The 144,179-nt window shown below is 37.7% G+C and overlaps 3 protein-coding genes across 4 annotated transcripts; 1 reads left to right on the plus strand and 2 right to left on the minus strand.

Annotated features, from left to right (window-relative positions):
* The first annotated feature begins 38,469 nt into the window (after positions 1–38,469).
* rxfp3 (relaxin family peptide receptor 3) lies at positions 38,470–40,009 on the plus strand. The gene has a single exon (XM_036528832.1). It carries the CDS (start codon positions 38,470–38,472, stop codon positions 39,730–39,732), a length of 1,263 nt encoding a protein of 420 aa, XP_036384725.1. The 3' UTR covers positions 39,733–40,009.
* Positions 40,010–43,012: 3,003 nt separating this feature from the next.
* Positions 43,013–61,733, minus strand: slc45a2 (solute carrier family 45 member 2). Its single transcript, XM_036530026.1, has 7 exons — positions 61,283–61,733; positions 55,647–55,823; positions 52,628–52,974; positions 48,546–48,689; positions 46,929–47,052; positions 46,171–46,376; positions 43,013–43,265 (listed from the first exon to the last, which is right to left on the minus strand). The coding sequence occupies exons 1-7, from the start codon at positions 61,731–61,733 to the stop codon at positions 43,038–43,040; spliced, it is 1,677 nt and encodes a 558-aa protein (XP_036385919.1). The 3' UTR covers positions 43,013–43,037.
* Positions 61,734–68,280: 6,547 nt separating this feature from the next.
* On the minus strand, positions 68,281–92,505 carry amacr (alpha-methylacyl-CoA racemase). 2 transcript variants are annotated; one of them, XM_036529740.1, is made up of 6 exons: positions 92,440–92,505; positions 90,079–90,327; positions 86,529–86,672; positions 83,550–83,710; positions 71,444–71,630; positions 68,281–68,818 (listed from the first exon to the last, which is right to left on the minus strand). In XM_036529740.1, the coding sequence occupies exons 2-6, from the start codon at positions 90,323–90,325 to the stop codon at positions 68,409–68,411; spliced, it is 1,149 nt and encodes a 382-aa protein (XP_036385633.1). In that variant the 5' UTR covers positions 90,326–90,327; positions 92,440–92,505; the 3' UTR covers positions 68,281–68,408. The 2 variants fall into 2 exon arrangements, with proteins under 2 accessions (XP_036385633.1, XP_036385632.1); XM_036529739.1 differs by having other exon boundaries at positions 92,403–92,485.
* Between the last annotated feature and the right edge of the window lie 51,674 nt (positions 92,506–144,179).

Raw genomic sequence — 144,179 nt, forward strand, 5'->3', positions numbered from 1 at the left:
TGTATGAAGTTTTATCCAAATTCAGTGCATTTGTACAAGCTTTGATGGAACAAGAGTCCATTTTGGAAGTGCCAAGTTCTCTGGGTCACTCTGGGTTATCTCTGTTGGAAACCCTCAAAAGGGCTTAACTGTCAGGACTGTATTGATGGATTTCGTTCCAAGTCATGCTTACAAAATAAGCTGACTCCCACCGAATTTGGACCCAAAAACATTTCCTTCAAACTTGTGCTGCTGCTGTCTAGCTTACATTAACAGGAAAATGTAGACAGCTTCAGCTGTGACTGAATATATATAATTTATATATATCTATATCAATTATGTCTTGCTGTGCTGCTTTATATCAAAACAGAGCTGAAGCAGCTTCAACCTAAACCTTTTATGACATTGCAGCTGGATAAATTAGTGAATTGCTAGACTGAAAGGAATACATTATAAAACTGTCTGCATTTGCAGAGTGCATTTAATAGCAAGTGTGAAATTTACATATTTTTTTACATTAGGCAAATGTTGTAAGCTAGCTGTCCATAACCGCTAATAGGTCCCTTTTTAGCTATAAATCATCTAGCTAACAACACTGTTTCTTTTTCATTTAACCTAATTTTTTGTTGGGAACCCAGGGTTTTCATTTTTTGTGAGATAAACACCCCTTCATTGTGCAAGTCTCTACGGGGTCATGGGGTGCTGATTTTGTTCTAAAATATGTGGCAGCAGTTAAGGACAACCAGAGGTAATTAAAATAAATGAAATCTTTTAAAAGCAGTGGGTATGATCAGAGGTGGTCAAGCTGAAGATCACACACACCAGGATGGAGCATATATTTAGGAAACAACAAAGGTGTAACACATCAAATAGTCTCCCACTGTGGTAAAGTTCTAGATAAATAAGGGAGTTATTGATCAGAAGACAAATATAAGTTCTCTGTGTGTAAGACCTGAGGAAAACCCAGGGCTAAAGGGCCTCTAGCTACATAGCAATATCAAGAACAGCACAACGGTCTATAACATGAGGCAATAAACAAAAATTTGCAATAGGGGCAAACACATCTGAGCTGGTCTGAAATCTTGTCTGTTGTTTTTGTGCTTTGTCATCTAGTTTTTGCATTCTGCAACTGCTCATATTGCTCCTAGGCAGCATGGAATTTCACTTTTCTGTCTCTTACAAATGAAGGCAAGATATGTCTGCCACAATTTAATTAGGGGGCAGATGCTCCTCTTTAAAGTATAAAATGAGGAAAATAGTAGTTAGTCCCACTGTGGGACACACACACACAAGCTGGTTAGCCCTGTATTGTGGATATATTCCAGCTGTGAGGAATAATACACTCTAACCTATGAAATGTTTGCCTAATAAGATCATTTACAAGACAGTTGACAGGCATGTAAATGGCCCGACAACACTAATAAATCAATCTGGGGAGCTGGAAGCAATCAGGAACATTAAAGAGCAAATGAGGAGGCGTATATCATAGTGTAAATGAAGTGTAATTACTTAGACAGCAGCAGTTCATTTTCATGGTTCACACGAAAAAACTATAAACAGCATACGATTTATACTTTTTTCATCCTAAACTTTGATCTTTAATTTATGGAAATATGCAGAACCTATGGACTGGTTTGCATCTAACCTATTACTCCACATTACACTGTGCTGATGTTTGGTTTTTACATTACATTACATTACAGTAATTTAGCAGATGCTCTTACCCAGAGCAGCTTACAACTATACCCATTAATACAGTTGGATATTTACTGAGGCAATTGTAGGTTAAGTAGATTGCCCAAGGGTACAACAGCCATACCCCAGTGGTGATGTGAACTGGCAACCTTTCAGTTATGAGCCCTGCTTCTTACCACTATGCCACAATGTTAAAAAAAACATTGTGCAGTAAAACTGAAACACAGATGCATTTGTCATGCCCTCAGCCCTCTGTGTTTGTGTGTATGTGTGAGTGTATGCTTTTTCTCTAAATCTTCTTCCTATACCATTGAAGGCAATCCCTGGAGGTCCCACAATATATAATCCTATATGATTGATATATGCTCCTCAACACATACACATTTGTTATGTAAGCTGCTGGACAGTACACTGATGTCAAAAGTAAACTTTCAACAACATTGAGGATGTCTTGCTGCAGGAAGTTGAGGGCTTTGAATGATTTGAGGTTGTTGATCAGAATGTCAAAAAAGCAGAGGGGAGAACAAGGGGAAGATTAAAATCAGCAGGGGAACAGAGGTATTTCCAGGCTGGTGAGAATATCCAGAGACAGAACATCAGGAGTCAGCAGAGGAAACCAGACAGTGACTTCCTAAGCCTTTATGTAATAACAGCACTTCAAGACAAAAATATTGACCTTTCCTACAGGAGAGGTGTTGTGTTCCCCCAAAATAATCACAGACCACCTGCAAATTCCAGAGAATGGAAGAAGGCACAAATATTTTCCTGCTATGCTTTTACCCCTCTGTTGACACCAGGGTAAAATGCTTTTCTGCAGATTCATTTGAAAAGAGTGTGGATTTGGTGGGTCTGACACCACTTTGTCTTTCCAAACAATTTCCTACAGAAATATATCACAGCGCAGGTATAATATGTATTTCAAAAGATGATACCTAGCCATATGAAAGGCTATGTAAAAGTCTAGGTAAGTCACACTGGACAAGCATTTCCTGAAGCTGAAATGCTTGCACTAGTAAAGATTTCTTTGTTTTAAGGTTTACAGTAGTACTTTCCTTGATCCATTTCATCACACTTCATTTTGCACAAAGATAAAGAATTTTTCATGGTGTTTATAGTGCCATTCAAAGTTGATCTTGAGGCAGGCAATGATCATCCAATGTTTGACACAAGAATCATGCTTTAGCTATGACTTTTATAAATTGTTTATAATATTACATTTTTTTTTTTGCATGATATTGCATGACATAGCATCTATTTTTATCAGATTATTTAAGTTCAACTTTACTTGGAAGCTCAAAAATTGGCATACTGACATTTGTAAATGTAAAACATTTAAAAAATAATTTCCAAATAAAGTATGTTTAACCTCTAAAACAAGTAGCCTATTCTGAGATATTAAATCATTTTGTGGACCTCATGAACAAAATCAAACTATTTGTCAGCTTGTTTCTTTCACTCATTCCCTTAGTTGAAGAGCAGAGTATCACGCTTTGGTAAGAAACCAAAACATGTGAAACAAGTACAACGCAAGTACACAGATTTGCCCCCTACTGTCACCCAAACTACCAGGAACAGACCTGGAATAACAGTAGTTTAGTGTACCTTAAAATGATGTATTCATTATTAATATGAATAAATAAAATTTCACATTAATGAAGAATTATTACGTATTGTACATACCAGCAATAGGATGGTAATATCATTGGAAAAATATTTCGTCATTTTAAAATCCCAGGAAATCTAAAAAATAATGCATATTTAATAATAATAATAATAATAATGCATATTTTCAAATGTGTTTGAAACTGGCATTCGGGGATGTATATTTGGTACATTACACAAATAAAGATAAATCCTGAATGAAAACAAGCAGCCTTATAATATTTCTCATCATTACTCTGCAGAAAAATTTCTGTCACCAAATTGTAGCAAAACAGAAGTTTAATCCTGGAGACACACTAATATTTGTGATGACACAATGCTCACTGCAGTTCTCAGGGAGCCAAAACCACATCCTAGGATTATAAAGAAGGCATTTTTGTTGTTGTTGTTGTTGCTTTCACAAGGGCTTAAACATCTTTGTATATTTTCTTATTTACTTAATTTCCAGTCATATTTTTAGCTGGCTCACATCTGAGCTGAAATAATGACTCAAGGAAAAATATATTTGCATTCAGGGCTAACCTGAAATTAGACAAAACTACCTCAGAGCTTAACACCCTGCAAACATTTGATAAATGCTCCAGCTCCTTGACTGTACTTCAGTCAGGGAGTGCTACTGACTTCTAACACACAAAAGCCCACCATTCCAGGGTTATCGGATTTGTGGGCTCTTCAAATAAAAGATGACTAATAGGCCTTAAAATGATTAAATGTGTGTATGCCACATATAGGTGTTTACTGGAAAAATGTTTTTGCATGACTAAGGTGATTTACTTGGAAATGAAAATGTTTCACAATTTTTCTATTGCTTTCACATTTTCACACTATATGTTTCACAGACAAAGACTTTATGACATCATCCCCGATAACTGATGTCACTGATATCAACACCATTCTGACATAGTGACTTATGATGAGTATGTATATAAACTAAACTAATGGAATGCATAATGGGGGGTATGAAATAGAAGTATAGCAACACACAATAACATTCAAGTGGATATAGTAGTAACTAATCTTTTGAAGTATAGTAACATTTGGACTTTTAAATGGAATCAAATGCCTGATTTTGCCTCAATGACATTTTGTACAAATAGCAGGAGAAGACTTTGGCTTTGTAAATGAAAGGTTTTATCTATAGTGCTGAACAGGATTAATACTGTTCTGTGCTATGAGACTTCAGAAGTAATTTGATTTTACAGTCTTCACTGCTCATTATATTTCAACATCAGATTCTTCATTTTAAGGTAGCATATATTTTATTTCAAAAGAGTTTCCATTTCTGCTCATATTTTCTGCACTCTTTCAACTTCTTGGATATTATTAATCCCAGGGGTTCTTTTCTTCTCCAAAAATGAATTCACTTTGACTGGAGCTACACAGTCAAGGGTATTTTTATAGTTAAAATTGTTCATTAACTGATTCATTGGTTGTTAAATTTTGTGAAGGGGCTTTCTGGGATGTAAGAAGTAAATCTTCAAATGCTTGAAATGTATATGTTTATATGTTATCAGACCAACTGGGACTATGGTGGCATGGCTGGCAGCAGATCAAAAAGAATGCTAAGATATAAAAATTAGATAATAATAGCAATATCGTGTTTTACACGGTTACTCACAGAGAGAACATAAATGAATACAAGATTATAAAAAAATAGCAGAAATATCAATTAAAAGCCTAATGCTATGTACATTTACCAACATGAACATTGAAGTCATCAAGCTGACGATTGCTACTGCTTGGAGACATCATCCATAAACTTGGAATAATCTTGACGCAGATGACACACAGTTACACTTTACATGAGATGACTTGTGAAGTTTTCTAAATCTCCAGACTTGAAGCATGTCTTAAGGACATAAAGCCATGGAGGATATCAAATTTCCTGCACCTAAATTCAGGCAAAAAAAAAGCATCACTTAAATAGTAAAATATAAATAACTAACTTTAAATAACTAACTTGTAATACTTTAAATGGACTTGTACCTATGTACCTGCAGGATCTATTAAACCTCTACCCCACCTAGATTGCCTTCTGGTTGTTCTGTTTCTTCTGGTGACTGCTTTTTCACAGGGTCTGTCAGGGTTTCAGTTACTGCTGCTTCCTTGGATGACCAACAGGCAGTCTCATAACTTCCTGTCAGGGTTCCCGGCTGCTGCGTCTTGGGATAACCACCAGATGGACTCAATTCCTGTTTGTTCCCTTTCTCATTCAGTTAATGCTTTACACTTGTATTAATAACTTACTATTGTCACTTGTGTTTCCCATTATTTAAGACCTGTTCTTTGCCTTGCTTGTTGCTCAGTCTTGAGTTGCCATGCTTTATGTATGCACTCCTGTGCCAAGCCTGATTTTGCTTCTTGAGCCTTTAGTAAAGAAAACATTGTGCCCTGAGTCATTTCTATGTTTGGATTCACCCTACTTCTTGTAACAGGGTCAAGGAATAACCTTCCATTTTTTCCAAATTGGCCCAGGGTTTTCTAGTTTCTTATAACAAATACAGTGTGATAGGTTGATTGATCAAAATTGTGAATACCTTAAAAGAAATAGCACACATGGTTTGGGGGTTGATAGCAATAACAACAAGACTAGGGAGGCTTTTGTTGACCATGGATGTTAACAGCTCAAAAGGACAGCAGTCACCCAATTTGTTCTGTTTACAATGAAAACCATCTCTGTAAATTGCAGCCAATCCACCACCCCATATGCTTTTCCTGGGCTTCTGAAAATAATTGACTTTTGGAATACTGGTTGCTGTTATAGGAATATGAACATCTTGCTCTAGCCTTACTTCAACTGAAAGCAAAAAAATCAATTTCTTTTTATCTAATTCTGAGAGGGTTTGACATAAAAAGTAATACACTTGGAATGACCAAAGAGAGTGCTGGAATAGTTAGGTCAGCCTCAATTGTCAATAAAAATATAAATTTGTACTCTCCACCATTCCTTTAACCAGCTATATAGAGCCCAGCATTCACTGAATAGTTCGAAGGAGGTATTTGCCTTGCTATATTGCCCACCGTTGTACTTGAGCAGCAATAAATGTACTGAAACTGATTTCAGGTTTATGTTCCTAATGGTGGCTGTTTCCAAGGGAGTAGAACGAGGGCTGGCTGACGTAGGTATGATTTGGTATTTGTTGGAAACCTCAGTATTGAGAGATTTTGGTTTGGTGTGCAGTGCACCAATGCCAAATGATTTCAAATGACACAGCTGGCTTTGAATGTGGGCTCTAGAGCTGAACTGATGTTTAAAGTGAATGCCTCCCTGACTGAGCCACTTGGGACCTCAAAACATTTGTTGTAAACTTTAATTGCTAAGTTAGTCTCTGTCTCAACAGTAGGGTACATGTGAGGCTATGACATCTCTTACAGTATGAGTCCTGTGATTTTTCACTCTGACTGGGTGGATTTTGAAGCTCGGAGAAGGCTGGGAAAAGGCATATGCTTTACCCTTTATGCAGCTCCCTAGAGAGCACTGTCTGGTTTACACAATCCTGATGTCACTGCTCTGTTGCTGGATTGAGATGCCCTAAATTGTATTTTGATTTGCCTGCTTTTTGTGAGCAGACCTTTTCCGGCTAGCAGTATTCCAGCATATTTCATCATCTTTGATGCGTGTACAGAAAAAGTACACAGAGTGCTGTTTACATCTCTGCAGTACAGTTCTCATTATGGATGCACTGCTATAGCAGTAATGCAAACCATTATCTTGACAGTGCACAGCAATTAAATTATTATTGTTTACTTTATTCACAATCATTTTAATGTATTGTTATTATAATTGACTAATTATCTTGAAAATATATAATCATAAGCATACAAGTCATAATTATATGTGCCAGCTCATCAATTTTTATTTACTTACTGTTGGTTTATTCCTAGAGATGGGCAGGTCTTACATTTTGATAGCAATGTTAATAATAATGTTTTGTCAATGTCCTTTTATGCATCAATTTGATGACATGCAAATCAGGGAACATTTTTTGTAAGCATTTTTGGCAGTACTTGCCAAAGTGGTCAGAAAACCTCCCACTATAATAAAAATAAAATCAATAAAAACAAAAGAGGGTGTCTGTTTCAGTCAGGTTTTTCATCATGTTAAATTTTTATCATAACATATTTTTTAGCATATCCACATTAGGCTCAGCAAAAGGAGACTGGGCAGATTTGATTGAGGTTTTTAGAATTTTAAGAAGTTAACAATGGGGACTGCAGAAGCTATTTCAAGTTCTGTCAGCAGAGTAAAACAGTATAGGTGGAAATCACTTTCAGACATATTTTTTCACATAGTTATTTGTACATGGGGTCGTGTGCTTGGGCATGTAGTGGATGCAGAGACCATAAGATTGTTCAGAACCAGGCTGGACACAGTCCAGTTCAATCAAGGATCTAGGCTATAAGGAAAATAGTATGCCTAGATGGGCTGAATCAATGTAATTATTCTTTATGTTCTAATGTCATAGAAGAGATTTAGTGCTCTGTGGCCCAACAGCCAACCAGTTAACACTGTAGAGATGGTCATAGGTCCATACTGGATCTGGTTTTGAATCCATAATTAAATATTTAACATATATACCAGTTATAAACGTCTTGCCAAAATCACTGGCATCGTATTCACTATTGAAGAAAAATCACCAAAAGAAGTTTGTCAATAACTGATGAAAGGAATATAGAAATTTATTTAATTTGTTGTTGACAAAATTTTTATTATCTTCAATGTGCAATGATAGAGAGAGTCAAGGGAAATAAACAAAAACAGCAAGAGTCGAAGTAAGAAGTTGGTGACAAATGTGTTTTTTTTTTTCTAAACTCCATGTGGAATTATACATGGGGATGTAAAATAATCAAACTTGGGAAATTACTTTTTCATGGGGATAGGATAAGATATTTTCCATCATCCCACCCGGGGGTTAAGAAAGCCTCCAGTCACATGGGTGTTCCATCTTCTTCTTTTTTAGCTCATAGGATGTTTGTTCGTTCCGCTCATATCCAATACAATTCATTGTATCTCTTGCTTTCAAGCAAGATATGTACTAGCCTGAGCAAAATTGAATGGTTTTGTGAGAGCTGTGTAGAAGAAATTAACCCCTTGGAACATAAAGCTACACTACACTATCATCCTCATATCCAAAGCAAGCCGCCATTATGATTTCTCGTTCCTACAAAAAAATCTCCAAATACAACCTTCTCAGAGACATGTTATGACCAAAGAAATTACATTCCTCCACCTTAAATAACCTTAGCTTTTTTGTGAACCTTTCTAGGAAGTGATGCCATCTTTCAGAATCAATTCTCAACAGTTCCCCCATTGTTCTTCAGATGACCATAAAAGTCACAAACCACTGACAGGCAAGACTAACTGATATGCTAAAACACACAGAAACACATAAACAAACAGCAGACACATACACATATGTTTACATTATAATTTGCCTACTGTAATCCTCCAATTTATTTAAAATTCAAAGGGAATTCAGAAAATGTAGTTACAAAAATGGTGTTGGTATAGTTACTATTGTATATGTATGGGTCTGCAGTAGACAAACTGAACAGGAGAAAAAAAGAAAAGCTAGAATAGGAAACTAGCCTTTAGCAATACTTGATACTGCTTAATACTGAAAATAATTATTTCTGACTGCCAACTGTTGGGCAATAGGTCTTTTTTTAATCCACAAGACCTCATTAAGGCACTTAAACTAGCTAATTGGGTTGTTCAGTTTTATATTTATTTTTATGAACCTTCTGAACTGCTCTTTGCACAAGTTAAGGTGCAATTAGTGTTGTTGACCTTTATTTCCAATGACACTTTATGAATTAACTTCAGAATCCTGAAGTAGAAAAGAACAATAACAGACTTCATTTTTAATGACCTAAGGCATATACAGAGACCTTGAGAAATCATCCCATATGTACAATGCCTGTCACCCATGTAAACTGGATAGAGAAATTATTAGTATTAGTATTATTATTAATAATGCAAGCTTTTTCCATCCCCATTTGGTGTAGTTTTACTGTATGCTGAGGTTTTGCTGTTCAGTTCTTTTCTGTTCAGTATGCTGTGATCTTACAACAGTATAATAGTATAATAATATAAAAAAAATGGTTCAGTTTTAACCAACTGGGGAGAGAGTTGAAGCCAGGTAGAAGACCCCTGGATCCTTCCAGAGACCTGCAGATAGGAAAAAAGCAAAAGGCAGAGAGAGGGGTGAAAGTAAGTTTAATTATTAGTAATAGTAATTGTAAACATTCATTCAGTCACACACCAGAACAATAACTTCCTCACAAAATCTGATAGAAATGAATTTGTGTGTCTTTGATGCATAGTGCTCTTTGTTGTACAGCTCAGATTGCAGTGGACTGGTTTGGAGATGGAAGTCAACCAAGGTTGTTAACTCCTTGTGAAGATAATTGGGAAGGAGACCTGACATAAACTTTCAATTCATATGTGGCATTTTAGCAAATACTACAGAAACTAATAAACTGTCCGAGCTGTTCCAGGTTTAAACAAGTTCTTCTCATTTCCTTTAGAGAACAACAAAAGGCTGAACACATTACATAAAATCTTTCAAGAATGGAAAAAACTTGCATTTGGTAATGCTTCTGCAGATCGCATTGTGAAACAGTTGGGATCATTTTGTTGCTGCGCCCTTTGATGTGTTATTTTGGGAAGGTGTATGCTGTGAGATTTCTGAGTTCAGTCCGCGTCTGCAAAGTAATCGCACTGTGTTTCCATAATCCTTACTTTGTGATGGGGCCTAACTCTCATTGCTGTATCAATATGGGGTGTGTCCCATCAAACTATAATTTGGCAGATGGCATACATGCCATCCCAATCGGGTTTGTAATCCCTGCTTCTTTAAACTTTTAATTTTAGATAACATTGATAACATTTAATCTCATTTCCCCTGTGGAGTGTCTCTCAGGTATCATCCGAACTGACACGGGCACTGTGTTTTGCCAATCTGTAAAATAATACTAATAATAAATATTGATCCCTTGCTTCTGTGATATGACTCAGAGTACATCTGTAAATGTGGTATGCCATGCAAAGGGTTATTTCCTAACTCTCAGCAATCATATAAGTCACGCAATAACTAAATACAGTTACAAATCCCCCTTTCTTTCTTTCCCACCCTCTTCGTGCAGTCAAATTCACACGCATTACAAATAGAAGAACCAAATGTAGTTGTTAGTCACTAGAATTAGGTAGAGACAACATTTGTAATCTTGTACTACACTTATGAACACTGACTTAGGTGATTGGGGAACATAGTTGACATCTTATAGGAATTAAGCAGCAAATAGCTATGCAAGTGATGTAATGAAGCTAGCTTCCTAAGTAGCTAATAAACAAAAGTGTCAATATCTTTCATTCCATTGTGATATCACAAAGTGTTTGACTCATGTATACTATCAATTAGAGCAAAAAAAAAAAGCTTGCCAGCACTTTGTGTGATGCACACTCTCCTGTTTTCTGGCATTGTTACTATGGCATATTATAATTTGGCAATTGTCTGCAATGCATCTAAATTCAGTTCTTTGGACACATGAGGAGTGTGCTTGTATGTGTACATATGAACAAACCCAGAACTGTACCAAGTGCTGTTTGTTCCACCCATTGCGAAGCCAAAATGATGTGTAAAAAATGATTTGTCAATCCCAGTGCATTATATTTATCATAGCTATTGCATTGATGTTTACTGTTCAAATTACAAAAAAAATTCACTAATAGCAGCTCAGTAAATATGCAAGGACAGCAAGTACAGATATACAGGTCAACAATAGTAGAAAGTTCATTAAAATTGAAAACACAATTAGGGAGGCTGATGCTCTCCTCTGCCCCACCTGACCTTTCATCCCCTCACACACACACACACACCAAACACGTGGGATGGTGTCCAGACCTCCATCATACTTTTTTTTTTTTGCAATGGCCCACATTCTTCTGGGTGTCTTGTAATTAGGAAGTGTGGGATTGTACAATTTTTTCAGGAACAGTATCTCTGTCCATTTTGAATAGTTTTTGACATGACAGTGAAATGTGTAGATGAGAACCCATATCACTAATTGGCTTGCAGCTTGGTTTCAGATGAAAAAGAAAAAAAAATAAAGCACATTTTTTCCATTGGGCATATCATAACTGCTGGAGGACACCAAGTGACAGATGAAACCATCCAGTTACCAACTGTCATTATTTAAATTTACGAATGCCACATAATGGAGACCTCCAAACTGTAAGGCAGAACAAAGAAAATTTGTTTTTTTTTTCAATGTACTATACAGTATGCCGATGATGTGAGTACATATTGAGGCCTCTAGTGATACAAAAGTAACAAAAATATACAATTTTAGTATGAATTAACAAAATATAAAGCTTGTGTTAGAAAACAGGTGCTCGTTTTGGATTCTTGTGTGAGACATTAGCATGAGCAAAATTAGTGCTAAAAGAGAAAACAAGTCTTACAAATTACTGAGCCATGTGCTGTGAATATGATGAGACTGCCAACAGACAAGAAAGGAAAGACAATCTGGTATGGTCACTCATCTTTCTCTAGTGATGAAAAGGCAAAATAGATAGACTTAATGGGATGTCTGCTGTTAGATACTGCCTGAAGCCTCGAAACATGTTATTTTTACTCAAAGAATAGGCAACACGTGACACCAGGAAGATAGATGAATGGCCTGTCTGCGCACACAGACAGGGGTCTTGCTGGCAAATGATAACACTATTCTAGAACAGACAGCCCTATGGCTTCCATTTCCCAATGAAAAAAAGAAAAAACAAGCTCACTGTAGCCTATTATTTGGCCATGTCCTAATTTGCCCCCTCTTCCTTATCTCATTCACATGGAAGCATCCGTCAATGATTGTCTTCTGGCAGATAGCACAGTACCCTACACTGATCTGTTTCTGAGCAGAAAAATGTTTTATTTTAGATATGAGTTGCACAAACTCTTGGTCAGATAGGTATACTCAAACGTCAACATACACTATCTAGCATGTCCTTCAGACAACAACAACATCAACTTGACATCACTGACTGTCAAAGCATAGCTCAGTAAATTTACAAGCGTAGTTGCTGGTCCTTGCAAGCATTTCAAGAGAAAAGATTCAGTTAAGCTGGCCATCATCAGCCTGTAAGCAAGCACTTTGTTAGCAGTTGTTGCTAGCTGTGTAATCCACAATAATAGTGAAAAAGGTTTTCATTTATGACTTTTTTTAGATAATTTGTCCTTTATTTATTTAATTTCCTTCAGGAGAACTGCTGGATACAGTCTGGCTGTTGTTAAATACACAAATAATTCTCCCTCTATCTGAGGACTAAGGATAACTCAAAACTAAAAATATCACACAGACTGGATTAAGGTCTAATTTTTGATCCAGACTTTTTCTCAGGGGCCCTGTGCTTTTCTGTTAACAGGTTATTACCATGTGAGTTCTCAACTCTTTCCTTCATTAGCATCAGAATTATGGAGACAAATTTTTAATGCGTCTACCTAAAATATATTTAATTATTCCTGTTATTAGGTAACAGGATGAGCCCAGCCTCAGCTGAAACATTCACTGATCTGTATAATCCAATAATCAGCGGATGCACCTCTCCAAAATATGAAGCCCTCCCCCATGTTTCAGTCACCCTGAGGTGGGATGAGCTGCAACAGGGTATATGGTAAGCTGACGGTGCTCTTCGTCTACTGTGAAACTTTAAAAATCTAAAAACTTCAAGCTCTCTCGGTGAACATGAAACAAGTTTGATTCTGTCAAAAGGAAGTAGCTCTCAAGAGTGAAGGCTTCATAACTAATGTGCTTTCTGCCTTTCATACCTACCTTAACATGCCCTGAAAAGATCTGCCCTTAAAAGGTCCTTAAAAGAAGTAGAGAAAGGAATAAACATAAAATGATGCATTGAGAAAAACAGGTCATAACAATATATTTGTTAAAATGATGACTTCATCTTTATATGTTTAACACATTCCATACACACCATGCATTCAGCTAACAATGAATTGTATCATATTGAAAATAAATTGAACTGAATGGAGAGATGTATCTGATCCACAGGAAATGTGGTCATAGAATAAATCAGTCATTCAAGTGAACCCAGCTGGGAGCAAGAGTTCTGGGGTTAGGCACCCAGATGTCCGTATTAGTTTGTCAGCAAAGTTAGTCAATATTTTTACAAAAAAAAAAAAAACCCTCAAACAGCTGAGTCAATTAGAATGGAAATTTTTATAACTTGGGATTTACAGTAATCACCCTTGCAATGGAAGGGGTTTCTTCTTCATAAAAGAAAATGGTATTTACATACAAATACATTATTTAAACTTCTACATCCAAACCACTTAAAAAATAAAACTGTGTGTAAGTGTAAATTATATTGTACAAAATCAAGTGACCTGCCTTCTTAACTAGCTAATGTATGTAGCTAGCAAGTTAGCTACCCAGTCACTGATTTTGTCTCTGAGTTTGTTGAGACAAACTCTGTTGTTGAGACAAGTTTGTTGTTAAGAATACACATTCCAGTACAAGTTCAAAAACACATGGGGAAGGAACGCTGGTGTTTTACATATTATCTCACAGGACTTTACAAAGACTAGGAAACTACTGTGTTTCCATGCAAGTTTAATGATAATCAGCAATCATACATTCATACATGCTGTTATGTTCAGTAAATAAAAGGACACATATTTATAGTTATGTTCAGCTTTTAGTCCTGCATCCTCCTCAGACAGAGATTCTTCCACCCAGAGGCCCCCATAGGCATCATTAGCCATGTGCACCTTCAGAACCAAATAAAGAGGCAGATAGATAATGAGAACATAGTTGCTAATGAGGAAGGGTGAGTGGGGCAGAGTCCTCATTTACATTTGGATTTAACATTTGAAGTCATGTTGACTGCAAGAAACAGACTTTGTGTGGATACTTACTATAGATTTACAGTAAAACACACCCCTCAACTGATGCAGGTAAGTAAACTGTTGAAAAATAAACTGAGAAAAGGGAAAATTTCAAACTTCCAGTTGATAATTGTGAGAAATTGAACCTTTCATATGCTGAGAGGCATGATGCTTTCTAATGAACAAGCAAAATAAAAAGTGATTTATTTTCATGCAGGACTAATGAATTATATCTAATTCTGGGACATTTAAGACACATGAAGTTCAAACAAATGAAGGGCGGCCAAGGGCAGCCATTTACTGCTCGGAATGCTGACATCCAACTTGGCGTCAACCTTACCAGTGTGTGTGTGTCTGTTTTATTTTATTTTTCTTTTCCAGAAACTGTATTTCACTCAGCGGGGAAGCAAAATTGTTTGTTGCACATTTATACCTGTTACTATATTTTTGAATTCCATAATGTGTCCAAAAACTCAAAACGAAAACAATACCTGACGCCAGACAGTCCTTCTAAATTCAAGTGGCAGGCCATGTTATGGTTGAGCTACAGAACAGTAACTGCTTCTGTTCCTTTTTTGTCCCCAAGTGTTCCCTTCTATGTTCCATGTGCAGTTTGTGTATTGTATTCCTTCGAGTTGTTTCTAGAACTGCAACAATGTGTGGGCCAGGTTGTGTGTTATAATTCCAGTAATGCTGCGCACAGTGATGGCAGGACCTCACACAGAAATACCAGAGACAGAGACCAATGCACTGTGAAGCCTGTAGGTGATTTTCAGCTCTTGCTGCAGGCAGGGAGGTTAAATAGTAAGATCAAAAGAGCAAGGGCAAAAATGACAGCTAAGTGAGTAAAGTGTCATAAAATGACAAGACAGGAACTGACAGCTATGTCATGGGTGCCGGAAAACAGGCAGATTGATGAAATGGCCACATGGTGTGCTTGATGGACATGAGACAGATCTGGCAGACAGCCATCTTCTCTTAAAATCAAATGCTGTAGTAGGTCCTAGTGGTAGGGTTTGGGGTGGGGCATCTAAGGCTTCTGTAAGGCTTCTTTGCTACTAGTTTTGCCACTTCCTTTTAAACACCCTTAATTGCCTTTGACAATACCTGTAGCTGTATGATTGTGAATTGTGATTGTGAACTTGAAAATTACTTCAAGTTGTGTTCTTTTTGTTTGAAAGCATTTTATGTATTTATTTCTATTTCTATTTGTTTTAATGTATTTGTCAACTGTACCTTGATAGACAGGAAACTAGGTATGAACATATATAAAATTAATATTAAACCATTTATGAAACCATTTAATCATTATGGAACATTTGTAGGTGCCTGATACACAAGGTCCCTTATGCACAAGGTACAGGAACAACTGCATTGATGATGTTGTTTGGAATAACACATTCATTTCCCAGCATATAAATAACCCTCACAGGAATTAAAAGAGAGAACTTATTATTTAAGTGAATATTAGTGCACAGTGAAAGGAATCCTTTGGATGTGGGGTTTGGGTATGTGGTGACTAGAATTTATAATAATGTGTAATAAAAAATGGTAGATAGAAAAAAAAAATGGTAAAAAAATGGTAAATAGAACCTATACATGAGTAAATCTATACATATACACCTATACATTGTCATTACTAAGGGTTATTGCAAGTCTAACATGTGCTTTCATTGTGTAAGCTGAACCACACACTGAATGAATGCAACAGTCAAGAATCTGTTAAAGGTTAAAAAGGTTACAAATTGTTTTAGTCTCTTTTTGGAAAAGGTTTAAAGGTTAAGGGATTGCATTTCCATGGGTTATCCTTGGAAATACATTGATTTTCAGAGTGTATGTTCTGCCCCGTAGTGAAGTAAGGCGAACCTTTTATCTTTTGAAGCCACTCTTTATTTAATTTAAAAGTGTTGCCATATTGAAAGGAGCCAGTTACTTAAAATTCCTCCCACTCTGAATGCCATTTAAATATACTTTCTTTTGAGGTAGTGCATATTTTTAGGCAGTGCTTCTGATTTATCTAAATTAATGGTGTATCCTGAAACACCATCAAATGTCTCACTTTCAGGGGCATTTTTAAAGAAAACTTGGGGCTGGATGTTATGTGTTAAAATCATTGCCTGAAAAAAAAATTACTATTGTATGGAATATGATGATAATATACTGTATGGAATATAATGAAATTCTCTTTAAGGGACATGAAAAAAAGACCAAAAATCAAACAGTTGTCTGAAATATGAAAAAAGAAATTGCACACACAAATATTGGATGAACTTGAATTACTGGTCATGGTATTTGGTCTTCCAGCTGTATAAATGGATAATGAGTAAAACTGTAAGCTACGCAAGTGTCTGTAGATAAGAGCACCTGCTAAGCAATTGTAATGTAATGTCCTTGAAGGTATGTTAATTCCCTACTGAATGCAACACAACCTTTGAGGAAAATGCATTGCATTTTTCCCCCAGGGCATTACTAATTTTCTTAGAAGATGTTTTTATTCAGGGTGAATTTTCTTAGAAGATGTTTTTATCCAGCGTGTATTAAACTGCCTATATTTCACACAGGTATATATTTTGATTACCTAAAGAATGTATTTTACAGATTTAATTTAAGTAAAAAATGATACACTGATACACTGAGCTGACACATAACAAAGTAAACACCACAGTGTGAGTATTTCTTAATTTGTATTAGACACAGAAGGTTGTTGAAGAGATTTTCAAGAAACCTGAGACAAATACTGCACTAATTTCATTCTCCACGTGAGGAAAGACCACCCCTTGAGGTGAACATGCAGGCAGTGCTTGTGTTGCATACAAATGAGCCAATGTGGCAGCTTGCTGCTGTTGGTAAACAATATTATCATTCTTGAACAACTGAAAATGTATGTTTCTTGTCAATTTGAATTGAGTTATGTTACTGTTTTTCATGCAATTTTCCTATTCAAGTTTTCTATGGCAAGCTGTGTTAGTTTAGTGAATAATTTCAAGCAGATGTATCCCCCTATTCTGATATGATTGTTACCTACTGTTTGTAAGACTGACCACTCTATGGTTTAGACTTAAGAACAGAGGATGAGCTGAAAAGTTTGATTTTCTGTGTACATCACGTACATCCATTTTGATTCATTAAATCTGTTTTTTTTTTCTATATCAGCATCAGCTTTTAGGTCTTCTGCTTTGTGCTTTTTAAGTATGAGTATGCCATGTTTGTTAAATATTAAAAGTAGAAATTGTTAAATGGCTGATGAACTTTTTATTAGGGGTGGGCAATATGGTAAAAATATTATGTCTTGATATTTTCAGGCATTTTGATAAATTATTCTATAAATCTATTTATGGATTTATAGATCTATAGATTAATTTATAGAATTTATTTATTTATAATTTATAGATTATATAAATCTATTATTTATATATCTATTTATACAATATTTCCAAATTTTGTTTACAGTGTATGGAAGAAAAAGACAGCTTCTTTCATGTGAGCTTTATGACTCTGGGTTAATAAAAATAGATAAGATACTGAACTTAAGAAACAAGCAGCTGAGCGAACATGCATTAATCAAATTTTTTATTTTCCATTTGTGTTACACGTGATTTAAAAACAGATGTCAAAGAAGTGAAGAAAAAAACCATGCACTATGCACCAATGAAACTAAGTTTAATATATGATATGTAATCACAGGCTATGTGGCAGGAATACATGTCTATCAATTGACTCAGGTTTCTGTGACAGGTTACGATGTCCCCCCCTAATGCTAAATGCCCTTTCAGAGGAAGTACTTGAGGCCGGAATGCAAAGGTACTTCTTTGCAAGCTGGCCCACTTGTAGGAAGTTAACCTCATGCACTTTCCACCATTCAATAGAATTTGTGTCACTGCCTCTGCAGTCAAGTAGCTGCTCAGCTCCTTTTTGATTGCTATTTTACGTAAAAGGCCTGCTCCTTGCAGTACTTTTTCTGCTCTTCTTTGACGGCACTGATTCTGTTTTTTTTTTTTTGTTTGTTTCCATCTCTACTGCGCTTACCTCAGATGTAGATCCAGCCATGCCTATTATAGATGTGCTCTTCTCTATCAGAGGATACTCCATCTTTGTTACAGCGATAGAGGTGATAGCAGCAACTTTCTCACTCTTGATGTAGTATGTGTTGAAATATGGATCAAACAGAGATGCCATATCGAGTAGGTCATCGACTTCCTTGACTGAGTATTTGCTGTTAAGATACTCTTGAATGGCCTCTTTGAGTCTTTGTAAGGTCACTGCCCTCGTGTTGAATCAACTGAACACTGGTGCTGAAGGGGTTAAGGGTAGGCTTTCGATAGGAGACAGTGACATGCTGCTTGCTAGACAGAGCATCAGTAAACTCAAGAAGTCACCCCAGTGCTTTACTAACAGACGCTAACACGTTAATAATGCCTGGCCAAGCTGGGACTAGGTGTCTGGTTTTCTTGTCATTTCCCAGGACTTGTGCAATGGCTTTCTCCTTTTCAAGAATTCTTTCAATCAAATGCTGCCCGGAGCCCCACCTGGTTGGTGACTCAGCGATGAGCTTATGGGTAGGAAGCTTGAACTCAGCCTGAGCATCTGCCGATGCCTTCTTCTTATTCCAGCTGTGTGAGAAATCTCTCACCACTTTCTTGCATAGACTGTGGCTCTGCCAATCCTGACATCTCTCATGCTTCACTTTGGATAAAAATTACGAACACCAAAAACATACTAATTTAATAGATAATAAAATATGTACATTTTCGTTTAGACCTCAACTGAAACTATGGGATTGTAACTAAAATAATCATAATCGCAATGAATGTAGTAGTAATAATTACAATTCACTGATGCTTAGTGAGTTTCAGGCCTCTAGCAATTGTTTCCTCCCTGTGGTCTGTGGACAGATATGCTGGTTGAAGACCTGTGTTGCTGCGCTGCCATTGCCTTCACTGTAATGCACCATCAAGATGATGTATGGCTCTGTGGTTCTGCTGGACCGTAAATTAGTAGTCATTGAAAAAAATGAAACATTCGCAAGCCTCTTTCCCAGCATTCTGTATACAGTTCAAGGAGAGCCATCTGGTTGAAATATTTCCAGCCTAGGTAGACTCGGCAGTCGTTTAAACGCATCCCTCTTCACATTGTCAGTGGGCAATGTTCTTAGTGATATACTGAGTAACTGCTTCAGTTGCTTTTCTTGTTACCCTGTACAAATTTACTGAATGATACTGTCTGTATACCCTGTAAATTCGGTCACATTGACCTTTGGGGGCAGAAGATTGGCACAGTTTCTTGCAATCCTGGTGCTCAGCTAGGTGGTTGGTGCAAAGGTACTGGAATTTAAAAAGTCTGAAATGAAATTTTGTAGTGCTCCTACTCTTTGTTGCAATGGGCTTTTTGCATAATTTGCATGAAACGGTTTTTTGAGTGGTCTCTGGTTTGAATTCTAACCACCATCCAATCAACAAAGTCTCACAATTAGTTTGCCTGAGGGACTGGGGAATTTACCATGCTAGCAGCTTCTTGCTCTGAGTCACTGCTACTGCTCTTTACTTTTGGCTCAGCCACGTTTGTCTTTATAAGTTTTACATTGAAAACAATACTTGTGACAGAAAATGTACACATGGCTGATTTGCAAGGCTAGAGTGGTAGCTGGCATGATGAACTAAAATTAAAGTAGGTTAAGTTACTGAATTTGAAATTAGACAACCCCCATGCTTGTCGTTATGAAGCTACCCTAAACAATGACACAATCACTTTAATAATGGGGAAAAGAACTATTCTAAATTGTATTTTTCATTAGTGTATGTTGTCAGTGTCATTTGTTTAGAAAAGATTTGAATTAGCGCAACTGAGCTGTCAGTGCTTAGCCTAAGCTGCTCTTTTTGTTTTCGCTCAGTGGAACAAAGAGCGAATTTGTAAAATTTGTAATTTTCATACAATTACAGTTTTTTTTTTTTGTTTCATAGATAAAGGCTCCAAAGACCGGTTGTGATTGAAACTTACATTGTTTGTTGTCACTTTCTTTAACCTGGAAATGTCTCATCTGCACTGCATGCAGCATATGGCATATACATGATTATGTCATTTGAGGCATCACATACAGAGAAATATCAATATAATGGCAAATAACGATATATAGCCCAGTCCTATTTTTCACTTTATGCAAATGTTATCAGGCAACTTTTAAAAAATAATTTTAAATGTGATAGTGTTCAGAGAATTTGAGGTCAGAAATGGGCATGTGAAAATGAAGAAAAATACTTCTCTGTATTAATTCCACTGTTCTAAGGTTTTCTCCTTATTGGCTAGTGTTTTCAAGCATACTGTTTTGATAGACTGTAATTGTTATATGTTTAAATTAGATAATGTCTGATATATTCTTTATCTTTTATATTCACATCTGAATATAAAAAAAGATGTTAAACTTTTTTGTTAAACTGTTTTGTTTAACTTTTTTTTAAACTTCAACTTTACATCAAGGGGAGCTTGAATTGTCTAAATACTGGCAATCCTCATAATCCTCAACATCATAACTGAGTTCTCTCGTAAGACTGTTTTGTTGTAAGACTTTGACAAAGCGGACCACAAGCTCCTCCTATCTACCTTGGCTTCATTGGGGAACTCAGGCACAGGCCTTCAATGGGTTAAATCATATCTATGAGTTATCTCTGGATCCTATCTCTTTAAGGTCTCCTGGAATGATGGTTTGTTTAGACCCCACGGCTCTCTACTTGACCCCTTTCTCTCCTCTCTTTACATGCAATCTCTTGGCTCTGTGACCTCCACCAATAGCTATTTATATTACTTCTGTGCGTATGATAGGAACAGTGACGGAAAGGAAGTTGGAGAATGAAGATTTTCTCAAATTAAATGTATTTTTATGTATTTTTAAACTAAATATCTGTGCAATGAAAAATATTGTTATAAAACAATATTGTAATGTAATGTCAAGGGTACTTCACTTATTAGTTTTTACCCTGTAATGCAATGTAGGCAAAATCTGAGATGGTGGGAACTACATGTACACCACCATTGTGGAAGCTGTGCACACTGAAAGACATTATATAACTCCTTCCTCTCACAGAGGTGACCATTTCAAACCTATTTGCACTGCAACCTCATTCATAGCAAGACATGATATTGACATGATCAAAACACAATCAGATCAGGGTACTGAACTGCACTAATACTAAGAGGTTATCATGTGTGCAGTTTTTGATCGCTGTTTGCAATAAAGTTTCTCATAAAACTCCTCTCTAAATATTTCTCAGTAGTGATGTCTCACACTGTTAGTTGTGTGATTAGCGATGGAGGTCAATAGAGCAGAAGGAGTGGGTGGAAGGAAAGATGGTGTGGGAGGCAGGGTCAGTCAGAATAGGAAGGAGAGTGTGGAGAACAAAGCTCTGATGGTACAGGTGCTGTGAAAGAATACAAATCGGAAGAAATCACAGAATTAAAAGCTGGAATAAAGTTCATGTCCACTGACCTTGGCCTGGGTAAATGAAATCCCCTGAAACTCAAACCGAACTTGTATAGTTCGGTAGGAGACATTTCAGATTCCCAGGTTCTACTAAATGAGAATCTGCTCATCCTATGGCTGTCTGCAGCACAATGGGATAAAACCGTTTGTCTGAAATTGCTGGGTATATGTCTGTTGAATGTCATACCAGGTAGGTCGTGTGTGTGTGGAGTTGTTGGGGTTGGGGGCAGGGGGCAGCAAAGTGATAGTGCTCTTAACCTGGAATGTACCCATTCATTATACAGGACAGGAGAACAGGACCCACATATCATGGAAGAGCTCTGACAATTTCATTTAAAACTGCTTCTTCTTTACAAGTCATTCATTCAAAGTATATTGACCTTGTGTTATGGATGCTATGGTTCTCTGTCTATGATTGAATAGACACAAGGTTAATAAAATCAAGAAAGGTCAGCATAAATGCATACATCTTGTACAATATGATAAGGACAGAATACAAAAGAATGGAAAGAATACATTTGCACAAACCTTAGGTAACGAGCACTGTGTTTATCTCCTACCACAATGAGGCAAGGTTATCTTACCTTTACTCTAAAAGTCACACACATCATTTTTATTATATGGGAAAATAATTTTTGCCATTTATTTAAATGTATCTCCTTAATATCAATACAGGTATTCGCAGGTTAGCTACTCATACCAAGAGCATGATGACACTGAAGAATATGTCATCATCCTCTCCACTAGCTCGCTTGGTGAATACCAAGAAATAGCTTTTTCATGAGCAGTTGCTGTCTTCCTGACTGTTCCCAAAACTCCTCCACCTCTGTGGTGTTCACACAATGCCAAAAAGGCACACTAAGCAGATTGTGAAATGATGGTATGTCTCATTTATTACCAAGATACACACATTCTGATCCCACACTTAAAGACCAACTAAAGCCTATCCTACCAGAGGAGCTCTGGACTGCAAGTTACGTATATGTCTACCACATGAGTTTGGTTGGCTATCATCTCAGCTGATGCTGCTGATGTACGCTCATCGTGAAGATGGAGATTGTGACTTGTTTAAGTTTAGAAAATGTTTTCAATTGCTTTATAGCTACCTAGCTACCTACCTTTCTAGCTAGGTAAGTAATTTTAGCTAGCAGTTAGACAGCTACAGTGACATAGCCAACATTTTAAAATGACTGAAAGTATTTAACATAGTTACAAATTTCATGATGTGATAGTAATTTGCAGTTTTGTGGGATTTTGCCGTGGATTTGTTATAATAATCATGGACAACTGTGTGACTAATGTTGGCTAAGTTTGATTAGGTTTCCAGGATGTGTATAGCGACAACTGGTTAGTCCCTGCTTTGGGACAGGTATTTCACTTTGGCAACAGATTTGTTTCTGGTCTTTTCATATGGTCATTATAGGGTTTCTTAAATCCAGCTGTTTATCAAGAAAATTTGCGAAGCTTTCCTGCCTCCTCTGTCCTTACTAGTTACTAGTTCCATGTGTTTTCGCACACTCTCTTCTCACTCATTGCTGTAATTAAGATTGCGTTGGCCTGTCAGTAACTCCGACATTGACTCTATAAGATGAAGAATCAAATAAAGAGGGTACTGCTCCTGTCTTCAGTTTGTCTTAACTTTGATGAGCCTCTCAGATCCAGATATAAATTCATATTTGCTGACATAATCAGGAAATGCTCACTACAGAGCACTACAGAGAACTCCACTAATTCTGTAGAGCTAATTGATACAGCCTGGAGCAATCCCCTTTTAATATTTTTAATTTTTATCTAAAGATGCCATTTGTGGCCTAGTAGGCTGAAGTGGTTAAATAAGTTAGTGATCACTGTGACAGTGAACGAACAAAATTCATTATGTCATACAAAAAACATGGCCATGCCCTTCTGGTAAAATGATGGTGTTTAATATACCTTTTCTTAAAAAACATTTTTTGGCTAATTGACCCATTAATTTAATATGTTTCTTTGATACATTTAATATATAATGTAAGCCAAACTTCCTAAAGCGCTGCACTCTAACTTTAAGTCAGTTACTGACCCCACACATTAGGCAGAAAGAGGTAAAACGAAAAATGCTGCAAAACAACAGACAGAGTGTGTCCAGTGCTTTCAGCTGGCAAAAGTGGCAATTTATGATTTATGCCAGCCTTTTTCTGAAGACCTAAAAAGCCCACTGTAATCTCTTTTCTGCTGAAAATAACCTTGGCCACAAGCTCGTTCCAACGGATGTCAGGAGATGTTGTCTGCAACACACAACAGACATCAGTGTCAAGGTGCCTTAACCAGTTGTGTTTCAGCCATGGTCTTGTTAGAAGTTAGTATACACTCACAGACTCTGTTATTGAATAGTTGTTAGTCAAATATTGATCAGCAGGTTTAACATCTGAAGGAAATGATGAACATTGATGTTGTAATTGTGACATACAGTAACTCTGGATGAACAGTAATTCACATTCTGTCTCAGTTGCATTGCTGTGTCCCTGAGGCATGCAAGATCACTATGTGCTGTTATGACACTGTGTTCTCTGTTAGTGCTGGACTGGACTTTTTAATCAGGTCCCCATGGTATTGTTACGAAGTCTTCAGCTAAAGTGATTGAAACACATCTTACTGTGCCAATACTCTGTAATTCAAGGACAGACAGAAGTCATCAGCAGTCTCACATAAATAATGACACTGAAATTATTTTCAGCTTCTTTTGAAGTGTTGCCTTCAGTTTTTTTGTACTTGCTAAATGAATTGTTGAAAATACCCATGAAATAATATCCATGAAAAGGGGGTGAAATAGGAGTCACATCTACTGATTTCTCTCTTGTGATATCAAGAGCACAGAAACATATTTTGGTTTATATTGCTTTACTAATTTATATGCTGCTGCTATCATTATCATAGGTGATAAGTTGAGGCTGTACTACTGAATTTGTACAATAACTACATTACAGAGTCAGTAATCATAAAGAGCCTGCTCTCTAGAGTCGAAGGACATATTACTCAATGCCCATGCACTCTATTAATAGAAACTGGGCAAGTGGCAATAACAAAGGAGCTGGCATGTAATGCAGGACAACTTCTGGCATCAAAGTACAAAAAGCATCTGGAGCAGGTGTAACCACTGTGATACAGTACTTACCATGACAGGAAAATAATCAGCAGCTTTTAGCGCCACATGGCATGCACTCTCCAGTAACTGTATTCATGCCTCTGGTAAGGAGCTCTAAACATCTAGGCAAATGCAGTAAGCTATACGTCTCTATATACAGATGACAAGAATGAAATTAATTAGAGTTAAATATACATGTTTCCACTATCCACTGCAGAAATATCTGCAATAATTTGTGGATCAGGATGTATTATTAGAAATATTTCACATATTCATGCTTTCACATTCATATTTTGCCCCTAAGAACTCCACACACCATTTCCACAGTGAGGATCAATACTTATTCCTAATGTTTATGTGACTGTAAAATGTAGTGTGTGTTTTACTGAACATGTATAGATGTAATTTCCAAGGAAATGGCTCTGTTAAAAATATTGTGGATATATAATAAGAGGATATAGATTATAAATGCTCCATTTCTTTCAACTTTTTAAAAATATTTCTTCATTTGACAGTCGATTTGTGATTAGTAACAATATTTTTAAGTCAACCACCACCTGTTTTCCCTCCTTTTGGATGTCTAATACAATTCACCACTCCTAGCCCTATACACCTCTTATGGCCTGAACAATGGGTTATTTCCGTTTTGCATTACATTACATTCATTTAGCAGATGCTCTTATCCAAAGCAACTTCCAGCACAAGACAACAGAGGTGTATCCATTGAAGTTCAATGAGCAACCATGAGTCAAACCATGCTAACAACACTCCCACACCATTAAGTATGAGCATAACACTGTTTAAGCCCTGCCACAAGTTAACTTGTCGTAACCTGACTAGATAGCCTAGAAACTAAGGGAAACGGAAAGCCAAGTACACACACTACCATACATCATGGTCAGTAGATCACAGAATCCATAACAGAATGAGTTACATGACTACATGCAAAATACATAGCAAGTAACACAAGTAGCAGGTGTTAAGGGGTGAGGACTGAGGTGGAACCAAGGTGCAGTCTGAAGAGGTGGGTCTTCAGTCTGCATTGGAAAATGGCCAGTAATGCCACTGTCTTGACCCCCATGGGAAGTTCATTCCTCCCCTAGGGGACCACTACAGACAGGGAATGTATTTGAGAAGAGCAACCCCGTAGGGATGGGACAGTCAGTTTCCTCATGGGTCCAGAGTGTAGTGATCTTGGCGGTATTTATGATCTGAAGACCAATTTTAGGTATGAGGGGGCTGTCCTATTCACTGTCCTCTATGCCAGTACAATGCACATAATTAGTTACAAAAAATGTATGCATTTTCTGTAAATTGATCAAACATTTTTGAATTCTGGAGGCAACTCAGGAGATTCAGTGGTTTCCTAATGCAAATCACAGTACAGGGAAACAAAATCATTTCTGAAGTGGGTGAAAATTGATAATTGTGCTTATATAAAGCACATGATTGTTTAAGGTTCAAAGACAAGGGGTTTTTTTACATGACGGTTAATGGGTTATGAGTTGATTTTAAGTAAAATCAAACTGCAATGTTGTTTTATGGATGATACAGAATAAGGTGAATATTGCAGTGAGTTTTTGACATTATATATAGAACTGATGAAAATGTCAGTATTTGTAAGCAGTGGTTTCAACTATATAAACTGGACTGTATTGGCCTGTAGGATGGAGAAAAGAAAAGGTGCCATTGTTGGAACATGCGGGACCACAGCCACCATATCCTGTAAACAGCAACGAAGGAGAAACACTATTGCACTGTTTTCCTCTCAAGGATCAACGTATAAGATTTATTATGAAATCTCATTCTTAAAAATTAGTTTAACTCTGAAAATGACTTAAAACATTGATCTTTTCACGACCAAAACGTTTAGGCTCGTGGCAACATTTTTAACAATTTTATTTCGCATTCACACCTTTCAGTTGAAAATGTGAATTTTTTCCATGTGTTGCTTTGCGTTTCACTGGAATGCTTCCACAAATGTTTGTATGTACTTCAAAATAGGATCCATATTTACTGATCTGTTGACTGTCAATTTGAAACTCTGAGGTGTGTACCGCTTTCAGAAAGGGCAGTTTAGCTCTTTACTCCACCTAGTGGAAGAAAGAAAATATTGGGATGACAGTTTAACGATATGATGCTGCAGCCTTTCAACAACGCTGTGCCGGTATTTGCAAACAAATTAAATGGGCACATCTGTACTCTCTAGGGGAAGGTTTAGTTCTATGGCAGGTGTTGTCATGCAAAGTTGGTCTTGCATCTGCTCTCACCGATTATGTTTGAATATCTATGTTTGTGTTAGTTGATATGTTGGTAGACACACTGAGAAAACCCTTAAGGACACAGCTACTGAAAACATAGTGGAGGCATAGCAGTGCAGTGAAGTGTTTTTTGTGACATTTTTTCGGAACAGTTTAACACAATTTATCTGGCTCTGCTTATTTTTTTTACCATTCTTGGAAAGCTACCGCACCAGAGAGTCTAAATCTGGAAGAATGAGGGGGTTGTTGAAATATTGTTAATTATTATTGTTAATTGTTATTTAAGGTGACATTTTACCGGCAAGTCAAATACAAGAGCCCTGAATTAGAAATGTATCACGTTCAAATAGATCTGTAGAGAGTGAAGTCATTAATTAAATAAGTTGTTGAAAGGAATGTTTACTGGGGCTTAATGGATTAATGTGGGAATACTTCAGATGGATAAAATCATGTGAAGCTGTTAATAAAGCGCAAAGCTCAAATTGAGACGATTGGGTGATTTGGAGATTGCTGTGGGACTTTTTCATTCTGGAGATAGCTACAGCGCTGTCATTTGTACTTCTGGGGCTACCCAACATCGGCAAGAGAACACTAGATCAGACACACAAAGACATCATTATGACTAGTGGCTTTTGTCATTGTTATATGTTTGGTCATGCGAGAATTGTTTGTCATGCAAAAATATATAATGTGGCAAAGGTAACATGTTGGTCAGGTATTAAGTATGATTTTCAATACAATGATGAAAAAGCCTTGATTTTTGCTGCTTCCTCATGCATGTACTATATAGACATGCCTGTGGTTGCATTACTGCAATATACAAGATGATTCAATTCAATATATAGCTTGCATATATGATTATTATGTAGTTTTTGCATTACACAGTGGTTCTGATTTATTTAGTGGATATAACAATGCAAAATCTCCATACCTATTCTCACTGATAGCCTCTGTAAAAAAAAAAAAAGTTTAGTGTGGCAAGTCCACTATCAACAGAAGTAATAATTCCACCTCACTCATGCTATAAAAATGTTTGATCTGCAAAGGGCATCACAGGTAGAGAGCCACATCGCTGTCTCCATGGGAACTGTGGACAAAAAAGTGGAGACTGTGGTGCCTACAAGAGATACTGTCTGGTTTGTCTGGTAGTGCAAATATTGATCTGTGTAGCTGCTTGTGCTAAATACTATCAGTTTTAAGCAGAACAGTAGGACGCTGGAATGTAAGGGTGTCAGGACTGCGGCTTTTCGCCGGGTTTGTTTTTGTTTTTGTTTTTCCTGTCCACGTGCTTTTGTTTTTCCCTGTGTTCCTGCTCTGCCCTGCTCCCCGCCCTGTCTCCGCCCACCTGGTCACCTGACTGGCTCCACCTGCCTACCTGCCTACCTGAATCCCGTCCCGTCATCTGGCTTCCCCTATATATTCCCTGTTTGTTTCATGTCTCTTCGCTAGTTCGTCTCAATTCGTCTGTTGCGCTACAAGCTGTTTGTCCTGTTTTACCTGCCTGCTTGTTCTTGTCGATTTTTGCCTGTTTCTCTGACCTCGTTTTTTGGATCTGTTTTTGGTATTGTGTTGTATTGGTACTGTGTTTCCCTGGTTTAGACTTTGCCTGTTTTTGACCTTGTTCTTGGATACCGATTTGGATTCATTAATCTACCTTGTGCATCCTGCCTCCCTGTCTGCACCTGAGTCCCTGCCTGAGCCCTGACAAATGGACTGCAACCAATTGAGGCATGTCTGCTTTATTTTTTAGATCTTTTGAAAAGACATCTATCTAAAAACTGTATCCCTCAGTTTATTGTTTATTAATCTCACTGTCATTGCAGATCTCTGCAATTAAATATAACCATTGACAATTTAGGAGGTTGTACAATTAATTAGGTTTAACCATATCTTGAAGTTCTGGAATATCAATAGTTTTAATGTCTGACTGGCATAATGAAATGACAGATTATATATATTTAAAGATTTTTTATTTCATTATGTCACTCAGAAATTTAAATCTATATACATATATGCTTTCGTTGTCTCAGGGTGTCCTTTCCTGAACTCCCCTCTCATCTTGTTCCTTGATTCACTGGCCCTCCATCAAACACATGATGGCAGCAATTTAAGAAAATCATCACTCTCTATATAGTTTCATCCTTCCCTGGGCAGACTCAAAACCTCTTGACAGATCAATTCGAAAAGCCTTGACAGATGCTATATGTGGATGCTGTAGCATGAAACATGCTGATTTACTTTTGGAATCATCTCTTTTAACTTAAAACTTTATATCATGGACAAATTTTTAAAATCCACTGATATCATGGGTGCTGACAGCCATGCGTGTTGTCTGTGAAGGGAATTTTTTTTAATCCATTTCAGTGTCATTGAAATGTAATCCATCTTGCCATTCCTGGGTCAGTCTCAGAGTCTCTGTGGAGTATGGCCCAGGAGATAACTTTACTAGATGCTTCAGCTGACTCCCCTTGATTGAGAGAGCAACTGTACTCCAAGGTTCTTCTGAAACATCAAGCTTTTCAGTATGTCCTGGAGAGTAACCTCTGAAAAGCTGTAGAGGAAACTTGTTTCCCTTGCTAGTATCTGCTATCTCATACCTTTCATCAATACACTTCATTCAAAAGCATAGGTGAGGACAGAAACATAAATTTCCCTTTAAACTCAAAAGTAGAGCACTCCCACTCAATTGACAAAAACAGTGCCTGCAACACTGTCTGAACACAATCTCACCTGGCAGTATTCCAGAACCAAATATAGAGGTACTCTGTGAAAGGCAGATACTGTCCCCTCACCTGTATGGAGCAGTCCACTTTTTTCAGGAGATGGCCATGTCCTAGAAATTGCAGTACTGTTTCTCATGCCGGTCACACTTGGCCACAAAATATTCACGTGTTCAGCAGAGATCATAATCAGATGAGGCAAGAAAGGCATCATCTGCAAACATCAAAAAAGCCATTGTCAACCCCCAAAGCTAGATACTTTCCATGTATATGTTGTCCATAAATCATGGTCTGTACTACAACAAATATGATTAGTGAACACATTACAGGAAGGTCCAACCAACAGCGGGAGCCATAGAATATGTCTGCTGGCCAATGAAATGTGACCTGAGGAGATTTAGAGTTCTAGAGGAAAAAAAAGGTCTAAAACACAGGATCTGTAGCTTAGACAGGTGGTGTCCATTAACCCCACAGGAGGAGGAGGAGAGAGAGCAGTTCTTTTGTTAGGAGCAGGTGATGGATATAGAGTGGGGCCACTGACACCACTGATTTCCTGCCAGGACAAAAAACATATCACTAAATATAAAACAATAGCTTTGATGTCCAACTGCAGTGGTTGCATTAATGCAATCTTTTTGTGCACACTATATTCCAATCAAATAAGTCAAATAAGCTATTGATATATTACTTTGAAAGAATTATCTGGCAAACCAAAATAAATTGGGTTATTAAACTTTATTACTTAATGCTTTTATTTATTTGCTTGTGTGTGTTCATGTGTGTGTGTGTAGGCTGGTATTGTTGTCCATTAATGTGTTTTTTTATCCTTGGATAGCCCTCACACATGTTAAGACCTAGTTTTGAACAATACAAAAAAAAAAAAAAAGAAGCGTGCAAAATTGCCACTGTGGTAAATATGTTCTGTAAAAAATGACTTTGAACTCACTTCTCCCAATTTATTCTTTTAAATTATTTTTCACAAACATGCAGTGAGTATCTTGTGGTTGCATCTGCATATACCTACTGTGCAGGCCAGTAATCCATATTTTCAGAACAACTTTAACTATGTACTTCCACAGAAGATCAATTTACAGATGAAAACTGAAGAGACCAATATGCACAGTATGTTCCTTTGAAGAAGCCTTTGCAGGCCTTATTAAAAATCCCTACTGTTTTACCACAGTACACCCAGTCCTCAGATGACATTGCATCACCTGATTTTTTTTTTTGACCATAAATGTGAAGGATCAGAATTGAAATCTATTGCATTGTTAATGAAGCCAGGATTTACTCTAAAGCTTGTTTTATGCCAATACATCTTTGAAGAAGTTAATCTTTCATGGCACGTAAGAAGTACAAAATAATATTAGATGTATAACATGCCAGCTTTGACCTCCTCTACTACTTATATATTGAGAATATTGCAGGTGGTGCCTGAGGACGTTTTACATTTTAAAGCATTTTAAATTTCCCTAGCTCCACTAAGCATTTAAACCCGTGGTCACGATTTATTACTGACCATGCTTAATGGCATTTTTGTTCTCTCAATATGTCAGCTACCCCGGCCAATTAAGGGATTTGGAGCTTGCCCAGACTAAATATGCAAGACAAGATATGTCTTTTAAGACTTTTAACTATTAACATAGGGAACAACATTTATGATTCTGATGACAGGGCATGGCAGCAAATAATGTAACATGTTTTGTGGCCCAAAAATATCTCTGCCTCTCTTTTTGCCCTTTCCGTGGTCTTACTCTACATCTCTTGTAGCCAGCAAGGAAACATTTAGTTATCAGAAATGAAAGCAAAAGCACTTCTGCGTTGTTCATTATGTGACTCTGACGTTTGGCCCAGTATGCAGGTGTGATCTACCCATCAGGTTTTATAACATTTAGAATTATATCCAGATGTCTTATTGGATCTGCAGCTGAGCTGACTACAAACTCCTCCATAATGTTGGAATACACACACCAGTCAGACCAGAATTCTCATACTACATAGGATTATTATTATTATTATTATTATTATTGTGATTATTTTTCAGAAACCAGCGATCCGTCTCACAATTGAAATTTGTGTAACCATGGTATGTTGTGGGTATGTTGTTGAGAAACATGCTGAAACCTATACAAACCCTGTGTTTAAATTGGTTATTAAGGGATAATAATCACTTCAGGAAGTATTCTCTACAACCTGAAACTCAGGATTTTTTTTCAATGTTATTCCTAATGAACAACTATTGATTGACAAGAGGGTCTCAGTTGCCAATAAGGGGTTCATGGACATTGATCAACCTGCTCAGGCAAGCAGGGCCTGTGCCATTTAAGACCTGATGAGCCAGTAGAAAAATGTTAAAATTCAGTCTTTCACTGCAGGTTGCAGGTTAGTCAGGGCAAAGGTGATATGGGATGCTTTTTGTTTTAGTCAACATTCTGAGAGCTCTATTTTGGATAAGATGCCATTTGTTGAACTGACTGGAAGGCATCCAAAGAATGCATTGCCATAATTGATCCCGGAGAAGATAGAGGAATGTAACAGCTTCTTATCGTTTTGAGTGCGTAATGATGGTTTAAGTCGTCACTAGATATTTTGTGGGTGGGAGAAGTTTTTTTTAAAGAGATGTTTTTGTGAGTGTCAAAGGATGGAGAAGGGTCAAACTTCACATTCAGTTACAACAGAGGAGAGGGGTAATGTCTTCCCACCCACAGTGGACTTGATATTGTCATCAACTGAAAATGATAGGGAACCCACAACGACAGAACAAATTGGCTTTGTTCTGTTGGAGTAGGCATGGGTCTGTCTATGGGGTGTTCTCATCTTCTTGCTCTCTAGCACCCTGCAACTCTTCAGGCACCTATGAGCTGCTAAGATAACATCAGTGGAGTTGTGCCTATCCAATTGATGCTTACATTCCCTGTAGTTCACTGTAGGACTTGTACTGTTAAAATAGCTGTTGGCTGCTTGCAAGCGTATAGATAGATGCATTGTCTGCATTTGTCTGGTGAGTTCAGCCCAATATGGAATTGATATTCCAAAAAACACTGCATAAAGGGGAAAAACAATATTTTTATTTGTTTATTTAATGTTTTTAAATTGCTAGTTGAACTATGTCCTTGAGTGGTCAGTATTAGATGTGCAGGTTTCAGAATGATGCCAAATTAGTACTTTTGGGGTACTACCTGCCTAAATCACAAAGTTACTTTGCTATATTCGCATTGCTATAGTTTAGTGTACCACCAATTGTGCCAAGTAAGGCATCCAGGTACCATTATTGAAATGAGACTCATTACAAAATCTTGTCATCAAAAGAGGAGATTTTCTTCTGGTGCAGGAATGGAAAAAGAACACAGATGCTAGTATTCTAATTTCCAAATGGATAAAAGAGTAAAGCATGATGCTTTTGAAGGAGTTACGTGGACTTTAAAATCCAATTACAAGGATTTTAACAGAGGTTTAGACATAGACGACCTTATTTAGGCAGTGTCAGTGCAGCTTTCAGTAGCTGGTAGTGCTGGTAGGCAGCACGAGAGGCAAGTGGACTGGGAATAAGATAAGGATGCCTGCCGTATTGCTGCTGGCAAAGATCAGATTAAATGATCTATTGCAGCAGTGCCATAACATCTTGTTATTTACACACATAATGGGAGATAGCTCAGAACTAGAACACAGGTATACAACCTTAAGGTATGTTACTGTGGGGAAAAGAAACAATTTTAACTGTAGAAAAGTACTTACTGACCACAGTAGAGAACATATTGTATGTTGCATAATGTTTTTGTATTCATTGTTATCCAAGCTTGTGAACATATCAAAACAAAATTCCTCCATCTCTTTTTTCATGACATATCCATGTCATATTTTCCACATTTTCACAGAAAAAAATAATTTCAGATAAACTATTGATTATATTTTCTTGAAATCATTTGGCCACACACTGGAACTGTTTCTGGATTTTTTTCCCAGAAAATTTCTCTATTCATTTCGCAGTGTCAGGAGATAATTTCACTCTGTTATGCAGGAGATACTTCCAGACTAACCCCAAAGAGACAGTGAAAGACATGGTGAGGTTTGGCCTTTTTATCTCTGGTCCAAATCAAATGTTTCTCTGTTAGAATTAAGGCTGTTATTTTGGCCCACAGACACAGGCCTAGATCAAAATTAACATAATGATGAAATGTAAAGTCTGAGTTGGGGGTTGATTTGCATTTTAGAGCAGAAGAAATCAGAGGAAACAGAGCCCCTCCAATTAATAAATTAATTATTTCATTTTGGAATCATTCTATCATTGTACAATACCTATAAAGGAATCTTTATTTTTAAATCTGTTGCAGGAGTGTTGCACTTGTGCAAACATCCTAACAACGTAGAAAACAAATGCTAGTCTCAGTTTGAGAAATATTTTCAAGGGTTTATAAGAATAACTCACTCAGTAATATTACAACAGGTTCTTGTATGCTTTATTAGCAATGCTAGCTCTATTCTGATTGAACAGCAGCAAACTAGCTTTCTCAGCTCTTAGCCAGTAACATACAATTTCATCTTCATTTGTTACCATGACTCAGTCACTGTGCCTGGGAATAAGGACACACAAATAAGGTTCACCATCCGCTTTGAGGTTTGGCAAGTCTTGGTGCTGTCACTGTGGACATACCAGTATGTATCCAACCTTTGAGATGTTTCACTGGATTTCCGTAACCTGTGAGTGTGAGGACAAAATAATTACAGGTGTTCCAATGTGTGATATATGGCCATTTTTAAAAGAAAATGATGAGTGATGCCAGTCCCAACCATCCTTTCAGGATGCACATATTGGGAGGTGTGTGTCATTTTGGCAATGCCAGGTTGAAATGAGATTTACCTAACAACTGATTTCATTCAAGCAGAACACATTTGAAATTTTGAGTGCTAAGCTTGTTGGGAAAGGATGGAGCAGGGGTTTGTTTTATCTCATATTTAAATATGGTTTGTTGACCTGCTGTCAGGTTTCATGATGAGTGTGCCTTTGAAATAGGATTTTTGGCTTGTTTTATTGAAATGACAGACAATAAACCTCCTCCCTTGTCCTTTAAGAGAGTAAATTATTATTCTTTGGAAGTAGTGCAGCACACAATTTGGCAAGCATCAACAACAGTTACAATGAAAACGACATACATTTTATGTTCTTGTATAATGACCCAGAATAAATGAGAAATTCATTTTCTAGGAGGTAAATATATGATGGTTGAGCTGAGAATTCTGTGGCGCTCTGATTGAATGATCGCATGTTAATTCCTGGTCTGTTATGTTTAATTTCTTGTTCAATTTGGTAGCTGTCTTTTAGTACCATTTGTAACTTCTTGTCTCTGGGACTTAAACTGGTCCAGAGTGTAGAAACAGTATAACTATGCTCTGTTAACAAGGATTGCCACCTACTGGTTTCTTAATGTATCAGCTTTACATAAATTATATATTATGAATCTATGTACATTTATAATCTTCTCATAGGGACATGGACTTTTTCTTTATCCACATGTGGATGCATAGACAAACATAGACAGCTATCTATTCTATTTTTATTTTACCAATGGCAATTTTTTAAAAGTATTATTAATATAATCTCAACACAGATTGCAATCTGTTGCCAGGACTCCTTAAAAATAGCCTTATCATCAGACTTATGGTATAGTCGTATATGTACAATGGGGGCTTTCTGCAAAACAGTTGGCATGCCCATAACCACTATTGCCAGTTTCGTGAAACTGTAGACAACTATGCATGTGTATGTATTATTAATGATAACTACTATGAGCTATAAAGTACAGCTGAGCCTGTTAGCTAACTAGCAGATTAATTATATTTTGATTTCCATTGAATGTGCTTCTTTTACCACTGCAGCTGCATACAAGCCTAGATATTGCAAGACACTTTCCTTTGTAACACCTTTGATTTCCCTTGAGAGACAATGAAGGAGAGAAACTTCAGATTCTGTCTTAAAATCTGCTTTGCCGATCTCATACATTTTGCATAATGAGATGCACAGCATGCAACCATGACTTTTAGTTTAATTTAAATTATTTGCTGCCATATATTACTCTACTGGAGGGTTTAATAAAATGTGTAAAATTATTAAAGAATTTGTCATAACACACAACCTTTTTTGATTTACCAAAGCTTTGGCTCAAACACTGAAACCGTTGGGCAGCAGCATGATGTAGTGGTAATGACTAGAGCTTCTCCACTGGGGTGCTGCCATTGTACCTTTGGCCAAAGTACTTAACACAAAAATTGTCTCTGTAAATATCCAGCTGTATAAATGGGTAATATGTAAAACTAACTTATCTAAGTTGCTTTAGAACGTCTGCTAAATAACAATAACGTAATGTTTAAAGCAGCATAAAACCATGCAATAGCTTGTGTTATATGATAATTCCTAGCAAAATTATTACCACTGGATAATTACTGATGTAGCTTTTATATTCATCACCAGAAGTAAGCCTAATCTTTGGGATAACCCCATATGGTCAGATTTGCCACAACAAACAGGATTCCATACAAGTGCAACACTAAGTTAATGAAAGCCACATCACATGTTCCGGTCATTTGGAATGCTTTAAAGTTCTGAAACAAGAGGCTAATGTTAACAGCTTAACATCTCTAACTTCTCTTCAGTCTTTGTACTTTGATAACATTATTGAAGAATAATGAGTCATCTTCTCTGTCCCTGCAGGGTTTATACTGATTGAACACACCTTCTTCCTCGTTCAGGAAGCTGGTCATCAAACTCCTTTCGATAGATAAAAAAACATAAACCAGTACCTCTACAGCTTCAATTCTCCATTAAACTGCTCGGTGTGAATAAAATTTCATACATTACTGTAAGTGAGACCTGAAAGGAGACCTCAGTATACCAGGAAATTGTATCTGAGTCTATAATTATTAGACAGAAACTCCAGCGAAGAGATAATACACACCACCTCAGGTGACATTTAAACTGCATCAAATAACCTGTCTCGATGCAGAGAGAGGGAGAAAAAGGGAGTATGAATCTATCTTTTTGCCTGTGATTCACACAGAGAGAGATAGATGCGAACTGACGAAAGCTTGTATTACTGTATGTATTATGCATGTATGTATGTGTGTATGTATGTATGTACATATGTGTTTGTATGTATGTAGGCCTGCATGTCTTTCCAATACGTATTCACTTACTGCAAGCGGTTGTGCAGATATATTATTAACCTCATGCAATGTTTGTTACCTTGTAAAGTGAAAGCTGATCAATGAAAACAAAATGAGAGTAACATAAACAGCTGCTAGATTGGAATAGATTTAGAAAATTACAGTTCCTGAAATTTTAAAGGCTGTGGTTGACTGAATATATAAGCTATTGCATGTTTCATTTTGAAAAATAATGGCCTTATAAAAAAGTCATACTTTGAATGTTATTATCAAGAGTGTTTTTTTGAATGTTCAAGTCATAGACCTAAGTACACAAACTGCCACTACTGTAAGTATGTTTAGTTAAAACTGATAGCTTTGAAAGCTGTCAGACATCTTCTTGCACTTTATTGGATTCATGATTGTCGTAGTAATAGGCCTAGCGTAGAGTTCCAAACCCTTAAACCCTCATCTGCATGGAAACCAAAATGAGGAATCATGAGGCTAATGCCAGCAACATGCACCAACTTTGAAGAGGCTCTCTCTCTCTCTATCTCTCTCTCTCTCTCTCTCTCACTCACACACACACACACATGCACACACACACACACGCGCACACACACACTCACACACACACACACACAAACACAGACTGCCTTGCACTACTGCAGTTTGTTTGTAGTATATGAGTTTGGAAATCAATCCCTCCTCCACCAAGACCTTTTTTCATATATTTTGGACTAAAACAGGAATGTCCCCCTCAGAATGGCACCTACAAAATACATATATATTCGGCACGGCTTTTGCCTTACATATTATCTACAATAATATTTTAAGAGGTTAAATGTGCTTCACGCCATGAAAGTAATCCCCTTTTTCACGTTCTGCCTTTACATGAAGCTTACTCATTGGTTTATGGGTTTGATTTCTCAAAAAAGGGTTTTGTCTCTATGTTGGCAATGTTTTGGTGGGCTATTTTAAACATGGCACTGAATACATATCAGCACCGTGGAGAGCTCCCTGCGTAAGAGCGCGCGCTGTCCAATCCCTGAGAATTCGCTTCGATAAAAGGCTGCATTTCACTCCATTTGAGACAGATTGTTTCACGTCATACCCTCCGCCAGCATGGAGAGAACGACACTCTCAAGATGTTTTGCACGTATGACATTGGTGCCTTAGAATTAATTTCAAAGTTTGTTTTACGGGATGGACAACTTGATTTAACGGAAAGAAAATTTAATTGCAGCGGACACGAAGCGGTTAGAACAGCCTAACAAAGGTCAACCCATCAAAGCAACAAGGTTTCGATAGAAATAATTCGAGTTGCGGTGTTTTTCCGTGGCGTTTGGTTAGCTTGCAATGGACACTGAATCAAAATCGAACGAATTCAACGTGCCGTCAGTGGGCACAAAAACTGTAAAATCGAAACCCGTGTGGTTGTAAGACATGCAGTGTCTCCCAAATGAAATCCTCGGTGTTTGGGATCATTTTTAACATTACGGCAAGTCTGACTGAAAATGGGATGGATGTCTTGAACAGCAGCGATGCGGCTTTGAGTTCGGAAACGCAAGAGGGGCAAGATGAGGAGATATTTGGAATTTTTCCGGTTGCTGCTTACAATGCAACTTTCATGTTTAACAAAACAAATCGTTCCTGGGCGGGTCTGTTCAACCTCCTGGATTTGGATAAAGCCGATTTTGTGGGAGATGGATCAGCTATCCTAAGAATAATCATATCTGTAATTTACTCAGTTGTTTGCGCTTTGGGGCTAATAGGAAACATCCTTGTCTTACACCTAATGAAGTCTAAACAAGTCTGGAGGAAATCCTCTATCAACTTATTTGTAACGAGCCTGGCCGTGACAGACTTCCAGTTCGTGCTGACCCTACCTTTTTGGGCTGTTGAGAACGCTTTGGATTTCACCTGGCTGTTCGGAAAAGCCATGTGCAAAATTGTCTCCTATGTGACAGCCATGAATATGTACGCCAGTGTGTTTTTTCTCACTGCCATGAGCGTGGCGCGGTACTGGTCCGTCGCTTCCGCCCTTAAAAGTAAGAGGCGCCGTCACTGCTGCTCCGCTAAGTGGATGAGTATTCTCATTTGGGTCGCCGCTATTATCGCCGCACTGCCCCACGCAGTGTTCTCTACCACAGCCACTGTGTCTGGAGAGGAGCTCTGCCTGGTTAAGTTTCCAGACAACAGTGGCAACGCGCAGTTTTGGCTTGGACTTTATCACGCGCAAAAAGTACTACTGGGTTTCGTCATCCCGCTTGGGATAATCTCGGTGTGCTACTTGCTCCTTTTACGCTTCATAACCACTAAAAATGTTAACAACTCTAGCGCAAAAAGACGGTCAAAGGTGACCAAATCCGTGACTATTGTCGTCCTTTCGTTTTTTCTGTGCTGGTTGCCTAACCAGGCTTTGACAGCTTGGGGAATTTTAATCAAACTCAATGTGGTCCACTTCAGTTATGAATACTACACCACTCAGGCATATATATTTCCGGTGTCAGTCTGTCTGGCGCATTCAAACAGCTGCTTAAACCCAATACTGTACTGTTTAATGAGAAGAGAGTTTAGAAAAGCTTTGAAAAAACTCTTCTGGAAAATCACCTCGCCTTCGGTCACAAACATGCGACCCTTCACGGCAACGACTAAACCAGAACAAGACGAGCAAGGAAACCCTCTTGTTCAGCTGAGCCCAGCTGAGCCTGGACTGATATTCTACCCTCCTGGTGTTGTCATGTATCACGGCAGAAACGATCTTCTCCCTAACAGCACGTAAAAAGCGGGCACAAATGTGTTGCATTCTTCACAATCCCGTAAAGATGTGCGCGCCTTTAGTATTTTTTATTTCATTAATATTTATGTATCTTTATTCTTACTTTCTTATTTACTATATCAAGGCATAACGACATTTGAAGGTGTACGGAAGAAAGGTCACGAAGTTTAACTCGGTGTCCTTACTCCCGCACAAGTGTTAATTGGCTATATATCAGCGCGACAATGGCAGGTATGTTTTTCCAGCACTTGTAAATGCTTTCATTTGTCTTGTAGCCCATACTCCCTTCACTTTTTAAATCAAGTAAGTCGAATTATGTATTGCTTCGACGTTTTTGACGTTGGTTAGTATTATTACAATAAATAAATAAATGCAGTCTATCCGTATCACTTGTGCGCTTTGACGTGTAAATGAAATGTGTTTAAAGCTGTCAAAATAAAGATTTATTCTCTACTCTTTAAGTGTTGCTTACTCACATACTATAGCATAAATGCATTTGCGGAAAGGAATATAATCCTTAATATTACTTCAGACTGAGGGGGACAAAGGTCTAAACTCTGAGCAGGGTTGCGTAACTTGGAACAGATGCCTCTGCGACACTTGCGACCTCCTCAAGTGACCGATTTTACTGAATGTGCGGAAAAAAGCATGTCATGCCGGCGATGATAAAACTACCAAGGAATACGAAGGAAACTGTACTTACATATATATGCAAATACAGTTACCTTCACTAATGATATTGCAAATTTAAGTTTTATCCTTACATTTGTGCACATAAATGTGTGTGTGTGTGTGATATGCTTTTGTATAAATATATATTTGATTGGAATTTAAGATTATTATTCTTTGTTATCTTGAGTTGCATAATGATTTTTCCTACCACAAAGGTATCATGATTATAAGGCCAGGTCTGTTTTGTGGTGAATGCTTGCTTTGATCTTGCACTTCTTGTCTTACATCAGCAAGCACTTTTGAAATTTCCTAAATAGATTGCCAGGAGGCCATACTGAAGTATTCTGTTTCCATGTTTTTACAATTATAGTTCTTCTAAAAATGAACAGATTAGCCGTTTGGCTTCTCTGTTGCAAACGTTGTGCAGAGTCAAGGAAGTGCACACAGTGTAGAATAGCTACTTACTTTCCCTTGTTGTTTCATTGACTCTTAATTTCCTGTTACGTCTTTTGAGTAACTGACAAGTGTGAAGTTGGCAAGATGATACCACACATACATGCAGAATTACATTTTCAGAAGTCATGTCAGGTAAAAAAATGTACAGTTATGTTTGTAAAATGATAGTTGCAGGTGTGGCATTTATTTATTTATTTATTTATTTATTTATTTATTCATTCATTCATTCTTACTTGGATTTTGTGCAGGTAAAGTATATATTTTCATGACATAATACACAAAATGTGTGAATGCACAAAATCCAAAGAGGAAAATGTTCATATACCTTCAATGGGAAAACATAAATGACGCCTTGCCATCATTGTTTTGGCCTTGACTGGAGTCTGAGGAATTATCTGGGAGCCTATAAGAAACAGATGGAGGAGCGCTCTTTACATCTTCCATTTTCCCCAGCATGTAATGTTTAACAGGCCCACCTTGTGATTTTACAGCTTGCTCTGGCTCTACGTAGAAGTGCCATTCATAGCTTATTGATTTAAAGGAGCTGTCACCTCTTGCCGTATCGGTGTGAACAACCATATGGTGTAAAATCAGGTACAGGCATTTTCTAGCTGTTTGACGGCTGCTGGAAACTGTAGTCCATGATTCTACCCACTCGGTGCTCTGGGATCCAATTATCTCTTAGTGTCAGGTGGAGGAAAAGCTGCAGCAATGCTCATATAACATGAATACTTTTTTATCTACAATATTTGTTAGATGTAAACAGATTATTGTACTATAGATTTTGTCTCTGTGTTTACTGCTTAAGATTCAAACATGGGTGTTTGAGTGTGGATTGTTAAAATGGACACCCCTAAGCGCAGTTGCAGCACACCTATCTGGACTACCATGGCACAACCCCCTTAGTGAGTAATCTCAAAATTACAGTAGTCAACTTTTAGTGTGATTGAGTTCTTATCAGAAAAAAAAAAAAACATGGACCGAAGAAAAAATAATTAACACCCTCCACAGGGTCACCTTCAACAATAATCCAGCAAAAATGCCATCTACAAGAAAGTGAGCAGAGAACAGCCAGAAAATATCTATATATTCAATATATTCCAAGTGGTCCATATACACCTAGTGCTTTGCTTTGTCCTTACTGCACTCGCAATCCACATCAGCGGGTAACCTTCAAGATATTGTCTATCATTACTGTGCAATGTGTCTCAGCCTGACCTTTCACATTGCAAACTGAAAACAAATCCAAGGTCCACGGAGAAGTACAGCACACCACTGTTGAGTTTACTGCTGGACACGGATATCACAGGCTTGAGTGACATTCACAGCGTGACAAAGCTTTTCAGTTTGCACAAAACTGCTGCAAACAATAAGCTCAACTTCACCATTGCTTCCATTCATGTAAAATTAGGAATTCATACCTAATATCTGTTATCAATATTGGCATCTCTTATTTATTCAAGAAGTAAAGAACTCCCCATGAAAATTGTTCTGAAAGAACACATTAAAACAGCATTGTTACATATAAGGGACCGTGTTTAATGGTGTTCTAAACCGTAGAATGTGTAGTTAGCATTTACATTCTTACCATACTTTGCTCACCTAATTTTGGTGCAAGTCATTTTTTACATCCCCAGAACTGCTGTTGCACAGCAGGTGAAAGACGCCTATCACAGCTTTCATGAAAAATGAAAATATTTAGTATTTTGTTGTTTTAGAGGTAATCACAAAAGATAAACGACTGGTCCTTCCTGCAGTTAAGCCACTGGCCAGATGAAAGTGGCAGATTTCCAGTTCGTCATAAAAGCTTATCACAGATTCAGTTTCTACAATATTTATTTACCTTTTGACAACACAAATTCAATCATCTAGCTTTAAAATGCACGGGTAATTAAAAAAACACCATTTCTTAAACATATGGTGTGCTTTATCCAGCATTTTTTTTTAAACAAGGTTTTCAAGAATGAGAACATTTGTGTTTCTATGGCCACTCTCATTTCTAATTTCCTCCTATCTGATTTTGCAATTCAGTTTTTTCCCTCTTCTTCAGAGAACAAAAAATCTGGACTGTTCTTCAGACTTGCGATAGCAGTTTATAATTACTGCAGAGGAATCATTCATGAATCACAGAGGGAGACTGGAGGGAAGGTATCAGTATGTTTATTAGACAGAATTAGAGGTTATTCCACATATCTGATGAAGAGGGCGATGAACAGGCAGCCAACGAGGGAGACCGTGGAGGCTGAGAGCACCACCACCGTCACACTGCCTGCAGCATTGACCAGTGCACCAAGCCCCGCTCCCACGATGATCTGAGCCAGTTGCACCATGCAGGTCAGGGCTGCACAGTCAGCACCTGTGCCACGTTCATGCTCTGCCTGCCCCTCGCCACCCATCTTCCTTTGCACCTGGTCAGAAGAGGAGGGGTGGAGAAAAAAAATTCAGATACCAATCTGTGTGTGGCAGGGGAGGATTTCATTTCGCTTTTTTAATTTTGGAGGATTGCTTTCTATTTTTCAGTTTCTCTTTTTTTTTTGTTTGACTCCAAAGTCACCTGACAACTGTACTGCTCTGCTAGGTTGCGTTCTGATGTGGTGTTACCTTATCTCATACAGCACAGCACAGTGGCATTCAAAAGGTGTTAACAATCCATTTTGTAAAATAGGAAAAAAATGACCCAGCTTGACTGTGTAATGATGGCTAACCTGAAACATATGAGACAGAAGACCGTTGGATAATCACTGAACCTTTGTGATGGTATTAAAGATATGGAGAGGTTATGTGAGATTACATACTTTGGTCAAGCATCACTGTCAGGTTCTTACCATAAAAGAACACACAAAGACCTGAAGAAAATCCAAGTTCACCTGCTTTTACAGAGCTGTAATGTTAAAAACATGCTAATATATGTAAATTATAATACACATTGAACATAGATGAAAGGTACCCACTTTTATGTATTAGCTCTGTGTAATTCCATGCACATTTTCATATCTGAAAGTGAAAATCCTTATTTCTAGCACATGACATTTAGTTTGGATGACTTCTATACTAGCTGTGTTTTTCTCTCTGTCTGTCATTTTACAGTAATATTTAATATTTAGTCTGAGATGAAGTGATTGGGTTTTTTATTGTATTTTTCTCAATTTTCCAGATAAAGGCAAAACAAAACACTGCATTTGAAATATGTCATATATTCTGGCACTCTGGCTTTCAGAGTCTGAGTTCTATATTCCATATAGAGTAAATTGAGATAAAAGGCAACAGCACACATCTTTTACTAGGGCTGTTGTGTACAAAATAGAAAATACAAAATACCTGCATATTATATGATCTTTATTTAAAACCTCCAGAAACCCTGATCAACAAAGATGCTACTGAAGCAAAACCCATGATGGCATTGTACAACAAATACACTCCTTCAGAGGTTAATTTACACATATCTACATATCTGCATTTAACTACCACAAAGCATATTGGAAACTTCGAAAATAAGCACTAACTGGGATATACAGAATTTTGACTAAACCTCGGGATTTACAGAAAAAAATACTACATTATTCTCAAATGCTGAACAAAAATGTGATTTGTTAATAATGTTAATATTTTATTTCAATATATATGATCTGATATCAAACATATATATTCTTGGTTAAATTATGAATGAAAAAACTATCACAACCCTAAAGTACACATTTCCATGGAACTGATGGGTAAAAATAAAATCCCCATAACAAACACAGCAAACACACAGCAGCTACAAAATTTCAGCCAATTTGATACACAGACACAGAGAGCATAGCCCTTAAATATTGCATTACACATACACTTTTGCATTTTAATCAGGACATAGTATATGGCATTGTACACACTCACTATGATGTATAAACCATCTTTTTAGTCAGTACATTTGCATTTTCAGTGATATTCGAAGCCCTATTGGTGTTGTTGCTTAAATGCAACTTTATTGCTACATAATATGGTATTAAGCCTCCTCACATTTGATTTTTTTGGCTTTCCTTTTGTCCTGCTTTAATACTAACCAAAGTGGTAAAATTAACAACCTACTCCCCACCCCTGCCCAGACTGGCCCAGGTTTTAATGCATCACACGTGTACCTATGGAAGCATGTTGCGAATTTTAAAAATCTGTACGCATAATGTACATATGTGCACTCTGAAAAGCCAGCCTCAGTGAACTAACCTAGACGTGACAGAGAGTAGTATCCCAACAACAGCAAAGTCTTAGCTGACAAAACTGCTTGTCATACAATTAAAGTTCATGAACCCCATTGTCTACTATTCTGTTTTTGAGTTAAATCTACCAGAGACACACAGATCTCAACAGATATTACATATAAGAGCCACTGTATTCCAATGGAAACAATTAAAATTCAGGCAGGTTCCTGAGAGAATCAAAGAAAACACTGGCCTCCATTGGCTGTTGTCCAACAGCTACATAGGGACCTGTTAAAATTGCAGGATAATGTGAGATTTACAGGCAAATGGCAAAAAAAACAGATTTTTTAAAAATATATATAATGGTATATTCTTCATTTTGCTTTGTGATAGATGAGGCACAGCTGTGGCCATGTTTCATAGCAATTTAGCCACTGTAAACTACCCATTTGTAATAATAGGGATATTAACATTAGTCCCCATTGTCCTGCAAATTTCAAGCCCAGCTGTGAAAATCTTAAAGCTATAAAGACAGCATAATTCGTATTCCCACTCTGACACTTCCACTTTTCCATCCTACCCCCATTACAGATCCTGACTTATGGGCACACTTGATTGAGTATTCTTTCTCATTTCACCGTTACTTCCTATTAGAGGAGGGGCCGACAGGAACCTTTTACGGAAAATAAAGAACAGGGACGGTGGAAAGTCCTCACCATTCATAAAACATAACTCTCTCTTTCAGCTCTGAGGCCTTCTCATAGGGTCCTTCAATGCTCAGTCTTTTTGTCATTTTCACAAAGTAATAGCCTTGTTCCCTCAAGGATGTAAACTAATTTGATGCAGCCTTGTTAGTTTTTTCCTAGTTTTCTTTTCAGTAAACTTGAAAAAGAAAACAGAAATGTTTCATAAACTGCACATAAAGGCAATGCTGTCTTAAATAATCAATTTAAAGCTACCGGTGCCCCACTTTGCTTCGATTGAATCGCCTCTTTAGAGAGTGAGGAGGGTTTTAGGGGGAGAGGAGAGAGGGAGAGGCAAGAAGGATTTCAGGTAAACATGAGAGGGACAACATCAGAGAGAGAGCACAGACAATAATGGCGCATGATCATACAACGAGGTGGAGCAGACTGACCTCCTCTTCCTTGTGGTACTCTGAGATGAGGTTGAAGGGGATGGTGTAGAGGGTGCTGGACATCACGCCAAAGACGCTGCACAGAGTCAGTGTAACGATGATGTTGGGGAATAGGCAGATCAGGCTGGTACCCAGCCCAAATATGAAGTACCCCACAAAGTAGAGCCCCTTCAGGCCAATGTATGGCAGCAGGAGACGCTGAACATCTGGAGAGAGAGAGACAGAAGACTTGTGCATGTGTTCCCACTAAAAGAGCTACATAAAAGTCAGTTTATGTTTTGTCTGTCAGTGGAAATTTCACTTCATACACATTTGCTGTCCATGGAGAGATTTCGCCTTAATGAGGAACCTTCCCCAATCAATTTTAATTGCATTGCACTCTGTCTTCTATGACCTATTGTTGTAGGAGGTCCTATATGCATATGTCTTCTCTTGAAATTGATTTTGAGCAGGGTACACTAATAATTATGCAGTAATTGTTATATATATATATATATATATATATATATGTATATATATATATATATACATATATATATATATATATATATATATATATATATATATATATATATATATATCCCCTGGATTGCGTCATTCATGTTCAATCTTTGTTAATCAATTGTCCTTACACTGGCTATAAACAGTATCATTTCTATAATGATGCAATACTGTTCTGTATAATTCACACATGGGGGGGGGGGGGGGGCAGATAAAATTTATCACCTGGTGATTAATAATGAGCTGAGGTAACTCACATGAATATAGCGCAGATGACACGGCATTGATGCATAAGCCCCAGCAGCCCACTTCTACACCCCTCTCATATGTGTTGTAGGCTGTGGAGTTGTGGTCAGTATATGGGTTCCCCTTATATACAATCTGAGGAAGCACAAGGGATGAACATAAACAAGAAACCCTTGCACTTCAACAGTACATCGCAGGGTAGTCACAGAAGAGCGATGGTCTCCTCTTCGCAGGGAAGTGGCACAGAAGTCAGTTAACCATGAATAAAACACAAAGAACAGTTTTAGGGACAGTAGCCTTCCAAAATGATAAATGAAGGTCATTCAATTCATTTCAGATTCAGAGACCTGAAATTGTTTGTCGAACACTTAATGGATCGCATTCAATTAAGCTACAGACAGATTTGTTGTAAAATGTTGATTAAGGGGCATAGATGAAAAGAAGCATCTTGAGCACAACCATCCTTCCAACTTCACAGGTCTCATGAAGGACTAAACACAGATAATGGCAAACTCACTGATCAGAGTTCTGATGGAACAGAAACTACAATAGACCATCTGTCCCAGGAGCCAATAATGAGAAAATATGCATTTCAAGCAAGAGGGGATATTTCATATGTTCACTTAATTTGTACATGTAATACAATTTTAACTGATGTAAAAATAGTAATATACTTTTACTACATGGTAATCACAGTCACCTTTCCCCTAATTTTCCTATCATATAAGCCAATGGGATGGGTTTGCAAACACAAAAATGTTGCATACACAAATTGCGTTTCACTATAATCCATACACTTTCACTAAAATATGTGATCGAAGTGATAGTGACATTAAGCTTAATGATCTCTTATCCTCATTTCAATCTGCCTCCTGCTCCAGCATGATGATTTATAACTACTTTAGCACACAGTATTCAGAGTCATACATGATTTATCCATGCTTTCGTCATTTGTGCCCCATATATTTCCTCAGATGAAAGTGCTTTTTTTTACTAGCATTTTGTGTGACTCAAGACTTCATCCCTTCTCTTTTGTGCTTGTCAATTTATAATTTTCAGTCTTATCAGTATGCAGTGCAACTCTCCTTGTTTGGCAGAAATAGGAATAGGATTTGACTTAATTACTGATAAATCAAGACAATAGAAAGGTAAAACAGAGAGAGACGGACAACTTATTAATATACAATATTAATATTTGTGGGATACACTGAAAGCTTCAACAGTTTGAGGTAAACTTTTTTAGTTTTTTTGTACATTGGATATTCAGCTTTGCATCACATCCCTGTAACGCCATTGCTTAGCTCTGTAGCTTTCTGCTGCTCACATCAATATGAGTGGTATACAGCCTTGAAGCTGCATTAACATATTTTAATCTTAAGTCCTTTTAATTAAAGACATTAAAATATAAATCAGAAAGGTGGTTGCATTTGATAATGGTCACATGTTGTAAATCAAATCATCTTGGAGATCCGAGCTAATCGAGATTTTCATTTCCGCGTTGTGTTTGTTCGGACGTGAGTTTTTTTGCACATGAATGGGAATGATGACAGAACCTCTCTCCCAGACTTACAATGACCTATACACTGAAAAAGCGTTCACGCACATGCATGATTATAGATAAGGATTACCTGTCCCATGAAGTCAGTGAAGAAAAGCATGTTACAGAGAAAGGCAGTCCACCCCAGCAGGTGACTGACACAAAGGCAACGATAGTGACTCGGCATGTTGATCATTGCCAGGAACAAGGACTTCAGGGTCATCCGCTTCTGCACCTAAACAGACAACATTTACAGGTGAAACCTCTCTGGGTATGGCACTCCTTTTCCAATATAAAGAATATGCAAGCCAGTCTGTGTACATTAGATGCATTTACAGTAAACAGTACAACAGACATTAAGCCTGTCTGTTTTTATTTCTGTATATAAAATATATGCATTAATTGAATGCATCAGTGTATGGTATTATGTATTGTTTTTTTCTATGGCAATTTCTCTCTACGGTTAATTTACATCGAGGAAGATTTTGCACCCTATTCACATGACCCTGGTAATTGTACATCATTTGACATGTTCATTGTGGTTTTTTCTTCAAAAAAAGATAAGGCAACATTTATTTGTGAGATATGGCTGTTAGTCACCCAGTGTAAATTTTCACTTTGAATAGTTGAGTCCGTAATTTTTAACAAACTCAATACATATGTATATGTTTTTCATGACATCTGTTACCCTCTCTAATAGCTGATAATTATGATGATGATCATAATAATGATGATCCTATTACAAATGACAGTTATCATAATGGAGGTGTCAATCACTGAAACTGATTCATTAAAATATGGCAGCTTGTAGAGAAGCTCCAATAAACAAGCTCAAAAGAACAAAAATTTAAAAACCAATAATTTATTTTAAAGCAAAACAACAAAACAAAGGCCCTGTTTACACTTGGTTTTAAAATGCGTCTTGGGCGATCGGATCACAAGTGGCCAACCGAAACACATTGCCGTTTGCACCTGTGTCTAACATGTGTCTTCAAGGGGTCCAACTGACCGCTTGTGTTCAGATTTCATTACTGCCTATGTCACCCTGCCTACGTCAGTCTCTGTCGCCAGGCAAGCGCCAGATTTGTTTAGTATGGGCTAGCTAAGAAAACAAAAATGTTTCAAGAACTAATATACATGTACGGGCTATTCCAACTGTTGAGATTGGCAGGACGAAGTCATTTGCGATTTGCAAAAGAGCGCAGGACAAGAGGAAAAAGGAATAATGTTAGAAAAGCATTTCTTCAAATGTTGGCTCGCTGTCACCAAAACAACCACCACGTCCTGCATTGATGACTTATTTTCCTGTTACGTCCTTGTCGGGGAGGCATCAGGACGCATTAGCGTTTACACTACAAAAGATATGTGGTCAAATGCACCCCAGACCACCTTGGCAAGTGGTTTGAGTGATCAGATCACAATGAGTCTTGGTGGTTGTTTACACTTGTATTTAGCACTGTCCACTTGTGATCCAATCGCCCAAGACGCATTTTAAAACCAAGTGTAAATGGGGCCAAAGAAACCAGCTTATGTAAGCCAGCAGCAGGGACAAAGTGAACCTCTCCCTACTCCCCAGCCGTACCTGTATTTAATCAGGCCTCAATCAGCAAGGTGTGGCTCATTATCCAATAGGCTGGGTCCCTTACAAAGTGCCAACATGTGAAGCCAATTAACAAATGACTGTTACACAATTGACAATTAACAATTGATATTTAGTCCTGAGGGAGAGGTGGTGAAGGCTCTCCCTCACACAGTTATTATAGAGCACTTTCATTTGTGTCCTATTTTTTACTTTTTACTGTTCACTCACTTATTTTTATCTTTTCAACAATGACCATTTACCATTGTGGACTTGAAAAGTTGACATTTGCCTTTTACTCACATAGATCTGAATGGATTGAAAAGGATGGGTATACTTTTTAGAATGTAAAATCCATGGTGAAAGTTGTGATCAAATTATGCCACTAGTTTGTGTGAAAACATGGCCATTGCCATCTAAGTGCTACAACTTGAATCCTAGCTTTGAATCCTAGTTTTGAAATCATGGACTGGATCCATTTAATTTATTTCATCCCCTGAAAAGTCCTGAAAGACAGCAGATAACTATGAATGATGGAAAAATGAAGACAACATGTCTCATCAGTAACAGAAAATGAGGGGCGATAAAAGAATAAATGATAACAAAGAGAAAGATTTCATCGACATGGCACCAGCGTGTATCTGAGCCTTGTTCTGACTTTTCCAAGACAGCTGTTATGTTAGGCTTTCATATCAGTACATCTGTGGATGTCATTGTTACCTGTACTTTATTTTCCTCTGGAAATAATACTATCACAATGTCTGGCTCTTTATCACAAGATGCACCAGACTTTCCCTCTCAAAACCTTTGTAATTGAGGTTAGGTAGTGTAGCATGGAATGCTTGAAATGTTTAAGTTATTTTATGCATTTTATACCTATCTGCACCACAAGTAAATCAAGTGAAAAAATGATCAAATTTATAAAAAGGCTTCTTCCCTTCAGCAGGTTTCTGTGGGAGACACCCATGGTCTTGGCATTCCTTTGACGCAACCTGACAGGGTCTGAAGTGGTTCAAATTCTGAAGCCTTTTTTGGAAACCGTAAGAATCTGTAATCTCACCGCTTGCCACTCATTTCTAACCATCACAAATTAATTTTCCTTAAAGCTTGAAAATAGATGCCAACTGTGGGAATTTCAATACCTCATGTAATGCCAAACAAACTGTAAATAAGAAAAAAAAACCCAACATGTAAGATATGACAAAACGTAATGCTGCCTTAATTTTTTAATGGCTTATGGGGGCCTTTATGGTGAAATTCTTCGCAATTGGGTTGAATCAGCCTGTTAATATTACTGCAGTGAGTCACAGGTCAGAGTGATTGTGCCTTGATGACACAGTTTAATTAATGACTGTTGAAATTCATTTGGACCATGCCTAATCCCTGTAAACTGAAGGTGAAAATTGTCAAGAAGCTCTTCTCATTGTGAGGTTTTCTTGGCCATGTATTTATTCACTTGTGTATACATGCATGTGTGCATGTACATGTGTGCATGCATAGTGTGAGTCTATGTGTGTGCATAAGACAGCATGCCTGTGGGTTTTTTGGTCCCTCATAATGAAAAATGACATGAAAAAGATGAAAGCTTCTCACATCTTTTTTCACATCAGCTCATAATTCTGGCATTAAGTGACTGTAACATATGCTACACAAAGCTGAAGAGTGCTTATCTTTGTCACTGAAAAAAGCAATCACTGTGAAATTCAGCTAATTACACAAGTGGGTTCAGCACTTCATTCTCTTTGTATATGCAAACACTGCAAAAACTTTTCCTGTCTTTTTGTATGAAACACTCCCATTATACAACCTCCCTATTGCCTCTACCAGACCACCTACACAACACACATGGCCAAGTATTACATGTCTTGCAAGTATTGCCATGCACATATCAAGGCAAGCAGAGTCCTCATGCAGCCATTTTCAACAGCTGTGTAAGACAGCGTTTCTCAAACCTCTCCTGGAGGACCCCTTGTCCTGCATGTTTTAGATCTCTCCCTGCTCCAACACAGCTGATCAACTTGTTATGAACTCCTGAAGCTGTTTAATAACAAACTGATCATTTAAATCAGCTGTGTTGGAGCAGGGGGCGATCTAAAACATGCAGGAAAAGGGGTCCTCCAGGAGAGGCTTGAGAAACGCTGCTGTAGGAAACTCGGAGTCAAATGTTTGTATGGCCTGATTGTCAATCACTGGTTTTAATGCATTGAGGCTCACAATGGGGTCAAATTATGCATGATCTGTGACTGGACTCATTCATAATAATTATTGTAAAGAAAAGGATTTGTTAGGAATTGGACTCCTGATGCAATACAATGAAAAAATCCAGGAAAAAAAATGGGATTCAATGGAATCCCAAATTACTGTCAGTGTAGTCGATGATGCAATGAAAACAAAACATTTCTCATTTGCAAATGTAACATCCCAAATACTGTGACTGTGTTTGGCCTACTAATTACACACAATGTTATGTTCAGAATGCAACCACTTCATTTCAGAAATATTTCTTGAGGAAAATGCTAAAAGTAATTAAACAAGACAGCATAAAACTCCAGAAACAATGATCATTTGAAGTGGTTTCCTTGTTAGTGACTGACCTCTTTGTTGGGCTGCTTGGCACTGGAGGTGACAGAGTTGGCTTCTCCCAGAGCCGAGAAGGACCGTGTCCTAAGCTCTGGTTCAGGGCCAGGCACTTTGGGCAGTGCCCCATAATCGCTTCCATGTGTCCCAAGGAGAAGAAGGGTGTCAGAAGAGCTGGAGTCTGCAGGCACATCCTTCTCCAGTGGTTTTTCCGGAATGCTGAAGAGGTGGACTGTGAGGAAGGTTGCCAGGGTCAGGGCAGAGAAGAAGAAGATGACATGGTACTCTGACCCCAGCAGCACACCCAATGCAGAGTGACCCCAGTCCATCGCTCCGATTAGGTACCCACAGGCACCCCCCAAACCTGCAACACATCAAAGATAGATGGTGACTGGGCCGCACAAGCCAATATGTTTTGACATTAAAGGTTAGCATGTTGTTTGCCATTTAGCTCCTGCACACTCATCAACAAAAAAAGATTCAGTTCCAGTAACATAATGGTATATGCCAAGGTCACTGGTACCGTTCAACAACAACAGTGTTTCTGTTCCTGTTTCTTGTGTGTTTCACAGAGTTGAATGCAGAATTTGCAACTATTAATAAATGTGTATACAACAAAGCAATTACGCTTCATTTTACATCTATATTTATATGGTAACAAATATTATGCCACAAGAAAGCAATAAAATGTAGACGGGGTCGTAACAGTATGAAAGCCATGAAAAATAATAAACAAACAAAAAATGCATTCAGGTCATTCAGCTACAGATTTGTGAGAGAGTTCTAGTAGGCCTACATTAAACTCACTTATTAAATGTAAGCACTGTCAATTGCTTAATATGCTTCATCTTTCTTTTCAGTGTTTTGCCAAAGGACAATACACCTTTTCAGCATCGACAGAATTTGCTCTCAATAAGCACTTTTGATTTTTTTGTGCTAAACTGAAAAGTAGTTTTTTTTTTTTTTGTACAACTGCAATGTAACATTTAACTTTTTAACTAGTCACTGAAATAGGATCCTGTAGGACAGTTGCTCATTCCATGCACTCAACTTGCAAATTAATACCTAAGTTTGTCTTGAAATCACAGTGTCCTGCTCAGCCAGTGTTTGGACTTTTTTTTAATAATGTCAGCCTCCGAGAAATTATGCTATAATACAGTACTTGCAAAAATGTGGTGACTGGTGAATTGTATTTGGATTTGGCATTGATTTCTGCAAAATGTTTTTGTGTTCAGCACACAAGATGTAATAATCTAGTCTGTGATAAAATAGGTCACAGCTGACAACTCCAAACATATAGACATTTTGAGGCATTTCATGAATTTCACTCTCACACAGAGCAGTGGTTTACACAAGGTAGATACAGTCTACTAAAGTAACTCACTTGGGACTCAGGTCAGACAAATAGTTTGTGAGGAACACAATGAACTGTTCTATACATATTGAAATGATGATATGATGATGTTCTATACATAGATTCATATGATGCTTTGGATCTGCTTTTCAAAGATAAAGTCTGCATTTCCTATATATGGAATTATTAAATCTTGGGACTGACACTAACTTTTTTCATTTTAGGTTCTGCTTCAGATGTTCTGATCTCAGCGTACCTTTTTAAATGTTTTTTTGTGTGTAACTTAACCTTGTATTTCAAAGTGAGCAAAATGAATTTTATTCTGTAGCTTCTTAATACCCATAAAGGATAGCTGATGGCCACTCTCAAAGCATTTTTTCTTCTAAGAACATCTCCACTGTCCACTCCATCTCACTGTCTGTGCTTTTTTTTTCTTTTCAGTATTACCATCTACCATCTTTTCAGTAGACCTTGAGTGGGTTCTTAATTGGTTTTCCTTGCAATTTCATGCCAATTATTCACACATTCATAAGAGATTACCTGGTTAATTACCTCCACCATGAAGAGTACAGAGAGACCAGGTGATAGAGTATAACAGCAGAATGCATAATTACAAAACAGACTTTTTTTCCCATGATGAGGTAGCTGTTAATTCCTATTGGAATGTACGGTATGGGGAAAATCAAAGCAGGAATGGCGCCAGCAACTTGGGGTGATAGGGGATGAGGGAGCGAGGGGAAGGCCCACGTAAGCGCCGCCGTGACCGACCGCCTGCTCTTCTCCCCCACACACATACACACTCTCCCCAGCAAGCCAGCTAGTCATGCGCCTCCCCGCCCTCTCAGATCTAACACATGACTGCAGCACATGACTGAGTGTGTGCTGGATTAAGACACACTGGGCGCGCTCCCACCGCTGCTCTCACTGCCTCTGAGGGTTGCTTAATAACACCCTGAAACTCCACTGCCTGCATTCCTGCACATTCAGTTTTAAACTAATAGCTCGCACAGTGATGAAGGGAAGGCTTGTAACAAAATTATCTGCCATTACCCTTAACTGAAAAGGAACAACAACATGTTATAAAAGAAAAAAAACAATGCTAAAGAAAAGACAAGGATCATATTTAAGTATAAAGAAATAAAAGACAGTACAATGCTAAAGATCAAAGAATAACACATTTAATTTAAGCAGAAGAAAATGACCCAATATGTAGTTTTTTTCTTTAATGCCATGTTTTTGTTCCTTCTTTAGTCAGAGGTGTGCATAAATGTGGACGACACTGGATGTCCCAGTGCTAGCTGAAATGTATTTGAACATTATGTAAAGATAAAAATAAAACTGGGGACATCATTTGTTTGATACAACAAGAGAGCAAGAGAGATGGGTGTGCACATTACCTTTCTCATAAGTCTCATATATGTTTATTAGATGTAGACAGTATTTTGAAAAGCATTTCTACTCTCCATTTCTTTATTTAGAAAGTAAATTGAATGACTGTATTCTTGCCAGATTCAATAAATGTACATTCTAGGAAATGGCAACATAAGAGCTTCACACTCTTGAAAATTACTAAACTTTTAATCAATGAACGCAATATGAACAGCTGCTGGGCTGTATGAGGTCTTCAGAGCTTGTAATTGTGGTATTGTATGTTTGCTCTGAGTGAAGCCCACGCAACTTACCCGTAAGGAGGGCATGATAGTGAAGGCCTCTCTCCTTATCCTGATGTGAGCAGACATCGAAGAGGTAGGCCTTGATGGGCCCGTCAATGAAGTCTGCCGCAAAGTCAAACAATACCACCCCACACATCACCACCACGATGTCCAATGTCCTCTGCAAGTTCCTGTCGGTCACCATGGCTGCAAAGAGTGGAATGACAGTGGCAGTGACCGTGACATAAGAGAGCAGGGCTTTGCACTCACCAAAGAGCACTGAAATCACCAGGCATGTCTCTACTCCTCTGAACAGTGAAGAACACCAAAATGAAATATTTTTTTTATCTTAAATGATACACATTGCTACAAGGGCAGTCAGAGGGTCAATGTGCATTCTGCAGTTGCACAATGGTTCGATTAAGCCATTTCACAAAGTAAAAGAAAGGCCTAATGTAAGTTGATTGACCTGTTAAGTACTCTGAAATGATCAGCGAAAGCAGAAACGCACAAGAGATTGCCCCCAATGTTACTAACAGATGAAACATGTACCATACAACAAAATACAGTACAGAACTGTAGAGAGAGACCTGCAGCTGTTAAAGCCAGGATCAGGTCGTACCAAGGCTAATTACAATCAGCAGTAAGATGACAGATATATTCCATCCCTGGCTGCCTCTGTAAACTTGAATGTGATCACACTCTGCTCTTGCAGGTCCCATTCATGTTTATTCCTGCTGGTTTATGTAATTTTCAAAGTGTAATCCTCCAGGATATATGTCATGAGGCAAAACTTCATCACATCTCATCCAAGGGAGTCAATCTCTTGTAAGAAGCCTACAAGTTTTTTATTCACCCATCTGGATTCAAAAGATATCCCTATCCCTGACAGGGGCCACTGGAATACAATTGTCTTGTTGTCTCTGTGATTACATGACCCCATTGACCATTAAAGTAGTCATTGACCTTTTTTCAGCTGTTGGATGACTTTCCACTTTTCCATATTAAATGCTCCTGATGAAAAAGCAGATCCCAGAAGGGCACATTCTTACCTAACAGTGTTTTTTTAGAAATGAAATGCCTGGCATTCAGAATAGACACAGATAAAAATACACTCCTTTCAAAACAAATTCTGAAGAAATTACGCATTAAAATAGCTTTCCGGCTGTTAGCTTTACAATGAAATACTTTGACTCAAAAAAGACCCTACCATATTCTATTGACAAAAATATTATAATTATACATGTACTAGATAAGATTTTTAAATATCCACTTTTAAAATTATATTCTATTTATTAATATGTCTGAAGTTAAACAGTAAATGTACAAATTACTACAAATTACCTGACAAGTAAAGATGGTTATGTAACATGGGTGTATACATATTGAACATGTTTATAAGACCAGTATACAATTCAAACATGAAATACACTTAGTATGTGTATATAATGAATGCACAATGAAACATTATTTAAAAGGGGTTAACACCAAACACTGGAACAATATAATACACAAATTAAAAGTGTAACTCACTTAATATCCTTTTCTGTGTAGCATTACAATGAGAGCATGTTAGTATTATACAATGATGCAGTCATACAGGAGAGCTAAGTATTGTAGCCATGCCTTTTATAGGCAAGGCCTTTTATAGGCAAGAAAATTTGACTGAAGACTGAATTTCAGTTTATGTCCTCTACTGCTCTTACAGCATTAAATTAATTTATTGCTTAATTCGTGAGTCTAATGCTTTCAGCAATCAGTGTGCTTTACCACCATGTCACCATAAACTCTTAACATATTGCATATCATTTAAAGATATCAAATTCTATACAATATTTCTCAGAAACTATGTCAACATTTCTCAGTCTGCCACAACAAATAGAGTGTATAGTGTAGTGTATACTAGAAAAATTGTTGTATACCACAAATAGTATGCCACAGAGTGTATACTACAAATATTGTAATGTATACCACAAATATTGTTTTCAATCTACAAAAGCCTGAAGTTACGCACATGGACAAAATAGTATAAATGCAATTTAAAAGCACTTTCAAAAATAATGTCTGGCATGAAAATCATTCACATAAAAATAAAGATAAGTTTCACCAAACAATTTGGGTCAAAATATCTCACACACACTGAATATGCTCTGCCCTGATGTAAAGCTACCTAATGTTTCTTAAATTCTGTCACATATTTTGCCCCTTTTATTCCATCGGACCATTGGAGGAAATTGTTGCATTTCAAAGTTATGGGCCCAATTTTAAACTCTGATGTTAAGCATGGTCAAGTCCAAGTCAATAGATGTGGGTTCAGCATAAATGTGGTATTTTGAAATCACAAAAGCCCCACAAAGTGGAGTACAAGTAGCATGTGGGCTGGGCTGGACTGTTTAATGAGGTGTGTGTGTGAGGAAGGTATGTCCAGATGTTGGCCAGTCCAGGTGCAGCCACATTACCTTTAAAAGTATGTTTACCCTAAGGCAAACATGATGCAATAACATTTCAGCAAAAATGGACTATGGAATATATATTTCTTTTTATTGACACAAGGCATTCAAAACTTGGCTCATTCTTTCTTGTGTTTCATATGCTGGTGCAGACACAGACACACACACAGACACACAGAGACACACACACACACACACACACATGCATACACATGCACACAGAAGGACCCAAGTACAGTTATGATAGTGAAGCTTTAAAAAGACAAAATAGAAGTGAATCAAATAGGGTTGCAACAATTAAGCAGACATCTGCTTTTCACCTGTATTCAACTCCTCCAACCTTAAAATGTGAATTCTAATTTCTAAGTATCCCTTGATTGTGGAATCATGATTTCTTCTTTTTTCTTAAATGAAACTATTTAAACACAATTCTGCATACTAATTGCAGCTTATAAAAATGGTGAAAAAGGTTTTTGAGAAACTACGAGGACTTCATTCTTGTGGTGGCTTCTGGGAAGAAAACATCTTACTTCAAAGGTGCATGTTCTTGTCATGGTGAGCATTAATGTATCACTGAGTAGTGTGTCCATATCATAATAAACAGTAATGTGTGTCCATAGTATAACAAGCGATAATGATCAAAGTGTGTCCATATCATAATAAGCAAAAATGATCCATTATCACCCTGTCATTTGGGATCTCCCATTTTTAATTTCTTATCTTTTAGACCATGAAATGTTAACAATGTAATGGAAAACTGCTGAAAGTAATCTTTTTAAAATACTTTCTTTACTGTGGCATTTCACAAAGTTAGCCTAGGCTTTTATTCTTCAAGTCAAATTGCTCCATTTTGCCATGATAACCCCACCACTACCATCAAACACACCCATTTTGTTTGGAGTTTGACAAATAATCAGTCAAAATTAGCATACAAGTCATTGATGATACCTATATAAAATAACTTGGTCTAGTAATATTGCATCATTATGAAACCAGACATGTCAAAAAAAGTAAAAATGTCTTTAAACCTTCTCATGCTTCATATATAAGACCTTCAGCACTTCTTCAATTCAATACAATTCAATTTTATTTGTATTGCGCTTTTTACAACACAAGTTGTCACAAAGCAGCTTTACATTGATCTCAGGCCTGAGACTCCCTGAGAGCAAGCCTAAGGCAACGGAAGCAAGGAAAAACTCCCCAATTAACAGGAAGAAACCTTGAGCAGAACCCAGCTCAGAGGGAAAGCCCATCTGCTTCTGGCTTCTTAAAAGCCAAAGACATAAAATTCCCTATTGCAATATAGAGCATCTTGTACACAATGTATAAGGGATTAAAAACCCATGTAATATGCTAATGTGACATCACATCCTTCTTAGGAGCAGTCAACCAGAGCTTTATCTACTGTAGATATGTCCCCATACATGCGCTGTTTACATGTGCTTTTTTAGAAAATAGTAAATATTTAAACTTAATTTTCAGGAGTATACCTACTGCAACTCTATAGTAATTAATGAATATAGCTGGAGGTTACAATATACATCAACTGGGGCCCATAGTGTGCTTTGCCTTAGGCCCAGCACTCCTCTATGAATGACCTTGTGTGCAGAACAGTTGACAAAAGAGGGAAACAAACAATCTACACATTACAAGGATCTCATATACGATGGGAAGAACATTTTATTATTATATGATTTTTAAAAATGCTATTTTTAAACCTCAAGGAAAAGTGAGGAGTGTAAGATTTTAATTTAAATGGCTAAAGGCAGAGAATTAGTTAAATTTTGCTGTTTTTCTTCTTCTCACCTACCCCCACAAATGAATTTCAATGGTCTCAGTCACAGTTTAACAATAGGTGCTGTTATATTCACATTTAACAAGTCAAGCAGTAGAAAGCTTAAGTTTTTTCTTAGCCTAAATCACCAACACTTAACACATGAAAAATTGCAAAATTTCTATAAAGCTTACATTTAAAATCTGGATAACAAACATTTGACCTTTTCAACTCTCCTGCGGTAAAGTAAATGACACGCAAAAGTCAAAATAATTGGAGAAGGAAAGTGGATAAAACTGGAATTCACTCGATTTGTGAAGTAATTGCATGATGAAAACCATGAAATCCATTCTTGGGAACAAAAAGTAGGCTTTCATGTTATCCTTTTACAATTTGTTTAGGAGACATTTTTCTTCAGGGCAATTTTTAATGCTTGTAATTTCTTGCATCTTACAGTCTACAAGCAATTGATTTAGCAATTATTGGCACAATTGAAGTACATTGGTCATGGATGCAACATCACACACAATACTGAAACCCTCTGGTCCATAATCCCGTGCCACAGTGCTACCCCTTTATGAAATTTAAAACTGCAAGTAGGAAATTGACTTTTCTTACTGAAGACTTTTCAATATAATTGTGATAATGCAAGGAAGCACTGAAATAAACTGGCCAAATTATTTTTCAAATGAGTGTAGAGGCACCCCCACTTGGTGCTCACATAATTACTTTTGAAAAACAATGGCATGTCTTCGCAGGTGGGGACTTAAAACAAATTACATATTTGCAGGTCCCATAGAAACTGTTCAGTCTTTAAAAACAACCCTATGTTGAGCTTGCTTTGTTTTATGAACATAATTGCATTTGCAATATGCCATACCCTCTACATTCTCTCAAGATATCACAAATCAGTTCTATGAAATCTGCCATAAATTAACTTTTTAAATAACCTATTAATGATTCTGTTTTAAGTAGCCAAAGCAAAAGATAAGGGAGCTTGTAGTCTGGCTTCTTGTTATCAAGTGGTTAGAATTTTGGAGACCACTGTGAAGTGTTTTCTGCTGGAGGGGGATACAAAAGGATACAAACCTCCACAGCTATGAAATTAGGTAACACGCTGCTCATTTTCTATGGGCAATGAAATCGGCAACATTTCTGTTGTCAGTGAAACACATGCACAGTCACTGTAAGATGAATGCAGATCTACTCAGTTAAAAATACTCTTGGCAATAAGAATGCAAATAAATCAAACACATTGTGGGTAACAAAACATACTGCAACGCACCTATGCAAGTATTGATACGCACAATCAAATTGCAGTGTGTCATTGTGTGACATTGGCTCGTAAACCTGTAAAGGAAGCTGCATTATCATAATGTAATGCATCCATAGTCTATTCTCAATGTGTTTCAAGAAATAATAATAATTACTGTAAACCTCACCTGCGATCACAGCATCTCCGTTGAGGAACAAAGTGAGGCCCACCAACATCATTATTCCAAGCGACAAGATGTAGGGTCGCCTCCGGCCCCATGGTGATCTACAGTAATCACTGGCAGACCCGATGACTGGCTGAAGGATGAACCCCAGAATGGGGCTGATCAGCCAAACAAGGCTGTAAAGGCTCTTGGGGAGTCCCACACTTAGAAGCACAGGGGTAACAAATGCAGCTTCCACCGCATAGCAAAATTCCCTTCCAAACATAATCATGCCGTGCATTATAAGTCTCCCCCGTGATCTTCTGGGGGGCTCCACAACCCCAAACACAGCCGATTCCATGCTTTCCATGTAGTTTTCCTTAGATCCATAGTCATCCGAATAGTGAGCCATGGCTGTAATGTCAGCTCCGGGCTTCGGTACTCTGCCGAGCTCTTCCTCTGTTAGGAGAGTCATTGTGGAGAATATTAGACAGGCCAAGTATGCCCTGCAATGGCAAACAGCCTAACTGCTGTCTGGCTAATCTCTACTGCATAGCAGGGCAATATGAGCAAGTGAATAACTCCCCTGTAAAACCTCTGGGCTGTGTTGAGAAGGGGGTGGACTTTTCATTAGGATGAATGAAGTCAAGCTTTTCTTCCTCCTTTCGTGGAGGCTTGTAGAATCACAAGCCAAGTTATGAGCACGTGACAGAGATTAGCAACTTTTATTTTTTCTAAGAGAACCTTTCCTTTTTTCCTCAAAACAAAGACTTCATTCTTCATGCATACTTGCTGAAAAACCAAATAGTTGCTACAGGCAACTTTAATGGTATCATGAACTTGTGATGAGAGATAAATTGTGTTAACATTTATCAGAGTAGCATGTAGCCACCCAGTCTGTACTTCTAAACACAGTAATTGCATTTTGTGGGAAAAAAAAAAGATTCAGTCTTGTAAAAACTTTGTCTAGAGACTTGTTTTAGCTGCCTCAGTGGAGTATGCTCACAAGGGTTCTATTGTAGACTACAGTAGTCCAGTTGCGCATTAGGATAATCAAGTGATGCAACATGTGATCCCTTTACTCAACTAGAAAGAGGTTGTAATCTAGGAAGATTCAGCACGCTTACAGTAGATCAGCATCTATAGCATCGTGGTGTGTGTGTATGGTGCAGGCACAGATGTGACACAGCCGTGTCCCCAGGACAGTCCTGTACCCTGGTCTTGTGCATTCAGAGAACTTAACCATCTTTTGCAGTGCTCCTTACCTCACACTACTTCTTGTCATGGGGCACTAGCCTCAACTGCACCAGTCATGTGAACCACAGTTGAGGCATTCCATCTGCTACTCACGCCAAGCAGTCCCACAGGGCTGGCTTCCAGCTGACACAACCTGGGGAGACGGGTCATGCTGAATACAATTCAGATGATGAGAGTCATCTGAATTAAAAGGCCACATTTCCATCATAACTTTTACCACCATAACTGGTTTTGCACTGAGTGTGCCAGGTCTGTATTTCTATTGCATGTATAATAAATACATATGAAAAAAAAAAAAAAACTTCTCTGATTTTCATATTAGTATCCCATAGTGGAACACAGGCTGATATGTCAAATCAAAACAAAAGTGATGACAATAACATGCAGCTTTAACAGAAAAAAAATAGTTGTAGCTGCATAAGCAATGGTAATTTTTATTGCATCTAAAGTATAGGTTTACAACTATCAAATCAAGGCAGGAATCTGATGATCTTAACAATGACAAATGATTATCTGGAACTTGGTTGTGGTTGTAGTGTTATGAAATAGATTTACATTCACATTTACATTTATTCATTGGGTAGATGCTTTTATCCATAGTGACTTACAAGTGATGCAGAGTACAACACAAGCAAAAAACCATAAGGATTCAACAATACTAGAAGCACAGCATGACCAGTTTTTAATGGTTGGCCAGACAAGGTACAGGCTAGGTGGTAGAGATAACAAGTGCATTAAACCATTAGATTACATTTTTTTCTTATTTCTTTTTTTAATATGGAAACAGTTTTGAGATGTGAGAAATTCCTTTAGGATTTCAGGTGCTCAAGTGAGAGCAGAAGAGCTGTATCCTCAGATGTTTCTTGAAGACAGAGAGGGAGTCGGCAGAACAGATGAAGCATGGAAGTTCTTTCCACCGTTTAGTAGATTTAAAGGCTCAGAAATGAGAGAACATCCGTACATGTTTGAGATCCAACCAGCTAAACATAAGCGCTGAACTTCCTTGCGATTTGTGGGAACTAGATAGTTATATACAGGCTGAGTTTTTCAGAGTTGGCTTTAACCCCTTCTTTGTTTGCAATGTGTCCTACAACCTTTTCTGTGTTAAACAAAAGGACATTTCTTGAGGGTACGGGGCAGTCCAGCACATTGAAAGCAGTCAAACACTCTTCGGATGTCCCTGAAATGACTTAAATACCATGCATCTTTCTCTGAAAGCTTTGTAGCACCTGAGCCATAAATTCAAGGAGACAGGAGCATTACTTCAACCAAAATGCATGACTAATTCATGACAATTGTTATGGGGTGGCTTGCAGTATCTATGTCCACTTGACAGCACTCACTATTGCAAGTGTAAAGTAGTGAACTCCACAGAACCAAGTTTCAAGTATCCCTGTGATGGCTGGGGATAGAAAGGCATCACCCTTGCTATGTGCATTGATATATAAAGAATCAAGACAAAAGCATGACCCCTCATCCTTTTAGGAACAAGAACAATTGGAGAAACCCATTTTGAATAGAAAGCTTAATAGGACCATGTTGTACCATGTCATCAACCTGAACTGACCAGTATAACCGACCAGGTTATACTTACATTTATTCACTTGGCAGATGCTGTTATCCAGAGCAATGGTGTAGGTTCCCCATACCCACACTCTTGCTGCCCAAATGGTGTCTTGATTTTGTCCCATAAATTGACATGGAGAAAAGTATATGTTGCCCTTGTTTAAGGGTTTGGGTCTATCTATGCACTATTCTTTGAAGATAACCTTTATTTTGAAAATGTTTCAAACTGTCTAGTGTTGGAAGGATTTTAGACATACTAATCAAATCAGTGATGCATTGATTGATGATCTTAAAGAATATTTTAAAAAGTGTAGGGCATATGGATATATTTGCAACCAAAACCAAGTTTGTTCCAATGCTTACTCTCAGCATCTGTAAAATAGATGGTATATGGCCCTGGGCATCTGGTAAGGATTGGATTGTGGTGTTCATGTTTCCTCACCCTTATCAGGCCATAAAAACACCACACAATTTGTAAACGAACTTAATTGCATTGCTACTGATTTAAGATAAGCAAAAACATCCTGGCACAGCCATGCATGTGTGGTACATAAAACCAACCAACAGACATACTCATACACATACCCATGCAACATCACATCATCACAGAATCACAAGTAGACCAACAGACATACTCATACGCATACCCATACAACATCACAACATGACAGAATCACCAGTAGACCAACAGACATACTCATACGCATACCCATACAACATCACATCATCACAGAATCACCAGTAGACCAACAGACATTCTCATACGCATACCCATACAACATCACAGAGTCACCAGTAGACCAATAGATATACTCATACACATACCCATACCCATGCCTCACACCTTGCATCAGATTAGGGTGGCCAGACCAGCTGGACATCCTGCTTATTATTATATGCATTACCTGTTTAACAATGTAATGGCTTGAGGAACAAATGAAAGTTTAGATCTATTTTTAGTGAATAGTCGGGGGGTGTCTATGTGTAGGGTCTTATTTTTCCTGGTGGGGCAGTCAACATACTGATAGTATGTGCGCAGGCACTTTTAACAGAACAGTTATTAAAATCTCCAAGAATAAACTTGGGTGCATCAGGTGAAAGTGACAAGTTTCTGTGAGAGGTTAAAAATAATCTCTAATGCCTTATTGAAATTTGCCTTTGGGTGTATATATACCATGGTGAGGAAAATTTGAGGAAACTCCCAGGGTCACAGAAAGGTCACATAGAAAGGTCACAGAGAGACACACAGCAACTCAATGTCAGGGGTACACAGATGCTCTCTCACCACAACTGCCTGACACCACTCGTCCCGATGAGGAGACAGACACCGCCTCCGCGAGTTTTCCCGGTGATGTTGGGGTCCCGGTCGGTCCTAAATGCTGAGAAACCTGAAGGCTCCACCTCACTGGACACGGTCTTACTGTCCAGCCAAGTCTCAGTAATTGCCAAGACACAGGTGCTCCGGTACTCGCACAGATAGCGGGTGTTGGCTGACAACCCGTTCGTCTTTGCTCTAAGGGACTGGGCGTTAATGAGCGGGACAGAAGGCACGGGGAGTTTGTTTGTCAACCTCTTCAGTCAATGACGAATTCTTCCCTTACATCCACGTTCCTCTTCGTCCGTGTAGTACCTCTCTTCGTATTCGTTCTAAGACAGTCCGGTATCGAGTCTGCAACGGTTAATAGTCCGGAGATATGTGAGATATGTGACTGCGGTAAGACAACTGCGGTGTACAACAGTAAGAGTTCTCTGCTATATTGGGTTTCACAGGCTACGCTGCCAGCAACATAGCAGTGGTTGCGTCCTTGACTAAAATAAGCGTTTAAAACACTGTAAACAGTCCAATCACATACCATAATAGGAAATCCATAGTTGATACTTCAGTGCGGGCAAGGTGCGAAGTAGAAAGCAATCACATCCACATAAACACCATGATAAAAATACAATAAAAGCACATTAAACATGATAAAAACTCACAAATACCCAGCATAAGATGCAGCGAAGCAGCCACAGAGCAGTGCCCTAGAAGTAGTAGTAGTACTTATGGATGGAGTGGTTTGCCCAGTTCATGAAATTACAGAATATATGAACATTTGGGAGTGCCTATACTGTAGTGAAGACTTGTGCTTTTAATTTCTGCTTTAATTATATCAATTTGAGAACATTTCAAGTCCATTGCAATTTCCTTGTTAACATTTCTACGTTATATTGTTTTTTATGTTCTTTCTTTTGCATACTTTCTTACAGCAAATTAATAAAGGTATCAATTCACAAAAATGAGACTAATTCTCAAAACAGAAGAAATGAAGAGCATAAAGAGGATAATTGGTCCACAGTGAATACAGAAAAGTATCAGGGGACCAACTGGTATACAATACTAAATGGATTTTGAGAAGATAAGGATGGTAACCTGCAGCTACCTTATCATATGAAGGCATGATAAATGATTGTACCACCCCCGTGAGGGTTCTGGAAACGCAGGGATCCCATGCCAAGAACATAATGCAGCACTGGAGACCGGCCAGCTGTTGAGATAGAAGGAGCTTCTTCCAGAGGTTTCTCTGTGCCCATTTTGCAACATATCGTCTTCAAATGTTACTTGTGTATAAAGCGAAAAGTCAGCCTTTTCACTTTACTATCCCTACTTATTTTCTTTCATCATTGTTCTTGGGGTGTATTGTGTGGTATTTTTGTCAATTATAGTACACAAATACTTTGTCGAATCTGCATAACTATTTATTTTTTCATTACTGAACAATACCCAGAAATATGGCTTAGTGAATGATTATTGTAACAATGTGTGATGTATTTATGTGTGCAAGTTCACTGCATCTAGTTTCATCTCGATTATTACTGTTTCAACAGTGGAATTTATTATGAAACTGAGCATCATGCAACATACCTTAGATGTTAAATTTGGGATTAGCTGGGAGGTTGAAATTTTGTGAATTAAATTTTTAAAGGAAATGCATTTCTATTCTTTGACAACTGACTGTATACTATGGTGGAAAGTTTTGATTTTATCAAGCACCAGCGTTTTCATGAAAAATGATTGTAGCCAAGTTATTCATCACATAATACATGCATTAATTTCTGTAACTTCATATTAACAGAAATGAACTAAAAACCTATTCCAACGTGGAAACAAAATGGCTCTCATTCACTAATCCAAGGCCTCTGCATATATGTTCATATATGACTCTGAGGTGAGGGGAAAAAAAACACGTATGTGGAAGAGCCCTATGTTCCTCTTTCGAGACTAAATGCATCGTCTACCAAAAATGACCAGGAGCAAAAACAGCTGAATATAGAAGCTTTTATTCTGCCAGGGTAGGGGTGAGTATATCAGTCCCTCATTCTCAAGATCTTCCAATACTCGAGACATATTTCATGCACAAATTGGACCCAGGCAAACATGTTGTTATTTAAGATAATAATAAATAATAATACACAGAAAAAAATCCATCAAAATAAACAATTTTGGTACATTTTTATTTATTCATCAAAAATAGTTGCATTTGTGTTATATACAATTTTTACTTTAAATTTAAAAAAGCAGCATGTACAGTTAATTTCACTCACTGATTAAACCCACAAGCATTCTTAACTGTAAGATATGTTCACATTTTAAGCCAATGCATTCAGTTTTCAATGTCAGTTTGACAGTATTAATTTCTGAACCTTTACATTGATGTATTCAGTCATTGTTTTAATCATTGTTTCCATTCCACACGTTGTGAGTCCACAGATGAGTAGATTGTGTAAGATAGATAGCATCACGTAAGTTATGCGTTCAGATCTGAGAGGACAATTATATTGTACCCACGACTTGAAGCTGAGTAAGTCTGAGGAACAACATATTTGTGTAAATGGATACTAGGTAAAATGTGAACATTGTTATTTTCCCTGATAAAGAGGATCTCTTACATCGTAAATTACTAATATAGATGGAACGGCACTTCTCAGCATAGGGAATTATTGAAATATCTCAAAATCAAGGGTCTTTAGTCCAAATTCTCTTTAGTCCAATTTCAAAGTCTTCAGGTTTTTAACCCTCTCCACTCTTTACCAATGTAGTTATTTATACATTAGAACAAATTACAGTTCAATGTTAACCTTAAACTTTGAAGAACTGAGAATTGATATTCTTCTGCTGGACTTTGGTCTAGAGAAAATAAGCTTTGAAATCAGTGCAATAACAGTAATTCAAAACTCAGGAGCCAGATGATCCCTGCGACACTTTCCTGTCTCAGGGCGTCTCATCCTGACCATCAGCAATTGAGTGCACCACTTCAAAGTTTGCCGTGTCCAACCAAACCCTCCCCTCCTACATCCGTGACTTGAATTTGTTACACTCCACAGCCCCGCTGGACAGCAGCTGTTCAATTTCATCAGCTCCGTATCCGAATTCCTCCAACACTGAGCATGTATGCTCCCCTATGATGGGGTCACGGGACAGGCAGGGGTCTGCAGGAGTGCGTGACAGGACAGGGGCAGGGCGTGGGCTCACCTCTCCCTGGGCGTCCTTGAGGAATGAGCCCCTCTCCTTATTGTGGGGGTGGGACTGGACCTCATCTAATGGAAGCACAGGGGTCACACAGGCGTCCGTCCCATCAAAGATACGGCTCCACTCTGCCTGTGTCTTGGTGGCAAATGTCCTGGTGAAAATACGTTTCAGCTCTGGCCAATCAGAAAAGCTCATCTGGGGAGGCAGGTCAGAAGGATCCAAACCCAGCCCTAGATAGGTGAGACAGGAAGTGGAGGGTGCAGTGTTGCAAGAAGAAAGACAAGAATTGAGAAGCTTAATGAGATGTTTTTAAGACACACCCGACACATATGTTTTAGTAGGACGACATCTCCCTTGCACAAATGAATTCAAACACAATCCTGCTTCTTACCAAGGTCTACTTTTCTGATCAATGAGAAATTGGCCATTTTGTTCATTAAGACGGGAGTATAAGAGGCTGAATGGGTGTATATTTTATATAGGACAGGAGTCAAAAACAAAAACAAATCAACTTCACAGTAAAGAAGTGTCTTGACTTTTTTTTTTTTTAGTTCTTGATACTGATCTGATGTACAGCCAAATCAGAAGAAATTAATCTGATGATGGTCAGGGCTGCATCAACAATAAAGCATGAAGCTTTATTAAAGCTGTTTGGCTATGCATATGGTATAGTCAAATGTTGAATGAATGATACATAGCATATAGCCGAGTGCAGTTCAGATACCGCCAGACAAGAAAAGCAGTGCTGAAACAACATTTTATCTAGAAAATTTGATTTGTTTCATTTTTTGCCCAGGATGGTCACTCATTCAGATTAGATGGCTGTTTGGATGTTGTCACTTTCTCGCTGCCGTATTTGACAAATGATAGGCAAGGGTGATGGACCATTTATGTAGGTTTACCTACACAGTAAACATGGAAACATCATCTTTGGTTGGCTTCTAGCACTGTGAAATATTAGACCTTATTTTAAAAGGCAAGTGGATTTAAACTGTGTGATACAAGAAAGGAACTTTGTTCTTTTGTGTTCAGAGACTTTTGTAAGTAACTCAGATGTCTGCATACTATCACTGCCAGCTTATGCTAAATATTAGCTGCATCAGCTGGCTACCTTGGAAGCACACTTTTTAAGGGCAAGGGATACACTGATAATGGCACAACCAGGAAAGCTGCACTGAACAAAATGATAAAACCATTGCCTTTTTGACTTTGATGTGGTGTCCAACAGACTGTATTGTACAAGCACAGCAGATTTCAGAGCGGTCTGCTTTATAAACTATCACACAAGGGTAGACACACTAAAGGCATCCAAGTAAACACAATCTTTGCCAACACAAAATAAAACAAAAATGATTCAGAGTCTGCAGTTTTGTGTTGTGTTCATTTTTGAGTGATTTGTGTTTACTTTCTAACAGCATAAATGGAAACTCTCAAGAAATTATAGGGTCATGCCAATGAAAGGATTATGATTTCAGAGAAAAGTAAAGCTTATTTTAAAATGAGGGGAGTGTTGTTTGGTTTTATCGTCATATAAGTGACATAAGAAGTGACATGAATACAAATACTTGCAGGCAAGGTCAGAAACGATCTGGAAGGACATTACCATTTACTTAAAGACTTTTTTTCCATTACTCTGTGGTAGCCTTGGTTTTGGCAATATCAAAATTTTCCTGTTGTTGTATCTACATACAATATTGTTGTTTATTGGGGTGGGGTGTAAGGGGGGGGTCCTTTTCATAATTTGGATATCTTGGATGTGGTACCACTTCCTGTAAAATGGATGCACAGAATTTATTTTGGCACCACTGTAGGAAACACACAGCTGCTTGTGGCATCAAACCAATCAATACAAAATGCATCAAGCAAATACGGATTTATGTTGTCAAGGAAACAATTACGATTACCACTACATTTAGGAACAATCATGTGTGTAGTTGCGTAAAAACATTGCAAAATCCTATGGCCTACACTGATCAGCTGCTCTAATGATATTTTTATTATCATCACGAGATTAACCTGTGTAGTTATGATGCATTTCTTGGTTATATTTATGTCTATATGTACAAAAGCTAAGAGGAATTGAATCCTGAATCTCTGTGCCTCTCCACATGATGGGTGTCCTCAGGTCACCTTTCCTGATAACAGTACCTGCAAAGCTTCGACTACGGTCACACACAGCTCATATACCCTCACTACACCTGACCATCTATCAATGCTTCACCTTCATTAGCCTAAACTATACCAGGAATATCAAGCTATTAACCCACAGATAAAGGGACCTTGCATTTCAGTACAGAGGTTACATTCCAGACCGGTTATCAATTTAAGCACATCACCTACAAGTGATTCTAGCTGCATGTTAAACACCCATTTCTTTCACACAAATGTAAAGAATGGGGAAGCATGCACCCACTCAGTGAAGAAGTCAATGAGACCACTATTGCAAAATTACTGAATTACTTTTAACATTCATTAATCATGCTCTAAAGGTACCCTCTCAACATTTATCAATTGAGGGCACTTCGGCCCTTCTCCAATCAATATCTTAGAATTATCTCTGCTGACCTACACTGTATGTACGCAGGTAAGTGGAAATGAGAGGAAATAAAATACATAACCAATTAGACTGAAGGCAGAGTAGGAAAGACATATCCACCAAAAATGCAGGAACTGCCTTTATCTATAATGCAACCCCACTTTCATACCTTCTTCAATTATGTCCCATGCAGTCTTCCTCCCTTCAGGGATGCAAAATGGCAGAAATTTCATACAATGTGATGCTAATAATGAGTACACCTGTATGAGCCTTCGAGAGTCTGGGAAGCAGGGAGGACATGTAGGAAGGTTCAACTCACCTTTAACGAACTGGTCGTAGAACTGGGGCTCGAGGGCCCCCACTGCCATGTGCTTCCCGTCGGAGGTCTGATAGGTGTCGTAGAACGGGGCTCCGCTGTCCAGCAAGTTCTCACCACGTGGCCGGTTCCACAGGCCGATGTTCCGGGACTTCCACATGAAAGAGCCGACATACGCTGCACCCTCCACCTGCAAAGGCACAGAAAACCAACCAGACACAAAAAGGTGAATCAAGCAAGTAAGGCTGCAAGGAGCGCTAGCGCCGTGGACGAGTGGTGAGCTAGAAAGGGATGGGGATTAACCAAGCTGAGAATGCATGTGTTCATTAGTATGCGGTTATACAGTCAAAAAGGTACCGTTCATGAATATACATCTGAAGAAAAGGTGATTCTGACAGGTCTGAAAAATCAAATAATTTGGACAGTAGCGAATCGGGAATATAAATTCTCAATCATCACTGTAAGGCATCAGCACTAGGTTTTAATTGAGCTCTCCATGTTTAAGATCACTCAAACAAAGCGGTTATTAGCCATCATGTTTCAGAAAAAATGTGTTATTACTTTGTTAGCTACAGAACACTGTTACCTGACAATGCTGTGACAACGTAGGTAAGTGTAAAATAGTCAGACTGTTGAATCATAACATTACCTTAAAATGTCACAAGGTTGCAGCTTTGCTACATCGTAAAAACTAATGCTACCACATTCATATGTCATATATCTCAAATCCACCTACAATTACAAATCTCACTAACCTGCAAAAATTTGTTTCTGCTTGTAGTAGCTATATTAATCAAAAGGATAATCATATAAATGGGTACATACTTTCAGATGCTATTAAAATTTTTAATGATCATTTTTGTTTACATTTTTTAATGTTTATTTTGTAAATACTGCAACAATACATATCAAAAAACACAAAAATATTTATATATACCTACTATAGTATTACATTATCAATTTTACTGTTGTTGCTGCTGCTGTTCCGGTGAAGTATTTCATATATTATGTCATTAGGCTTGCAAATCGCTCTGGCTAAGTGAAATAAACCCAAAACAAATACAGAAACCAAAAACACAGTGACAATTTTTTTTTGATAAAATGCAACTGCTGTTGCAGAGAATGTGGGTTCAGTAAAAAATATCTACACGTGTGCTCTGTGGATGAAGTACGCTGAAATGATCCAAAGAGTTTGCTACAGTCCACGTTTGTCCTAGAGCTCTTTTGTTACTGCTTCTACAGTATGGCTCTTAAAAACAGTGGTGTTCCTACTGGGCACGACTAGCAGCAACAGGCCAGTAAATGCAACTCACCCCATGTCACTTCAAAGATCACACTCGCTGGTAAGCCCATGCAGAGATGAAGTGTCATTAAAACCCACTCCTGGCAGGAAAACATGAAAGCCTCTACTCCCAACTAAAGGTGAGTGCAATTCTGACATGTAACCAACTACAAATCAGAGACTTGAGTTGATGCAAAAAAAAAAAAAAAAAAGACCAGGGTGGTGCCGTGCTCACAAAGTGTACAGCACATATCAATAAAGGTATGTGTCAATTATCAATTGTATTGACGATTTCAAATATTACCGCAACCACTGCAAAATGCTACTTCTTTTCAAGATTCTACTTTGTGATTTATCCTATGAAAACTGAATGAAGCCATTTTAGGACCCAGGACTGAAAGCACAGTCAAGCCAGTGGCACCTGCAGTGAAAATGAGGAATTAAGGCTGGCGTTTGGTCAGAAATACCCAGAAACAAGGGAATGATATTCTTGTTAATGGCAACTTCAAACAAATACTTCAATGTCACATATATCCCTGTTTGACTAAAACTGACATCAAAACAGCCTATACAATATTAATTTAATCTATAAATATTATAGCAAGACAGTTACATGAATATAGGTCAGGCCATATAAAATTACCATTGCTTACTTGAAGCAGATAAAAAGGCACATAACTTAACTCACATAACTTAACACATAACTGACTCTTGAGTTAACTTCATGTTGATATCTTCATAGCAAAAGGTACATCCATGATATAACAAAGATTTTCTCCTATCCCTGGGGCTGCGTTTATACAATTCCTCTGTAACTTTGCTATTAAAGTCATGTGTTTGCAGAGAGGTCTGATTTTTCAAGCTTTAAAAAAATCAGACGTTCACGTGTAATGTTGTGTGAAATAAGGGCTGGCGAGACCCTTGGCTTTTGACCTAGCACACATTTCACAATAATCGAGAGATCAGTGAAACACACTGCCGTGCCAAAAACACTAGGCAAGCACTCAGTATACATAAAAAAAAATCTCTCATGCAGGAACAGGAAGTTTCCCCCCTGCAGCTTTAAATTGGAAAACTCCTGCAATGCCTCTCTGGAGGAGTGCTCCACAACAAACACCCTTAAGAGAGCCATTAAATTTGACACATGGAACAACTCACAAAACCTCTTTACAAAATGGCTCTCTCTCTGAATCACAGCTTCAAAACGACAGAGGTTCTTTGGTTTTGTAAAAAAATACATATTTGTTTTTAATCACCAAGAATAGTCATAACCATAAGCTGATTAAAAATAACTGTCTTGGTATTTAAAAATTGGGGGGATTCAGTAATTGACGAATGTCAGTCAGTCAGTTCAGGACATTGACGAACAAGACAGACAAGAGTACACTGGACAACAACCAGTGTCTTCTGTATAAATACAAAAACATATCTCAAACGCTCAATACTGATTAAAACATTAAACTGACTGCTAATGAACGAAGTCATGATAAGCAATTAATATGTTATGTTTCTTCCTGCCAAATATTTTAATTACCTGCAAAGCTGCTCTCGATAGGAGACAACAGTGGAAGAGACATTGTATGGAGAGAAAAAGGCTGTGGATGAGTATCTCTGCATGTTTACTTCCTGTCAAATAATGGACTCATGGAGAAAAAAAAACCTCATAATTTACCAAAAAGTTACACACTGCATTGCTGACTGATCAGATAATTTTGAAAAGAAAGAGAGGTACAGGAGAAAAAATGCCATCTGCAATAGCCAAGTTATGGTCAGATTTGAGAGTAATTACTGTCATTGCAATCTCATGATCAACTGCCTCAGTATTCTCTTGAGTTTGATTTCAGAGGGTTTTTATTATCATAGCAAATATAACTTTTTGAATAGCTTATATATAAAAACAAAATGACTGGAGGTTTACACTTTTCTCTCAAATGAGGACCAAAAGCACAGTGACTAATTTGTGATAGTAATTATTCCAATTATTTAGTCCTTCAATGTCTTCATACACAAACTCAGTTTTAGCCAACTTGCTAAGTAGCCATTTTCGCTGTAATTTACAAAAGTTATGCTGCTTATTGCGAATTGTGTTAGTTAGGAAATTTATGAAAGAAGTACCAAAACCTGTGGTTAGAAATACTTACAGGTAATAAAAATACACTAAATTAAAGGACATTTTCTTCACTGTACAAAATCCTTTCAAATCTCCACATTTGCAAGTTGCCCATTTCTCCTTGCATCATAATCCTAAATATGCTCACACTCAAAATCAACTGGACACAGAGAAGACATTGCTTTTTTATAAAATATTAAAATGACACTGATAAAAAGCATAACACAGGGAACATACTGATGACAAACATTTTGCTGGACTGACAATTTCACAGGATAGGCCAAAACAAAACAAAATGTTAATAGTTTATTACCACTGCACTGAAAAGACACGAATTGGGTATGAATGATCACCTATAAATTGATGAAATGAAAACACAAGACGGAGATACCAGTGGCTAGGTGATGTCACAGAAAGCCATTTAACGATCTGAACACCCCCACATTCACCTCAGTGGGAGCTAGCAATGAACATCATTAGCAATCAGCATGCAGATCTGATGTGAAAGATCTTGACTGGCAATTCCTCTCAGAAAACCAGCCCACTGGCAGGGGGTTCCCCCAATTACACTGATCCCAGCACCTCCAGCAAGGCCCCTACTGTCTGCAACAAACACTTCCTGTGACCCCCCTCCACTCAGAAGCTCTGGCAGAAAGTTAGCTTCCTGACTTGGTGACTTTGTGACGCAATAGCACACCCCAATGTCTCCAAAGCAGAGCAAAGCAACCACACCCAATTATGATGAAAGCACAAACTGGTTTCGACTTATAATGAAGGCAACTTCAAACACTCTATTATGCCTCCTTCCACTTTGTTCAATGGCCATGACAACTTTGATGTGCTCTTCATTATTAATTTATTCATTCGGTGCCTACCCTCTGTTGGTGCTTATCCTCACACAATAAATGACAATCATTTCATTTTCATAGCTCACTTACTTGCAAAAACTACTGTATGTATGTGCCTAAATGATCTTAGCTGATATTTCTCTTAGAGAACAAGGGCATTCCGTGTTTCTACACAAGAATGTAAACTCTGCATTCTTTACAAAAAAACGCTTCCAAATGTTTTGGACAGCAAGCATTGTGTCGATGAAATTAATGACTTGACACAAAATGGCTCAAGGCAGCAACTGGGGTCTTCTCACCCTGTTACCAGACATGCTTTTGCAAGCCATTAAATCCATGAAAGGAAACGCATGGTTCTAGGCAGCAGACCTACCTAGTAACTGTATCATTTGACAAATAATTTGACAAACAGCTCTTGATGTCTCGTGGGCCTAAAAATAAAAAAAAAAAAAAACAGTGGTGGGTATGTAATCAGTCTATTCATTAATTGATTGTAATGAGTGTGAGTGTTGACAGTAAAATCTAACCATCAACAAAATCTTTTATCATAACTTCATCATAAAAGAGGTCTGTTAAAACCTATTGGGTGATATTGGATTGTGCTCCAAAAGGGGTGGGGCTTTCTCACTTTTATCTAGACTCTGGTTTTCTAAATAGAGATACTGAAGAGACTGAAAGCATCTAGCTAGCTATACAAACATAAATCACCTTTTTTTAACAAAGGCTGATTAAACTTGATTACTAGTGAAAAGTTTATTTTGTGTTCCACAGCTATCTTGTAGCAGTAATGTTAGATTAACTTGCTAAAGTATGCTAGTTTACCAACTGTTCTCATGCTAGCTATCACACTGAGTTAGCGAAAAGGCTTGCTCTGTTTACTATACTGTAAGTTAATAAAATATAAGGGCAAGTTAACGTTTGCTATCTATCTAGGTTATAATTTAATCAAGTCTGCTACGCAGAAATGTCACTATGCTTTTCACAGAACATCAGATTCTTTAGCATCCAAATCACATTCAGCAACTTGGCTAGGAATATGAAGCGTACAGTTACTGTCAGGAGCAAGTTAACTTGGCATCCAGTTTATGTTAACCTAAAAAGTAAACTCAGAGGCCTAATATAATAGTTTTGTGAAAAAAAAAAAAATCAAACAGGCTTCATTTGTCTGTCTTTTTTTTTACTGTGTTGATTGAAGTGATAGGATTTCATTGATAAAAATGCCAATCAAAAGGTTAAAAAAGTATTTACAGATTTTGTCCTCCATTGAGAATGATTAAGTGATAATCACCCTTCTCAGCTAACTTGTCAACAGTCAGAGAGCATGTCACTTACATCCCTAGTATATACGTGAGGTGGACTAAGACACCAGTCAGCAGACAGATGTGTGTGGGATGAATTTAATGGCTGGAAAGTCTGTTCTTAGCTTTGAAAAGGTTTTTTTTTTTTTTTTTTGACAAAACTGACAGTGAAAGCTTGATATGTTTATGGTCACCATTTCTGAAGTGGCGTCATCATGTTAAACAGTAACTATAAAACTATGCTATTTAGGGGAAGTGCAAGGAAATGCACATACAATCCCATTTATCACACATCAGTTTAAAGCCTGTGAAGGTTCTCCCATGAAAGAGAAAACTTTTCACTGTGTGAACAAACAGTTGCAAGGACAGCCGCACTTTTGAAGTAAGGACATAAGTTAGAATGACTTTACTGCTTGGTTTTTAATAACAGTGCAAAAAATTGAGCAGTGCTGCAAATCGGGACTGTCTTACGATTGCATTAGTTTACTGCATGTCTTTGTGGTTGGAGGGCAATCAATTCAGCAATGTATATACAGTAAACATGACATGACTGATCAGTTGTGACATTATTTTGATTCCCATTTTGACAACAACCCCAATAAATATCTGCTAAAGCCAAAATAATTATGCAAAATTCCTACAGACATTTGTCTGTTCTCTTGAATTAAACTGAAAATAATGTCAGGTAGTTTTTTTGGATTTGCCTGATCTGACAGGAATGACATTTGTCATATTTGAAGACAACAAACTGAATGGCACAGAATCTAAACAGGAGATGTGGTGCTCAATCCAGTATTTTAGAAGTCTGACTGAGAAGGAAAATGAGGACAGGAGATACTTGGGGTCAAGGATGAGACATTAATCTTGAGCTGCTTAATTTTTACAGTACACACAATACCTTCAGAGAAGTGGAATGTCATTTCCATATTTTTTGCATGTTGATGAAGGCTTTCTGTAGAGCTAAAATTAAATCAGAAGGTAAATTGTTTGTAAACATGACAGTTAAAATCCATCCCCTCTGTATGACTCTAATGATTCCTGTTCAATGGAGGATAGCAGCCTTCTAAGCCTGAGTAAACATAAGTAGCGAAGCAGCCGAGATGTTAACCATAAAATGTACCAGAGCAGCCACCAAATATTTTGCATTTTGAGATGATATATTTGTATTATATTATATTGTATATTTTGTATTATATTGTATATTTATATTTGAGACCTGAGAACCAAAATGTTTCTTCCTAACTTTTTTCAACTGTTACCACAGGCATTTATAACAGAGAAGCTGGTAACTGAACAATGACATACTGTGTAAGTATACCATCCTCTTTAGGATCCAGTAAAGTATTCTGGGTTTTCTTTGAATCTCAAAAGTATATTGAAAATTGCACAATAAGCCATACATTTTCCCTTACTACATAATTTGTGAAACGATCAGCTTTGAAATACTCCATGCAATTTTATCACTCACCTGCCTGAAGACTGAGGAGGTATGCCTGTTAATGATTCACTGTGTTAGGAACGAATGACAATCTGTGTACTTAACTCTACATCACACAATAACATACTTCACATCTTTGGTGAGTGAGTGAGTTGACATGGAGCAGGGTATGGTTTTAAGAATCCTACAGTGACAATTAACAAGCTCATGGTAACAAGCGGTAAACAGAAATGCTATTTCTAATGGAAACACTCCCACGTAATTGCCACTGAACTAAATGTCACTGTTAATTGCCATGCAGGCTCACAATTATGTTCTAATTGTCATTGTTAATTACAACTAGCCCCAGGTCTGGTTGTAATATTACATTTATACAAAGCTTAGTGACAGAACACCAATCAGGAACATTTCAGTTGAAATAGTGCACATCTATTTGTCATATGTGGGGGAATGACAATTAATAAAAAATGACCTGACAGGCATAGATGGGCACTTAACAGGACGGGCGCTAGAAACCACAAAACAAAGGTCTCAAAAATGATCACATGACCGAAGCAAAACCTCCATGATCCAGCAACAATAGATCAACAATAACTGCGCATTCTGAGCTTCACAAGGTTGAAATTTATGCCTTTTATGGTAGGGCTGCCATTCAGAAACCACTTGTAACCAAGGCCAATGTGCAGCAGCACAGAAGCTATTGTAGTGAGCAAAAACGTCAACATCTGGGTAGTGTAAGAAAGCAATATTGTCTGATGAGTCATCTTTTATTCTTTTTCCTACATCTGGACAGGCTGGATTTTTAGAGAATGCCAAAGGAAGCCTTCAACACACATTGCCATCGCTGTCAAATATAGATGTCTCAATCAAATACATCCTACAACGATGCATTCTTACAAAATCTGTCAGCATAAAAAATGAACTGGCTCAAGTCAGTGCTTATGTCCCTTAAGAGTGCAGACTAAAGACATCCTATGCCAATCTTACACCACCGTGGACACTAGAGCCCGGCCGATAAATCGGCGTGCCGACATGTTCAAAATGTTAAGAGTAATGTAAGAGTTAAACACATGAATGAATAAAGAAACCCCAGGACCAAAACAATATAAGCTCTCAGCCGTTCTTGCTTCAAAGCCTGTTAAAATCAGTTGCTTCTGGTTGTGACTCACATCATCTGCTTGGAAGGACAATTAAATGTGTTTATAACAAACAAGGAAGAGAAGCTAATATATTCATTGAAAATGAAAATGAAGTTCCAAATATCATGGCACCAGCCTTAATAAAGCATTCATAAAACATGACACAATGGGGCAAGTCAAAAGTAATAAAAATGAATCCTTAGGTAATCTGTACCAAATCTTGAGACACTCACTGTGGGTGAACTGAGTACAAAACCTGGAATATAAAACACATTCATACACATGTATGCTAATTCATTCAAACAAATCCTCTTTCTACATTTTGATGTTTCAGTGTTTTCTTTTTTTTTTAATTTATCAATCAGCTGAGTAAGAACATAGCAGCTTAAAAAAGAAATCCATACCTAATTTTAAGAGCCTATTTATATTGACAGAAAATAGGCTGATTTGATCTTGTCTACCTAGGCTATGACCTTTTTAAAGATAGCCAGCAATCATATATTATAGAGGTGAAAAAAAATTGGGTCATAACCTCCAAATTAAGAGTGTGAAGTTCTGAAACTTGACAAAATGTTCTTCTATATTCAGATGCTTTGCAGTAATGTCAATCATTCAGTTATCAATATTAGGACATTGACAAGAGCCTGGCTCACGCTCAACAACAAGCCTATTAAATTCTGATTTGGATTAATCCAGGCAGTGTGAAAACATTGTCTCAATCAATCTAAAGTCCCTTCACTAAGCCCTGCCTCTTGAATAGTGTTTTTCCAATCATATCTTAGCAATTATTATTACCTGCCATTTTTCAGACAAACAATACAACTATTTGCAGGCATAATGCTGGTCATTATCTAGCAGGTAGGTAAACTAGATTAAGAGTTATTGTTAAATGGTGCTCCTGAGTGCTGAGGCACCTTTAACAGTGACTCAGGGTACCCAGGGGGGCTGAAGTGAGCATTTTTTGTTCTATTTCTAAAACCCAAAGCTAATTTGGAGAAATGCATGCTTTGGAATAAACTATGTCGCATTTGCTTCTTAAAAGGCCTTTGCAAACTAAATCTGATGAGAATTATTTTCCATGGATTCAAAATTATCAGCACTTGAAATCCGACAAATGAAACCATTCACTCCAATACATTTTTTTTTCCCTTGTTCTGAAACTCTTGTCATGAAAGACAGAAACTCCACAACATACTGCAGACCCTTTTGGTGAAAAGTAGCTGAAATTAGGGTTAGGGTTAGGGTTAGGCTTTTTCCAAGAACAATTTAATACTTCTAAGGATGTTCAGATAGATATCATCTCCACTGCTTTGCTGCAATGCAAATTGCATGGACTATGATATTTACTGTAACTGAGAAGGGCAAGCTAAGGAGGTGTGGAGCTTAGCAAAGGATATTTTGTTCTTATTTCTTTTGGTGATGACACTGTGCCATAGCACACAGATAAGTTATGCTAGTGTAAACACAGGTCTTCAGAATGTTGAACGGGCTTTAATGAACCAATGTGTGCTTAAGATACCAAGGTAGCGTTAAGATACCAATGCCTGTTGTGCCATTATTATGCTGATGCCACATGATGCAAGGGACTGAACCATTTCTCAGCAGTTCTGCACACAAAAAGAATCACAGCTCACCGCTAGCTAGATGACAGCAGGCTAGGTAGCTAGCTAACTAGATCAAAGTAACAAGTGAATAATTACCTTAATAAAAGCAACTTTATTATCTGTTGTAGTATAGCTAGTTTCTCAAAAGCATAGAGGCAGACAACTTGCAAGCTACTGCATGCAACGTGTTTCATTGCTGCACAGCCTGCACAGTAGCATTAAGTTTTGCTACGTTAATGGAGTTAGCTATGGTATTTATGGCAAGAAACTGAATTAACATAATATCTAGATATTTATCAAAGTGAACAGTATACACATTAGTTTCCTATTAATTTTGGTCTCTGAAGTAAACTTGCTTTACTTTTTGAATTCAGAAATTGACTGCCAACAACCCCACCCACTACTGCAAATTTAAAGCAAATCAGTAGTACAGCTATATTTTTGATTGGCAATTTCTGACCAACTGCATTTCAGTAAACGACATTCCCGCAAGGCATTTTTTAAAATTCAAATCAGGTGAGAAGAGGATGACTTGCTGGTGTCAAACGCTGATTTACTGTCAGTGGAGAAACGCAGGAAACATGCTTTTATAACCGAGCTTGTGATGGTGATGCTTTCATCTGTGATCGCCTTTTTTTCGGCCACAGGATGCGATTCCCAAGATGACCTTATTTGGTTTTGAACTGTGTAAGCTGTTGGAACAATGCCACTACAGTTCTGTGATAAAATAAATGTGAAGTTGATATGACAGCTCAAGAAAAATATAGCATTGGTTAGTCACGCACTGAACATCCACTCTCACAAACCCAGCAGAACAATGTATCACTCACATGTTGAAGAGATAATAGGGACACATTCAGGCTGAATGTTTTCCAAAGGTAGGAACAGGCAATTAAAATAAGCTATTACCAACACACATCACGCCCACCTTTTATCAATCTCTGTCATTTCACAGAAGGATGACAGAAAACATATGTGCATTTCAAACAAATTAAAACAGTACTTCAATATTGCAGAATGAAAGGCATACAAACTATTTAGTTTGAGACAATTCTGGAAAACCTTCTTGTTCTAATCCATAGGGTTAGGGTATAACATAACACCATAACTCCATAATTCCATAACACCAGTTTGCAAATCCTTTGTTAAGTTACATGCCTACATGTAAATGAACTATAAACATTGTTGCAATAAACAACAAGGTGTTACTATTAATTTTTCTGAATCATTATAAATTAAATAATACCCATTACAAATATAATGTAGAAGAGTTTAATTTTAAAAGTAAAACAAACACTGATTAATACTAGGCATGAGACTAAAGTTATTTTAAAATACTGCAAAATCAGAAATCAGTTTTGAAGTCCTGAGAACATACCACAAAATCAAATTACATGGTTTTTTTTTTTTTTTTTTTTTGGAAAAACAAAAAATGTCAGTGGAATTTACTTGCTTCGCTCATTCTGTCCATGAGTACTGAGCACTGCTTTGACACAAAGCACTAAACAATTAGTTGCAATTCATTTTTCTTATTGGTCGATTTGTGTTCCAGTTAATATTTACCCATAAAAACCAGGTAAATGGAATTTTTGCACATCACTTTAATATCATTGCACATAAATATAGTAACTGCTCCACTCCACATCACCAACAGATACGTTAATGTAGCAGTGTAAGATGAAAACAGTTACCACTACATAACATTGCATTCATTTAGCAGATGCTCCTATCCAGAGCGACTTCCAGCACAAGAAAGCAGAAGTGTATCCGTTGAAGTTAAACGAGCAACAACGTCAGAACAGGCTAACAACACTCCCAGACCAGTTTTTGTGAGCATAACACCATTCAAGCACTACCACTTCAAGTTAACTTCTAACCTGAAACTAGATAGCCTGGGAAACTACAACTCTTCCGAGATGTACTACGTCAGCAACTTTACTATGTAACATTAATATTAAATAAAAAAGGTCTCTCAAAAGCCAGCTTGTTGGCAAGCTCTTTCACTGGCCAGCAGCACCACTTAGATAATGTTAGGAAAGTTACTGTAAATATCATAAGAAGCTAGGTACTACTTTCATTGCCAATTTCATGTAATCAGTACAACTTTTTAACTTTTCTCTTTTTTCTTACTTTATACAGCTAAGTAGTGTTCAGTCAGATAAGGACCTGTTTTGAAAATACTATATGGCACTTAAACCAGTGGTACATCATGAATATTGGACTTAAGGAACATATTCTATTGTCAGTAGAGTATATCATCATGTCAAATTAATACTTAATATATAATACATTTCTGTAATTAAATGTATGTTTCATTAAAAGCAATTAGTATTTATCAAGTATGACTCATGCACAGCCTGAAAAAACAGTTCTAACATGAATTGACTTACCATGCTGGAGTCAATAACCTGGCCCTTCCCTGACCTGGTCCGCTCCAGCAGGGCCAGTACAATACCCATGGCACACATGAGTCCACCCCCAGCAAAGTCTGCTACCAGGTTCAGCGGAGCATATGGTTTCTCTGAACTCCTGCCTAGCATGGACAGCAAGCCTGTGAGAGAATGATGGTGAAGATGATTTTACCAAGATGAGATGACACATTAATAAATTAAATAACATTACAGCTCTTATTTTCATTTCTCAGTTCGATGCCGATTTACTACATACATTGTGCTGATGAATGGTTTGTTCAGATTACTTCTTGGTTACAGTGTGGTCTTCACAAATAGTTACTTAGACAACATTCTTCAATTTATAAGTATAAAGCTTATAATACGTGGTGCATCACATTTACAATTTTTCACTTGACCCTGTGTTCACAGAGATTAGTCACCCTGAAGATAACTCAGCTGCTGGTATCACCCAAAAGTCAGGTTTTAAATTCTCAAGTAGACTGGCAGCAGCACACATTCTCAGATTATCCTGTTCAAAAGTGTCAGGAAAATCACTGGCTATCTTAATGAATACAAGGGCTGATGCATCGAAACTATACAATATGCCCGCATTTCAGTATTTTATTTTTCTTAAAAAAAAATATTTTCTAACATAATAGCAATATCACCTTAAAATAATTATTTTGAGTTTCAATGTTTTAAATAAAATGTCACACTCAACAAAATTTCAATTTATCATTTGTAATGCTGTAAAATGTGAGCATTCGTCAAGGGTTTGAACATTTCTGTAAGGCACTGCAAATCCTCCCCACTAAAAAACAGTGGATTACTGTGCTACCTGATCAAGGTTTCACTTAAAGGCTCGCATGGGATACATGTGTATTCGCACATTCACCAGAATAACGTAATGATGTGCTAGTCCTTGAAAGCTATTAGGTAAAATGATTTATTTTTTCTCCTCCATTGTTGGCAAGATGTCCATCTGCGAACTAGACATCACTTGCTGCGCACAGCTAGCTAACTGGATTATTACTGATGATCAATTAGCTGTTGTAGCTGGCAAATTAGAGAGTTAGCAATTCACAGACACTGAAGGTAAACCTTATTCTCCCCACATCAGGTGCGATTTTTAGCAAGTCCTGATGGTGACAGGACTTTGGAAACTACTTCCCCAAGTAACTACTGGTGTAGGAATAAGTGTATTATGCTCTTATCCTATACCAGCTACATCCCTCTCAGTTACTGGTCCTGGATGCCCATCTACCTTTTGTCTTATTGGTTGGAGGAATGGATCGAGGATGGGCAAGCTCACCCTAAATCTGTTGTAAAGGCGTAGACAGTCCTGCTGGTGCACTAATGTTAATTTTAGTATCATTTTTGTGTAGTGTTGTATAATATCCCTGTGTATTTAGACCTTAAAAATATATCTAGGGCATGTAAAATGCATACATGTTCACAGGTTTGGTGAAGAAAAGTGATGCATAAGGAAACTTGTCAATCTACCTAGGTGTGGTAGATTTTCATGCAACCACTGGAGACATTTGACATTAAGAAAGAAAACATGTTTGCATGTTTTGGACATGGTAAAACAGTTAAACATGGCTGCAAATAAGCCTGTAGTGGCCAAATTTGGGCCCATAAAACACATTTTAGTGGTTAGGGGTAGACTGGAAAACAAACACCTGGGCCATTGGATTTTGATTTGAGGAATGGGACAAAACATGAATGTCCCCTTACTTCACCAGTAATGATAAAGTAAGTATCACTTCAATAATTTATTTCACAGAAATATCAATAAAACCAACAGCCAAGTAATTGTATTCCAATGACCTATTCAGGTCTACTTGTCTGAAGAGGAACAGCATGTTCTGTTTGAGTGTACTCCAATAGGTGGAGTGATGTTGACATTGGAGAAGGGCACAGGTTATGGATTACCTGATTAGACAATAAAATATCCTTTATCCCTTATCCCTTATCTTATCCCTACTACTTAATTATGGAATACTGGCATAGTATGACATTTGAGTTAAATCTATTTGGCAGCACAGTTATCGATGAAACCATCACATATTTTCCTGTGAAACGAGGGATAAATTACTCACAGACACATAATATTGTAGTTTATAACCCACTCTGACTGTTGCAGTATTAAAATTGCAGCAACAATATCTGTGAAATCTAAAAAACAGGCAGCAACGTTGATGCAGAATTAATTCTCTTGTTGGTGTGTAATATTGGATTAGTAAGGGGATGGTTAAGACATATACTGTGTTACGATTTACTCAGGTAACTCATATTATGATTACAAGGTGGTATCAACTGATCTGTGATTGCCAACCAGACATTCTCATTTTAAACTGGTTCAGTCTTCTTTGACATAGGCATAAGGCACAGAGGCATCTAAGGCACAGAGGCACAAGTATCCTGAAATAAAATTTTCCAGTAAGGAAGAATGGGTCATCCATTTTCACAATAATAGAAATGTTAGCTCACGCTATAGCTACTTAATTCTAAGCAGTTACAATAAATGTTTCAAGCACCTAAAACAAAATTATAACCGGGTAAATAACCAAGAGAAGGTTCCTCACATCTGAACTGCACTTTGCAGAAATGTCAGTACTGAAAGTAGCTATAAAGAAGAATAAAAAAAGAAATGTACATTTTGGAATAAGAATATAAAAAAACAGCAAAAATAGCTGCATTCAGTCATGTGTAGGGTCTACAACTGTAGTGTATAGCCAGCTAGAACAATACATCAAGTTAGATTAATTTTAACACGGGATAGTATAGAGCATGGCTATAGGACAGGCGTGACTTCTGACACAAAAGCCATTGTACAAAACACCTTTATGAAGTGGACTCTTCGCACACATACTCAGCTTGATATGTATTTGTATACAAACTTTATATTTGTACATTTAGTATTTCCAATTGCTGCTGGAATGTGGATTTAAAGACACAGAGAATGGATTTTACCTGAGATGGCCAGGTAGTTGATGTCATGCCCTGCAGACTGAGCATAGGATCCGGTCTGTCCAAAACCTGTCAGGCGGGCATAGATGAGACGAGGATTCTCTTTCAGCAGTTCCTCTGGGCCGAGGCCTAGCTTCTCCATAACTCCTTCAGGGAAAAACAGAAAAAAAATATCACAATGCAGGGCTTGAAGTGAGCAAACATTACATCAGTATTAAATTAACTGGAACTCTGAGTAGCAAGGGGCAGGACTAGGGCAAATGATTCAACTCAGGATTTAAAAGTGTCTACTGTGCTGATACAATCTTTGCTTCACTTTGTATTATAAAGACACACACACACAGACACAGACAAACAGAAACATGACCCCCCCCCCCCCCCCCCCCCCCCCCACAGATAAGTGATGTACTGCTTCTTTAATTTGTCTAATCAACTTTCACAGCAGCTCTCACATGAAAATAAACTCCGGCTTCTGGCTTGATAAACAATGTCTCTGCATCAAGGGCAACAGAGGTCATCTTATGAGTTGGCACACACGTGCGCACACACACACACACACACACACACGCGGTGGGGAGCTTTCACTGGAAGGTGTCCCTGCTCTGCTTGTTAATGTGTGCAAGTAGTTGCACCACAGACATGGACCAGAGGCTTGAATCACTTTCCAGCTGGGACACTGCATTTCTACCTTGCACACAAGACAAATCACTCATTTTTTGACATTTTCTAGTAATAATCCAGTCATTCATTTCAGCAACAGTGGGGATCACTTATGAAATATGAAATCCAACGAGGACCATAAAATTCAACACACCCCATTTTATAGCATTCATAGTGTAGGTCATCATGCGTCCAAATAACTACACTCCAAACCAGACCAGAATGGACCCGATGCCATCCCAGGCACACAAAATATTTTTATCTACACACAAACACATGCATGCACACATGCACATGGTTCTGACCCCTACCGAATATACTTTCTCCATTAGCCAGTTACTAATAATGGTTTTCAACATTTCAAAAACAGATTAATTTGATAAATTTTACTGGAAGCAAACACAGCTGCATTATATAAAAATGAATATCCGTACACCATGTTTTTTTTAACCTTTATTTCACCAAGTAAATAGTTCTTATTTTCCAATGCTAACATTTTTCATAATTATATTTCTCTTTCTTTTTTCCCTTTCCATGTGCCATCTTGTCTCAGTCTCCCATATTGTGTGTGTGTATACATATATGTATAAAGATAAAATTCTAATTATATATACAATTCTCTCTCTCTTTCTGGCAGCCCTAGTAACACACTGGAATGCCTACACAGCAAAAGAGTTTGGACAGTTTCCTCCATAAATAAGCAGAATGACCTAGTCACCCTGCTTACAAGAATTTACTTTTGTGCCTTCTAATCTCATTTGAACACACAGAATCCAGAAAAAGTTTGTACAGCCACACAATAAATGACCAAACTTGGAACATTCTGCATTCTGAACATTATCTTCTAATCCTTTTGCTATTCCTCAATCTAAATTGTCCTGTGGCATTACATAATCACAAATCCTACAGAACCCCTAATAATTCATCAATAGTCTGTCCTGTCTGGATGGGCTATTTCATTAAATTTACCCTATAGCTATGTCTGTTCATTGCCCCCTACCACCAAGAAACATGGATAATATTAATTATATGGGGTAAAACCCAAATATTGAAGATTTTGCTCTGGTATAAAATATCTTGTTGAAATGCAAATAGTATTGGTCATCACTAGGACTGTCAACGTTAGCGTGTTAACGCTCCTTCGCGATTAATCGCGATACTTTAACGCGTTAATGTTTTAACGCAAATTAATCATACTATCAAGTTTGACCGCAACTTCCTTCCGTAATTCCAGTGCGGATATTTACCTGGCTGAATTACTGAAAGGCGTGGCAAACGCAGATGTGCTGAACGGCAAATTTCATTTTAACCCTATAGCCTATACCATATTAGCCTATAGAGGCTAATTTCTATGCAGGTCTAAGTGTACTTGTGCCAACGGTGGCATTAGCCAGTAGGGCTTACAGATAGCTTCAGGTGGGTGTTGCTGGTTTACTTTGCTTTCGTTGTGTGTGTGTTTTTTTTTCTTTTTTGATGTACCTCTGCTGTTTCGGGCTTGCACTGTATATACTGACCACTTGAACACAGAGGCACTCTTGTAAACAAAGCTCTTCATCTTTAAAAGCATCCTGTTCCCCCTATGACCCCTATGCCACCTTGCCTTGTTCACAGCCAGTTTAAAATTCAACGTATTTGAATAGTTTCAGACTGGAAAAAATAACTAGTGAAGCATACACTATGCTGTGTATATCCATGGCTGCCTTTGGTCTAAAAAACCATGAAGAAATACAGTAGTATGAGGAACCTTGCTAGACATGGGGCATATGTTCTTGAACTCCCAAGCAGTGGAGAAAACTGGGAAATATATTACAGACTTTTGCAGAAAGGGGAATTGTTCTTGCCTCAAAATGCACAATTAATATAATGCAAATCAAGCTGAACAAAGCAAGCAACTACAGTTATCAATAACTACAACTAAATTTTCACTTTAGGATTTAGCTAACAAAAATTCTTCAAGTGTACAAAACACTGAGTTGCCAACAGATAAAAATTACCTGCATATACCCTGCATATGTCAGTACATGCATATTTGCAAAAATAGCTTTTCCAGTCAAAGTACTAATGTCAACACACCAACTTAAAATGAACAAATCTGCCTACATCATATCACATGCACAGTAAAGCAGCAGTACTCCATGAGAAGGCCACCCAAAGTTTCCTCTATTCATTCAAGTAACTTTACTCCTTCAGGAGAACGTGGAAAACAACATACAGCCTAATCCATGAGACATATGTGCTTCAGTATTTTGAGTCTAGTTCCCATTGCCCGTTACAACAATGACTCCTTTTGTGGGTTTGTGAAAGAAATGTGGGTTTCACAGCCATTTATTTCAAACAGTAGTTCATTTCTTGCAAATATGACAAGGTTATTGAACCTTTGAAGCTTGACCAAACAACACAGGGTTTATTTACTTTTGGCTTCATAAACAGAAATGATCAAATAGATTACAAAAGGATGGAGGCTACCAGGACATCTACAGCAATTTAAACAGGATATTGAAACTTAAACACGATTAGCTCAAAATTACATTTAAGTCAATCTAATAACCCCTTCATTACGTGGGTAAATGGTATCACTTATATAGCTTAACATCAAGTAACTGAAAATATAACCGCATTAATCAATAAAGGGAAAGCAATTACCGTTGTCCATATGTGCTGTACTTATTTACAAGACAACTGCCATACATAATTCGTGATTCATGTTTCGTTGTATTCCATTCTACCATACAGAGAAGCCAAAATTAAAAATGCAGGCAATCCATGGAAAACTATGTGTGAACTTTCTGAAACCTTTGTGTGAACTTTCTGGAACCTATGTGTGAACCAGCTATGTTATTTACTGACGAGGTAAGAAACTCATCTCCGTAAGAGTGCTCAACAATGCACTCACCTTTACGGAAGGGCTCGATGACAACGTCAGACTGGACACAGAGCTTCTTGAGCACAGCCACACCTTGTGGCTTCTTCAGGTTCAATGCCACAGATTGCTTGCCTCGAGCCTGCGTGTCCATCGCCATGGCAACCTTTGTCCTGTCCACACGGATCACCCGGGCCCCAAAGTCTGCCAGTATCATTCCGCAGAATGGAGCTGGTGCCAAGCCTGCAAGCTCAATAACCCGCACCCCTGCCAGAGCCATGTCTGGAAGCACAGATAGAGAGAGCAGAAGATCCTTAAAGGAAAAGTCTTCTTAGACAGGTTCATATTATTACACATTATCAAGATATTTACATTTCAAGACGAAGAAATTTTGCAAACACTTACTTGGCAAAAGCTTGGCAGATTTATTGAGTTAATTTTGGATGAAACAATGTCCCTAATTTTAAATGAATGTTGCACTCAACAACAGTACTTTCTTTAATATCCTAAACATTTTGTTAAAAAATCCATACTTTTTGTACAGGCAAGAAACCATCAAACCATATACAAACAATATGAAAAATGAAAGCAAAGATCAAAAAGGAAATTTACCTACATTATCACATTTTAGATGCATTAAAGTAACATTCAGAATATTGTCCACTATTACATGTCTTTAATTTAAGGGCAGCTGTGCAATACACCAAATTACAGGTTGGTAGGGCATATTCCATACCTAGTTCTCTAGATACTCCTACCTTATTTCTGTACCAGATAACCTCAGGGGAACAAGCAAATGGCTCAGACAGCTACACAACAAATAGCTAAAGAAGTTGCACTTTCTCTTTTGTCTTCTCCTTCATCATTGTGGATATTTCTATAAATTGCTCTTCAATAAGGTGACAGTGAATAGTTTAGATAGCTAGACACTGGGTGTTACTATGAATATGCTTCAGTGTTTGAGAAATATACCAAAGTTGACTAAGGAGATTCTAATACACTTGTATTAGATTCTCTTTAGTCAACTTTGGTTGACTAGTACTTCTTGTTTAGAATAAATAATAAAATGGAAACAGTCATAGTGTTTACTATATTGGCCATAGCTAGGCATGTCCTGAGACCGATAGCCATGACCAGATTTTGTGCCAAAAGCCTATGCTTAATTAACTTGCCAAATGAATGAGTGAATGTTTTCATGAGTCATTGACATTAAACATGGTTCAATTAAATGCTAACATAATAGGGTTTAGAGGCTTTTGGCTGTTGATTTGAATTCCTGGGACCCTCTAGATACTACCAAAACCAAGTCAAGTCCAAATTTAAGCCATAGTTTTGAAAAAAAATTTACAGGAAACAGAACAAAGACACAAGATGGCTGACTTTGTGAAAATTAATTTAATCCATGCAAATTAAACATTTTCATAAAAAGGTTGGGGTTCACCTTCATCATTTTAGGCAGTTCTGAGAAGGTTGATATCAACCAGTCTTCTCCTTGGACCATTTGATATGGAATGAGTCCTCACTGAATGAACTTAGCTACCCTCTTAAAACGTATCCCTGCAAACCCTTCTGACCTATAAAAGGTGATTTGGCAATGGTATGATAACGTTGTTACAACATAGGTCGATGGGATATCAGGGGGTCCTGTGCCACAGAACGACTGGAGTTCTGGACTGTGTTGAAATGTATGTGCCCAATAAGTACCGAACATGAAATAATGAAATGATTTTTTCGTATCCACTTCATTGCTATGCATCTCCCCGATATCTCTAGCTACCATATCTACAATGGTCAAGTTTACAATAAACTGAGACAAATGAGTCTACGTTCACTTCAAAATATCCACGTTGGCATAAAACTCATTTCAGTAGTTAGCAAAGGAGACAGACCCAACTGAGTAAGTTGATGTTGACACCTAGCTGGTCTACATTTATTTTACAGACATTTAGTTACTGTGCTCACTACGTTACGCAGTTTAAATAACAGGTGTTTTCGTAAAAATGCACGGTTAATGAGATGGCTATAATGAGATGTTGACGAGATGACTGATAAGCATGCATGTAACGCTGGACCAGTATAGTTAGCTAACTTACTTTCTTAGCTTTCTAGCTGGCTAGGTCGTTCGCTACTTTTGCTGAGCTTAGCCTAGCCCCCAGCTAATAAGTTGGTCAAAGTTCAAGCTAGCTAACGCTAGCTATCTAACCAGTTAATATCACAGGTCTAAAAAGTTAGCTAGCTGACGTTAGCTGAAAAGCTGCCGAACATCTGCAGTTGCTATTACTCCAAACGTGATGCACTTGTGCAGACTGTTCGCAACCATTAGTTAATAGTAGAAGAGAAAGTATTCATAATCTTACTTTCCTGGCACCCTGTCTTCAAACAGTAGGTAATCACCTGGCAGCTTTCCCAGTTAGTCGGACGACCTCTTGCTTCGACGTTGTTATCGTACTGGCGTTTGTGTTTGGCGTTTTGTGATGACTTCAACAGCGTGGAGCAACCTGGGAGCTGTAGTTTATCACGTTACTTTCACGCGTCTCATCTGATTTTACGAAGAAAGGTTTTGTCTGTGCAAGGGAAGCGTTTGCGGGTTGTGAAATAAATACGGGGAAGTTTTCCAAGATTGAATTTGCAGCAATAAAGATAAAAAAATGGGGAAGGGGATTTTTTTTATCAAGATATGTGGGCATCTGTATGCAGTAGGATTGTTCTTCGTATTTCCCCTTCCTATACCAATTTAAGGTTGAGGATTTGGAGGATTATCTATGCTATCATTAAACGCAATATACACGTCAGAGTAATGCAATATTCATATGTAAATCAGCAACATAACACACAAATATGAAATACTGTGTACAGGTTAAGGCAAATGCAATGCAAATGTTTTTTTTTTTTGTTGTAGGTCATTTATTTGGGGTCTTGTTGTGTTGTGTTACTTATGTGTCCCCAGATGGAGGAATCTCAGAAATGTATCCCCCAGAAATGGTGAGGATTCCCTGTATTGCATTTTGCTCCATCAATACAGGCAGTCTCCCGTATACACCACAACTTTGAAACCCCGCCATGAATGTAACTACCTGAACCTGTTTCTGCTCATTGTTTACTGCTCACTATATCCTTTTTGCACTACATGTACAGTTGTTTGCTTATTTTTTTGTTTTTCATTGTTTATTACTCTATTACACATTATAGCATATTGTATTTGTTGTATTGTATTTTATTGTGTTTTTATCTGTACTTCATCGCCTGTCTTTCTGCTGCTGTCACCACCCAAATTTCCCCACCTGGGGATCAATAAAGTGTTATCTTATCTTATCTTATCTTATCTTATAAACTGGACAGTGTGAAATTGTATCCCATAGAGACATTGTAGGCAAGATAAATGTGGGATTTAAATATAGTTCCATATATAAGATACAGTGTGCACATGACATATTCTGACATGCACTGCATAATAGTTTGTTAATGATGACACAGAGAATAGAAAGTCACATTTCTTTACATTGTTGCTTGTGCTGGCTCTTTTCTTTGACTCTGCTCAGCTGCTTGTCTGTCATGAATCAGGATTTGGTGTGAACACTTGTGCTGCATATACAATGTGGCAGGCGGAAGCCAAGGAAAATGGGTCATAAATGAATGCACAAAAGACACCAAGACACATATTAATAGAGAAAAGATACATTCTCACCCCATGCAATTGGTAGGCCCTGGATATGAGAGCCATATCCCTAGAATTAAAAAGGTATTGTGTCCCAACAGTACCGCAGATGAAATTCTGCTTTTTGAGGATTCAATGCTGCCCAGTTTTCTTCCCAATCAATTCCAGTCTGCACAGCCAAGGAATCCACAAACATTAATGGGGATAAGTGGTTTTCAATGTTGCCCCTACAGTATTTACAGACTAGGGTGAGTAAATGTTAATGCTGACAGTCTGTCTAGTCTTCCACAGCCTGTGCAACAGGGATTGGAGGAACAACCATTACTATCTACCATTAGCTGATGTTGCAGTTCAACATGGCTGGGACTAGGTAGGGTAAGAAAGAGTCCAGTGCAATGATAGAGTACCATCCCAGCTGTGACCCTTTCAAAGAGTGGCCATTGGCCCATAACTTGACAAAGATAGCAGGTGAGTTAGTAAAAAAAAAAAAAAACTTTTGTTGGTATTGGAAGCAGTTCCAGGTGCAAGGTGGGGATTAAGTGTCAAATGAAAATCTCAAGTGTGGTGAGTACCTGGCACAGATATATGCTCCACAGAAACATCAGGATGTCAGACATTCTAGAAGCATAGTAAGCCACTGAGTACAAGACAAGACTATATTTGTGGTGACAAGAGTCTAATACTGGTCAGGCATAGATGAAATGACAGCAATGCTCTTACCCAATCATGAGCGATATGTGTTCTGGAGCATAAGATGAGGATAAAGGGAGAATATTGTAAACATCAACACAAGAGCTCCTTTAAAGGTAATAGGGATGGATTTTTTTGCCCTGGGTAACCACAAGCTTCATTTTTTAAGCATGCATAAAGCTGCTTATAAGTTTTGTTCTCATGCACACAATTTAAAATTTCATAGGTTGGATTTATCATTCATGTGTATGACTCAAGTTTCTCAACTCTGACAGATCAAATATTGTCCAACAATTCTGTACACATGAATGCACTTAGTAGTTTAGCATGGTATACCATCCTTTACTAGTTACGTTAATAATATTAATCCTCTTTAATATCATAGAAAAATATTTCCAAAGGCTTTGGGTCCACATTGCCTGTGGGAAATATGGAACAATCAAGGAAAAAGAAAGAAAATTTCTCAGACTGAAACAGAAATTTTGCAGCCTAGTAGACTGCATGTCAAGCCAGTGAAAAAAATACTTGGGGGAGAAAAAAAGACAAATGTGGAGACATGTCTGAAATGTTAACACTAGAAGATAATAATTATTATTATAAGGATTTACAGCATAATTAATCATGCTGTTAGGAGCAATAGACCATTTACGACAAATTATTAATTTTTACAACTTATTATGGCATTTATGAAATTGCAACCACATTGTAACAGCATGACAGATGACATGAAGTCATTAAATATTGTATGTCATGTATTTTGGATGCACTCATCTCTCTTCCTTGACAGTCAAGTAGAGACCTTATCACCCCACTATCTTTTGAATCTATTCTTCTAATTAACATGTCAATATTTGGTATTTGCTGTGTAGAGGTTCTTGTTCATTTTATTATTTGAAAATTATGACAAATTAACAGTCAGGCAAGCAGATCACTTTCATTCCTTGAAATGTCATGCTCCCTGCTGCTTTTGATAAATCATAAACTGGTAAGTGTAGGATACAATTTGTGCGTATACAAGCTGAATGCAATGATCCCAAAACACTATATGAAAACCATCCTGTTCTCACAGACTTTTGAGGGTGACAGGGACAATTGCCTCCACTGATATGTCATTAAACCTTTCATCTTTTTACACAGTTTTTTACACACAACTTTCCAGATGTCATGGTAACAGCTTGACCTTCACAATACGCTTGACAAGTGATGCAGAATTTTTATGAATTTTTACACCACTTTTGGCATTGGCCTGAAGGAAGCCTGAAGCTAGACACATTTCTGTCATTTCTGTGAACCACTCGAAGAACAATCATATAACCTCACCAAGGTGAAACTCAACTCTAGCGGTTTTGGGACATTAATATATCACGATTCATCTGGTAAACATTCTGAAGTTAAGGAGATCTTAGGCATATATACCTCTGTGCTGTAGCTTGGATGCTTCTATATAAACTTATAATTTATATAGAATTTAATTTGAGGGAAAACTATGTTCAAATTATATAATAGACAATACATGTTACATTAACCAGGGACATATTTGGAAGACTGCTAATATATAATAGACAATACATGTTACATTAACCAGGGACATATTTGGAAGACTGCTAATATGCTGAGATATGTGTCACGTAGGTGACACTTTTTGATGTCAAAATTTTATCATGTAAGGGTTTCACCAAGGATGTTATAAAGCGCAGACATCAATCCAATCAGAATCCTGAAAAACTGGGAGATGCTCAGGATATCTTGAAACGTTATCCATTTGTACAGCTGGATATTTACTGAGGCAATTGTGGGTTAAGTACCTTGCCCAAGGGTACAACAGCAGTACCCTGGTGGGGAATCAAGCCGACAACCATTCAGCTACAAGCCTTAACCATTATGCTACACTGCTGCCCTTTTCTGTTTTAAAACTTGTGTTCTCCATGCAGGCCACCAATATTACAAAAGCCATGTCGTACACACACTTGCAAATTTTTGCTGCACCTACACACAATATAATTAATCCAAAAAGATCTTTATTGTGAGTATAGGTTAGTGTACCATGGTAACTGGCATGCAGTCCTATAGTAAAACCGGCCCCCTTGATAACCTATTCACGGTTTTCTTGTTTTGATTAAAATGGGCTGCAGCACCAGTGCTCATGAATATAGCAGTTTTCGTTTTTTAACTACACACATTCTGCAAAATCCTGCCATTGCTTTTTGTTGCTGGACAAAATAACAAAGCCCAAATGGGAAACAGATACATTCTTGCTTCTTTTTTTTCTAATACACACTGAAGCTTTTCACCATCATTTTCATAAAATGTTAAATGGATCTACTTGAAAGCCTCCTCTCCTACTCTAACTGGATCTCAGACATTAATGGGAATATTTTTTATTTCTCATCTGCAGCATAATGAAGACTTATAACACAAAGACTGCATGTTAAATGTTTAAATCACTGTCATCTGGAAAGTAATTGCTGGTATATACAGGAACGGTGCTATGATATGGAGATTGGCTAACATTTAATTCATCGAGTATCACAATAGCTTGTACTGCTCTCTTTCATAAAATTGTACAGTTGTGTGAGACTCATTTCCTCAGTCAACAGGGTACTAAGGTGTGAAAGAAAGAAAGGGAGGGGGGGCTTTATGTAAATGATTAGTGTTAGGGCATAATAATATGTATAGTGATTAAATTGTTAAACACTATACATATTAAATAATATGTATAGTGTTTAAATTGCTTCAGTAATGTGATAATTCTAATTCACAGCTGTTAAGTGCTGTTTGGTGCACACACTAACTTATATTTGCATTCAACTCATTGCATTTGCAACTCATTTTATTTGCACTGCACTCTACACACTTGTCTACTTATGCTCTGTAACTCATCTCGGATGATGGTGTCTGCCAAGTAACTCAATGAAAGTAATTAAGTATCTCATGCCCTCTAATGTCACCAAGGACACCTGGGTATACCAGAAACAATCATTAGAGGAAATGAGGAGTCCAACATGAAGAGCTACTCTTGGAAAGTATGTACTCTCAAGGACTATCCATTAGGGTCTTTAGGCTCTCTGTTCCATAGAAACTCACCATTATACACCATTCAATGTGCTGCAAGACTTGAACTTCACTTAACTGAAAATTAAATACGTCCTGTCCAGAGGAGGATAATAAGTAACATTTTGGCAGAGCGCCTTCTTATACTGGTGACAAGCATAAGTAGCAATAGGGGAGTGAGGATCCATGAATTCCATAATCAAACTACTGTTTTCAATCAAATGTGTACTGCACAGAGGGCTGAAGACTTGATAACTTCATCTGTTTTTGTTTTTTTTCAGCTAGCTCTTAAAGACATTATTCCTGTCGTGTAGCTAAACATGAATGACAGAGCTGCAAATGGCGGAAGCTTCTGTGTTTGCAGCACATAATGTTATTTATCAGGAAACTACAGGATGCACTAAGCCTATGAATGTAAACATTCCATTGTGAGATCAATTTTCTCATTTGATGTCAGCCTCATGTAAATGGAAAGGTTCCTGTGTAAGCAGAGAGGAGCCAAAGCGGATTCGTTTTTAGGCTATGAAATGCAAGAGGAGACAGAACTGATTTTTTTTCTGCCACCCATGATAATGTTCCTTTCTATGGCGTGTAATGTCATTGAGGGATGAGAGGACAAAGAGAAGCATGTCTTTGTGACACAGTGGCTAAGGCTTTGTGACTCACTCGGTATAGACACCAACTTGAATGAACTCATGACCACGGTGTCACAGCTCTTTTGTCGACAGTTGAATCTTTTTTATGTTTCTAGATGCCATTTTTCTGTGGTTTATAGAGTAGTATTTGGTCTGGTTCCTCTGATACCATGCGTGAATGCATTTTCAACATTAAATCCATCTGTTTTAACACAGATTCTGATAAAAAATGTCTGCCATGTGTTATTTTGAGAAAGTCTAAGTTATGTCAGTAGTCGCTGAGAGAAGTACATTTTTTTAATCTGTTTCCTGTGTGTGTCCATGTTTCTTTCTCCTCTGCAAAGTCTCTATGGCATGACTAGTTGTGTTGCTAAATGATGAGTCACAGCCTAAAGCCACAGAAACTGTCTTATGACAATTGGAGCAGTCGCTGGATCCATGCAGAATGAGATAATAAATTAAATAGAAGCGGACTTGCACTCATTGCACTGCATTCATTTTCTCTGTTTTAAAAGAGGACTCCAAAACAAAAGTCTGACCATGTTGAAACCAAAATTTTGCTGCACAACACATTCCTAAGTATATATGGTTTCTCAGAATACAGTGTGATATCATTGCAGCAGCAAAAGTAATGTTAGTCCAAGTACCAGTGGAGAATACAGCAAAGTATAAACTTTGATATCCATTAACTAGCTAGTTATCAATCTAACTACTTGATTGCAACAACGTCAGGTTAACACTGTGTGTTTTACTGTGTATCTGTTCAGAGAAGTGTTTTTACAAGTCCAGTAAACCACTAGAAGTGAAATATTTATTAAATGTGTTATTGTGCTAGCTAGCAACCTACTTTCTTTTCTAAATACACACTGCTCATTTGTAGGTGTTTGAGAGTCTCCCTGAACAGGTATATTTTGTGGTGAATTTTGAAATGGGAAATTGCTCTACTGAATAAAATACTGTATGCTGGTGTTTGTTGTACACATATTACAGAAGATATCTACAAAGAGGAGGAGCAGTTCACTGCTGGATGCAGTTCCAAGGTTACTTTAATTTCTTTTAATGCCACACGGTTGGTCATCCTGGTGTTCCACTTATGCTGTTAATCATGATAACAGCACAGCTGGAACATTCCAGCTCATGTCTTAGCCCCAAGCATAAGCATCTCTGTGAAAATTTATCACTGTAACTCAACTTCAGTAATGTTTTCCAAATCCAACATTGGCTTCACCTCTCTTGTTTGATTTTAATATATGATGACTTCTTGCAATTTTCCATTCTGTGTTTTTTTTTTTTCTTTATTTTGACCTTGGGTGGAGAGCTTGTAAGCTACTCAATCAGCATGGTAAATGTCAGTTGCAATTTGCTCTCTGTAAATATTTTCTCCAAGTGGTATTCTCTTTAGATTACTAAAGAAATAGTTGTCTTACCTAGGATTTCTGTGTTGGACGCAGGGTAGAGAACTGGTTACAGAGTTGGACTTGTTACCAGAATGCCATGGATTTGAATTCTGATTGGGGCACTGCTCTTGAACCCCTGAGCAAAGTGTTTACCCTGAATTGCTGCAGTGAATATAGCTGTATAAATGGTTTCTTTGTAATATTTCACTTAATTGAGACCATTTGCAGCTTAATAATGAAACTATGCCTTTATTCTTGCAAGTGTACTGCCATGCACTATCTATATTTTTGACAGGGCAGCTTTGTAAGATGCTCTGAGTGAAAGCATCTGCTACATAAATAATGACAAAAATAATGCAGATTGTACAACTTCATCATAGTCTTTGTGTTCTGAATCACAGAGCAGTGGTAATCATAAAAAAGTGAAAGGCTAATTTCCCTCTTCTAGTCTCAAAAGTGTTTTAGTGCCTGAGAGCATCTAAATGACAACTTTAATGAACTGAAACCTCCTTATGTCCTAGGAGCAGCTAGTAAGTGAACTTTTATAAATATAAATTTGCATGCTGAAACATACAGTGGTTTGTTTCATTAGGTGTCCCTGTGGAACTCTCTCTTTGTAAATGTTGTAGTTTGCCTGTCTGACGAGGCAAAGTTGTTGTTTGAAGTTCCTCTAATGAGGTTTGCTCTGAAGCTGTGCTTGTAATTTGGATGAAGCTACAGTGTTTGATTAGTCACAAAGCAAATGTATAGGAAGAGGGACTGTACTGTACATTGTTTCTGATGTCCTTATGGGAAACAGACAGTTATAGACTATATGTCTCTGTTTGAACACTGGTTTGAACACTGTGTGGTTGTATCTTGATTATGCAATTGTCTCTTTGTGGTAGGTACTTCTGTGCCTCTTCAGTCATCTGACTCAACAGGACTGGCTGTTCCTGCTACTGCATGTGCACCATGGGTGATAGGGCTTTCCTATCCTGTCCTTAGTAGTCCCTAGGCCCTAAGTACTCATGTGAGCTCAACTGACTCTCCGTCCTCTTTTAAATTTCTCTCAAAACATTACCTTTTCAAAATGACCATCATGATTGAACAAACCCATCCGTCTGATCGCTCAGGAATGTTTTTTGTATTCCATTAGATGCATATCGCGATTTTATCTTAATTGCAACCTTGTACATTACCACTCACCATATCATTGAACACACAAGGTATTGTATACTTGAATTATCGAATAGGTACGTTTTTAACTATACATAGTAAAAGTTTTGAATGCGCAAAATGGGGTACAACATGATTATGTGTGTTTCCATGAGGATGTTGTGAAATATGCTATTTATATTTTTGTGTTTTCCCCTTTTTTACCTGTTGTGGTAGATTTGTACATTTAAGCTTCTCACCATTGAAATGACACCTGCTGAACCCAATCAGGAGCATGGAGTGAGGCACATGCAATCCCCTGATACACGCATGCCTACCGTGGCTATTTTCCACAGTGCCCCAGGAAGCAAATGCCATTGGATAGGCACATCCTCCTGACACTATCTGAGTAACACATAGACACCCAAGGGAGTACTGAGAGAGCGGAGCAACAAGGGCACCCTGGGCACCCTGGCCAACCTATCCATTCCTATACCCGGAAGAATGAAATACTTTTTTTTTTTTTTACCAATGTGGGCTCCTGGTCATTGTTGGCAAATTACACAGCTGATTTCAAGCCCAAGCCGTAGGGCTCAGCCTGTGCTTTGAACAACCACATTTACTCTTACTTAAGAGCCATCTGGAAAGCCACAGTTTGTGCAATATGTACTATGTATTCCCTGTATTATCTACTTGCATTATATCTTTGTATTCATAAATTTTGCCATTGTATTTTATTGTGTACTGTATAGAATGTTGACCCTGGAAAAGGCACTTAACAAATAAAATTATTTGTTCTTATGGTTATATTTCATGCAACTCAAAGTTATGATGTTCACATGGATGTTACCTGTTGAAATCAAGGTAAGTGTTGAGATCAAGGTCCATACTGTACAGCCTATTTTCAAATACTGTAGCAAATGAAATCAAACACATTTTTTAGACCATGTTGTTTTACAGACTTACTAGTTCCATTTTTGTTTTATGGCATCAAATAAAAAAAAAACTGCTCTTCTCTGGGGACTAAAAACATTTAAATGTTTTGGGTATAGATCAGGCACATTTATAACAGCTAACAGTCCCATAAATCCTGATTATGTGGCAGTTGATAATTAGATAAGTGGATCTAATTTTTCTCCTTTTAAAGTTGGTAAAATATGCAGAAGTGTTGATTGCATGGTAACATTAAAGCCAATACATCTATAAACAAAGATTGGCAAGGTGGTTCTTTTTAAGTTCCTGTGAGTTTCTCATTGTATGGCAGAAGTCTGTTCAAGTGATTCCAAGTTCTGTTCAAGTGGAGTGATTCCAAAACCAGATTTGTTCAGCTGCAAGTTCTGGCATCTCTAAGCATCGAATATAACAGAGACTGGTATGTGAACTGTAGCAGTTTAGCATTAATCCATAAAGTCCAAGGTTGTCTGACATGATTTGTATCCTGTTTCCTCTCCAAACGGAAAGGTGAAAATGAGCAGCATAGACAAATTGGGTGTTTGTCATTTAATTTTCTTTTTTTGTTGTTGTTTCTTTTTCTGCACTTTCGCCATCATGTAAATGCTCCAGCCATTGGTCAACTTGGTCGAGCTTACCTGAAAGCAAGTCAGTAATTTTTGGTGTTGATCCACAGTGTTCCTATTTTGGCTTAAGAGTCGTTAAACATCCATAACTCTAAATTTGCTTATTCCTCATTTTACAACCAAACTGGCATTTACAGAAGGAACCACAATTCCTTCCATCACACTTGTGATAATTATGATTATGTTTATTCCGAGCTGTTTTGATTGTGTGCATTCAACAAGTCAATTAGGGCAATGTTGTATGGTGGGCACAAAGATGGGTAATTTTTTTTTTATTCAAGATAAACTCAACAGATGCAATCCTGATTAATTCAGACATACCGCGAGAGGCATTTGGGGTCTAATTGTACATAATTATAAGTTTGAGCAAAACATTTCTCTCTACAAGTACATATAGGGCCCAGAGTTCTTCTCCACTTGTTTCCTTGCATGAATTTCAATCCTCTAGCTCTAATGTCAATATATTCTTATTTTAAAGCCACTTATTAAACAGTTATTCTGTTGTGGTACCTCATTTATTTTACTACCATAAATTCAGCACATTGTTACGAAGTTTGATAGTGAAGTTTTCTTCTGTTGACACTATCAAATGTTGGATTTAGGCTTATTTCCACCTTTGCTAAAGATTTAAATTAAAGATTAGACAGAGATCTATATTAACAAATATGCATTATGTACAGTTAGTTGTACTGTGAACTTAAAAATGGTGATAGGCAGTGGCTATCTGACAGACTTGCTATAACATCCTTTTTGAGGATTCTGTCTCTGCCTAGAAAATGTGATTATTTGCACAGTTACGTGTGCATTAAAAGAATGTTGGACTTACTAGAAATTAATCATTCTTGAGAAAAGTGTGTAGTAAGAAATTGTTAAAGTTACTATGGTTACGGCAGTAATTTAAAATTGCTGAGATTGTCTTTAACAGTTATTAAAAATAAACAGATACAAACAAAAAGGCCACATAACGTAATGGCACTGCTCAATCCTATATTTTCCCTTACATGCTCATTAATAAAAAAGATATTGTCAGACCATACTGCTAAGAGACTTACTCTGTGATTCTGCTCTGTGATTGATATAGGAAGGAAATATCTAAATGTTAACGTTGCCGTATAGACGTAATGGAATTTCTGTATGCTGTTGGAATAGTTTAAAAAATATATGTATTTGAAAATCACAATGAGAACTCATGATCCAAAATGTTATACTGTACTTCCAATCCACCCATGAAATGTTGTAAATTTCAACGACTTGCAAAGCTTACCTTGTACCAGCGGGAGGCACACACAGGCACTTTTTATAAGCAAAACACCTGTTTTAATGTAAACTAAATTGCAATAAAACTAGTAAACATTGGTCAATTACATACAACCAACAGCAAATATTTTACCTTAATTTGAGATAAAATGTACTCTGGACAACTCACCATGCATTCAATGAAGCAAAAACGTTAGTGTGATATGTCGTTGTCAAAGATATTGTAACATAAAGGTGTACATAAAGGTGTACTGCATGTAAAACAATAAAATGCATTTCATTACCAATCCAGCAGTATACCTATTACAACGTGTTCTGTGTGCATCTGTTAGACCTGGAGATACTCATAGATACAGATGCAGTCATGCCAAGTTTACCCTGCCTGTGTCTTTGAGCTGAAAAGTGTTAAAAATGTATATTTTCTTTCAATTTATGTATGAAGAGCATGATAAATTTTTTGTAAATTCTTCAGCTATTCTTTTGTAATACCCGGTGAACCAATTTGTGCATTCTAGATTTATGTTCTCACATCTCATATTTGGCATCTCATTGTATATTTTTTATGAATAACCTCCAAATGTTTGCTTTTGAATGGAATCCTCATGACAGGGATTAGAGAAGCCGTTACGCCTTCTGCTCTGAAAAGTGTGCTAGGTGTTTCTTTAGACAGTCTACATACTTACATGTTCTATAATAAGTGCTGGGCAGTAAATAACAGCAGTTGTACAGAATATACATTTTTAATGTTGTGCCTTCCTGTAGCCAATTTTTCCATAAGTACTGAATTCTTGATGGAGAGTGTCAGAGACATCATGTTCCCCAAAGACATCGCGGTTGATTGTGTGTGATCGACTGTGTAATTGTTGTAAACATAACCTTATTATCTCTTTAGCAGAGGTCCTTATCTGGTGGTCTTAAAATGCTAAATAATTTGGGACCCCCTTGTGCAGCTAAAAATGTTTCTAGTGCAACAGATAAGAAATAAAAATTGCTCAAGAGCAAAATAACAGTGTGCTGCCTGGGATTAGACCTACAGTCATCAGTATGAACCATAAGTAACCTAACGATGACTCTCAGGTACACAGTGAAGTGCTTCAAACCACTGGGATGCCGAAATATAACGCATTGTGACAACCAATTGCAATTCTATGCATATAGGTAGATATTTTCTTGTTTTATTGTTCAGTATTATTTTTGCATGTGTAGGTTTAAAATATTTGCAGGCAAATAGCTCAAAAAATCTACAACAATATTATTAATAATTTATTTCCAGACTTAATGGACCATGACATCTCAGGTAGGCATAAATAAGGTTTTCACCCAATCACTCAATCGCAAGAGATCACCTCTCTCGGCAGCGCTGCTGAAATTTCGTGTAGTAGAATACAGAAGTAGGTAGCAATTACACGGCAAAGCCCTTACCTTTGATTCAAAACATTTCTCTCGCTCCTGTTCCCCCTTACTACTCTTTGATATTTGCATCTTCTTGAAACTCTCTCCCTAACACGTCATATGCTGCCATGGCTTTAATGTTCCTGTCAGTTTGATGAGTCTCACACAAGTGAAAACCTGGCCCCTTAAAACTCATGCACACATCGGCAGCATCATTAACTGAGACATCAGACATTCATGTTATGCACAGTCCATTGCCAATGATACACTCTAGTTTGTGGTCAAAGGACTGAAACCAACAGGTATGTTTCAGTAAACCCCACAGCGTAAAAGGTCACCCATTTTTTTGATGACAAATAATTAGATTAATCACTTACTCAGAGGGTTAGGTAATGACTATCAATTTAAATCTTTTTTTTTTTTTATCATTAGCCACACTTACCTGAACAAGCCCATAACGGCAAAGGATGCTTCTTTTTTACAACCCTTGTCTGACCCCAGAAATGCCATCAGCAATTACACTTCACCTACCTCTCACCCGCCCCAGTGCATTCCCATCTTGTTTTGCAAAATGCAGAGGAACGAATCAAAACATATTGGAATAAACATGGCACAACAGTGCATTTGGTTTTTAGGGATGATTTTGAATGGAACCCAAGACTCCCAGCTGTGTTGATGTAATTACTTTCAGTCTTGTGCTCATGCTTTGCTTTCGAGGCCTAATTTGGTGGGCTTTTTTTCCTCCTTCTGAATGACAGACTTTTGATTGCTCTGCAGATGAAAGGAAACTGACAGGAGCTGTAGTTCCCCTAATGAACTGACAAGAGGATGAAGTGCCGTAACTTCAAGGACGAAAAAAGATTTAATGTGGAGTAATGGTGACAATGTTCAGGAGACAAGACTGGGTGTCTGAAAAGGTAGAGGGTCACAACTGAGAATAAAACAAAACTTCACTGTGATGTAGCTGAATATCAGACAGGAAGTTCAAGGTAAGAAGTTATCTATGAGCAAAACAATTGCCTTCAAGTCTATGGGAATTTTTTTGTTTCACTGAGAATGCATCTGTCAAAGACAAGTACCAGTTTATTACGGTTCTGTACCTCTTACGTAAGTATCTCTAGGAAAGGTTATTTACTGGAACAGGATTGTTTACCTCGGTCCTTGAACGTTTTTGTAAGTGTACCATATTTTAGACAATTTCTTAAAAAATGTATTGTGCATGTATCTAAATGAACTCCATCAGTAGTTTTTGTACATGATAAAGCCAAATAATTTTCCTCTGGATGGAAACGTTGTCGCTTATTATTACAGATCTCAGCAATGAAGGTGTTGGAACTCTATTCTTATTGTCTTTCCCATTCTTCATCATATTCTTTATTTTATGCTCATTACTAAAAACTCACAACATTTAAAGTTAGAAAAATGCAGAAGGCTGGTATGCTGTTGTTCATGTGGCACAATATCACACCGGAACGTGGTGCCTTTAATCAGGAAACAGAAATAGAATGCAAATCAGCAAGGCACTTAAAATTGAGTGGGCACTTGTCACCAAAGTTGGTGACCGTCGCATGCAGTAACAACATCAGTGGCACAACAGAGGGACTTTTTTTTTAAAAAATTGTTTGATATTTTCTAACTTCAGCCGAATAGGTGAGTTTTTAATCCTGAAACACTTTCTGAAAATGAAAATTAGTTATTCCTTCAGCCACAGTCCCTTGTCTAGCTAGCAGCTGTAGAGGTTCCCAACTGGTCCTATTCAGAACCAGACCTTAGAATATTCATGAGTCCTGGTGCTCACCAATTTGTGTATCTGACTACTAATTAACTGGCTGTTGGTGTGGCGTAGCAATCACATTATCAATGTGTCATGCTTTGCAGCTTACACAGCACCAGTTATCAAGGGAAAATACAAAATAATTAACATTAGTCAAATCATTTTAAATCATAAGTTTGAAAGAATTTACACAAGGACATCAACTGTGCAACATCATTAAAAATCAATGGCAGCAAACTGTATGCTGGTAGTCCAGGAATAATTTAATGCATTATACTATAATTTTATCAGAGAGGGCTTTATGAAAGAATACTGCACATTCATGCACAGTACAACATTTTGTTCAGCATTTTTTTCCATGTTTTTTGTTCCATTCCATGAGGAATTTACCTAAGGCATTTTTGAAATAGTTTAAACATATACAGGTCACATCTACTGTATTTATTCATTCAGTTTTGATACTGCTTATGAGAATCACATTGTCCAGGACAGATGTGAGTCTTCAGGGCAATGTAATGAGGTATTTGTCCTTCATTCACATATTGTTTTCAAATCTCCTTGTAATTAGTTGGAGAGTCACAACTTATAGAATTTAATTTGATGATTAAATGAATGGGAACTTAATTTTTGATAAATATCTTTTTATCATATCAAGAAGAATATGATAATAATTGTCATTTAGCAAATTCTCTCATTTATATCAATTTACAATATCACAATACAATACAATAGTGAACAAAATCTGAAGTATCTAACCCATCTCACATGTTGAAATAAAAATATCTTTAATGTACAAGTCCATTGTGAAAATAGCAAGTTACAAATGCATGGTATAAATGAATGAAGATGGAAAAAGTAGGAGTAATGTGGTTAAAAAATGTTTACTGATGCTTTGCTTGCTGTTATTGTAGTAGTTCCAACATTAAGCCCTTGTAACATCTCTAAAAATCAGTTCTGCATTAGGAGCCTTTGATTAAATGTTCACGCTCACACCATAATTACCAACCATATTGTTTAGAGCATTTAGTGTTAAATATTTGAGGCCAGTATTTCTTGAAGAACAAGAATTCCCCCTTGCCTTTATAAATGCATCAATAAAACAAGAGAATAAATAAAATGAGAGAACAGGACTTTCAATCCAGCTTTATGGATTGTAGGTATATTATACTTTGGTGAAAGGGAGGGGAAGTGATTAAACAGTCCCAAAGCATTGATATGATAGGAGAGATCTTTGAGTAGATTTATTTTTACAGGGTTCAGACTGCCATCCAAATAAAAAAAACTAATGTTAGCTATCACAAAAGACATTTAAAAATTCTACCCTTCTGTCAATATGGGTTGGCATTTTCAAAATAATCCATTGGGTTTTTTTTATATCCTCCATCTCTGTCTCCAGTGAAATAAACTCTGACATTTAAGTCAATGGGTATGTGTGCTCTGTGACTCAATAAGCATATGGTAGCTGTCAGAGACAATAACTTTCAGTTTTGATTAAGTATGAATTCAGAGGATATTTATCTCTCTATTGTCACTGAGAATGATAGAGACCACTGAGGAGCAAAACTGGGCTCTTGTGGGTTTCAAATACTGTATTCAAAACTGGGCTCTTGTGGGTTTCAAATACTGTATTCGTATTTGTAGATATAATTTTGTGTAAATAAATTGAAGGAAGAATGGATGGAGCACAAACAGGGATGTACTGCAAGAGAACTGACTTCACTCTGCAAAAAATGCTTGGGAGAAAGTTTCCCTTTCAGCAGAACAATGATCCTAAGCACACAGCCAAAACAACATGGGAGTGGCTCAAGAACAAAAATGGTGAACGTCCTACAGCTGCCCAGTCAAAATCCTGATTTCAATCCCACTGAGAATCTGTGGCACTATGTGAAAATTGCAGCCCACAAGCATCATCCAACCAACCTCATCAGCCTGGGGCAAATCTGCCAAGAAGAATGGGCAAACATCACTCCCAAACAGTGCGCAAAGCTGGTAGATACTCATCCCAATAGACTTAAAGCTGTTATAGCAGCAAGAAGGGACTATACCAAATATTATTGTGTAGGGGTTGAGTACATATGCAAACAGCACATTTCAGTTTTTAATTTTTCATAAAAACATAAAACTAATAACATACATAAAAAATAATTAATTTTGAGATTTTATCACATTGAATACACACACACACACACACACACACACACTAGAGAAAGAGAGAGAGAGAGACAGAGATGCCCAGATTGCTCTTTTCTGGAATACTGAACATCCAGTAAAATGCCCCCTGTAGCTCTCCCACCCACTGCTTGTTGTTGTCAAACAATAACATGTCCATGTCAGAAGTTCATCATCTGTTTCACAGCAGGTTTAAAAGGTTTGCAATTCAGAAGTCGAATGTAGATATTGAAAATGTAAAATTTTATGGTGTGGGGGCCTGAAAAGGCATTCATGGGTGATATTGAATTATGACATCTTTTCACTATTTAGTTTTTATTCTCATAATAGTTGTTTTCTTTAGGTTTATGAATATGCACAGGGTGAAGACTAGCCAGTTCAGTTATTCTTGAAGAAGAACATTTAATAATTAACAATGTGTTGCAGATACGGTATTTAAAAATAGTAATTAGCCAGCTCCATATTTTTAAATAATAGTCTATATGGTTCGACATGTTCATCATGGCAATATGAAAGTATTAAAAGGCTATATTTTGTTTATGATAATCCATTGACTGTTCTGATTTTGAGTGCGTTTGTATTGCCACTCTTGAAGAATATATTTGAAAACAAAAGTTTGAAAACTGCAAATACTGCACTGTACCTGTAGTTGACTTTTTTTAACACAAATCAATTAGCCTAGCCAGCTAGTTGGTTACCTGGCTATAGATAACTAATACTGAGGTTAAACTGAGGTGTAATTGACCCTACCTGGATTTGTTTCTCTTCATTTGCTATAAATGAAATATATATTTTGCTTTACTCTAAAAGGTATTCACAGTATTGAATTTGTAGCTGATCCACTGAATAAAAAGCATTACATAAGCCCATTTTACACAATGCACTGGAGCCTGGGCCTTCAAGTTCATAAAAAGGCTTTGCTTTGATGTTATTTTAATATTTTGCCTTGCCATACAATGACCCTCCACTGTTAATATTTCACATCTGAATGCAAATGGATCACAACCACTGAAAAACAAATCATTTATTTTTTACTGTGAAAATGATACCTATTTTTTCTAAACACCACACAGCCTTGCTACCAAAGAGGTTATACAATATACTTGGCCAGAGGGTCCCTGTATGCTCTACAGGACTCCATTAATGACAAAGGTGACTGACTTATGTCTGTGAACAAGCAGAATGTTAACTGGCAACTGCAGCAATGTTTATTGTTCAGGCCCCTTCATCCACCACTGTCATGCAGCATCCCCTGTTTCACATCCCCATAACTTTTTATCTCTATACACGTCCAATTATCAGTTTCATTATACTCCTGGCAAATTACTCTCCTGTAAAAAAAAAAAAAACAATCCAAGTTCTCAGTTGGCCAATGGATGGACATATCTCATCTGGGGATCAGGATTTTATCACTCTGTCAGTAATTTGTTCTGGAAGACAGTGTTGCTACTGAGAATTGGGTTTGGACAGAGTGAGAGGGAGAGCATGAGTGGAAGCAAGGAAATTTACCACCAAGAACTTGACACCATTGCACATATATCAGAAAGTGTGCGCAACCCCCAGAAGTTTAAGTTTACACCTTGGGCAGTGCATGACGTTCACAGGTGTTAAAAACGCATGACAACATCTCTTCCACTGAGAATCACGGCCAGGCCAGACCGAGGGTTCAGCAGCAGGGCTCGTCGTCTGCTGAGGACTGAGGAACTAACTCCTCAATCTGGTCTCATGAGAAAGTAACTCATATAGTGACATTTGCCACACTCATTAGAATCAATAAATTGATCAATTCAGAGAAAAACATTTCAGTTCTATATAATAAATATTGTTTGTGAAAGTTGGGGAATTACTTTCTGCTAATGGAATGAGGAGGCATGTGCTACATCTACTGCATCTACAGCTGGCTTTGTATGTATTCATGAATGCCATCATGATAACTTGAGATAAGACTTAAACAGACTCAAAATGGATTTGCCCACAGGCTGCACAGTTTTTTTTTTTTTTTTTTTTTTTTTTTATTTAGAGTGGCAAAGTCTTACATCCAGTTAAACATACAATTACAGGATATTTTTTTGATTTAATCATTTGCTCTATTACTTTAAGATTTTTATTAAATATGGATCAAAAAGAAAATGACTTATGAAGACGTGCAGATTTATTTTGCACGTTGATCACAGTAAAATAGTAAAATGCATTTCATTTATGTCATTTCCTGGTTTATCAATTAAACACATAAAAGAACCCTCTAGATGTGGTCTAGCTCAGAAATGTGCCAGGTGTCACCTCACTTGTTAATACTAAACAAAAGTTATCCATATCTATACAAATTATGCAAATTTCGTTTCATTTACAGGAGTGATCATTTTGGATAACCCTCATTATTTTAACTCAAGCACCTGTTACTTTCCATGCATTCATGATTAATATGATGCAAAGATTGCTATTTTCCAAGACTCTTCAAAGTAATTTTATTATGCTGTTAAAAAGAGTAAACTGTATTTTACATAATATGGAAAGACAAAGAATGCTTACAATAAACATTATTTATGTTATGAACACAGCTCTGTCTATAAAATTATGGATAAAATGTTTGAAAACAGCATTTTGTTGTAAACACCTTGACACAAAAAGTGTATTCAGACAATGTGTTCACACCCTGTTTATAAATCTTCTTTCGCTATGAAATTTAGAAGCTCAGAAGTTCTTGTGCTAGTGCTATGGAAAGGACAGGGCTGTATTTCACCTATGCTGAAGTACCACTGTAGCTTTGGAGTGGTAATGAGTTTCACGAAAAAAATACACATCTTCTTTACTGCTTTATATGTATTTTATACTATCTCACTACTGGGATTTAATCACTGATGTGCAGCCAAAAGCCTGAATTACCATCAACCATCCTTCTGAAAGTGCTCTTAAATCTCTGATAGTTAAACTGTCAAAGCTCTCCAATTAGGCCAAGCATTTATGTCAGATGGAATACACATGCGTAGGCGACAAAGCCTAAAATAAGTTAAGTGAATAAAGTAAGAACTGTTTAAAGTCATGTTTCATGTTAAATTTATCATTCTTTTGACAGTAATTGTCTGTAATGATGATCACTCATTTAAAATGACAGGTAATTAGGCAACAAAAATTGGCTTGGAATTTTCCTTGTGAGTATACACAGAAACATATTCATAATTGATAATTGAATATATGAACAATATACAATGGTATATACAAAATACACAAAAACATGTTCATGTGCACATGCAAAATGTAGAGACAAATACGGGGTATACATGAGTAGAACATATTTTGTGTTTATTGTCACTGGCAAATAAAAAGGCACAATAATAATAGAATGCCATTTTGTGATAGTTTCCTCCATCACAATGTAAATGTATCCTAATTGAGAGAATATAGCAGAATGATATTTCATCCAACACTATGTTTAAAGGTGAATACTGTGTAGACTACTGTGTGGACACTATTTTGATACCATGTATTTCCCCTTCTCTTTTTTATTCACTGAACTTTGAAGTGTCACTATCTCAGATTGAATTGGTGCTGAGAGTGTCATAGCAGTCATTATTTGTTTTTTATATTTCACTATTTTTTTCATGCTAACTTAATTCTTATTTATGTAGTTATTTATTTTGCTGATGTTCTTATCCAGATCAACTTACAACAGGATGGTATGTTACATATCACATGAATAAGAACAAGAATAAGAACCTGGATGCAGAATGGGCAGATATAAAAGTGGCAGCTCTTGGGGTAGGAATGAGGCCCTGCACAAATTGAGGGGTAAGAGGTACACGAAGGCGTTAAGGCAGTCAGTGTGCGGCACAGTGTAATTTGTTGCAAGATGTAAGTTTGACGAGATTCCTTCATTCACATTTAATTCCAACTAAAGAAAACAAACATTTACAAAAATGATAAACTGAGAGGTAAACAGAATTGCATATCGTGGCCACTGCCTCCATAAATGTTGGAAATACAGGGAAGGACACAGAGGGTATCGAAGATGAACGCAAGATGCATACCTGGAGCAGAGTTGAGGAATTTCCCAGTGGCAAGGAAGGCTTGTAAAAGTTCTCTGGAAATAAGATTTTACAACTTTTCAATGGTAAACCCTTGGCATATTGCCATGCTGAATTGTGCACCATCCGGGGGGGGGTTGTTGCTATACTTGCATGTCATTTCCAACTGGGAATTCAATGGTGCTGATACCCTTCACTGAGCTGATGGGAGTTTGCATGCCAAGCACATTTTCAGATAAGCAACTGGGACATTTTTATTGACAAATCAAATACCCCATGAAGGAATTTTATATGAGAGCAGGACCCTAAGGGTTTGGCTCTTCTTTTTATCTTTCAGTGAAATGGAAGATTTCAGTTCAGATTGAAAAGTTTTTTTTTTCATCTGTTAGTACTCCATATATTTCTTCATATCAAATATAAGTCTTAAAAAAGAAGACATATTCTGGTGTAAGCATAATGGTACTGTACTTGACGCATCTCATACTTGTCCAGATAATCTGAAAAGAGTTCCCAGGAATCTATTTGCATACTGAGACTTGATATCACATGAGATCCTGAGCTGGAGGGATTGATTTATAATCCTTTGGGACAGTAGTCATTCTTCTGCAGATTCTATCTGGCCTATATCATTACCAGCTGATAAGCAGACATCGCTTCATGTTGCACAGAGCTGTTTATTCATGCTGCTCACTTCTGTTTATTGTGTTTATTTCAAAGTGATCATCATGCCCGTCAGAATGAATTGTGCACTTACCACCATGAGCCACTGGCATTCTACCCACCCTGCAAAGCACAGTACCATCTCTGTATGCCAGTGTATGTATGAATGATTGCTATAGCAACACTCTGTCTTCAGCCTGGTGAGTCATTTCTTTACTGGTTTTGTCTTCTTAATTGAACAGTTTATACGTCAAGCTGTCAGATCAGCGAGGGGAAGTTCAGCATCAGGGATATCAGCACTACTGTAGATGGTCCTCTCCTAACCCCGCATGTTTGCTGTAACACAGATTCAGTTGCTTTTTGGGGTCTTTTTCTCACCACTTAGAGTTTCAACTCATCTTATGTGTGTCTATTCATACAAATAAAAGAATGTTCACATGGTCTTGAGGCTCTGAGGTGCAGATGGAATTCTAAATGTGCCCTTCTTTGCTCTTAGACCCTTGACTCCATGTTCATCACAAGATTCTGCCTTTTTCCCTCTTCACCATTTCACCCTGCTTGTTCTAGGCCCCCGAGAGGCCATCTCCAGAGTCATTTTACCAATAATCAAATGTTAGAAAGTAAATTATTGGTAGCAAGCTAAAGCAGTTTTCAATACCAAAGGACTAGGAGTTAAAGCAGTTTTCAATACCAAAGGACCTAGGAGAACAGGACCACTGAAAGTGGTGTCACATGACTTTGTCTCTTTGAAATGCTTCAGTTAAGTTATTTTTACATCAAATACATTTTGGGAGCATGAAAAAGACCATCAGGATTGAATTTAATATGCAGATTGCACAACCTCCTGAGCAGCAATCTGAATACAGTCTAAATCCCTGAAAATAGGCATAATCAATGTTGAAAACATGTATGTTTGTTCTTGGGAACAAAAATTATTTTTGTTGGTAGTTGTCCTACCGGCAACAACAACGGAGCCGGAATGTTCCACCATCTCATCTCTCTCCTCTTTTAACTGTGAACACAAACTGAGGCATCACTGTCATGCAGCATGTGTTTGTCTCCACCAGCTGATGTACAACTGTAGGAAAAAAATGAAGATGTTCCGCTTGTGTTTTTTTTTTTTTTTTTTACACAAATCACAAGAGAGGAGACTGCTTAAATCTGTAAGAGGCTTTAAACGCCCACCATGACAGCAGTTCACAGTAAAGTACTTTGGAGTGTCACGTAGTGGGGCCATCAGTGGATTTTTCATGGCACGTACAAGTGAGACTCCTGAGATGTCAGGGAAACAGATCCGGCCGTTCAGTTTCAGGAATCAAAGTCAGCCTGGATTCGCTATTCCTGAACACACAGATCATGTGATGAAGGATCCAGGTCATGAGACAACATCATTTCCATTAAAATGGCTTCATGGCTGTGCTTAATCTACTGGCTCTCATTGTTTGACAAGCATGATGTTCCTTTGTCCTATTTGAAGAGGGACTGTTTCAAACAGCATGAAACATTTTCTGCCCATCACTTTCAGAACTGGTTCTCAAGAGTACCAAACAGTGCAGTGAACCTGATTGTGCAGTGAGTTATAAGCAATACCTTTGAACTTTGGGCAACATAGCATTCTGTGCCATTCTGTAATTCATTTCTCTATGGATTTTCATTATTAAACAAGGAGCTTTTCCCTTCGTCTTTGTAATACCCCTACCACAAATGTATCCCCCAAGAACACAACATTACACTTTATCTGCTCATAATTCAGTTTAAAAGGAATTTATCTAGATGTTCTTATCTACAATGACATGCAAGATATCAGAATTCTCCGAATTTGTGTCTAGGATAATGCTACAATATGACAGAGTACTAGGTGACTTTAATCTGTTTATTGATAATGTATCAGATTCTAAAGCTAGGGACTTTTAGGGCTGATATATTTTCTTGATTTCATTCAATATGTGTCAGGGCCTACACACAACAAAGGTCATTTCCTAGGTCTGATCGTGTCTCAGGGACTAGCCATTGGGATGGAAAGGACCTTGCTATGCTTGCTTTTTCTGGTATCTTTTTTAATGTGATTGCACCTGTAATGAATAAGAGCATGACAAGAACAGTGAGCGCTGTCTGAACTTAACAGCTGCAGCCAAGTTTTCAAATTACATGACTAGGCCTGAATCTCTTGCAAGCTCTCCAAATTGATTCTCGACAGATGAGTTGGTGGATGATTCCAACAGCCGTGTCAAAACAGCTCTAGACATCATCACTCCAGTTAAAATTAAAAAGGTTGCTGTCAAGGATAGAACACCATGGTAAAATGAAACAAGCTGTGTGTTAAAACATAACTGTACAAAAGCAGAATGAAAGTGAAGAACTACAAAGCTGTAGACACACTATTAGATCTTTAAAGAGACTGTTACACTAACGTCGTTAGGGTTGCAAGACGTAACTATTTTTGTCAAATTATTGAGGATTACATAAACATTTCAAGGGGTCTATTTTTACTGTTGACAGTCTACTTAATACAGCTCAGTCGTTTCTGAAGTACTTTCAAGAAAAAAATTAGACAATTAAAACAATCTGTCAGAAAAGTAAAAAAATGGCAACATGTTGATAAGATCCTATTCCAACCAAAGTTTTCATCAGACTACCACCCGATGTCCTAAAAACAGTTTTCTGTCCACAGGGATCTTAGCTGCTGTTGTTAAACCATTACTACATATATCTTTATCGAGTAACTTTAGAAACATTCTTAACTTTCCTTTTCTTGGAAAAGTATTTGAAAAGATATCTTTAGACAACTTTGCCAAAACCTTTCTGACAACAGAAAGTCTGGATTCTGGTCCTATCATACCACAGAGACTGTCCTCATCAAAGTGATTAATGACCTGCAGCTAAATGCAGATGCTGGTCAACTCAATGTGTTAATTATTGTAGACTTAAGTGCTGTTTTTGATATAGTGGGCCAGAGAATGCTGAGAATGCTACTGTAACAGAAAACAGAGTAGGACTAAAGAAATAATCATTTACATAATAAATCTCACTTACACTATTTTCAACAATACCACTATACAAAAATATGGGAATAAATGCATCATTTTCTTAGAACTGTCTGAGATATGTTTAATTACTCAGTACATGAATAAATATGAACAATTTATTATTTGCAACGCATTTGCGGCAACATATGTTTCTGATCTAAGTAATGGAACCTTTGAAGGCTGATCACTGGAAATTGCTAATTCAGATTACAAATCAATTAAAATGCCCTTTCAGTTGGGAATCACAATTTTGGTTTAAACAAAAAACAGCTTGCATGTGGGGACTTCCCATGGGGATGCCCAGTTGGGCATCACTTACATACTGAGGGTAGTTATGTATTTCGTTGTATGTCATTATGTGTTTCATTAAAAATTCTGGCTTAATTGGAGAAATAGAAGCAATGCCAGGGCACAAAACATATAGCAATCTGTTCAGGGATTTAGAAACCTGTTTCCCACTGCAGAACTGACAGAGTGAATGGGAAGACAGAGCAGTCCAATCTAATCCTGTCCTTGCGTGGCACAGAGGAAGCAACCTGCCCGTAAATAGTGATTACAGGCCTGCTGTCTCCTGTTAAATCACAGTGTAATTAATCACCGGACATGTAGGTACCAATTGTGGCTGTACAACAGAATATTGAGCACACTGTTTTTATATACCCTTTGGTAAATCATTTCATGCTCTTTTTATTTTCCTTTGAGGTTAGAAAAGGTTTAGAATTTCAGATGAGGTGCTTTAAGAAAACTGAAAAAAAGATGAGTCAAAGAGCTCTCAGCCATAATCTGCTCCCTCCCTCTTCACCTCCAGTGACCTCACTGATGTTACCAAGGATGACAGCAGCATTCAGAATAGATTCAGTGCTTCACCAATATCTTAGCAGAAGCATGTAACATAATGCAATCAGTTACATATGTGATTTCGGACTAACCCAACAACAGATGATATGTTTTCAGACTCATCAATAGTGTTCTGTTGGTGTCCCTCATTTCTTCCAGATCTCTGTGCTGATTTTGATACTGTCAATCATTCAATTTTAAGTAGCTATCTGTTGTGTATGTGCAACTGTTGACTATGTGCAACCTCATGGCCACTGCTATGAGGGAGAACTGCATGATGCCACATGAAAGTTAAGATTATCTTGCTATCTTGCTTGGAATCCATTGAAAAAGAAAAATAGTTCATATTTACTTACCATCACTGGCCCCATGTGACAACACCTGCTGTATAGGTATACGTCTCTCTGAAAATTAAATAACATTCTGTCCTGCACAAAATACTGAAAAGGGAAACACCAGGGCTTGTGCATACTAGGGCGCTGATATATAAATATGTAAAAGAATAAGTTTACAATAATTCTACATTATTTCAGGCTGTTCTTGGTAGTTTTGTATACATTTACCATGAGTACATAGAAATGAACCTAACAAGTACTAGGACACCTTGCTTTGATATGGGTCAGGACTTGTTTGGGTGATCCTACCATCACCTCTCCGGTAGTGATCAATGACCAGACCGAGTTTGTGCAGCATTACAAATATCTTGGTACTGTAATTGATGACAAACTGACCTTTGAGCTTCAGGTGGATGCTGTGTGTAGGAAAACCCATCAGCGTATGTATTTTTATCACAAACTTCGAAGTTTTAATGTTGACAATACTTTTATGAAAATGTTTTATTCTTGTTTTATTGAATCTGTCTTCACATTGTCCTTTGTCAGCTGGTACGGGTCACTTAATCTCAAAAATAGGAACAGATTGCAGGGTATCGTCAAAGTGTGCAGCAAAATTGCAGGTACGACTCTGAATGACTAAGAATAACTAATCTATACAAGGTCAGGACTTTGAAGAAGGCCCAGTCAATCCTGGCTGACCCTAGCCACCCCTTGTTCAAGGAGTTCAAGTTGCTCCTGTCTGGCCGCAGATACAAATTGCCAACATGCAGGACAAACAGATTTAAGAACTCATTTGTCCCAGCCGCCATTGGCCTTCTAAATAACTCAATGTGATTTTTATGTTGTAGTCATAGTCTTTTACCCAGTGGGATTTTTATGGGATTTATATGTTGTTTTTTATTTTTGTGTTTATTGTTTATTTATTTATTATTGTTCGTCTGATGTTGTGTGGATACTGCTGGCTGTACAACAAATTGGCCCTCGGGGATAATAAAGATGTCCTTGATCCTTGATCCTTTATCCAGGGCATAATGAGAACTACTGCACCGCTCAGGAGAAAGGACACATGCGCACTAATTTCAGACCATACAGCATCAAAACCATTGATCCTAGTCTTTTATGGTTTGTAGAAATTTACCTACATTGTTGCCTTGCTGCAAGTGTACATCAATGTTTGATAAGAAATGACACAAGTTAGTTTTGCCCAAATACCAATCTGATTTAAATGCATTAATTAAAGGTAAACATACAGTATCTTTTACTTCTCCTTGAAAGCACCAGTCAAATTAAAAGAAAGTAATGCTTACCTTTAAGAAACACTGAAAATGAACAAATGGGGATAAAAACTGTGAAGGGTTTTACAATGAACAGGAAACAAGAGATGCAATGTTTGCAGATAATTAGTTTTAAGGAAGAGAAAGAGAAAAAAAGGATAAAAAAAAATCTGGCTCTGCATGGTGGGTAGTGCTGGATGGGATAAAATAAAATAAAAGAAAATGAAGAATGTATACAACATTTAGACTCCCTTGTCTTGTAGCATATGCCCCCACGCTCCCCCACCTCACCCCCACCTCCATCTGCTAACAGGTTTCACAACTATTAACAAAAATCTTGTCATTTTCCAGGCTTAAATAGGGCAACAGTGTCACATTCTAAAACACACATCAGAACAAAATCAAAGTTAAAAAAATATTATCCTTTACCCAAAGCAGCCCACCTTTTCCCTAAAGTTGCTTTAGAAGTTTAATGGCCATTTAAACATATCACTGTTATTAATCTGAATGTGTTTCCTAATAACCCATGGAATGTCAAGGCTGCAGCACTCTGTAATATATTATTCAGAGTACATCATACTTAGCACTCCTGTCACTTAATTTTGCTAAATACCAGCACATGCAAAACTAGTGACAGGAAGAATTTCAAAATAGATCGCTTTCTATCTGTGACAACAACTTATCATTTGTTAGCATTAAGATATGTAGTTTCCAATTCCTGTGCTCAAGTCACAAAATTCTAGAGCAATATTGAGCAGTTGCTTGCAACAAATGGTGATGCATGTTATCTCTTAGTCTACTGTAGACAGTCATTTGGCAGAAGCATTGATTTGCAACGGAGCAATAAAAGAAGGAAGTGCCAGCAGGGCTCAAAAGGGGAAAGGACTTCTTTTATATGACGGCAGATCAGGGTTCCCAGGTTTGCATTTCACATTTCAGATTTCACATTTTTGGCACTTTTCCTTGAATGGTTGGCTTCATTGTTAATTTTGGCAGCTTTCTAGATTTAGTTTTAGCTTTTTTTTTTTTTTTTTTTTTTTTTTATTAAAATACATATTAGTCTTTGTCACATTTTTGTCATTTCACCCTCCTCTCTTTTACTTTAGTTTTAGTTGATGAAATCTTTGTAGTCTACATTGTAGTCTAGTTTTAGTCACATATTTTAGTCCTATTTTAGTCACTTTTTTTTTTTTGCTTTTTCATTGCATCATTACAAATCAGAACTTTTCATCAAGCACACACACACAAATGTGCTTAAGTGCATTCATTCTTACATATTTAAATGATAAATAAAAGAGTTAGCATCTCTATTGTAAAATTATATCCTAAGGGTCAGGGACTCGCAGATGTGTATTTGATGTATTCTGCCACCATAGGAAAATGTATTTAAACAAATAAAAGCCTTGCTTATTAGTGAACAGGTTGAATCAGGTGTGCTAATACTTGAACAGCTCTAACACATGGAATAAGCAAATTATCTAAATTAATTAATGAATACAGGAAAAACATCATTGGCATATCAATTAGTATTCTAATTCTAAGCTTATCACATATCATCTATATACAATTCAACTTCAATCCATTTAAATTAAATTATACCTTGAGACCAGTTACTGGCTACCTAAAATAGTTTGCCTTCATGACAAGAGAACATCAAGTTAAGTTTCTATGGGAAGATTAGTTTGTTGTGTAATATGCTATATTGTACCTAGCTTCTACAGCTAACTGATGAATTGGCCTCCAAAATGAATATATAGCTAGACTGAATGGAAGGAGGTTAAACCACTGAAGAAAGCATGTACCTTGAATAGTATACAAGTAAATTTTAAAGGTTCAGTTAATGTTGTTGCTCATTTCCTGTTAATATTATCTATTGTTTTGTCATAATGATCACGCTGTATTTTCTATACCTCCTCCATAATCATGTCAATCTTAGATGAGATTGCAGTTTATGTGAATACCAACATAAGCTACCACTTACAGTCTCTGTAAGTCTCTCTGCAATATAAAATATAAACCTTCCATTTGTGTCATCCAGCATGACTGAGCTGGCTGAACAGCATTAGGGAGGAACACAAGAATGTGTTACTTTTTGCAAGGCCTGCATGCATATAAATGGATTGGAAAGATATCATGCAAAGGTTTTGTGGAAAATTGAATTTCTGTCCATCACAGGATGGGAAAAAGGTCGTCAACAAATAATTTTATAATTTTAGTAATTTTAATGGTTATCATTGACAAACATGGGCAGAATTTGAAAAAAAAAATGACATGTCATATTTTTGGTTTTTTCATAATTCAAGTTTTATTTTATTAATTTATTAAATTATTAAATTTATTAACTAAACATGTTTCTGGGTGTTTGTGAGTGAGTGTGCAGCTGCCTAGCCAAGAGTTTCAGGTCTGGCTAATCAAGATAGCAGTGAGAAGCACAAAAATAATCAGTGTATCAAGTGGTACAAGGCCCCAACCAACAGTACAACTGGACAGGGTAAATGAGGATGTGGCTCTTTTGCTTAATATTTAAGGCTTAGCTATGTAGCCCAGCTTGCCAACTTCTTATAATAATCTTGTGGTAATACATGGTGGTGATATGTGGTACACATTCTTGGTAATCAGCTCATCTGGAAAACTGAGGTATTCCACCTAGGTAAACTGGAATTGGTGCTGTTGGCTAAAGGTGGCCCGCAGTGTTCGGCCAGTCACATCACACTTAAGGAGAGTTATATCTGGACATCTTGACATTCTCTCACATCTCCTGACAAGATTGGTCAGAGAGCAAATGATTCCTGGGTGAAAAAATTCTGATAGCTACCATCAGGAAATATAGGGTGCACCTTTCAAGCAACCAGATCAAAGGGTGAAGGAAAAGCCAGTCAATCTCTCACCAAATGGCTCTGATGTCTAGAGACTTGAACCAATGAGTTTTCAGGGATATATGCATATTCAGGCAATGGGACCCGACCTGTCTTTCTTCCTATCATTCATGTTTGTCCTCTTCCCTCTCTGTAATCTGTGTAGTCTTAATAAGTCTTTCCAAGTTGAAACAATTCAGCTTTTTCCTCTTCCTTTTGTGCTGCGTCTGTTACTGCCCCCATTCAGCTGGTCAATAAAACCCTGGTCTGCTGAATGGCTCCATGAATCTCAGCAATTGATCGTTTCCTCTGACATTATGCAGACCCCTGTGATCTACTTCCAAACTGGTGCCAGACACCTTGAAACACAATACATAATTAATGATTTTGCACTATTGCACGTCAAGGCACAGTTTAGGATTATGCCCCATGTTTTTGAGTTGTCATCTCTACATTCACACTTTTCTTGACAATCTGAGTGCTGTGTTGCAAAGGAATAGGTTTGTGCTGAAGCTGGAGGCTTTTACTGTCTTTCAGGCCATCTGTGCTTCCTAAGATTATTTAAATGCTTTTTATCCCATCGGTAAAAACCTGTTTGGAATCACAAATTATACATTAGCCTTGTCTCACTGCGACATTTTATGTATTCATGCAGAGGTGCTATAGTGAGATGAATGCAATCCCCCAGGAAGCCAATGTCTATTTTTTGCAGCACAAGTCAGATGGCACAGTGAAGTGGGCACTGATTAAAGTACATGCACTACTCCACTGATGTCATCTGTGCAACTTTCAGGTATCTGACAAATTTCAGGGTGCCTGACAGCAGTAAGACAAGGAACTCCTAGTCAATCTACCAACCCCTATCGTTTGTGAATGTAAGCCAATTTGTTCTACCTCTGTCAGTTCCAGGTCATATTCCAGCAGATGACATGGATTGTTTCAAAGGCTGTAAGGCTCAGCCTGCACTCAACATGAAAGTCTCGCTGACTGAGCCACTTGGGAGCAATTTCTTAACATTCCTTACCTCTTCTGTTGGTGGGAGTGTGTTATTGACAGTGTTATAAAAACAGGGGGTTTAACACGTGTAATATTATGTACTGGGGTGTAACAAAACAAAATCTGGGGTTTCAAAGAGTCTGACAATATCTCTGGGTTCTGATATTAACTTTGGGTTTTCATCTCTGACTTACTGGGATTGTCAGTGCTCCCACCCCCTAGCTGTTGTGTTTTTGTTTTTCCCTGTCCATGTGCTTTTGTTTTTCTTGTGTTCTAGCCCTGCCCCGCTCTTCGCTTTGTCTCCACCCACCTGATCATCTCCACCTGCCTGCCTGCACACCTGCTTCCCATCTTCTCATCAGCCCAGCCCTATAGCTACCCTGCTTGTCTCTGTCTCGTTGCCAGTTTGTTGCAGTGTGTTTGTACCTGTCTTGGTCCTGCTGTGGTTTCTGCCTGATTGCTGTTCCCCGACTCGACCCTGCCTGCGCTTCGACCTTGCTCCTGCCTGCTGCCCTGCCTTGTTCACCTGATCTACCTGAGTACCTGGTTTGACCCTGCCTGTCCCCAGCTTTGATTCCTGACTGCATTCCAACTGCCTGCCTGGTCTCTACCCTGCCTGTTTTGTTGTTGTTATTCTGTCCTGCGTCCTTAAATATTAATAAAGCCACTTGGAATCTGGACCTCTGGGGGTCCGTGCCTTAGTCCTTGCCTGTGCCCTGACAGGGAGTCTTTGTGTCTTGTCTGTGCAAACTTGTGACATGCCAACTGTTTGGTCTCGTTTTCACCACTACCACTAGCAGCCACAACTGCTAACAGATTTCAACTGTCCTGAAAGGAACCATAAGAAACCAGGATGAGCCATTTGCTTATTATTTTTCACACTGACATCTGTGTTGTGTGGTGAAGTGTTCAGTGGTATTGGAGTGGTGTCAAAGTGCTCTTCCAAGTCATGTAAGCATTTTAAAACTTGTAATTTCAGTGTTGATTTTACAAACATTAATGTGATTATTTTTCTTTTCACTGAGTTAATGCAGGGATGGTTTTAATATTTGGAGTGAAATATTACCTGATGTTATCTTGAGATATAGTGTACGTTTAATTTCTATCCCAGCTCTCTGTAGCCTGCTTAGTCTTGTCTTACACACCTATCAATGGTAAAAAGTTTTACACTGACAGATAAAAAGGTGACCTGAGTAAAAGTAGTTGCTAATTTTGGCAGACCTCAGAACTTCCTGCCACTGTATTCTGTCAGGACAGACACATTGATTGTGGGATGTAAGGAACAATTTAGAATTTCAAATTTGAGTCTTTGCTTTAGATTAAATTTGAGTTGTAAAGTTAAGGCATTTGCTTTCATTATATTACATTATTGGCATTTAGCAGATGCTCTTATCCAGAGCAACTTACATCAGTTACACTTTTTTTAAACACTGTTAACCATTTATACAGCTGGGTATTTACTGAAGCTGTTGTGGGTTAAGTATCTTGCCCAACAGTACAGCAGCAGTACCCCAGTGGGGAATTGAATCGGCAACTTTTTGGGTACAAGTCCTGCTCCTTAACCACTGTGCTACACTACGGCCCACAAAGCTTTCATTCAAGTTTTAGTTTTTGATCATCATGCTAAAATCTTCCAGGGTCAGAGCACATGTGTTTTTCACAGACACACAGATTGATATTCAGGCTTTTATATCATTTAGTTTATTGAACCCGAAATAATCTCTTAGGTAACACTGGCCAATCACTCTCCCCATTGCAGCTTGTTCAATATTCTGCTGCATGCATTCTTACCAGAACCAATGCATATTGCCCCAATTATGGCCTCATTATACTATTTGCCAGTCTCTTTGCAGAATTTTAAGTAACCACAACTGTTTTTTATATTTTTTCTTGGTTCACCATCTGATTATCTCACTGAACTGCTCAGTCTCTGCAGGCCTCAGTATGGTGAGAGGTCGAAAAGTAATGGGCTACAGTGTCCTAATGACCAGATTAAAGATAAAAGGTGACACAGAATTTTCCCCACAGGCTTCTCAACTGTGGAATCCCCTGCATTAATCCTGCACATGTGATCATCCCCCACGGTAACCATTTTAACATGCCAATAGGCATTCTCACATACTGTTCTCTCGGGAACCTCATGAAAAATGATCAATGTAATTGAATATTCCATTTTATTCTCTTTGGGTGAAAATACAAGTGCACTAGCTGCTTACAAAGTATATCAGCAGCTCATTTAGTTGGACAAAAGGTTTTAAGTGCAGCCTTAAGAGTAAGGAGTTTGTTTAGTAAGGCAGATCCCTCACTGACCAATTATTTTGTTATCGGCAGGGGAGCAGTCTCCTGATTCTGTGTTGAAAGTATCATCAGAATGTTCACTGAACATCACCTGAGGTGGAGAGGATGGAAATTATTTAGCCTATTAACCTTGGGTATTATCAGATGGCCAGACTGAAGGAGGATCGCCGGTATGTTTATTGACCACAGAAAATCAGGACCTTAGCTCATCTGAAAGACAAGATCTTCTACAGTAAAGTGTCCCTGTCACTGCATTGGGGCACTGGTTTCTGGTTAGATCCAGAAGGAAGACTGCCCCCTGCCAACACCACTTCTGGCAGCAATATGGTTTTTCTGAGAAGGTGTCCTATCTAAGTTCTAAATAAACTCATCCCAGCTTCATTATTAGGCAGGAGAGAGTTGCAGAGTGGTATGGATACTGGAATTTGTGCAGGACTATTTTCCATAACAACAGGAAATCTCTGTCTTAAGGTTTCAGCTGTGTTTACACCTTCTGTAACAGTTTTATATGAGACTGCCAATGTTACAGAATTGACTGTTACTAGTGAAAAGGTTGTGTCTGTCCCCTAAAGGCTTTCATTTTCTATGGAACAAAAACACTTTGAAATATGGTGGTTCAAACAGTTTCAGTTTCTAAGTAGCTAAACGAAGTCTACTCAGGAACAATATGACTAAAAACATCTTAATCAGATGGAGAAAGGGTGAACATGGAAAGAAAAAAAAAACCTTTGGAACTTTAATGTCCCTGTTGCCTAGAGCCACTATTTTGGCAAGCTTACAGTAAGGTTATCACCTCTCACACATTGACTGTGACACTCACTCTGACACCTTGTGAACAGGTTTCAGCAAAGCGTAGGTGTCTTGACAAGTGCATGAGAGCTGGCTGCCCAGTCCCTGAGCAGAGGGTGGTAGCGATAACTTGCTCTTCACTTAGAATACCTATTGGAAAAAACTGTATAATAATATTTTATTATAATTTGCTACATGTTATTCCTCTGTAAATTACACAATGTTAATTTGTTTTTGGATTTAAATGCATGAATAGATGTAATTTATGATTTAGGAGACGAGTTATTGGACTAAAAATATTAAAATAATTATTTATAGTAGAAACATTAAATTATGAGTGAAAAAGAATCATAGTACATCCTTAGAGGATAATTTATGATGGTGACAATATAGCCCATAAATAAATCACTGAATATCAAAACTTTGTTAAAATAGTCTGTAGGCTATATAAGAAAATATTTCAAGTTATCAAAATTTTATAGGAAGCAATTCATTTCCAAGCTCAGTCAGACAGTGTTTCCAGTATAATTAATAAATGGCTATATCCCGGGATACAGCCAGAGTTGACCTTTTGTCTCTCTATGCAGTATATATGCTTCATTAGCTGAATTTATAGTGGTCTTATATACATTATAATTGTGACAGGGCGAGTTATTTATATTGTGTCATGGTGGCTTCATCTGATGGTGAATAAGAGTCACCTGCAGTATGATCTGGCAGCTCAAACCTTACCTCATGTAGCTGAGATATTACATTTGCATTTACATGATATAGATATTAGCAGATTAGTCACAGTCAGGAATTGTCATACCGGCTACACAGGATCCACAAGGGTCATTTTGTCACAAACAAATATATTCACTTCATAATATGCAGGACCTCTCTCTAATGTGAACTGTCATATCCTTAACCGCTCCCACGAATGCTGTGTTGCCCTCTTCTTTTCCCTTTCTGTGACAGCACTGGCCAATGCGCCACACATAAAACAAAACAGAAGGAGCAAAAGTCCAAAACATGAATAAATAAAAATGCAATGCAGACAATCTGTGCCTGAGTCAAGCCACAGCCAAAACAACTGCTGAAAAAAGTATGTCCTGCTCTCCACCCACAAACCTATATTTAATATTCTCATTGTGAGTTTCATTAATCAGCTGCTGGTCCAGACACACAATTATCGCACACAAATACATTTAGACAATGACAATTACAAGTAATCTATTTCAAATAATAGAAGGCAGATCTGTTACTGGAAAATGGGGGAATTTCTGACTAAGACATGGACCACAATTTACACATTTAACAGTTCACAATGCAATTATCATTAACAAATATGACAGCAATTTTTGAGAACAGGGGAAGCCTGCCCTTAACCCTTTCACATGCCCAGCCTCTTTGCTTCTCCCTTGCCTTGATGACCTTCTGTCTGAACCCTCTTACTGTGACACCCCGCCACTGGCACCTGTTTTTTACATCTTCCCTTCTCAGGATCTCCTCTCAAACCTCTTTCCGTCATCCCCGGCTTACTTCAATCCTGCGCTCAGATGGAGTAAATGTGAGCTCATCACAAAGCGGTAGGATGAGGACAAAAATTCAGTTTTGCTGCCTCGCTCTCTCTCCCTTTTCAACTCCTTATCCTCTCTCTCAGGTAAAAACCCTGCTATCACACTTTTTGTTGCCCTTTTTCTGGCGGCTAGCATTCATAATAGCTGTTCAGCTGCTGAAAAAGTAATATTTTACCCATTGATTAAGAAGACATAAAGCATTAGGCTACCATTTAGCTCTGCAGGTAAGTGCATGCTGAGCTCCACAGCTCCTGTTTGATCCCAGCCGTGCCATCAGGTGACAATGACTGCAGCACCAGAATCATCTTCGGTCCATTGGCGATAGGGGTGAATAGGCTGGCCAGCGTCCCCTTGTCTCACAGGTCTCAGGCACTCTGCAACTTGAGTTTCTCAGATGATGTCAACACAATAATGTCCATGCTTCAATGAGTGCATACTTTGCTGTAGTGCCATCTGTGATTTGTAGTGTAAAAAAATTACCATGGGCTGCGTGCAAGTTTATTAGAGGATTTCATTCATCTTGTCTAAGTGCTCCTGTGCAATTGTAAAGGTTCTCATGGTGTGAGGTAGCTATGAAGAGAGGCAGAGGACGCAATAAAAATATTTGAGTAAAAATTTAAAAATAATAAATTAAATGTATTATCTTTAAGTAATATTTTAAAATAATAAATAAGATGTACTATATAACCAATAATTCCTTTAAAATATCTCTGCAATATTTTCCATTTAAATCTGATAAAAATATCAAAAAAAGAGTCACACATGGTCTAAAGAGTGTAATAAAGTGCTAAAGCTTAATGGATTATAATTTTAATTTTAAAGTAATTTTGTAAGTAATTATACAGTACATTATGTTGATTAAAAATGTGTCAGCAACAAGTATTTTTTTTTTCCTCATGACATTTAACTCCATGTCACACACTGCTGGTGTGATCTGGCTCAGAAATGATTAGACAGGAAGTTGAAAGGAAAGCTTTCTGGTCTGCAGACCAGCGCTTATTCCACCAGTGATGGTGAATGTATTTAAAAGAGAGCAAGAAGGCAATCTTCATGGCTTACACTCACTGGTCTGCCAAGACAAATAACAAACTATCACAACAAAGGCAAAATGACAAACTAGTGTAAAACAAAAAAAAAAAAATGTCCCCTACTACAGGATTTCTGGGACCGTTTTCACTGTGCTTGTGATTTTGCTTTCACTGTTGTTCTTTATATCTTGCTCTCGATCACTCTTTCACTTTGTTACCCTTACTGTGAACAGAAGAGATTTCATAGTCAACACACTTCGATGAAATCAGTTACCTTTGTCCTGCCCAAGTATGCAGGTAATTGACTATGAGGTCAGACGTCATATCTTTTCTGTAAAATATCCATAGTGGCATCAGCCCTAAAAACCATTCTGAAGGACCCAACATCCTTTCCCTGAACAATGCATTCTGACTAATTCTTTCTGCTGGTTGACTATTTCCTCTCTTCCACTTACTGTACATCTGTGCTTACCTGCTTCTCTCATCACCCCCACTCACTGAGAATTGATTGCAGCCCACATCTATGGTAAGTGCTAATTCTGGCATATCAAGCCGTCAATCATTGTCCTCCATACATATCAAGTCCTCACTTTTCCTTCTGCTCCTCTGCTGTCTCACAGCCAGGACCTGCTCAGTTTCACCTCTGGCTTGTTTTCATTTCCTTGAACATAGACACCCTCAGCATTTTCACAGGATGTGCCTTTTTACATTATACTACACCTGAGTTCCTCAGCCTCAGATCTGTCCCGACATTAGATGACCAGAGGGAATCTCAGAGACTCTTCCACTGATTGATTTAGGGCATTTGATTACTTATGGATTGTATTGGTTGCTGCTTGTCATTTATTCGAATTGTTCTGAATTTAACAATCAGCTGTTGTGGAATATGTTGCCATTTGCTTTATGTTTGTACAGTGCAATTCTCCTTCTCTTTCACCCCATAACATTAAACCGTGGGTAACATCATAGCCGTAGTTTAAGATCCATTTAACTGTATACTAGCTCTCAACCTGCTGAGGGCACAGGGCTGCAATCATTGAATGATATCGTTGAGAATCTTATCTGAACAAGGGTACCATTAGACCATGTCAACAAGCAAAGTCCAGCTGTCAGCAAGCGGAAGAGCCGGTATACCCCTGCTGCTCAGGAAATTCTGCAGGGCTCTAAGGAGACGTCCCTGATCTGTCAAAGGATGATGGGCTTGCTGATGGCAGCAGCATTATTGGTACTACAGGGTTTTTTTTACATCTCAAATATTCACAGTGGTGGTGTAATGCGCTAAGACTCTGCTCCCAGCTTCACAGGCATCATCACCTCATGTCCCCTTGGGTGTGTATTTGAATATGTCCTTCAATATATGAGGCTTTGAGCATCTGGCCATTTCATCCCATAACTGAAATCTGATGCACATTACTTAAAGCCCTGCTGGTCTCAGGGGACCTTCACACACTGATATTCTGAAATCACTATACGATATTGGTTGCAGTCTTACACTGTCTGTTGTAACCATCTTTTCAAGACATATGCAGAAAAACGTGTGGATATCAATTTCATGTCAGCATAAGAATAGGAAGTTTAAGATCCCTTTGACATTTCATGAAAGGAATATGTGAATATAAATCATGATATGTGACGACAAAAGGATAAACAGGTACCTAAGAATTTGATGCGTTTCACTGACAAGATTCTTTGAAATTTAATATAGTATTGTTTCCAACTGCCAATAGTGAATTCATTAAGTGTTTTCATTCCAAGAGTAGATTATGGTTAATGCTGAAATGAAAATTGGGTTCATACATAAATAAATGCATTCATATGAAATGAAAAAATTGACACAAATATAGGGACTGTAGAGATTTGTTAACTTGTCGTAGGTCATTCTGCACTGCATCTGTTTTAATGGTTTTGCTCAAGCTATATGTAAAGTACAGCTAACAAGTAATATTCAGAGAACAGTGAAAATATAAAGAACATAAAATGAATACAGAATATGAATGCAAACAATTAGACTAGAATTCTCACAAATAAAAAGTTAGATTGTTTTGGACCAATTGCAATGATCTTAGCAGGGGTTGAAACATTAGGTTAAGAACACTAGACCACCAAACTCTATGATGTCTGAAATGGCTATTCTTAATTTCATTTATTAAGAACACTTTTTTCCAGTTTTGATTGTTAGTGGTCTGATTTAATTAAACCTCAGGTTTATTCCCCTGCTAAAATTATGGTAATTGGCCCCCCATTGTAGAGTTTATATTTTTATGATGACGCAGTTACTGTTTACCTTTAAACACAGCTCTTTAAACATGATTAATAAGCTTAAAGTGTGGCATTTTGAGATTGTTTTCTCTGTTAAGCCCTCTCTGGAGAAAAAGCATCTGACTGGGAGCATGCAGTTTGGTTATTCACTTTCACTCATTGTTTTCAAGCAGCCCCATGAGCATTTCACTAAACTACACATTCCTCAAAATCATCTCTTTCTGAGATGATGAATAGTAAACGCACTACTGCTGAGGGATTAGTCAGACAGCATCCAGAGAGCACCTAAAAGAGACTGGCATAAACAATTGTACATACTATCAGGTAACTATTGAGCAACACAATTGAAATGCATTATTTTCTGTGCCAATCAAAACAACCTTTGTGTCTTGTGTATATTTTTTCCCATCTGACATAAAAAAAAAAAATATATATATATATATATATATATATATATATATATATATATATATAAGAAATATGTTTGCTCCAGGGTTAAAATCAAATAGCAGAAATATAGAGATGAAAAGGGAAAATGGAAAGAAAAACAGAGGGCTCAGGTGAGGTCAGTGAAGGAGAACCTTTACAGCGGCTTCACACTGTTCTGCTGTCACATCTCACAGCGATTGAGCAACAGGAATTTATGCTGCACCCGCCTCACATTTATTGATGATCACTCCAGGTGCTTTTGAAGACAAGCCACTTTGTGGGAGAATCAGTCAACCAGGCCACAAATGTATTACTGGAAGATGCATCACTCCTTCACTCTCTTATGTCTTCATCTTTTATGCTTTACAAAGGTTTTACTGTGGGCACACTCTGACCCACCTGTTCAAAGCTTCTTTTTTTTACCTTGTCAAGGGGATGACTATAACTCAGTGAACTCCAGACTTAAAACTGGATTTGTAATTTGTTAAGGCTCTTGGTTAATCCGCACAGGGACTTTGCGACCAAGATGGGTGTTAAGGATTGCCACCAGCGAGAGGTTGAAATGTTTTATTTCCTCTGGGTCTGGTTTGTTCTGGTTCCCTCAAAGAGGAATGAGCACAGCTCAGCCAAGCCTGGCTGCTTGCAATAATGTCATTCTGTGTCTGAGGGCACCAAGTGGGTGAAAATCAAAGGTACAGAGAATTTTGGAGGATATCTTGAGACTTGAAGCAGGCTGAGCGTACAAATGAGAAACTTCAGAAGATTTTAATCAATACTGGACTGCAAACCTTGTATTCTAGAATTCGATTTTGTGAGGATGTATTTCACTAGGACAATATAAAATGTTATGTTCAATTTCAAGATAATGAGAAATATAACAACACAAGCACATCTTTTTCCTCTTTTTTATGACACAAAAAGGTGACACACTTCTTGACCAATACAGATTCTTGCCTTATTAAGGACACCAGCAAACTTCTAGTGATACAAAATTTTTAAGCCTTTCTATTCCTCTATTCTTTCTTTCTTTTCTAAGATCCTCTATTCATCCTCTTCTTTTGGACAGTATTTCATTGGTTTGTCTTAGTACCTCCTGATTTTATTCTAGAAGCCATACATCTCACTGAGTTTAACATGCAGCACTATTTCAGGCATTTGATGACTAATGTTTTGACTTGTGATTGACCCCTGATGTTAAATTCTCCTTCTGGCAAATGTCCAATATTGGGCTCCATTGAGAAAATGAGAATCGAGTGAGATACACATTTATTCCCGCCTATACATTTTTAAGGTGCCGATGTCTCCTGTTGTTAACATCTCTCATAGTTGATAATATTACTACAAATACTACCACTACTACTACTACTACTAATAATAATAATAGTACATTTTATCATGAAGCACCTTTCTGCACACTCAAGTTCACTTTACACAGGAGGTCAATCAACAACCACCAAAATAATAGTAATAATAGTAATTATAAACATAGCTTTTAATAGGTTTTTAAAGGTGGCCGGTGTGGGAGCAGACCAGACGTGTAGAGAAACGATATTCTACAGCTTGGGGGCTACAAGACTAAAGGTCCTGCCAACAGTGGTGGAAAGCTGAGTGGAGAAGAAGTGACTAGGAGACCAGCAGTGGAGGAGTGCAGAGCACAGACAGGGGTGTCAAGGTTGGAGGCGATCAGTGAGGTAAGATATGACCAGGAATTTTTATAAGCAGTCAGCTTATCTCTGTAGAGTTTAGAGTGGACGGTGAGCCCGGTCTTTCTGCTCAAGGTGAAGGCCAGCAGAAATCATCTCCTAGACTCCATGGTGCTGAGCATTTGAAGGAGACAGCTTTAAGGGGTACAGCCTGCTCAGACAATGATGAAAGCAAATGATTGAAGTGATTCACTTACACAGAAGTTGTAGCCAGGAGGGGGTAAGGCTCAGCACCTGTTCTCAAAATACTCATTAGTACCATGGGGTTTATGTTTTTCAAGTTTCTGAAGGATATATGATTAGCTCTGCATGTGAGCAGTGCAAGGGGTACTTCTCAGGTGATAGCACTGTGATCAGAGATGGGAAAATTATTGCTATAGAGGTTGTTGGAGGTTACCCCAGCAGAACAGACTAGGTCAAGTCCCTTGCAACGAGTAGAGGAATCAACCGTGAGGTCAAACCAGTTCAGATAAAAAAAAAAAAATAGCATAAAATACAACAGCAAATGAGCAAGAAATACAATCTAGATGAATATATGAATCGCCAGTAACCAGTACACTGGGACGCATTAAGGAAATGATAGTTAAGAAGACAGATATTTCAGAGAGAAATGAGGAGGAGGTACAACACATTGCAGCAGAATGCGTCACTAGTCCAGGAGAAAACAAGCAGAAGGTAATGTCCATCCAGTAACCATGGGAAGTCAGGAAGCAGGCAGTTGTGAGGCAAATTGCGTATTGATCACTCTTCACACTAGTGGGGCATACAAAGTGCATGGTTACAACTAAAGACTTGGACAGCAGTTATAAGCCCAACCCATAGACAGCAAAGCACACTATACGCAAGCAACAACGAAGCCACAGCACATCCACAGCTTCAGGTAAACAGAGACCAATCAGACGCTGTACTCAGGACCAAATCAGTTATAGCAGAGAACCAAGGTAAAATCCAAGTAAAATCCAAAAGCCGAGATGGAGGCATGTACTCATTAAAAATCAAAAGAGATAGTAATCGGATGGTGGTCTTAATCCTGTCAACTAGTGTAGGATGGTGACAACCAATCATACAAGTCAAATGTGGAGTTATTCAAAAATGGAAGAAGTGGCAGCCAACAGTACCCTCACAAACCCTGAGATCTCTATGGGTATATTAACATATATATAGGTTGTCTCTCTGGATCTATTAGCATATATAGTGGTCAGCTTTGGCAAATATTCATTAGCTGGGAAAGATCTTTATTAGTACAGACACAGGATTAGTATGATGTATTTCTTTTTACTTTGACTTGGCAACTATTGTGCTTTGACAGCAGGCTGAATTGGTAACATACACTGTACATTGGCTTGATGTTGACTTGTGTATTGGTGAAATGCGGGCATGTGCTAGTTTTAAGTGGCATGTCACACTGTTTAGAGTAATGATGGGCTGTATTACCTTGCTGATGACATATATTGGTTAGACATATTAGTAAGATGTGGCCATTTATTAACTTAATGTTGCAATCACAGGGTTCCTGTATCCTTAGAAAAAATTGAATTGCAATATCAAAAGCAAATGGCTTTAATTTGCTTTCATTATAAGAATTTGAAAATGAAAGGAAATTCCCAAAGGTTTTACACATTAGTCTTATATTTAAATGCTTCTAACTTTCAAGTTATTTATGTTCATCTTAAATAATACTGACAAACTTAAGAACATGTTTATTTGAGCAAAAATATTCTATAATCAGGAATGGTCCTTTTTGCAGGAGTTATTGACAATAGTAAATTCCTAAAACATCATGCAAAAAACTTTGCCACAAAAAGCATGTAAATAAAATCACCTGGTATGGGACTGCGTACAAAATATAAGTATATGCTTTGTGGCGGTGGGATACAGATGGCGATCTCACAATAACAATAACTGACAATAATTAATTTTGTCAGATGCCTCTCCTACCAATTAGTGAGGCAACAAGTGCAAAAGTTGTGTTAGCATGTATTAACAATGAAATGCTTATTCCAACATGCTTAATATGTATGTTGCAAATATAAATTAAGCCTGTCAATCACTCAAATAAAATAGCTCATTTATTTTTCCTGTTGGCTGATTAATCTGTAATTTAAGCAGATATTTTCCTTTGTCAATGTTGTTGTGAGTGACACTATCTTACAGTCATAGTTACATGGACATTCTAATCACTTGACTGGAGTCATTAAACAAACACAATCTGTATGACCATTTCTAACACAGTGCGTTCAACAGAAATAATTGCTGAAGTAATTATTGCAATCCACAGTGCAGTTGGCATAGTACAGGGTTTTAATTGTGATGTGCACACAGCTTTTGAGGTTACACAAGTAGCTAAGTTTCTCAGTCAAATTTGCTGAATTATTACCAATTTTGTGGATTGGAAAAACTGCCATCACTTTGGCTTTTTCTGGATTTTTTCTCTCAGTATCATGTAAAGAAAAACATGCATTTGGAGTCAAAAATAGCCTCATTTCTGAGCAGAAATAGCTACATGTATGTGGTGACCAGATGGCAATGCATTTAGTGAGTGCACAGACAGGAAATTGTTTCCTTGTGTGCCAATACAGTTGTACTGCCCCTTCATTTTCCTACAGAGTGCTACCAGCCTTAGAAATAACATGATTTGCTTATAAATTACTTTGCAGAGTATTCACACACACCCTCTAATGAAAACCTTCTGTATGTTTGATATGTAAACAGGAAAGTTTGCTTTATTTGTCATATTCCCTGGGCAGTTTCATTGAAGTCAATACTACAATGCAGATTTTTCTGTATCCACTCCCCATTGTCACGTGGACTCAGATGGGCTAGGTCTAAACCCCTGAACCACCTCAGTGTCCAGATCAAACTTATCAGTTATGCTGCCAGGTGTTCAGATTCTTCATGAGATCTTTTGGCTTGCAATGGTAATTTGCTTTGATGACTGACAAGCCTGACCAATTAGTTTCATCATTTTATGCACTGTCTACATTTTAAGTGTTGCATTGCTCTGAGGTTTTAAACAGGTCTGCCGGTGTTATGAGAATTCAAAGCAGCTAACCTGCCTCCATCTGTCTTACCAGACATACACTATATGGACAAAAGTATTTGGCCACACCTGTTTTTCAGGGTTTGGGCTAGGCCCCTTAACTCCAGTGAAGAGCAATCTTAATGCTTCAGCATACCAAGACATTTTGGACAATGCTATGCTTCCAACTTTTTGGCAACAGTTTGGGGAAGGCCCTTTTCTATTCCAACATGACTGTGCCCCAGTGCACAAAGCAAAGACTATAAAGACACGGTTTGATGAATTTGGTGTGGAAGAACTTGACCGGCCCGCACAGAGCCCTGATTTCAACCCCATCGAGCACCTTTGGGATGAACTGGAACGGAGACCGCAAGCCAGGCCTTCTCGTCCAACATCAGTGCCTGAGCTCATAAATGCTCTACAGAATGAATGGGCACAAATTCCCACAGAAACAATCTTGTGGAAAGCCTTCTAAGAAGAGTGGAAGCTGTTATAGCTGCAAAAGGGGGATCAACTCCATATTAAAGTATATGTATTTAAATATGTCATTACAATGTAATGGTCAGGCATCCGAATACTTTTGTCCATGTAGTGTATAAAAGTGAGAAAAGAAAAATAATTATACATAATCTTACAATATGAGAAGAACAGCTGTAATTGTATTTAATGTGGAAAAAGCAGTTGTGGGAGAAGGAAAATTAATTTCTATGAATCGGTCATTGAACAAATTCCTTCAAATTTGCTTAAAACAGACAACTCTCTCTGGTTTTACGGGGAGTAGGGATGAATTATCTGAATTATTGGTCAAATGGTCTTTCATTGGACAAGTACTACAGTGGAAGATGCATATTCTAATTTCACAATGTTATTTTTTTCTGTGTGCTCAGAAAACGGGTATGGAGCAAGGGACTCCTGTCCAATGTGTCACTTATGTGTGAGGATGTCTTGGATATCACCATTGAAAAGCAATAAACCGGAATCATCCACAGCCATTTCACCAGAGGCCGGTTCCCCTCATGCTGACAGCCTAGTAATTGAAAACTGGATGCAAATAAACGCTGACAGGAAAAGGAGATAAAAAGTGTTTGAGGGAAATATACAGTTTCACTCTAGCCTCTGAGATATACATCTTAAATTATAACGTAGTTGTCTGTTAGGTGTGTTACTTAGGTGCACTTATAGAAGCTTGGATTCACTCAGAACATCAATTATACTCAAGCAGAGAGTTGAAACACTTCACTCTACTGGCTCAACATTTCATGTGGAATGAAAAATAAATTCATATCCAGGGGATAAACTCTTTCTTTCACTGACATCTATGCATGTTCTATTTCTTAAGCTGGCTGTTTTATTATTTCCTTTTATTTTTTGAATTTTGCAAACTAAGGGTCAGTCATCAATATGTTTCTGCTCATTCTGTCTCAAGTATTGTTGTGCTGTAGAGCTTAGCCCACATGATTTCGTAGCACATATACCAGGTTCATATATTTAAAGACCAGTAAATGTGAAACATTTCTTGCATAGCATAATTTGAATAGAGTAAGTCTAGACATCAAAAGGTGATGCTATTTAGACATCAAACTTATCACGACCTCAGAATTCTGCTTATAAGATGAAAAATTGCATTTGAAACCCCCCTAAAAAACATCAAATTCTCCTAAATTATGCTCTTTGCAACCACTGTACAAGCAATCCTAAAAAGGGGCTTTAACTGCTTGTAGCATGTGTGCCTGTGGCAGGTAGTGTGGGCAGACAACATCCATAATACTTCCTCACTAATAGTCCCTAACTGGGTGAATAATGCCTTTAAGAGACAGAAGTTTGACAATGTTTTTATTCTCTTTACTGTTTTTTTATGTCCTTGGGTCTGACCGTACAGTTCTAACATAAAGAGGTGCATATATATCAAGGAGTTTTTCCTATATCAAGGATGCAGCAGGAACAAAATCCCATAAATCACAATTTGTTGTATCTTTCATTTTTATAGCTTGACACATATTTTCAGCTTTAGGGCTCTTTCCACTCATATACCCCTGTGCTCAATCCAATTTCTCCTTGACAAAGAAAACAGTATGAGAGGTGTATTCTTGTATCCCTGCTCAGTAATCACAATCCCTTTCAAGCAGATGTTCATCTAGTTTCAGATGGAAGTCTTTTTACATGTAATGTGTCAAACTGAACAAGCAGAAAAATGCTTTGTTTGTAAGCCATGTTTTAGACTAATATATGAAGTGATTCACAAAGAGATTCCACTTATGAAAAGTATTCTCAGCGTGCTCACAAACACAGGAGATGGGGTCCAAATGGTACAACTATAGTATAGCAAACCTTGGATAATTCCAATGTGAGACCATGAGTCTTTATTGTGGTGTATGGGTTTGGTGTGTAGTCATTCATGAGCTTAGCAACATGCACACAAGGTTGAAAAGAAGGCACATTTTCACAGAACTGGTGGATTTGCTAAAGCTAGAGTCTGACTCTCTCTATGCCCACCCTGGCAAATACTTAATTGACCTACTTTTTGGTGTGTGTATAAGCAACTATTTATGATTTGCAGGCCTGCTACAACTGTGAAACACAGTAAGGAGAACCCTTTTTGTGCCTCTGAGTATGACCTATATGATTTGGATGTTGCTAAATCAATCTATGTTCTCAATTGGGTGATGAATGCTAGCAGAGGGATATGGGTGAAATTAATCTTATAACCATGAATTCAAAATTTCAGACTGCAAAACAGTTTATTAATAGAATAATACATGTACAGTATGTAATACATGTAGGATTAGATATATTTACACTTTAATTGTCCGTTAAAGGAATATGTGCTCATTTGTGCTAAATGTGTCATACCACAAGTAGCTAAGTAGAGATTTCCATGGACATAGAGTTTGCTAGAATACATATGGAAGGAAGCAGTGAATTTTATGATTACTATTAGGCCTTCAAGCCTTCTGAAGAGCATCAGGAACCAAACAGAGTAAGAACACCTGGAGGTGGATCTTTGTGCTCATAGACTAGAGCATGAAATGCGTTGTACAGGGAAAACACAATGACCTTTGGTAAATTTAGGGTTATAGTCAATTTTAATACACACAGGCATGACATACATCTAGAAATACCTCAAAAATAGTACTGTATGACTAAACTTTCCCAAAACTTGAAAACCATTACATTGGGTTTTTGATATTAAAGTAATTGGATCTGTCTGTTAGGATCATAACAGACAGATCAGACTATCACTGTTTTAGATTTTCTGACTATCAAAATATATATATAAAAAAAAAAACATATGCACATCATATGTGGGGACATCAGACATCACAAACCTTGGGCCAATAACTAAATGGAGTGTTTCTGTAATTAACCAGTACTTTGTAGATATTGAAGCCTCATTCATTATCTACAGTGATGCAAAGTAAGCATTGGCCTCATTACTTTTGCATTAATATAGGCCAGAGATCATTTAAAAATCTTATTTAATTCAAACCTAATTTTGAGATTTAATGCATTAGTAATTTTGAAGAGATCCATTAAATTATTATTTCATTATTTAATTTATGAGCATATTATTTTACAAGTCTGTTTAGCCAGCAGCATGCTTAACTGGTTTAGTGTGTTATTGTAGTGACATCTGCTAGTAAAGCACACATTTTCTTCTTTTCAGCAATTTTCCAAAAAAATCACAGTAAATCAAAACATAAACATCAAATCTGTAAGTAGTCGGTGCTGCTGCTGCTGCTGCTGCTGCTGCTCTTGATTTGTAGAATTTTTACTGAGTTCAATTTCTTCAATTAATAAGCAACCAACATACTAAAATATGCCAAAGGAAATGTATCAAGACCTTGCAAATCCACCTCAATCAAATTTTATTGAGGGCTGACTACCAAAAAGTACATTTCCCAAATGCCAGCTGTCAGTGTGCCATCAACACAAATCTTACCTGTTCGTCTGGAGTCTTTAGATGCATCTGTGTGTAAGTTAAAGGTCTTGGTTTCCTTTAATCACAGAGGAAATTTGGAGTCATTACCTTTGCCATGAAAGATGATGAACAGGTATTCTTTAACCATAAAAATTGAATATATTTTATAATCCATTTGTTTGCAAAGGGTCTTGTGTGTAATAATGCACATGTATGAAAATAAATCTCTCATATGCAGTTGTGATGTGCCAGCAGCTGGGCATCAGGCATAGATGCACTCATACTTTCCACAGAATACCTTAACCCAAGTTACACCCAATCAACCCTAGTTGCACATTACTCCATTGAGTGTTCTTGCTCAGTCATCTCAGAGTAAAGATGCCAGTCTGGAATTGCTCACTATGGAGATTTTTTTTTTTTGTGGCAAGCTGTAAATGCAAAAGCAAAGAGAGAAAAAAAAGAACAAATGAAAAGCAAAGTAGAAATTTAAATGCAAAGTGAAATACATTGCATTTCATTTTGGCATTAATCATCCATGTAAAAGGGAAAAGAAAATGAAATTTATCATTTGCATTGCCTTTCTGTGTCCATCAAATTGCTTTTTGTGGTGCTGACATGTATTGCTTTCCACAGTCACCATTTGCATGTTATTTGAATTGCTTTTCATTGTATATCATTGTGTACACATGCAGTGCTTTCCACTGTTAATATTTGCATATGCTATTTACTTGATTTTTTCATGTATATGCTGATCTGTCAGTAACTTAGGGGCAGGCTTTGGGGTGTGGTAGAGCCATGCTAATGTATTTATTCATTTAGGAGCAGCATGCACACTTAATATTTAATGCAAATGCATTCACTTTGTGTATCAAGATCAAGTGAAGCAATCCATGTTACACACAGAAGAGGTTTCCTTTTCTGTCATGCAAGGTGTGGACATTGCTGTCATGCAGAAGAGTCTGATCCAGAGGGGATACAACACTAGATGCTACCAAAATGTTTCAGGTTAAGCTGGATCTAGTTCAATTATTAGTTAGCTAGTTATCTTTTATGAGGTGATATTATCACCTTAGTTCTGGTGAGGGAGGCTGTTACGTCTGGCATTGCTGCGACAATGTTGCAATGCTCCGACCGTGTTCCGATCCTGTTTTACGTTTTACGTGAGTTACATCAGTGAACTGTTTTAGTTGAGTTGTTGATTAAATGCAGTACGCTCCGACTACAGCTTCTCCTGTCTTGTCCGTTATTACAACTTAACAGAGGCCAGTGGGTACCTTAAGCATTATATGAGGCACCTGGGGGTAGTTAGTCAGTGAGGTTGGGGATAGGATGGGGAGATGCCTTTACACATAAGCAGATCTGAAACAGAGTAAAGAGGAAGATGCGAGCAGTGAGTGGGGCCAACTCTCTGCTATATGGAGTGAAGGCAACCTCAGCTTGGACCTCAGAGGCAGTGAAGGTGCAACTTTTTGACTACACCATTGGGGAGAATGCGAGAGATGTGTGAGATGTTTTGTGCAGCAATTCCAAGGGACATATGCATAGTGAGTTAATTAGTGCATACCTCTGAAGTGCATTGCAATCTGTAACTGAACAAGACTGGATAAATACCATTTATTAATGAAATATTGACAAGTATGTTCCTGTCAGCTGACACGTGTAATTTTCGGGACTCACTGTTCAGAGATCGAATTGTGTATGCCACAAATAATTACCATCTCAGAGAAAGACTGTTGAGAGAAAAGAATCTGATGCTCATAAATGAATGCAGACATGCAGAATCTCTGAGCTGTCAAGAGATAATGTCAGAACAATCAAAGGCAATACAGTTGAATACACAGCTAAGCATGAAAAAACTGTTTCATGCAGGTTTTGTTGAAAGAAACGTGACAGACAAAATGAAATGCCCTGCTTTTGGGAAAAAGTGCAAAAAGTGTGGATAGTGTGGAAGTGTAAATGGCAAATATTGAATGCAAGCAGGCTTTGGTTCAAAACTGGCTATATCATTTTGCTGACAATGACTGGATAGAGACCAAAAAGGTTGAGTAAATTGCCCTCATTCTGCTGGGAAAAGGATGGGTCATCCAGAGAGCCCTCATTGTGCTGCTCACAGCATCCTACAACTCACTGGGCACTTCTCAGCCACTGAGATGACATCAATGCATCAAAGCACTCTTCACTGTAGTTCACTGTAGGACAGAGTGAAATTAGCCATGTTGGCTAATTGTTGAGCTTATTGGAGAATTGCATTTGCCACCCCTGCCCTCCCACAACTGCAGAGTTTCATTTAGGTCACTGATTCTCAATCCTGCTCATGGGGCCCCCCCTGCTCCGCATGTTTTCCATCTTTCCCTGCTCTACCTACCTGACTGAACTCATCAGTGGCACTTTTGATTAGCTGAGCACACCTGATTTAATCAAGAGCATCACACTAATTTCAATCAGGTGTGTTTGGAGCAAGGACAGACTGAAGATATGCAGGACAGGGGGGCTCCAGGAGTAGGATTGAGAAACACTGATGTAGGTGAAACAAGCCTTAAGCAGTTCAATTGGCAATCTCAAAAGTTCGACCAAAAAAGAAGGACATATGCGAATTAAAAAAGAAAGTGTAACATTTTTAGATTTATGGATGCAAAGCAACAGGAGGAGACTTGCATGACGATAGTAGACATATACCTGTTTTCCTTCAATAACAAAGATTACCTCAGTTGACTGTTTTTCTAATTTGTGGTAGGCTGATTACATATCAGACACAAAGTCAAAAATGGTAATCCGCAAGATCAAAGCCCATGTCATGGCATACCAGCTGTTGTCTTCTCAGTCAATCGCCCACAGAACTAATCACAAGACTTCAGACAAAGAGTGAGTCTGCCATTAAGAAAGATACAGGAATCTCTGATCGCAGGATAGTACACTTACCAGTACTGGCAGTCACAGTACACAATGGCCAGCACAGCAGCTGATGAGCAGTAGAATGAAAACTCTGTGGTTGTGTTGGAAGAGGACAACAAGGCTATGAAGAATACTGCTGTTACCCATAAATCTGGAGTTATCCATTCTCAGGACCTACAGCCAGGCAAGACATAGTTCATTACACGCATGCTCATATGATGAAAACCTACAGAATGAAGATATTTAGACTACCATTTACTGTTTTTCTTCATTTTGAAATGCAATGTGTTGTATTTCTCCAATAAATATAAAGCAAATATCTGCTTAGCCATGGTGTTTCATTGTCTCAAACTGAAAGGCAGTATTCCAGGACTACCTAACATAATAACAATTTCAGAATTTCGGCTGGATTTTCATTATTAGTTATTAAACTTAATCAACACTCAATCAGCTGTTATACTTAATCACTTAACCAACTCCTGGCCAGATTAAATCCTGCATAGACCTATTCATTGCACAGTTCCACATGCTTATCAAAATATCATTACAACAGGTGGCATTGCTAGAATATTGCCATTTCCATCCTAGCAGTGTACACATTCGCACTATTTCCCACTGCTGTGAGCCTACCTGGCAAATAACTCTCTGAGCACCTTCAACTAGACCCAGAATAGACACACAGAAAACACAATAGAAAGAAACAGACTGTACTGCATGGTGGCTCAACAACAAAAAAAACAGAGGAAACCAACCAGAGAGATGTAGAAATGGACAGAAGTTTCAGCAAAGCAGCAGCTCACAGAGCACGCAAGGGGTACAGCTCAATGAGTTCCACACGGGCGGGGAAAAAGGGTGTCCGATGTAGCAGTGTACAAAAACATCCATAAAAAGACAGCTGAAAGGGCACAGCACCTCTCGGAAAGTGTACATTGCCACAGGATAATCAAAAGCGCTGCTGACCCTGTCAGCTGGCAGATGACTACACCCTGTGTACGTATTCATGAAGTGAAGGAGCTTCAACACCTAATGCCCTGTCAATTCCATGTCTTATGTCAATCCCTGTTAGAGGAAAGGTCCATGCAGAGCTGGACAGGATAGCAGCAGGGGTGTCATGTCAAAAGAGACAGGTTCTGCAAAATAGTACACAGTATACAGTATAGTATACAGGCGTGTTGTGTAGTCCACAAAGTCAATGGGGAGTTACCATTTGTGTTGACCTGACCTGGATGAATATCACATTCTACCAATTGTTGATCATCCTCAATAATACTGACTGAAAGAAAAGGTCTTTTCAAAGTCTGATGCACAGTGTAGATTTTAGCTACAGGAATTCCTTATCAAAACCCCAACAGCCATGCTCTTGGGAAGATATTCCTTTAATGGCTCATTTTTCTATATTGCCTTGACATCTGAACAGTTCTAGAAACGGAATTTATAGATTCTGGAGGAATTTGAAGGAATACTTTATCATGCTAATTATGGCACCAAGTGCTTCAG

This window comes from Megalops cyprinoides, chromosome 5, assembly GCF_013368585.1.
Source record: "Megalops cyprinoides isolate fMegCyp1 chromosome 5, fMegCyp1.pri, whole genome shotgun sequence".
Classification (NCBI taxonomy): Eukaryota; Metazoa; Chordata; class Actinopteri; order Elopiformes; family Megalopidae; genus Megalops; species Megalops cyprinoides.

Bases quoted from the DNA above. Each gene is read 5' to 3' on its own strand.
- rxfp3 (XM_036528832.1), top strand. From the start codon at position 38,470: ATGGATGTCTTGAACAGCAGCGATGCGGCTTTGAGTTCGGAAACGCAA.
- slc45a2 (XM_036530026.1), bottom strand. From the start codon at position 61,733: ATGACTCTCCTAACAGAGGAAGAGCTCGGCAGAGTACCGAAGCCCGGA. The intron at 48,690-52,627 runs GTCAGTCACTAA...TTGTCTGTTTAG, and splicing joins CCAAGCAGCCCAACAAAGAG to GTGCAGAAGCGGATGACCCT. The intron at 43,266-46,170 runs GTCAGTCTGCTC...TCTTCTGACCAG, and splicing joins AGTACCACAAGGAAGAGGAG to GTGCAAAGGAAGATGGGTGG.
- amacr (XM_036529740.1), bottom strand. From the start codon at position 90,325: ATGGCTCTGGCAGGGGTGCGGGTTATTGAGCTTGCAGGCTTGGCACCA. The intron at 71,631-83,549 runs GTAAGTCAATTC...GTGCCTTTGCAG, and splicing joins AGGTTATTGACTCCAGCATG to GTGGAGGGTGCAGCGTATGT. The intron at 68,819-71,443 runs GTGAGTTGAACC...TCACCTATCTAG, and splicing joins CTACGACCAGTTCGTTAAAG to GGCTGGGTTTGGATCCTTCT.